At 43.9% G+C, this 141770-nt stretch overlaps 6 protein-coding genes and 1 pseudogene across 12 annotated transcripts; all 7 read right to left on the bottom strand.

Moving 5' to 3' along the window:
- Nucleotides 1-2632: 2632 nt before the first annotated feature.
- On the bottom strand, nt 2633-8520 carry LOC311587476 (CD209 antigen-like protein A). 3 transcript variants are annotated; one of them, XM_084764329.1, is made up of 6 exons: nt 8205-8360; nt 7853-7942; nt 7208-7294; nt 6466-6617; nt 5120-5229; nt 2633-3869 (listed from the first exon to the last, which is right to left on the bottom strand). In XM_084764329.1, exons 1-6 carry the CDS (start codon nt 8290-8292, stop codon nt 3719-3721), a joined length of 678 nt encoding a protein of 225 aa, XP_084620455.1. In that variant the 5' UTR covers nt 8293-8360; the 3' UTR covers nt 2633-3718. The 3 variants fall into 3 exon arrangements, with proteins under 3 accessions (XP_084620455.1, XP_084620454.1, XP_084620456.1); XM_084764330.1 differs by lacking the exon at nt 8205-8360 and adding an exon at nt 8393-8520 and having other exon boundaries at nt 2797-3869; XM_084764328.1 differs by lacking the exons at nt 7853-7942; nt 8205-8360 and adding an exon at nt 8393-8501 and having other exon boundaries at nt 2635-3869.
- A 9605-nt stretch (nt 8521-18125) lies between these two features.
- On the bottom strand, nt 18126-25052 carry LOC311586797 (CD209 antigen-like protein E). The gene is made up of 6 exons (XM_084763002.1): nt 24915-25052; nt 24189-24278; nt 23793-23885; nt 23243-23394; nt 21567-21676; nt 18126-19157 (listed from the first exon to the last, which is right to left on the bottom strand). The coding sequence occupies exons 1-6, from the start codon at nt 24925-24927 to the stop codon at nt 19007-19009; spliced, it is 609 nt and encodes a 202-aa protein (XP_084619128.1). The 5' UTR covers nt 24928-25052; the 3' UTR covers nt 18126-19006.
- Nucleotides 25053-36641: 11589 nt separating this feature from the next.
- On the bottom strand, nt 36642-43236 carry LOC311585953 (CD209 antigen-like protein D). Its single transcript, XM_084761715.1, has 7 exons — nt 43120-43236; nt 42955-43041; nt 42587-42676; nt 41713-41787; nt 40919-41070; nt 38326-38435; nt 36642-36934 (listed from the first exon to the last, which is right to left on the bottom strand). The coding sequence occupies exons 1-7, from the start codon at nt 43163-43165 to the stop codon at nt 36781-36783; spliced, it is 714 nt and encodes a 237-aa protein (XP_084617841.1). The 5' UTR covers nt 43166-43236; the 3' UTR covers nt 36642-36780.
- A 14562-nt stretch (nt 43237-57798) lies between these two features.
- LOC311585952 (CD209 antigen-like protein B) lies at nt 57799-67566 on the bottom strand. Its single transcript, XM_084761714.1, has 10 exons — nt 67513-67566; nt 67327-67413; nt 66703-66792; nt 65933-66019; nt 63398-63481; nt 62331-62417; nt 61458-61544; nt 60765-60916; nt 59317-59426; nt 57799-58058 (listed from the first exon to the last, which is right to left on the bottom strand). Exons 1-10 carry the CDS (start codon nt 67532-67534, stop codon nt 57908-57910), a joined length of 957 nt encoding a protein of 318 aa, XP_084617840.1. The 5' UTR covers nt 67535-67566; the 3' UTR covers nt 57799-57907.
- Nucleotides 67567-77697: 10131 nt separating this feature from the next.
- Nucleotides 77698-78393, bottom strand: LOC311586743 (NTF2-related export protein 1-like; annotated as a pseudogene). The gene has a single exon. The product of its transcript is annotated as an NTF2-related export protein 1-like (transcript).
- A 2908-nt stretch (nt 78394-81301) lies between these two features.
- LOC311587687 (CD209 antigen-like protein C) lies at nt 81302-88490 on the bottom strand. Its single transcript, XM_084764772.1, has 7 exons — nt 88271-88490; nt 88081-88167; nt 86993-87079; nt 86266-86352; nt 85522-85673; nt 84697-84806; nt 81302-81567 (listed from the first exon to the last, which is right to left on the bottom strand). Exons 1-7 carry the CDS (start codon nt 88314-88316, stop codon nt 81417-81419), a joined length of 720 nt encoding a protein of 239 aa, XP_084620898.1. The 5' UTR covers nt 88317-88490; the 3' UTR covers nt 81302-81416.
- Nucleotides 88491-102117: 13627 nt separating this feature from the next.
- Nucleotides 102118-122945, bottom strand: LOC311587690 (CD209 antigen-like protein E). 4 transcript variants are annotated; one of them, XR_014775943.1, is made up of 9 exons: nt 122324-122686; nt 122138-122234; nt 120167-120238; nt 108502-108591; nt 107560-107631; nt 106991-107142; nt 104226-105753; nt 103902-103999; nt 102118-102486 (listed from the first exon to the last, which is right to left on the bottom strand). XR_014775943.1 is itself a non-coding variant. In XM_084764782.1 (7 exons), the coding sequence occupies exons 1-7, from the start codon at nt 122345-122347 to the stop codon at nt 105748-105750; spliced, it is 513 nt and encodes a 170-aa protein (XP_084620908.1). In that variant the 5' UTR covers nt 122348-122686; the 3' UTR covers nt 102118-105747. The 4 variants fall into 4 exon arrangements, 1 of the variants encoding a protein (XP_084620908.1); XR_014775941.1 differs by lacking the exon at nt 122138-122234 and adding an exon at nt 122862-122945 and having other exon boundaries at nt 103902-105753; nt 122324-122463; XR_014775942.1 differs by having other exon boundaries at nt 103902-105753.
- Between the last annotated feature and the right edge of the window lie 18825 nt (nt 122946-141770).

Genomic DNA, 141770 nt, shown 5'->3' with positions numbered 1-141770 from the left:
CAGCTCCAAGGGATCCGACTCCATTTCTGGCCTCTGCAGGCACCTGCACTGGGGTGCACTTCCCTACATACAGAGATATGCACACACGCAAACACACAATTAAGGATAAATCACTTTGGAAGACTTATGTTAAAGTGTGTGCATGAGTGCTCATGTTTGATGTGTGTGAACGCAGGTTCCCATGGAGACTGGGGTTGCATCTGGCTCCCCTAGAACTGGAGTGATAAGAGGCTGTGAGCTTCCTGAGGTGGATGCTGGGATGCGAATATGGATCTATAAGAGCAGCAAGTGCTTTTAACCATGAGGCGTCCGTCTCTCAAGCATCAGAAGATTCTCTTCTCTAAGAGACGGGCTCATGTGCACATATCGCTGTAAATCCAAAGGCGTGGTTTGCATGGGCGTTCTCGATTCTAAACGACTGAAGAGATATGTGTTTGCACATGTTCATCATCACACCACAAGGATGGCTTTGCAATCTAACGAGCTTCCATGTGCCACCTATCCACAAGGAGATTCAAAACAGTTCTTTAGCAGGATTATAAAACCAACTCGACAGGTAGATCGTTGGGATATGCTAAAGATGCCCTAGGAAGAGTACAAAACAGGGAGGGATGTCCCTTATTTAATTAAAAAAGGATATATTTTCATTTTTAAATTATGTGTATGTGTAAGTATTAGGCGCCCTCAGAGTCCAAAAGAAGCCATAGGCTCCCCTGGGGTTAGAGTTATTGGTGGTTGTGAGCTGATGGACATAGGTGATGGGGGCCAAACTCAGATCCTCCTCAGGCGTACCAAGTGTTCATGACCATGGAACCAAATTTCTAGCTCCTCATGTGGGTGGCGCTTTAGTCTCCATGGAGTGATCGGTTGGTTCTACATACCGGGATATTTGACACAAAAGTACATTTTTCTCTCGAAAAGCTAAACAGAGGCTAAGAATTTAAAAGAGCAAGGAAGGGTGTATGGAGAAGGTTTGAAAGGGGAGGGGGAAATGATGTAGTTATATTAAAGTCTCGTAAGTACAATACATAATGATAAATAAACCAAACAAAAACATCCAGGTCTGGGGAGATGGGTTAGTTGCTAAAGCACTTGCCGAGCAAGCATGAAGACTTGAGTTCAGATCTTCAATACCCTAGAAAAAGTCAGCGGTGCTAGAGTGCTGGAGTGCCCCGTCACTGGAGAACAGAGAGAGATGGAGTTCTGAAGCTTATTGTCCAGCCAGCCTAGCCAGCTAATGAGCTCCAGGTTCAGTGAAGGACTCTTCTAAAAAACAAACAAACAAACAAACAAACAAAAAAACAAACAAACAAAAAACAACAACAAAAAAAAACCAAGATAGAGGGCAACTGAGAAACGCAACTGATTTTGACCTCTGACCTCCATATACCCAAGTACACATATGCATGCAGCTACACAAAAATTGATGTACATTCATACCACACCCATACAGAGACATAATACTCCCCACCCACAAACACACAAGCATACACAGAACACACACCACACATACATCACACACCCATTCAGCATCCTCACGTATGCACACACATATCACACAGATAGTACAAATACACACCACACACACACACACACACATATCTACCACCAACAGGATGTATACAACACACACATACACACACACAGCATATACACAAATATGCACATACACGTATCACACAGAGCACACAACCTACAGGTGTACACTGGCTAATCCAAAAGAAAAATTGGACAAGAATGAATGAGGTAGAGAGCCATGAGAGATGGACACTCAGAAAAACGTCCTGTCCATTTTTGTTTGGGTTTCCTCAGCAGTGGAGCCCGAGACAGGCGTCTGAATACATCAGTAATTTATCTAAGAGGAGAGTGAACAACATGCAGGTGGAAGTGGGAGAAAATCCAGAGGGACAGGCAGGGAAAGGAAGGACACCAGAACAAGCACATGAGTAGCCGTAGGGCTGTTATGTGGGAAACAGGATTCAGGGAGCCATGAGATACACTGCATGCTGAAGGTTGACTTAAGTGAGATAAACTTTAGTATAGTTCTTTTGGTCAACCCCAGTGGGGGAAGGGGAAGTCTATCAAACTGTGTTTTTCTTACACCTTGGGAACTGACACAGTTCGGTCTCCACACACCTGGATGGTGGTGGATGCAGATAACCATTCCAGGCTTTAACTACCTCTTTGATCCTCCTGGCGCCCAGTCCCATGCTGAGATTTTCTGATGTACACCAAGTCACCCCACTGCCATAAATGCAACAGTGGTCGAAGGTACGCGTTGTGTATAAGGAAAGAAAACCATCACTTAGTGATGCAGACAAAGGCCATATTTTAAAACTATGTTATAAAAAATAAGCAAGACTAGATGGAAAGGCATAGAATAGGAGGCCCTGATACCTATAAATTGGTGACCGCGTGGGGGTACTATGGAGCCTGAGTGATCCCTGCAGGGTTGTCCCCAAACATGGATACATTTAATCACCCTGCGCCTGTGTGAGCTTCACCAGGAGATCTGGCCTTGGAGAAGGAAAAGTGCTGTAGTGATCTAGGACGGGAAGGGGCTGACAGCCGATCTCCTAGCAGCTGGAAAACCACGCTGTCCATTGAATAAAGAAGATTACGGGGAATGACATGAAAGGTGACGGGAATATAAATGAGCTGAGGATGGAGAAGGGGCTGTGAAATCCTGTTTTCCCTAAACTTTATTTTTGGGGGCAAATGTGATCTCAACAGTCAGTGATGAATCAAGGAAGTGCTCACAGGGTCCTCTCTCTCCCTGATAAATGATTGGTTACTGATGCATTTTGGGAGAGTGACAATCATTGTCTTCAGTTTATCGATAAGCCTACCAGGGTCCACTGGATAGTTTCAAATGCATGGACGTAATGATGGCTCTGCTTAAATTCAGTGAGTCAAGAACTGAAAAAAAAGTCATGACTGGAGGAAAAGAGAGGTAAAAAGGAGAGAGAGGGGTTCAGGATTGGTGGAGGGTGACAATAATCAGAATATTTATTTTTACAAATACATATACATACATATATATACTTATAGATATGTAATTGTCAATGAGAAAATTCAATAAAAATTATATATCCTTCAAATATTTGGGTCTATAGCAATCTCAGGGTCTATAGCATTGAGGTTCACAATGTCCACCAAAGGGTGGAAATGGAGCCAGGGTATTAACACAATAATTCTTAATCATGACTAATGGATGAATAACTGGTTTTACCGTCTTTCTAGCCTACAGGTTGAACTCCTGAGATCAGAGAAGGCTCCCATAGAAAGGAGTGCAGAGCAGACAAATAAAATTTTAGTTGGTGAGAGGAGTGTACTCAAAGATGTTAAGAAGCCTCATAGGATGTATCATTAGTTGCACATGGAAATATATGGTCTGAACTCAGAAAGGAAGACAGAGGAGATGAAATGAGCCCGTTTAAGGACTTGCATACACCTCATACCTGGTCCTTTCAATAAATGGCAAAAGTGCACCAGAACCACAACAGCTAACCCAAACAGAACACACAAACACCAGAGGATTATACAGCAGTGGTCCAGCCATGCAGGAAACAAGCTATCATCCAGATAAAATTCGCTGAGGTCTTGTCAAGGTTCCAATGGCCACATACAGATAGACGAAACTGACACAGCTAAGGGTGAAGTTCTTCCACCTGGCAGGGGTTTGTGGGCTGTGGGGATAGTGGAGAGAGGTTGGCTATCACTTGCCGGGGCAGGAAGTTTCAGGTCTTTTACAGATCCAGAATTTCTTGTTGTAACACTTGGTGTCATTCCAGCCTTCTTCTCGGAACTCTGCGCAGTCTTCCTCCCCCAGGTTGTTGGGCTCCCCTGTGTTCCAATACTTCATGAAGCTGCAAAAGCCATGAGGCGTGAGATTCCGGCAAAGCCCTGGTGAGCAAGCCAGTGAGAAGTGTTCCATCATGGCTGCTGCTCTAGTTCATGCCCTGAGTTCCCTCAGCGATGGGAGTTTTAAGATGAAATAAACCATTTCCTCCTCACACTGCTTTTTTTTTTGGTCATGGTGCTCATCACCTCGGTAGAAGGCGAGCTAGGAAAGGCAGCGCCTGAACGTCGCTAACACACGTCAAAACACCCCGACGTAAGCCTGCTTGACCCACGCCATCTACTTCTTCCCTTGACATGACAACCAAGGCTTTGCTCAAGTCTCCTGATCCCATTACTTCCTGAGGTCAGGTCCTTGCTCCCCTGCCACACCATCAAATGCTGATGTAAACTCCTTCTTTGGGCTTTTGAGTACAATAAGCTGTATGCATGTTCTTGCATTTTTTTTGTGTGGTGTGTGTGTGTGTATGTTTCTGAGTGTGTAGGTACGTGTGCACATATGTGAGTATAGATGCATGCAGAGGTCATAAGATTCTTGGTGCTGGAGTTACAGGTAGTTGTGAAACAATTGATGCTGATACTGGGAACCAAATGTGAGTCTCCTGGAAGTTTCAGATATTTTTCAGATCCGTAATTAAGAACTCTCAGGTTCTTAACCATTGTGCCGTCTCTCCAGTTCAACATACAAGTTATATTGCTGATGGCAAGAGTCATTTTTTTCAGTCTCTGTGTGTTCATGTGTGTGTGTGTGCACACACACGTGTATATGTGCATGTTGGAGTCAGATAAAAACTTCAGCTATTGTGCCTAACGATATTCTTCCCCTTGGTTTTTGAGGCAGGGTGGTCTCTCACTCACTTGGAACTTGGTATTTGGCTAGGCTGGCTGTCCATCAAGCCCTAGGAATCCTCCTTTTGTTTTGGCCCTCCCTGGTCAGAGATTACATACTACAACACCGGTTGTTTTTTTTAACATGGTCTTAGACATGCACTTGAACATTGGAGCCATTTCCCAGTCTTGGGTTTCCCACAGCAGCATTTCTACTTAACTTCCCTCTATCTGCAAGAACTTTCCTGAAGTTCTGATGATAGGGTCTCAGGCACTGCCGTCCTATCTGGACCCTCCTCTCCTTCTGACACTCAGAAGATGCTCAAGGCTCAAATGCCCAGGCAACCAGGGAGAGGAGATGAATCCCAAAGGTACCTCAGGTCAGAGTCTCATCACACTCTATAGGGTGCTCCCTTCCTGTAGGGTTTACCTGAGTGTCAGAGGTGAACCATCCACCCAGTGCCATGTGGATTCCTTGTTGATGTCAATGAGCCCCATCCAAGTGTTGCCTCTCTTCTTAGAAGCCTTTTGTAGAAAGTTCTATAAAAGTGGAAGAGGAAGAGTCATAAGGGAGCTCTGCCTTCCTCTTATAACCAGTGTTTACCCTAACTCCTAGTGGGAAGTTCTGCCTACAATCTGATGTTCAGCTTAGTACTTTATAAATCCATGAACTTTATGGGTCTTTTCACACCTGTATGCTATGGGCAGATGTGTTACCACTGGCACACAGTATGTACAGATATGATAACACCATACACTTATCTGTCTGAAAGTTTTGTACATGTTCACATGCATTTACTCATGACTTGGATTAGTTGGCTGCACCAGATCAAACAAGTTCTTGATTGCTGAGTGTGTTAGTGATGTCTGTTCAGCTCTGAATTGTCTCAATGGTGCTTACAATCAGAAAGGCTGGTACTATTTACACCAGAGGAATTAACAAAAGGCACACACTAGGATTTTTTTTTTTAGTCAACAAAGGAAGCTGTTAAATGTCAGTCACATATTTTATGTGTTCTCCACAAAACATCAGACACATTAAAAACTATAGTAGTGAGACTGAGTAGATGGCTCAGTCAGTTAAGTATGTGCCACACAAGCATGAGGACCTGAGTTTGACCCCTAGCAACCGTGTGAAAAAGCTAGTTGTGATGTTGCACATTTTCTAATCCCAGCACTGGGCAGGCAGAGACAAGAAGGGCCCTGGGACTTGCTGGCCAGCCAGCTCAGGTTAAACAGTGAGATCCAGGTCAGTGAGAGACCCTGCCTTACAAAAAGGTAAATGGCACCCAAAAGATGATATTCAAGGCTGACCTCTGGCCTCCACATGCACACATGTGCATCCACACCTGTATGTGCACAAGCGCATGTGTACATCGGAGGACAACTTTATGTGCGTATACACACCGTCTACCTTGTTTGAGACAGTGTCTTTTGTTTATCACTGTGTGTGCCAGGCGAGATGCTGACCATCCCTACCTCTTACTGCAGCAACACTGGGATGACAGGTCTGTGCACTGGGCTTGGTGTGGATTTGAGGGGTCCATACTCAGATCCTCATGTTTGCCTGGAAAGTGCTTTACCCACTGAGCCTTGTGCCCGGCCCTAGAGTGTGTCCTTTTACAAGTGCTCTGGCCTCACTCTTAACCTTCTTATTCTCCCTCTCCAGGCAAACAACTTCTTTCCCAGAACATTCTATCCAACCAAATATCTCCTCCCCTTAGCCTGTGGCCAGAGGTGCAACCTTGGGTGAGGACTGCGCCTCACCAGGCATACCTGCTCTTCATCACTCTTGATGACCACCAGCTGAGCCCCCATATTCTGGCAGGCGGTGGCAGAATCATTCCAGGTCCGTTGGGCCACAGAGAAAAAGTAGCAGTTTCTTTGGAAGAGTGTCCAGTCCCAGGGGCAGGGACGGCACAGGCGATCTGTTGTGGGAGGAAGGGGTCAGGGTGGACACATGATCAACCTTCAAGCCAGCCGGAATCAGGGCCCTCCTTTGACACGGAACAATTAAGAGCCGTTCCCTAGCCCACTTCTTGAGTCCTTTTTCTCCCCCAGGAGAACCCAGGAGTCCTAGCCTCATCCTTTCCAGACTGGAAGAAGATGGGGCCTAGAGCCCAGAATGGAGGCCAGGAGACAGGTCTAACTACCGTGTGCATAAGTCTGTGAATTTTTGAGTGCCTAGTGTGTACACAATCTCTGTAAACACTGAGTGTCTGATGTGAACACTGAGGGCTTACTGTGTACATATTATTGTGAACATTGTGTGCCTAGTCTGTCCAAGCTCCTGTGACTCTTGCGTGCCTATTTTACGCACAACCCACGTGAGCACTGACTGCGTAATGTGTACATGGACTGTAGTCAACCCTAGTGAGACTCCTTCCTTAGTGTTACCCTGCTGCATACCCATTCCACAGGGGAAGACACTGAGGCTCAGTGAAGAGCAGTTCTTTAAGCAAAACGACTCCCTGGGAACCTTTTCAGGCTGTGAGATCCCTCATTTCCAGCCACTCACCTACCCCAGCCTTCAACTGGGTAAGTTCCTGGTAGAAATTTTTCTGACTGGACTGCTCCTGTTCATGCGGACTGGGGATCTTGCAGACTGGGTCAAGAGAAATGGTAAGTGCGGTTATTAAATGCTTGCTATGTTTCTTTGCTTGTACTGGGCCCCCAGGACTGAGATGCTCCTCCCCCCCCCCGACTCCCTTTGTCCCTCCCCCTTCTCTTTCTTTCTTTCCTAGATAGTCTCGTGTAGGTTGCATCGAAATTTCTAAATAGCTGAGGTTGACCTTAAACTCTTGATTCTCCTGCCTCTGCTTCCTGGGTGCTGGGATCACAGGCATGCACTGCCACACTCAGGTGTATTCCATTTTGGGGATGGAACACAAGATTTGAGCTTTCTAGGCAAGCATTCTAACACTAGAGCAATGTCTCCAGTCCATCATGTCCAAGACCCAAGGTCTTACTTAGATGTCTTTGATGAGGAAGGGATCTATCACCCAAAGAAGGTCGGATGTCTAAAGCAAATGTAACCAGTGTCTCTCCCAAAGAACCCCTCTACTCAGAGGACCATGAAGACACAGCCCCAGTCAGTTGTTTCTTCCTCCAGATCCCTTTGGTTGAAGAGCCAGACATAGGGGACCCAAAAGTCTTGCCTGACCTTTGACAAGGACGACCACCAACAGCACAGAGAAGACAATGAAGAAGAACACCTGCACTGCCAAGGGCACATGGCTGTGGCCCAGCCACCCTGTGGGAGGGAAGCATGGAAGTTTAACACCTTCGTGTTCCTGACTCAATATGGTTCCAGACAGGCAGTCCACCACCCTCATTCCCAAGGTACAGGCTTCCAGATCCTAGCTTCTGTGGTCCCCAGGAGCCTAGGTCCAAGATTCAAGACTTGAGCTTCCAACTCTCTGAACTTCAGTTGCCAGAGTTCCAATCTCTATCTCCCCAGGAACCAAGGTTTTGGCCAGGAGATGTTCACTCCATAGTCCCTTATCCTGTTTTACCTGTGATGCTACTGAATCCAGAATTTGGTTGGAAGCCAAAGTCTTGGATGGAGTATCTGGTGTGGCTGGTTATCATTTTTTTCCTCATCTAAGTGTACAGAGCATTGATTATATACAGCATAGGCTGAGATGCACACTGCCCCACAGGTGCCCTTCCCCAAGCTCCCAGAGTACCAGCACAGTCTCACCCAGCAAGCCAAGCTTCGTCTTCCCCGTTTCCTTGGAATCAGTCATGGTTCATAGCCACTTCTCAGTGCCAGAAGCTGAAGAGACTACAGCTTTTATTTGCCATCTCCCTGAATGTAGTCTTTCTTAGGAAGAGAAATTGGGAAGTGGGTACTGGCACCGGAAGAGTCAAAGGGAGGGAGCTGAGCATCTGACACAACAGGCAGGAGAAACATGTTCCAGGAATCTCAGAGAGGGGTGAGAGAGCCTGGCTTTCACAGCAGAAAGAGCAGGCTTACTCCTGGTATGCTCAGCTCTGGAGTGTCTTTCATAAGAAGCAGTAACTTGTAAAATAAAGTGACACCTTGTGTCTTTTTTACTTATGTTGTGGGGTGGGCAAATGACACTGTATCTTCCCAGAAACACCACCCTAGTGATGTCAGGCATTGTCATGTTGGCTTATTGATGGCCTCACTCATGGTGACTTTCTCTCTATGTCTCTGTGCCTCTGTCTCTCTCTGTGTCTCTGCCTCTGTGTCTCTGTCTCTCTCTGTGTCTCTGTGTCCCTGTCTCTCTCTGTGCCTCTCTCTGTCTCTGTGTCTGTCTGTCTCTGTGTCTGTGTCTGTCTGTCTCTGTGTCTGTCTGTCTGTCTGTCTCTGTCTCTCCCTCTCTCTCTGTTTCTCCCTCTCTCTCTCTGTCTCTGTCTCTGTCTCTCTCTGTTTTGAGACAAGGCTTTATGTAGGCCAGGCTGGGCGGTGACTTGAACTACCTCATCCCTCTACCTCCTGAGTGCTGGGGCTAAGTGAACCACATACTCACCCCCATTGTTGATTTCTATGAACTCATTAAATTGAACAAGTTATTTGTATTTCATTGTTTTCCCTAACACCTTTAAAATTTTTTAAGTTGTACAAATACATTGTTGTTGTGTTTTCCTCTGCCATGACTTTTTCTTACACCCCTCTCATGTTGTGGACCTTTCCTTCTTCCCAACCATGCTCCCTCCTACTTTCATGTTTTCTTTTTGGTGTAAGCGATTACAGCTGTCGTGAACTCATGATTGAAACAAACGGGGCAGGTCCAGAAGACAGATTGTCACAGCACCTGCCCCCAATCTCCGACTCCTGCATTCTTTCTACCCTGGACCTCAGCATGGGATTTAAGGCCTTAGAATCTTCTCCTTTTTAAAAATTAATTAATTCACTTATTAACTTTACATCCCAACCATAGCCCCCTCTATCCTCTCCTCCAGGTCTCACCCGTCCTTCCTCTCTCCTCATCCCCCTCCACTGTTTCTTAGAAAAGGGAAGCCCCGCCTACCCATCCAACCCCAGTTCACCAGGTTCTGTCAGGACCTAGTAAGTCCACGTTCCCTGTGGCCTGGCTAGCAGCTCCACCAGAGGGAAGTGATCAAAATGCAGGCAACAGAGTCCATTTCAGAGACAGACCTTGCTCCACTGAGTAGGGGGCTCACATGAAGCCTGAGCTGCCCATCGGCTACATCTGTGTAGGGGGTCTATGCCCAACAGTCTGTGCATGGTCCTCGGTTGGTGCTTCAGTCTTCAAAAACCCCTCTGGGCCCTGGTTAGTTGGCTCTTTTGGTCTTCATGTGGCACCCCTGTCACCTCCAGGTCCTTCTATCTTTCTCGCCACTTTTCCACAAGACTCTCTATGCGTCTCCCACTGTTTTGCTGTGAATCTCAGCATCTGTTTTGAGCCTCTGCTGGGTGGAGCCTCTCGGAAGTCAGCTATGCTAGATTCCTGTTTTTTGTGAGCACAGCAGAGGCACTGTTAACAGTGTCAGGGTTGGCTCTCTCCCATGGGATGGGTCTCAGCTTGTGCATGTTCTTGAATTCCACCCAGGCCTCCCTGACAAATGTTAAAGAGTTTAAGACACTTTGACAAGTTAGAAGCTTATTTGGGTGGGGTCTTGTCCTGAGAACATCCTTCCCTTTGCTTGTCTTGCCTTAATATCATTAACAGTTGTAACCTCTATTCCAGCACAATCCTTGAATGTAGCATTAAGCTTGCTAGTGTCTTTTTCCTCTCCAAACTGTATACTTTTGTAATTCTTTTTGTCCCGTTTGTTCTTTTTCATTTCCGACCTGTATAAGAGTGGTTACAAACACATGTCAGAGTCAATATTAACCTATCTGGAAATCTCCTATACAAAAGAATTACTTTACTTTACTTTAAATCTACGCACAGGCAAATTATATGTTTTCAGAACAAAAGAACCTGACACTGACACTGGATCAGACCTGATAGGATTCATTCCTCTCAGCATGCTGGACACTGACATCCTGCATCCTTCATGTCCCAGCGCCAAGTGCTTCAGTTGCTGTTACTCATCAGAACAGGAGAGCTTGGAACAAAGTTTCTGAGCCCAATTGGTCCAGCATTTCAGACTGCCTCACACAGGACTTCCATTAAGCCTGGACTTTCTCAACATTTAGAAACTGGACCACAAATGCTATTCCTGCTTTACTTAACCCTTCTCCTCAATTGTATTTGAGCCCCTACAAAGGTATTGTCCTTCCCAAATCATCTGGAGGAAACCTTAAGAGAATGATGCCCCATTTCCCCTAAGGGTGGCTGGGTAGATTTTTGTTTGCTCTTTTGGACTATAGATGCTTATTTTCATTGGGAGTTGGTTATAAGTTACTATTGGTCTTATTCAGAGAGAACATGCGACTGGATTCAGGATGCCTCTCTTTTCCTTTATCTTTCTTTTGTAGGTATGGAGATAGAGGTTGAAAGGAAAGAAGGGGGGCATAGAAATATATAGGGACAATGGGACAAAAAGTAGATTATTGAATCTATACCTCAACTTAAGGCCTTAATTGTTACTCATAAATAAGGTTATTTTTAATTCATTCTTATAGAATTTTTATATTGATGCAAAATAAGTTTAATTTTGATGCATTGGTATAGAATTTAAATTTAAGAGTATTCTTCACAAACATTATATGTATTTCTAGTCTAAGATGAGGTATTATACCCATGTTTTATTAATTTATAGATTATTTGACAAGAAGACAGGTCAACTCCTGACAAGACCCAGCCTACTTCAAAGAAGATGATGAGCATCAAAGAACCTCCTTATGGAGATGGCTTCAAATGTGGCAAATCAGCCACTAGGCAAAATGTTCTCATTTCTGCCACAGACAGAATTCTGCCTAAAAATGGGCAGCTTGGATGCAGGCAGAGTTGACGGCCAAACTCTGCTAAGATAGAGTAAGCTAGTCCTCAATAGTTCCTGACTCACAAATGTGCCTTCAGATATATTGGACTCAAAGACTGAAGATGATGCTTCAACGTTATAGAGAATTTTGGGTGACCGATCAGGCAGCCAACTGTCTCTGTCATTTTTTTTTTTCATTTTGGAAGCTGATAACCTGCACTTCTGTTTTAGGTAATTAATTTTATTCCTTCTCAAGTCTCTGATGGGATTGAAGACCATATAGTTTAGTCTTATAAATAAGCTTCATTGTTTAGGAGTTAAGATGTTTCTAGGTTGATAGAGATGAGATCTGTTAGATATTGATTTTCATTCAGAATTTTAGACTCACCAAGATAGGAAAGATGTTTTCTTCAAGGTTGCCAAATGCAAACAGCCAAAACACTATGAATGTAACATTTATATAATTCCTGATCGTCTCATGGTTCTTCTTTGCTGTATGCGGTTTATTTTATTTATGTGTAATAATATAAATGCATATGTAAGAAAAGAAATATAATTTTAAAATGTTAAAAATAAAAAAAATCTAGCCTCAGGCAAGTTGTGATGCCAAGGGCAGGAAGCAGGTACGTTATTTGCAGCATGACCTCTATCCAGCCCAGTTTATAATATTGCTCCCTACCAAACTTCCCGAGCTGAGCCTCCACAGCCCTCCATAGTCCTCAGCACTACTGTCTTCCTGTTACGATGGCCCATCTCACTCCACTTATAGAGTCCAACAACTTTTCTAGCTCAGAGTTTCAACGTCTTCCATATTCCTCCAAAACCCATCACAGTTAGGTCTTTCACAGCAATACTGCAATCCTGGTACTAACTATTGTATTAGTTACTTTTTTTGTTGCTGTGATAACCCACCTTGATCAAGGCAACTTATAGAAAGAGTTTTAGGGTTTTTTTTGTTTGTTTTTTTGGTGTCAGAGGATTAGAGTTCATAACAGTGGAGAGGAGGCATGGCAGAGGAGCAGGAAGCTGAGGGCTCCCATCTTAAACCCGGGCAAGAAGCAGAGAGAGTGCATTAGATATAACATGGGTCTTTTACTGTTCAAAGCCTACTTCTAGTAATATACTTTCTCCAGCAAGGTCACACCTCCTAAACCTAGTATTCAAACATCTCCAGCCTACGTTGAATGTTCTCATTCAAACAACTATACCTATGCGGGTTAGTTTTTTCAACTTGACATGAACTAGATCACCCAACAAGAAGAACATCCACTGAAGAATACCTCCATCAGATTGGCCTGTGGGCCTGTCTGTTTGGTATTTTCTTGAGTAATGATTTATGTGGGCAGGTCCAGGAAACTCTGGGTGGTGTCACTTCACTACATACGGGCCCAAGGTGTATAAGAGACCAAGCTAAGCAAGCAATGGAGAGTATACTTCAATTCCTGCCTCTAGGCTCCTCTTTTGGGCTCCTGCCTTGGTTCCCCACAATGATTTTTATCATGGAAATTTTTTCCTCTCATTTAGCTATGATATTTAGTTATCATAGCTAATTGGGTATAGAATTGGGTATAGAAATCTGGATGGGTATCTTCTTTCTTTCAGAACTTGAAATGGACTCGCCCAAGCCGTCTTAGCTTTTAAAGTACGAGCCTTAGTTCTGGTGTTACTCTGGTGGCCTATTTTTACATGTGACTTAGTGTTTCTCTCTTGTTACTTCCAAGACATTTTCTTGTTCTGTACATTTTTGTTTTAGTTATAATATGATGAGAGGAGGTTATATTCTGTTCCTGTTTGTCTGGTGTCTGAATGTCTCTGGGTCTGAATTGGCATCTCTTTTTCCAACTTGGGGAAACATTCTATTATGATTATTTAAAAACAATTTTCTATGCCTCTAGAACAGGGTTCTCCTATGCATAGAGTCGGAAAATTCAGTCTTTTAGTAATGACATGGGAATTTTGGGATTCCCAAGTACACATTATTAGTATTTTAACTTTGTCCTTGCTGTATTTTTTCCATTTACTCCATCTCATCTCCAGGCACAGATATTTTGTCTTCTCCTTGATGCATCTTTGTTGGTAAGATTTTCCACACAACCGTTTTTTTAAAAAATTAATTTATTCTTGTTACATCTCAATGGTTGTCCCATCCCTTGTATCCTCCCACTCTTCACAACTCTTTATTTGACTTCATTTTTCATTTTCAGCATTTCAAATTGGCTTTTATTTAGTATTTTAATTCCCGAATTTATTTTCTTAAATTTAATTTAATTTTGATGTTATAGTATTTGACATGTCTTCAGGGGAACCAGCTGGCCCTTGGGTGACTGGATGCCCAGCTGGCTGCCAATTCCTCTTTCACATCCTGCATTAACTTTTTTTACTTCACCCAGCTGTTTGTGTTCCTTGACACGTGCTTTTTTATTCTTTGATTTGCTTGGATATTTTTTTTTTTTTTGGTTTTTTGGCGAGATAGGGTTGATTTGCCTTAAAATTATAGATCATAGTCTGTCATCAAGGGAGGCCAGGCAGAAACATGAAGGCAGGAACTAAAGCAGAGGAGATAGAGGAGTTGCCACTGCACAGCTCACCTCGTTGAACATTCTTATAATTATTATTTTGAATTATCTGTCTTGGATTTCATTTCATTAGATGACCACAGACAGTAAATTTTGGAGAAAGTGTATTATGTTGGTTTTCTGTGTTACAGTCTCGGGGTTTACACACCTGGAGTTGTTTGGTTGCTTGTGGAGTTTTAAAAACAAACATTCTTCTCCTTTGAATGTCTTCTCCTTCTCATTTGAAATGTTCAAGTGGGACATAGGCACGGTAGAATGGAGGTGTGCAGCACATAGAAACGCCCCTCCGTCCACGAGTTTGAAGTGCCTGGTATAAACTCTACCCTATCCCCTGAGAGGAACCGTGGTAGTTGCTGGATAGTTATCACTGTGCAGAATTTGTAATAATCAATTAACAACAGTGGCTCTTCTGACTTCAATTGCTGTTGAAGGAAACAATTAAAGATAGCGTGGGATACACTCATATTTTGGTTAATAAAATAAAACAAACAAAAAATAAAACAAAAAATTGAAGTGTGTGAGAATAAGGCTAAATGTTAGACTGATTTTGAAAATTTAAGGAAATAGGAAGGGTAAACTGGCTGGGAAGGAAAAGTTGAGATTTTTTAGAACTTGTTAAAGCTATGGAAAGTTATAATTAAGAAGTGAAAAGGGGAAGGGAGAGGATGACTGAAAGAAGAAAAGATGTTCTAATACTATTGGAGTCATGTGACTAAAAGGTACGGTAAAGAATGCAGTACAGTAGAGTGGGTGCAGAAACACTCACAGCAGTGCTAAAACCTAACTGAGCAATATGCAAACAAAGCTCAGGTGGAGATAACAGGAAATATCCAAAAGTGCCCTGTGGAAACTGTCAAACATCCTTGGCTCTTTCCAAGGCTACTGGCTGCTTGACACAAACTGATAGTAAGGGTCCATTGATGAAGACAACACTTAACATATCTTATTGAACATGGAGAAGTTGAATTGGTGCCTGTCTAGAGCCTTTACCTCTACTGACGCGTGCTCATAGTACTGGAAGGAGCTTAGCAATAAAATGACTTCCAACAGCATTCTGCTGTACCTATCATCAGAGAAGCTCCATACAGGGGAGTCCTAAAGGGGGAAGTCTTCATCCAGCCCCTCCTCCCAGAAATCAGGGAGATATGCAGAAATAGAGGCAGAACGATGGTAAGAATCAGAGGAAATGGATGACTCCAGTGACACAGTGTCTTCTACACACAACACGACTGAGGCATATATAAGCTTACCAAGACTGGCAGCATACACAGAACCTGTGCAGGTGCAAGCCAGATGAGGGGGGGGGGATCCCACAATTGAGAGGGAAGAGTGGGGCCCTAACCAAGAAGCGATCTGCAACGGACACTTGCAAAGGAAAAATGTAATTCTTTCCAATGGCGTCTCACTGGGTATATTGTTCCGTCTAATGGTAGGTCCCACGCCCAGCAGTAGATGGCCAACACAAAACAAACTCAATGGTAATTTGTAGACATATTGTCCCTCTGTGTATCCCTGGATTCCTGGAGCTCTCTCTCTCTCTCTGTAGACCAGGATGCCTTCAATCTCAGAGATCCACCTGCCTCTGCCTTGCAAGTGCTGGGATTAAAGGCCTGTGCCATCAGTGCTCAACTGCTTGTCTCATATTGCTTTGTTTGGGCATGTTTTGTCTTACTGGCCTTTGATTGTATATTATGGTTTCTGTTTGTGAGTTTTTTTTAATGGATTTTGGTGGCTATGTGAGTGCGTTTGATTCTTGTGTCTTTTTCTTTTTATTAAGGTTTTTTTTTTTTGCTTGTTTGCACTTTTTAGAGAGAGGGAGGGAAGGAAGGAGAGAGAGGGGGAGGAGAGAGGAGAGAGAGAGAGAGAGAGAGAGAGAGAGAGAGAGAGAGAGAGAGAGAGAGATTGGGTGGGTGTGGAGGCGGAGAAGACAACTCTGATCAGAATAAATTATATGAAAAAATAAATAGGAAGAACTCTTGAAGTGAATTGTTGACATAAATATGTTAAGTTGAAAGATGAGGTTCTGGCTCAGGCACTCCTCTAGCACTAAGCAGCCTTCGCCTGGTGCTGTGTGCAAAAAGGCACACATAGGCGCCGTTGGCTCTGTAGCTGCCATTATTCAGAGGGGTTCTGGTTTTATTGGGGAGAGGAACTTTCAAGCTCTTTGCTCATAGTTTCTCTAGGTGTCTGCACTCCACTATCACCTCCTCTAGTCCTATAGGTCAGGATTATGTAAGGAGCCACACACCTCCCCTACAGATTTAACTTCTTTGGCCCAGAAGCCTGATTTGGCTCAGGGTGGTGCAGGTTCAAAGGACTTGAGTGAACCAATGGATTCTGATTCTCAGCCCTCCTGTCTCTTTTCTGCTGAGATCTGCCTTGGCCTAAGTTCATTTATAGACTTTGTCTCATCAGCCTTAAGCACTTTCTGTGGATTCCTTTCACTGTTTTCTTCCACTGAGTTCCAATGGTGAAGTTTCTAGTCTGTCCTCTTGTCCAGAAGTCTTAGCCTTTGTTTTTTAGACAGAGTCTCTTCCTGGACCTGGACTGCCTGCCCAGCAAGTCTCAAGTGTCTCTGCATCTGCCTCTCCAGTTCTGGCATTATAGGCCAGAATCTCTCTGCACATCTGCACACTTTTTCATGTGGATGTTGAAGATCCAAATCCAGGTCCTCATGTTAGAGCAATAAGCATTTTACCCACATCACATTTCCTTGGATCTTTTCTTCTTTTTCCTTTAAGAAATACAGTCAAGGGCCCGAGGGAACTGACAGCTGCTCTGAGGAAGAAGGTTAGAAGCTGCTGTGCTAGGAGGACAGAATTTCCATAACAGGCACAAATAACAAAGATACTCATGCTACTCAGGATTGTAGACCGAGAGTACCTATATCTATATTTATCTATCTCAATCTCTCTCTGTGTATATATGTATGTATGTATGTATTCATGCATGCATATATGTATTACACAGGGAGGGAAGCAGACATATAATAGGATCACAAGTCCAGGGGTGGTGGTCTGATGAAATTCACAGTCACCTACTAAGGATTTTTAGAACAGAGCTTCATAGTTACCTCATGTTGGCCCAACATCCCTGGATTGTTACTTTCTCTGAATCTTAGGAAGTGAAGCAGCAGTGGACAGACAGAATTGGTGAAGGGAACTCCATGTAGCACAGTAAAGTTGGTAAAGGGGGTTACAGATGGCCACTACCACCACTACAACTTCCAGGAGCCAGAGAAATACCTGGGTCTATCATGCCATCAACATGGGAGGGCAGAACTAGGGAATTCACACATCAGCTGCTACCATCATTGGGTAACTGAGAAGATTGGTTCCCTGGTGCTTCCGTTTATAGGACAAGGTATAACACCTAGAGAAAGACCTCTAAGCTAAAGCACGCAGGTGAGGTGCATGGAAGAAAGCATGCAAGGACTGCATGCAGTTTCTTTATATATATTAGCAATCACACATGTGTTCTGCATAGTCTGGAAAATGATATACTATAGCCATACCCCCTTTATCATGTGTATAGGTTGTTTTGTATGTATGTCTGCCACATGCATGCTTTGTACCCTCAGAGGCCAGAAGACGGCATCAGATTCTCAGACAGTTTTGGGAGGTCATGTGGGTACTGGGAATTGAATGCAGATCTTCTGTAAAAAGCAGCCAGTATTCTTAACTACTGAGCCACCTTTCCATCTCTCAGACCCTTTCAGTTTTGAATGATTTTTATTAAGTACATAGCATGCTAAAGTAAAAGAATAAATAGCGAGTGGTGGGTAGATAAATAGATACCAAAACACCATCAAATTGGGCTCAAAGCATCAAGAAGAAATCAAAGAGAGAAGCTCCTTTAGGTAGCCAGCTGGAGTTTCCAACACAGAGAGTCCTGGGAAGAACAGTGTTCCTTGAGTAAGGCTTCCAAGTTAAAAAACACAAATAACAGTGGAAAGGCTGTGTTCCCAAGTCAGGGACTTACAAACGCTCTGCAGAAACCGACTGAAGACATTTTATTAAGGAAGCCAGCTGGAACTCACACTTGGATTTCCAGAAGCTCAAAGTGAAGGCCCCTCAGGCAAAAGAACAAATACCAATAGACAGAGACAATATCCTCAAATACTGGTGCTCGCAAAAGCCAGCAGAAACTGACTTTGGGAGTTGAGGCAGGCAGCTGGAGTTTGGTGTTGAGTTGTCTCTCCATTCCTGTGCTTCCTATGGGGGAATTTCTGGCTTCTCTGTCCCACTGCAGGCACTTTCATATTATGGAATTGAACAATAGTAACGCCTAGTAGTGTCCACCTCCTAGCTGTTCTCAGTTATGTGTGTGTTTACTCTTAAGCCATTTGCTAATGTTTTCCCTTCCTGTTACACAGTTGGGTGGGGGATCCCCAACCCTAGACAAGGGTCTTTGAAGGACACTTTGTGGTAAGGACACTTTGGTCTGAAGTGGTGTTATGGGTTTCAACCTTAATTCCAAAGCCAGATTTTCTGTGGGCTCCAACAGTATGTGACAGTTTACCAACATAATGCATATTATAATGATATATGATAATGTAAACCCTCTGACCTCCACAAGGAAGACGGGAGGTGAATGGAACACACTAAAACCATCAGTGTACCCCGTGGAACTTTAATAATAATCAAATCCAATGGGAGAACCACAACTATGCCAGTAGGAGTTTGGAGACATCAAATGAAGGACATCAGTGGTCCAGCACCATAGTGACTAACAAAGGAGACTGATGAGTCCCAGAGAGATAATACTAAGACCTCCATGCCCATAGACAGGGAGAAGGAACCGGGAAAAGTATGAGTGAAAGTCCACTGCCCAATGGGGATGTTTAGAATGTGGAAGCTGCAGAGAGGATCTGGTCATCACTTGCTGGAACAGGAAGTTGCAGGTTTCCTGCAGATCCAGAGTTTCAGGTTGTCACAGCTGGCGTCATTCCAGCCATCTTCCCTGAATTCCACACAGTCTTGTCCCCCAATGTTGTTGGGCTGTCCTTTGTTCCAATACTTCTCAAAGCTGCAAAAAACCATTCACAATTATACAAAACAGACACATGAAAAACCAGTACCATTCCTATATATGAAAGACAACCGCACCAAGAAAGATATCAAAGAAACAATCCTATTCACAATAGTCTAAAAGTTTCTTGGAATAAACCCAATCAAAGAAGTTAAAGGCCTCTACAATTTTAAAACCCAGAAACAAACAAACAAACAAACAAACAAAAACACATAGAATGATGGAGAGACCGCCCACACTCAGGGTTAACATTATGAAAAGGCCACTCTAACAATAACAACCTACAGATTTAGTACAATCTTCAAAATGCCAATGCAATTCTTCATGGAAATAAGTCTTAAATTTCATATGGGAGCCAAAAGACCCAGGACAGCCAGAACAATCCTGAACACTGAAAACGCTGTTGGAGGTATCAGCACCCTTCATTTCAAGTCATACTACAGAGGTAGAGTAATAAAAACAACATAGTTACTAGCATAAGGCTGAAAACATTGACTGATGGAAAAGAACTGAAGACTCGGATATAGTTCACTTCTATAGCCACCTGATATTTTTTTAACGAGGCATGAAAAATGCACATCAAAAAAAGAACTGCATCCACAATGTTACCTACACCGTCTGAACCCTCTTTTGTAGCTTCTGGACATTGAATGCTTTCATAGCTTCCTTGCATATGTGTGGCAGACATGCCCTGGATGGGACCTCATGATATTCTCATGTCATTTTGACTTTGACTTTTGTCTCCCATGCTTGAGAAAAGTTGTCTTACAGAGGGCATGGCTATAAGATGCATCCATCCAATGTGAACATCCCACTCTCAGTCATCTCCTTCACTGGACTCTTGTACTCTGGCTAAGTCAACACACACAAGCTCAGGGCTAAATAACAAACAACAAGGGCAATATCTACACTCCGGAACTTTCCACTTATCTACATCTAATCTGGCTTACCCAGTCTTGCCTGCTCCTTCCCCTGACAACTACCACAGGTTCCTGCCCACAGCTCCTGTTCTGTCTGCGTTCCTACTAGCGCTAGTCCTGGCTGATATTCCCCACATGTGATGAATATTCCTTCTCTTAGGAGAATTTGTGAGCACAACACGCTATCTTTTCATGTGTGCCTCCATGTGTGTTTATGATGGATACATGCACGTATGTGCATGTGTGTGATGTGTGTGCATACATGTGTGATATGTCTGTACGTCCAGGCACATATGTTCATGCATATGATGTGTGTGTATGTATCTGTGCATGCATGAGTGTGTGATGAGTGTGTTTGTGCACATTCCTGAATGCATATATGTGTATATAAAATGTAAATGTGTGTGTGTGTGTGTGTGTGTGTGTGTGTGTGTGTGTGTGTGTAGGCCAGAGGTGAACCTCACATATCATCTTTCAGTAGTCTTCAGTAACCATTCATCTTTTCTTCTGAAGCAGGGTTTCCTACTGGCTTGGAACCACCAGGCTAGGCTAGTGATCATGCGAGTCCCAGCAGTTCACCTTTCTCTGCCTCCCCTAAGTTGGGATTATAAGCACACACCACCATATTGAGCTTTAAAAAAACAAATAAGTCTGGAGTGGTGGCACAGGTCCGTAATATCAGGATTCAGGGAGGCAGAGACAGGTGGATCACTGTGAGTTTGAGGCCAGCTTGGTCTACAAAGTAAGTCCAGGACAGTCAAAGCTACACAGAGAATACATGGGAACTCTGGTGCCCCATTTTGACCACGTCCCCTTGATGGGGAGGCCTTGGGGCACTCAGAGGAAGGATAGCAGCCTACCAAGAAAAGTCTTGATACCCTATGGGCATATACAAGGGGAGGAGGTCCCCCTCAGTCACAATCATAGGGGAGGGGAGTAGAGGGAAAGAGGAAGGGAGCCAAGAATGGGAGGATACAAGGGATGGGATAACAATTGATATGTAATATGAATAAATTAATAAAATATTTTTAAAAAGCTATACAGAGAACCCCTGTCTCAGAAGCCAAAAAACCAAAAAACAAAAAACCAACCAACCAACCAACCAACCATGAATTCAAGAGACCAAACTTTGTTTCTTCTTAGCAGTTGACTGCCTGAGCCATCTCCCCAGCCCAACATGCTACCTTTTTAAATGCTGTAACCCCTTGACCCTGTGACTGTACTTATGAAGTTACCTATGACTCTGCTTCATTTAGAGCACCTACACAGGCTACAGCCTACTCCTTCAGCGCCAATGGTGGGACCTGAGCACTCCTTTCTTGCCCAAACACCAGGTCCTCCTTCCTCTATCAGTGAATGTTATCGACTCTTATGTCTAGAGGGCCAGCCAAGGTGGTGGCAGATGCAGGGGAACTAGACGGGCAGTACAAGTCAGACAGAGTCCCTTTCCTCCCATTCTTCAGGCTACTCCCTTTCCTGGGACTACCTGCTTGACAGAGGTGAACCATCCAGCCAGTACCATGAGCCTTCCTTGTTCAGATCTGACAGTCCCATCCAGGCATAGCCATTTTTCTTGGAAGTCTGCTGCAGGAAACTCTGGAGGGGAAAGAAAGGGTCAGGAAGCAACTTTCCTCTTATTCCCTCACTTGTGTCTGTCTTTTTCCACCAAACCTTAAGTTCATCAGTGGATTCCAAAAGTTTGTATTTTTGGTAAATCAAAGCATTTAGTTAGGGCTTCTCATAGGCGATGGGTCCCTTACAGGAACATGGGCACCTTAACAGTGGCTACATCAGTAAAGAAAGTGTTTTCCCGTCCCTCAGCAACTCTAACTGCCTATAGATCCTTGAGGAGGGGTGTGACCTTGGTATGGCCCCACTCCTAATACTAGTAACTGTTTATCAATCCTCAGGGAGAGGTAGACAGGATTTATTATTTGACAGCATTATTTGTAGGCTATGGAATCTGGAAAATGTGTCTTAGATGGAGGAATTAGGCAACAGTGGCAGTGTCTTTGGAGGAGTCTTGTCTTTGGTCCCCCCCTTTCTCTGTCTTTTTGTTCCTGGCTGTCATGAGAGGCAGGAGGCTTTCTCCTGCTATGCCTTCATACTGTATTTCTGCCTTGCTACAGACATAAAAGCAATGGATTCAGTTGACCTTGGACTGAATCCTCTGAACTTTAAGACATACTTTTCCTCCTGGAGCTGATTTCAGATATTTTTGTCACAGCAAGGGAAAAGCTATCACGCTCCCCAATCTCTTGGCAGCAGATTCTGCTTAAAACTCTGATTTAAAACCCTTTATATTAAATAAAACCCTTTCTATCTCTAGCACACCAGTCATAAGTCCCCAAATGTTCTCAGAAGTTCATTTTTTCTTTGACACAGGTCTCATGGCGTAAAACTCATGTAGCCGAGGATGGCATTAAACTCCTGAGCCTCCTGCTTTCACCTCCCAAGGGCTGGGATGACAGGTCTGCGATCTCACCTGGCTTATGTGGCACTGAGGATTGATTTCAGGGCTTCATGCACACTAGGCAAGGACTCTCCTGGCTGACCTCCACCCTCAGCCTGATGTTCTCAGAAGTCCTGAATCATGTGCATACCTGTGTCCTATGGGCAGATGTGCTTAAACTTACGCTGGTAGTGTGCACAGCTGGCCACCCATCACATGCTCTTGATAACACTATGTTTCTGTGTCTTATGAGTTCTGAGTATGTCCATATAAATTTACTCAAGGCCAGTTATGCTGAAGCCAGATTACGTCAGTTTATGACTGTAGGTCATGCATGTGATGACATCTTTTCAGGTCTTCATTGAGTGACACCTCTTTGCTCACTTGAAATCAACCCTGGTGAGAATATTTACATCAAAGAAACCATAAACCTGACCAATAAGGATTAAAAGAACCCTGTCAAACAGACTGTTATGCACTGGCCAGCACACTCACATTTAAATGGTCCTCCACAGTATACATCAATGTTGGAAACTAGTGTATGCCTATTTCCAAGTCTCCTGGGAGTTCCAGATCATACCCTTCTTTCCACCTTTTCCAAGTGGAGTCAGTCATCTATTTTTTTTTTAGAAGACGCCCTATAAATAACCATCTCTGCTCTAGTTTGCCAGTCTCCAGAAGAATGTACCAGGACAGTGAGGCAGTCACACCTGCTCCTCATGACTTTTGACGATGACTAGATGGGCCTCCATTTCCTGGCAGGCAGTGATGGCGTTGTGCCAGTCCCGTTGTGACTTGGAGAAGAAGTAACAGTTTCCATCGAAGAATGTCCAATCCCAAGGGCAGCGGCGACAGAGGTTATCTGTTGGTGAGGGTAGATCATGTTGGACACATATTTGAATCTTTTTTTTTTGTTCCTATGTTTGTCCAGGGTCAAGACCTCCAGAGTGAGAATCCTTCCTTGACACAGTACCTGGCTGAGCCATTTTCCTATCTCCACTCCCTAAGCCCTTTCTCCATTTTAAGAGAACCCAGGCTATCTAGACCCATCTTTTCCACAGATGACTGGGTTAGCTGAGTGCCTACTACATGCAAGGCCCCCATTGACCACCAAATGGCTTATTCATTTTTTTAAAAAAATCACTATTCCCAGTTCACAGATAAGGAAGTGAAAGCTCAGAGATGGCCAGCACTGAGAACAACGTGACACCACACGAAGGCCCCCTCAGGCGCAGGGACACTTTGATTTTTCTCACTCACCAATGTTGGACTTCATCTGGCTCAGGTCCTGGTACATTTTCTCCTGCTTTGTTTTTTCTTCTTGCATTTCTTCTGAGCTTGGGATCTTGAAAACTTGACAGGGAAAAAAATAGAATTATTAAACATCTACCATGTGCCATATATCGTACAGACACATATTTGATACCCAGTGCGCTATTTTTAAATCTCATTTAAAGATAAAAATCCTGATACCTGTGAAACCTCTACTGCTTCTGTTCTCTTCTCAAACTGAAGTAAAAGCAGAGGGGTCTCGAAGAAGGTGCTAGCAGCTGCTGAAGGGCCCAATCCTATTGTCAACACCCCCTTTTTGTTAGGCTTCGATACCTGAGCTGAAAGGTCACCCAAAAGAGACTCAACCTCCAAGACGATCCTGACCTTGGATGACAATGGCCATCAGGAGTCCAGCAAAGAGAATGAGCAACAGCAGCTGCAGCAGCAAAGGAAGGTGGCTTCTGTCCAGAAACCCTGCAAGGAGGAGGATGGATGGTCTACTACCTGGCCCGGGGAACCTAGACATAGCATCTTCATATTGGAGTCCAGATCCTTAGCTTCCATCTCACCAGGAAAGAGTCCCAAAGTCGGTTTCCAGCCAGAGGTCCACATCTATAATTTTCTCCTTCCCAGGACACTAATATCCAAATCTGGAATTGTCCATATGCCTAGGATCCAGGTGTTGAGTCCCAATTTTTCACTTTCTTAGGACTTAGGAGACTCAACCTTGATCTTTCTAGGACACAGGGGCCCAGACCCAAGACTGCCACTTCCCTGGAGCCTAGGGTTTCAAGAAGTCAGCCTTCAGCCAGGGGTGCGGCTCTAGAGACCCCACCTCTCAGGGACCCAGGGATTTAGACACTCACTTTTCATATCCTAGGACCAGATTTCTGCTGGGAGATATCTACGCCCCCATCCCAAAACCCTGCTATAGCTGGAAAACTGTTTGTTGGAATCCAAAGCTAATTATCAAGTATCTGTTACCACCGGCTATCAGCTGTTCCTCCTCTAGGTGGGGGAGAGTTTGGTCAGAGTCTAGGTAGGCCAAACCTGAGCTGACCGTCACCCAAATTACTTCCCCAAGTCCCAATACTTCTAGTGTATCCTTACCCAGAGATCCCATCGGCTGTGTCCTCGTTTCTTTGGAGTCACAAATAGTAATGGCTGTTCCTTGGTGCCTGGAACGGCTTGGAATGATAGCTTTTATCTGCCACCCACTGTGTTTTACTCTTTGCAGCTATTCTTTCTAAGGAAGAGAAATGAGGAACTTGGTTCCAGCACCGGAAGAGGGTAGAGAAGGAGGAAGACTTTGACACAGTATTAGCAGGGGCCTCAGATTCCAAGAATTTCAGAGGGGTTGGGTGTGTTATGGCCTCTATGGCAAAAGCATCGGGTTCACTTATGGTATGGCCAAGCTACAGGATGATTTTCATGAAAACAATAACTTGCTCATAGGGTATCAAGTCTCTTCTTGGTAGCCTGCTGTCCTTCCTCTGAGTGCCGCCAGGTCTCCCCATCCAGGGGACGTGGTCAAATATGGGGCACCAGAGTTCATGTGAAAGTCAGACCCCGCTCTCCACTCAACTGTGGAGAATGTCCTGTCCATTGGCTAGATCTGGGTAGAGGTTTGAAGTTTACTGCACGTATTGTCCTTGGCTGGTGCCATAGTTTGAGCAGGACCCCTGGGCCCAGATCTGCCCATCATTATGTTCTTCTTGATAGCCTATGAGTATATACAGGGGGAGGAAGTCCCCCTCAGTCACAGTCACAGGGGAGGGGATTACAGGGAAAATGGGAGGGAAGGAGGAATAGGAGGATACAAGGGATGGGATAGCCATTGAGATGTAATATGAATAAATTAATAAAGTAAAAAAAAGAAAATAATAACTTGTAATATAAAAGTACTTTATTTTAAATTTGTGTTTATATACAAGCTCTCGTGTGCGGATGCATGTATGTACTTGTATATATGAGTGCACATGCGCGTGCATGAATGTGATGTATGTGCATACCATGTGGAAGCCAGATGGTAACTTTTGATACCATTCTTCAAGTACTATCCATCTTTAAAAAAATATATGGGTGGCTAGAGAGATGGCTTAGAAATTTATAGTGGTGCTGCTCTTCTAGAAGACCTGACTTTAGTTCTCAGAACCCACGTCAGGAAGCTCACAACTGCCTGTAACTAAGGTCCAGGGGGATTTGACACCCTCTTCTGGCCACTTTAGGCATTGCACTCAAACGTATACACACATATACTTAAAAAATTTCATTTAAAAAGCTTTACTAGTATATTCTAGTTAAACATAATAATGAGTTTCATTAGAGTATTTGCATACATGTACACAATGCATTTTTATTTATTTTTATTTTTTTTAAGTGTGTGTGTGTGTGTGTGTGTGTGTGTGTGTGTGTGTGTAAATGCAGGAAACTGAGGCCAGAGGTCTTAGATCACCATGGAACTGGAGTTACAGATTATTTTGAGCCATCTGACATGGGTACTGGGAACCTAACTTAAGTTCTCTGTAAGAGCACTACATGCTCTTAACTGCTAAGCCATGTCCAGCCCACAATGTTTTTAAAAAATCATATCCACCCATTACTTTCTCTTTTCTTCTTCCTGCCCATCCCCTCCCTCTTTCCAAATACCTTTTTCTACTTTCAAGGTATTTTTGTGCGTATGTGTACTGGCATGCTCATATCTCTCTCTCTCTCTCTCTCTCTCTCTCTCTCTCTCTCTCTCTCTCTCTCTCTCTCTCACTGTGTGTGTGTCTAAGTTTCATTGGGATTTGCTTACAGGAGAAGAATGGGTCAGAGATTATTTTCAGGAGCATGGACATCTTATCAGTGGCTATTCCACTGAAGAAAATGTCTGTTCCTCATCAACATTTAACTGAATCCTGAGGGACACACAGGCACACACACACACACACACACACACACACACACACACACACACACACTGAAATAAAATGATTACCCAGATCCCCAGATCCCTAGTCAGTATTATGAATTATCTCTCACTTGACTTGGCAACTGGCAAGTCCCACAAATCTGCTGGTCCTTTTTTCCTTAGTACTGGCATTACAAACCAGTGCCACCACGCCTGATTTTTTTTTTAAATGTGGTTTTGGGAACTGAAGTCAGGACTTTGTGCTTCTGAGACAAGCATTTTCCTAGTGCAGCTTTTTCTCTAGCCCTAAATGTACCCAGTCTTCCCAGAAAGCCCTGCCCTCTTACACCAGACTATATTGGTACTATAAATCATGATGATCTCTGTTGACTGGGAAGCTGGGCTGAGTCATCATTGTATTTCATTAATGTATTATTAATGGGTCAGCAAGATGGCTTAATGGGTAAACGTGCTTGCCACTGAGCCTTATGACTTGTGTTCAACACCAGAGACCCATATGGTGGAAGGAGAGAGTAAAATCCCATTAAGCAGTCCTCTGAGCTCCACCTACCTCCCAAAACCAAATAAGTGTAATAATAACAATTAAAAATTACAACAGTACACAAAGTATTAGGATTCATCATGATATTTTGAAACATGATTTGTTTTTATTAATCCTCCCATCCCCTTTCCCCTCGTCTCTCCTCTCCTCTTTTCTTCCCACTCCCTCCTCCCCTGAAGCTTCCTACTTCTGGTGGCCTCTGCTGTCGGGCCACAGGCTCTAGTGCCATCATGTGCTTCCCCGTGCCTCTTCCTCTCCTCGCATGGTCCTATTTCCAGTTTCATAGTCTACACCACACTCACAGTCACTTATACACATTAAATGATGGGATCCACACATGGGAGAGAAATGCAGTATTTGTGTTCCAAAGTCTGATTAGCCCTCGATATAATGATATCCCGATCCATGCACTATGCTGAAAATTTCATTTCTTACAGCAGAATAAAATTCAACTGCGTATATAAAGTACATTTTCATTATGCATCCACCCGTTGAGGGGCAGTTAGGACAATCCCATCTCTTTGCTACGGTGACTAGTGCAGCAATTACTATGGATGTGTAAGGATTCCCATTAGTGCCTTTTATAAAGTGCTTCATAGTCTCATTCATTTAACTGGTCCGACCCATGAAAATTTTTTAATTTTAAATTAATTTTATTTTATTATTTAAAACATTATCAATTAATTAATTTATTCAGATTCCAACTCAGTTGTTACCCCATCACTTGTATCCTCCCATTCTTCCCTCCCTCTTGGTTTTACCCTATTCCCCTCCCTTAGGTCTAAGACCGAGGGAGACCTCCTCCCCTACTATATGGTCATAGGTTATCAAGTCTCATGTTGGTAGCCTGCTTATTTTTTCTTTGAGTGCCATTAGGCCTCCCCACCAAGGGGAGGTGGTCAAATATGGGGCACTAGAGTCCATGTCAGAGTCAGTCCCTGCTCTCCACATAACTGTGGAGAATGTCCTGTCCATGGGTAGATCAGAGTAGAGGTTTGATGTTTACTACTTGTATTGTCCTTAGTTAGTGCAATAGTTTGAGCAGACTCCCTGAGCCCTGATCCACCCGTCACAATGTTCTTTTTGTAGGTTTCTAGGACCCTCTGGGTTCTTTTATTTCCCCATCTCCTATATTTCTCTTAGTTAGAGTCCCAGTAGGATGTCCTCACATCTATCCCAATTTCCTGGTAAGTGAATACTTTCATGGGACATGCCTATTGGGCTAGTGCCCAATTATAAGTGAGTATGTACCATGTGAGTCTTTCTGCTTCTGGGTGAACTCACTCAGTATGATCATCTCTAGACCCATCCATTTGTCCACAAATTTCAGGAATTCCTTGTTTTTAATAGCTGAGTAGTATTCCATAGTGTAAATGTACTACAGTTTCTTTATCCATTCTTCTACTGAGGGACATTTAGGCTGTTTCCAGGTTATGGCTATTATGAATAAGGCTGCTATATACATGGTTGAACGTATGTCCTTGTGTGGTGGAGCATTTTTGGATATATTCCAAGGAGCATTTTTGGATATATTCCAAGGAGTGGAATAGCTGGGTCTTGAGGAAGCCTTATTCCCAATTTTCTAAGAAAGCGCCAGACAGATTTCCAAAGTGGTTGTACAAGTTTGCATTCCCACCAGCAATGAAGGAGTATTGCTCATTCTCCACATCCTCACAAGCATGTGGTGTCACTTGAATTTTTGGTCTTAGCCATTCTGATGTGACCGACCCAATTTACAGTTGGGCCACTCTGAGGTGCAACAAGGCCAGGTAATGAGCCCAAGGTCTCACAGTCAAAAGTGGTAGAGCAAGAAAGTGATAGGAGGGGCTCAAGAGGCTCCACTCCAGTAGGAGGAGGCAACTAATGGTTGCTAGGCAGAGGTGCTCACAATGCCCTTCCCTACCTGAGGGTTGATAGTTGCTAGCGGGAGGTGTACAGGCAGTTAATGTCTCCTGGGTGATGGAAAAACATTTTTTTTTCCAGTGGTACGGCCACTGATAAGGAAGGTGCTCAAGTTTCTGTAAGCAACTTCTTGTTGCTTGTGAGTGTTCTTGTGAATAATTCCAACTCGATGTGTTATGAAGAAAAGTACAATGGGACTGGTAAGAGTGGGTAGGGGACAGGAGAGGGTAATGAGGGTGTGTGTGTGTGTGTGTGTGTGTGTGTGTGTGTGTGTGTGTACAGTAAAAATACATTACATAGCAGGGTGTAGTGGCGAACCACTTTAACCTCAGGACTCAGGAGGCAGAAGCAGGAAGGTCTCTGTGAGTTCAAGGTCAGTCTAGTCTACATTGTGGTTCCAGGACAGCCAGAGCTGTCTTGAACAAGTAAACAAAACAAAATGCATTATATACACAACTGGAAAGGCACTGATAAAACCTACTATTTTGTACAATTAAAATATTAAGAAAGCATTTTTTAAAAAAAAAAGCTATCCTAATGATGATGAATTTCTATTTCTTCTATTTCTAAAAGTCACAGGGTAAGGAGATGGAGGATAGGGCCAACGTACAGGACATGTGTTAAGGATGCAGTTGTGATGTGAGCTGGCACAGTAGCTCCCATCACTCCAGCCTAGCTGGAGGTATAACTCCAGCCTGCTGTGGTATAAACACAGTAGGGGACCTGTAGGCCTTCTCACATATCTGCTATGGTAGTGAGTGATAGACAATTTTGAGCTTGCTGATGGAAATGGCTCTTTAAAAACAGAGTTATGCAGCGATACCTGTGTGGAGGAATGCTGAGTGGATGTATCAACCATCAATAAAGCGCTGCTTAGCCAATCAGCTGGGCAGAAGGACAGGAAGTGGAAGGTGGGGCTTGCTGGGGGAGGAATAGCAAGTCTGGCAGTAGAGGAGAGCGATGGCTGACTGGGGAGAAGGATGACTTGGGGTATAAGCATTATATATCAGTTTAGAGTAGTTTGTTTACCATAGTTTAGGAGAAGATTTGCATTAGTTTAGATTCTGCTCAGCGTTGTACTAGCAGCTTTAAAGTATGCTTCAGACTCTGTCTTTATTTAGCATATTAGGCTGAACCGAGACATTTTAAAATGTAACACACCCGTTATTTTATACAGCTATTATACTGCAACAAAGACGTTTTAAAGTCCTGAAGGAAAAAAACCCTGGTTTGTTTCCACAGAATGCATTTTATCCCAAGAAAGTCCCATAATCTTCAGGAGGAAACAAAAGGCTGCCTAGACTTATTTAAAATAGTTCTATGTTGGAAAATCCCATGTGGCCATCAATAAGAGAATGGGAGAAAAATAGTGGTTGACAGAATGAAGACTACACAGCCATGAAAAAAGAAAATTCCTAATAAGGGCAACAGCATGTGCAGATGCTCAGAAATAAATACTCTAGGAGCTGGGGAGGTGACTTAGTTAGCAAAGTGATTGCTATGCAAACACAAGCACCTGTGTTCAAGATTCACAATCTTTGTTTAAAAAATCAAAGCCAGGCATGGTGGTGAGTGTTTGTAATCCCAGTTCTAAGGAAGCACAGACAGGTAGCCAGCCTGTCAATGGCAGACCCTGTATAAATAGAAAAAAGTTTGTGTTTTGGTGGGAGTGAAATGACTCAGTGTTTAAAGGCTCTTGTCATCAAGCTTGATGACCTGAGTTTGGTCCCCAGGACCCACTCCTGTACTGTGGTATGAATATGCCCTTTCCCCCAGTTAATAAGTAATTGTAAAGATGTTTTTAAGAAAGTGAACAATATTTTCAGAATGACAGCCTAGGTTGTCCTGTGGCTTCCATACACATGTACATACATGCAATCACACACACACACACACACACACACACACACACACACACGATATATGTATGTATCTCACACATGTGCACATATATGCACTCATGTATACACACCCATTAAAAGAAAAATCAGATGAATAGATTTACTTTTGTGCTAGCTAGCTGGCTAGTGCATGCGTACATGTGTGTGTGTGCTTGTGTGTGTGTGTGTACGTGTGCGATATGTGAGTATGTGAGAGTGTATATGTACCAAATGAGTATCTTGGGGACTTAAATGCTTTGTAAGTGCTGTTAGGTACTTGAGTGGGTTGGTTCAGAAAGGAAGTGATACAAAGTTATCTTCCAGGAATGAGCTTTACTAAGACAAAGTTACTGCAGCGATGGAGGCATGAGCCACACTCCCTGTAGGGAGGTTAGAAAGTAACAGTTTATTATATCTTATAAAATAGGAATGAGCGGGTGTGGTGGCCCACGCCTTTAATCTCAGCACTTGGGAGGAAGAGGCAGGCTGATTGCTGTGAGTTTGAGGCTAGCCTGGTCTACAAAATGAGTCCAGGACAGCCAAGGCTAACACAGAGAGACCTTGTCTCAAAAAAACAAAAACAAAACAACAAAACAAAAAACAGAAAATAAAGGAATGGAGCCTCCAAAGAAGGGTGGAATTCTGTAAAACTTGGAGAGAAAGTGCATTAAGAAAGAACATGGAGTAAGAGCTAGGGTTGCCATCATGGACAAGATGGCAGGGAGGCCCAGAACCCATAACCACCTTCTATCATGTCAATGCGCATATTTGAAGATGGAAGGAAGTTTGGGGGTGCTTGAATGAATGTCAGCAGCATGAAAAAGTCTGAGGTTGAAGAGGTGCCCTGGGGACCTAGTGGCACTGGGGACTGCCAAGGAACCACGTGGGTGTTGCCACCATGGCTTGGTCAGTGGTTCAAATAAGCATAGGCTAGTTCATTGTGTGAATTGAAGTGCCCAGAAGGAAGAAAATGAGAGAAAGAGAGAAACACAGAGCTGGGGAGAGAGAGCAAGAGCCGTCCCTCTTATTAAATGTTCTACAAGGTCAAATGAGAGAAATTTGAAATTATGGAGAATTAAAATGTTCCAGACAAGAGCCAAGTTATGTTGGGAAGTTCTTGGTCTCTTTATATGCTGTCCACTACCCACCCCTGTGTTTGACCTAATACCTTGGTGACTATCATTGACAGACCACTAACTTCCACCGATCCAAATGCCGAGGACATCACCAGATGGCACCTGAAACCTGTAGCAGAAATCTCCCTGCTTTTTCTGTAACCTGCCTATCCATGATCCCTACAAGCATGTTTGGCAAATACTTTGATTTATGGCTTTGTGATGTAACTGACGAAACATTAGGTGGCCGACTAATAAAATCTTATGTAGCCACTTCCATGATGATAGGGAACCTGACTGTGTATTTCCAGGCCATTTACTCATGCTTGGCCCCAGAATGAGCCAGATCTTATTTTTCTTGAGGGTACAATCCCCTGTTGCTGAGGATCTGCACTGCCCTCTCAAGTTTAGCAACCTTAAAAGTCTTGGGCAGTTGCCGACCACTATATGTGTCTTTATCCCACTAATAAATTCATCTAACATCCCATAAAGCAGCTTAGAGGCTATGGCACCTTCCCCACTACCGCTATACAAGTCCAAGAAAAGCAAGGTAGTAGGGACGGAAGGAGAGTAGAGGTGCCCAGGTGTGACTCGCCTTTCGTCGTTGTGCAGAGAAGAAAGTGGGGGATGGAGAGAGAGAGAGAGCCATAAAGAGCACTGGCTGACTGGAAGCTCCAGCTTTTATACGATCCTGTGCGAGCCACCCTTGAAGCTGTAAGGTTGTTGTGACCCAAGGCAAAGAATAGGACCAGAGATACATGGTTTGAAGGGAGAGTGGAGTGCCCATGAAGAGAGAGAAGGCACTTCTGAGGGTAGGAGAGCCAGTGAGCTGAGGGCAAAGCCCCTAAACTGCTCAGGAGCCTTTATAGCTCACTACACGGCGGCTGCTCTGTCACTTGTATCTCGGCATGCTGTTTGTAACCTGTAGCACGCGTGGTTAAGGGCATCCAGTCTTTTTCTGCCAGCGGCTTGTTTTATGTGTCAATCTTGAGGCTCCTGCCTTTAGTTCCTACTTTCTGAAAGATCTCCCCTGTGGGGGTCAAGGGAACACTAAGGTGGATTGCCTTTGTGAGTGAGAAGTTTCTCTTTTTTTTCCCCTTATACTTTTAATTTTTTAAAAATTTATTCATATTACATTTAAATTGTTAGCCCATCCCTTGTATCCTCCCATTCCTCCCTCCCTCCCGCTTCCCCCCTACTCCCCTCCCCTATGACTGTGACTGAGGGGGACCTCCTCCCCCTGTATATGCTCATAGGGTATCAAGTCTCTTCTTGGTGACCTGTTATCCTTCCTCTGAGTGCCACCAGGCCTCCCCATCCAGGGGACGTGGTCAGAAATGGGGCCCCAGAGTTTGTATGAAAGTCATACCGAATGAGACGTTTCTTAGCAGCTATTAATGCCAAGAGAATGCAGAGAGATAGAAGGCAACACAGGAGGGGCGGCAAGAAGAGTTGAGGTGTGAACTCCATGGATAAGCAGACAACATGGTAGGGGCTCTAAGGAGGATTCAGGCACATGAATTAGAGTGGGAGGGGGTCATTTCTTATATCTCTCAGAGGATGGTGGAAGATTTTATTGTTAGCCTGTCTCCGACTCCCCAGCCAGTGGCAAGGAAGGCAGAGAAGGAAGATCATTCCAGGGTAAGAGGAGGATGTGCCCCTCCCACTGTCCCCACGATGTCTTAGGCAGCCTGGCAACCTGAGATTTGTGAGCTTTCTCAGGGACCTGAGAATTTCCGATTCTCCTAGGGTCCAGGCACCTGGGGTTAGGAACACACAGGCAGGTGGGAGTCTTGGCGTTCCCTAACAGCGGCTGTGGCTACGGCCTTGTGAACGGTCTAGTCTAGACTCTACCAGCCCCTGCACATTTCTTCAGCACAATCTCACGTGGGCCCAGTGGGTCTAGAACTTGGTCGTCCTGACCCATGAGTACTGTACCAGAAAGAAGGCAGGACTTGGAGAGTCGGATCCTTATATCATTATATCAAAGCCCAAACAGGCTGAATGTCACCACTATTTTTAAAGAACTCTCAGAAGCTGGAAAACATGTTTATACTTGGGCCAAGAACTGGGAGATTCCCCTCCTCATGACCCAGCATGGAATATCCATGGCTAAAGGGAGTTGGGGTATTCACAACCCAGCGTCCTGTAGTCACCGCTTGATTGGAGGAGTTAGTCCCTGGGTGCGTCCATCTGCAGAGTGGACTACTCCAACCAGGGAAGGTTTCCTGCTGTGGTGGTTCCTATTGTCTACTCAAACAAGATCAAAAATCACTGAGGAGATGAATCTCTGGAAGCTTCTAGATTTGGTTCATTGGGGTGGGAAAGCCCATCCTATCTATAGGCAGCACCATTTCATGATCTGTAGCCTCAGACTGAGGAAAAAAGAGAAAGTGAGTGGGGCACCGACATCCATCTCTGGTCTCTGAATATGGTTGCAATGCAGGCTGCCTCTCCTCCTGGGCCATGCTTTCACCCCAATGGATCTACGCTCTTAAACTGTGAGCCCAAGCAAGCCCTTCCCTCCTGAAGTTATTTTTCACAGGTATTTTTTGTCACAGCAACAAAAAGGTAAGATGCCAGCTGAAAGGCTCAGGGAAGGTAGGTAGAAATCAAGCAGATTAGAAAGTGTGCAGGGTGAGGTCCCCCTCAGTCTTAGACCTAGGGGAGGGGAATAGGGTGAAAGCGGGAAGGAGGGAGGAATGGGAGGAATCAAGTGATGGGATGACAATTGAGTTGTAATCTGAATAATTAATAAAATAAAAAAAGGAAAGTTTGCAGGGGTGAGATCGAGTCCCAGGTCATAAGGCAGCTGTGATATCACAATGAAAATGTTTAGTTTTTTTCCCCCCAAGGAAGACAGAGTCTATTATGGGGAAACATCTAGGTCCTGAATATATCCTACGTTACATTGCCAAGATAGGATTCAGCCATGAGACCTGAGCCACGGGAAACCTGAACCCCTTCCCATTCTGAAAGCAGAACTGGAAGGCAGCAGTGGCCCAGACCCATAGTGTTGTGTGCACTGTGTGGAGGGTGTGGCCTGCCCTCCAGTACTTGGATGGAAGGGTCTCCCAGCCCTGAGGTGGAACACTGTCACAAGGGTATTCTAGGTCACAGGAGCCCAGGAACCTCACAGTTCTGAAAGGAGGCCTCCTCACCAGAGATAATGCAGCTCCCAGGGAAGGGTTGTCCCTAAACCCTGAGGAGCGGAGGAGTCTTGGTGCCTGATGCCCACTCCTTCTCCAGCTGATGCTGTTCCTAGGGAAGTGTTACCCCTAAACCTTGAGGAACTGAGGAGCCTTGGAGGCCAAGCCCCACTCTTCTTTTTCTCATTTCTCTCCTCCTCCTCCTTCCTATGAAAGCATCACAACAAGTAGTAAATCTCTTAAAAGATATTTGTTGGAGGGACCAATCCAGGAATGGCAGCCTCTGTTCCTGGGAGGAAGACAGCAGAGAACTGGGCAGACACAGCCTTTATATAGGTTTTTTTTTAAGGGGGCGGAGCTTTCTGGGGCAGGGATTTCCAGAGTGTGGATTGGTGGGATTTCAAGCCTTAGCTAGGAGATGCTTAGGGCTTGGTGGGTTTTTGTCCAGACTTCTCATCCCAAATTAGCATAATCTGGGAGGAGTCCTGCTGAGGGGCTGGAGATGGCAGTTACATCTGGGGTCTGGGGATGTGTGGCTGGACTGATAGAGCTTTCTCAGGCAGAGATTGGGTCAATTTTATTCCCTGAGGGGTAATAAAGCTTACAATGTGTCCAAAACTTACAAAGAGTCCATTGTGAAGGCATGGGCAGCTTCCATGGCTGTGGCAGCAGGCTTTCTGTGGCAGGAAAGGTGTGTGGCTTTCATTAAGCAGTCGGCTGAGACAGGAATCGTCACCATGGACAGGTCCCACTGGTGCTGACAGAAGCTTGTGCCAATTTCTCTCCAGGTCTCCACAGCCCCAGGGCAGCAAGGAGTGGCTGACGGCCCTGAGGCGGGAAGGAGGACTGGCAGCAAGCCACTTTAAATTTTAGTGGCTCACTATTGAAGGGCTACGTAGCTCTTGGGAGTTGTGATAGTGTTAGGCACTCTGGGCCGAAGGACTGGGGAGGGGGGCTGTGGGCTCCCTGCAGCGTGGGGAAGGTATCCTGTCATCGGGTTGGGTGGGGGCAGCAGGCCATGGAGGCAGCAGAGGCAGTGGAGAAATCTCTACATGAATGTGTGTGTGAGTATGTGTGATTGTGTGTGTGTGTGTGTGATTGTGTGTGTGTGGCTTGGTGGCAGCAGTGGTGGCCCCAGCATCATCATCATCATCATCACCATCATCATCATCATCATCACCATCATCATCATCATCAGTGACCTGAAGAGGCCTCAGTGGCAGTGGTGGAGGCGTGGTGGTGGCGTCGATGACCTCAGTGGCAGAGGTCTGGGAGGGCCACAACTGCGGAGGCGGTGGCCTTTGATCTGGCCACCGCTCCTGCGGCATAAGAGATGAGGACACTGACAGAAAAGAGTGAGTGCTTTTTTATTAACATCCTGCTGTCAACAGACAGATAAAAGAAACAGCACAGACGTGAGCCGTATCCATTCACTCGGCGTAGTCTGGATGGCAGGAGTGGAGAGGAGCTGGTCTTCATTTGGTAGTGCACGGTGAGGTCGATGCTTTCTTACAGATCCAGAAAATTACAGCATCACAGTTGAAGTCATTCCAGCCATCCCCAGAGAACTCGGCACAGTCTTCGTCACCGACGTTGTTGGGCTCCCCTCTATTCCAATACTGTGTAAAGCTGCAAAGCCAGTTGAGACAGTTTTAATTGTCAACTTGACACAATCTAGATTCCCTGGAGAACAGAGTTCTCAGTGAGGCATTGTCTGCGTCAGGCTGCCCTGTTAATGTCTGAAGAGAGGATGTGTAGCCATCCTCTGTTCTTGACAGCGGATGTGACCAGCTGTTTCATGTTCCTGCCTTGATTTCCTTGCAAGAATGGATGGAGTTGCTGGCTAGTTATGTCCACTAGACATAGGCTAAAGTCATTAGAGAGGAGGGAGCTTTAGTTGAGAAAATGTCTCCAAAAGATTCATCTGTGGGAAAGCCTGTAGGACATTTTATTAATCTATGATGGATGTGGAAGGCCCAGCCCATTGTGGGGAGGAACGTTCTTGGACTGGGGATCCTGAGTTCTGTAAGAAAGTAGGCCAAGTAAACCATGGGAAGCAAGCCAGTAAAAAGCACCCCTCTATGGCCACTAGAGCTCCTAACTATAGGTCCCCACCCTGTTTGAGTTCCTGTCCTGACTTCCTTCAGTGATGGACTACATCTGTGGAAGTGTAAGCAGAATAAACCCTTTCCTCCCTAGCTTGCTTTGGTCATGGTGTTTTATCACAGCAATAAGACAGACCAGAACCTGAACCTCTGAGCCAAATAATCCTTTGCTTCCTTAAAGTTGCTTTTGCCATGATAGTTATCACAGTAACAAAACCCAACCTCCTAAACAATACCCCCAACACACAACAGAAAACTGGGACACCAGTCCACAGAACATTAAACTGTCCCGGTGGCATACAACAATCCACACTTTTAGCTTCTGGAAGCTTGATGCCCTCATGCCTCCCTCACTTCTCCCTCCTCCCCCTCCCTTCCTTTCATCTTTAAAAAAAGAAAAAGGTCTCATGTAGCCCAGGCTGGTTTCAGACCCACTATGTAGCCAAGAGTGAGCTCAAACATCTGGTTCTCCTGTCTCTATCTTCTAATTTATGGGATTATAGGCCTATAGCACCACACGTGGTATACATGGTGCTGGGAGACAGAACCAGGGCTTTATGCATGTCAGGCAACCACTCAGTCAACAGCTACATATCCAGCCTAACCAACTGTTATATGGTAACAGTCCTCTTCATCACCAGTGGCCTTATTTTATTTTCTAGTTTTCTATTATTATCTTACATTAAAACTAATACCCAGCAGAGGGAAGCTTCTCTCTCCGATTTGATAGTAGGATTCGCTGCTATTCTGTCTGTGCCTGGGTTAGGAAGACCACTCTCCGTTTAGAAAATGTGGGCATCTCTTTATTTCTAAAGGGTCAGGGAGAGGAGGATGGTCCCCCGAGGATGGCTCCAGTCAGAGAGTCAGAGACACCCGTGCTACTGTACAGAATATACTTTTCATTTCTAGACCTACCTGGGTGACAGAGGCGATCCATCCACCCAGTGCCACGTGGCCTCATTATGCACGTCTGACAGCCCCATCCAGGTTGGTCCTCTAGCCTTAGAAGTCTGCTGCAGGAAGGTCTGGAGTAGGGTAGGAGGAGGCGGAGTGAAAGGAGGGGAGCCCCTTTTCTCCCCCAAACTCTTGCAGGAAGTTCTAGTTGCAACATGAGCTCCCACCCTTCTTCTCCACTGGGCCGTGGGCACTTGTGGGTACCTAAGTGGTTTCAGCCATCTATATGTATCTATCTTATGGGCAGATGGACTATGGCACACAGATGCACTTAGCTGGCTTCCCTTTAGACACGCTTAATAATGCTTCAAGGCTGTCTGTCTTGGGCGTTCTGAGAACGCGTGCAGGGGTTCACTTGTATTTGGATTTATTGTGATGGGAACATTCGCACCAGTTCATGGTTGCTCAAGACACCTATCAGCCCTGTCCATCTCTGCAATGGGTGATGTCCCATTGATGAGGAGAAAAAACAAGGACATGGGAAACACTGTACATTAAGATTGGTTTTTTTTTTTGCATGTGCAGACGCGTGTGGTGTCTGTTTGTATATGTGTGCCCATATTTGTGGCATAGGTGAGTGTGGGTGCATGTGAAAATGGGGGTGGAGGTCAGAGGTCGGCATTTGGTATCTACTTCAATTGGCATCTACTATTTTTTTTTGAGATAAGATTTCTCACTGTAGCTCACCAAATCAGGTAGACTAAGCTGCTCAGCAAGACTCAGGGATATTCCCTAGTGGAGGCATTAAGGGGGTGATTCACTAGCTTGCAAAGTATCTAGAAGTGCTTTGTAGGCTGCTGGGGGTGCATGGGTGCAACATCTGGGGGTGGCCAACTGCTTTCTGCTTGCATTTAAGGCTCATTCCACAAGAGGAAACGCATTCCTGGCACTCTAAGTCTGACCAACAACCTACTCACAGTTAGGGAGCTCATAGGCCTAGGTATGAACCTACTACTATATATAGTAAAACTGCCCTCTAAATGCATATCTCCATACTCCTAGATTAGTGCATATCTCAGACCTCATCAGAGAAGGTTATTTTGTGTGTGTGTGTGTGTGTGTGTGTGTGTGTGTGGTGTATAGAGGCTAAGACAGAATCTCATAACTTGCCAAATCACAGAGAACAACTGTCTGTGTAGTGCTCGGACCTAAATGGGACATATGTATCCTGAGTACTCTCAAGGCCCTGGGAGCATCATGGAAGAGGGGTTGGAAAGACTGTAAAAGACAGAGGCTGGGGAGGGTCTTCTGGATGTAACAGGACTGCTGCGCCCATGAACTCACAACAGGTATGGTTACTGGCACAAGCTCGAGCTCGTAAGCATCGTAGCATGGAGAGGGAAGAACTTCATGAGGCACTAGGAAAGTTGGGGGGCTTCTAAGGGAGGGAGAGTCAGTTTTCTTTAAAACCAGCAGGCTGACTAAGCTTTAGGGTGGGCCATGTCCATTATGTATGGGAAACATGACTGTACTCAGTGGAATACACAGAAAGGAGGGGGTGTGAAGTTGGGAGGGGTGGGGAATGGATCCAGGAGGCATTAGAGGGGGAAGGAGGTGTTGTAAGAATAGGAACAAAAATGCATTGTACGCATGCATAAAATATCAAATAGTAAAAATTACATGTTTGAAAATATGGGCATGATAGCTGGCTTTATATGTGTGTGTGTGCATGTGCACCTACGTGTGTGTGTGTGTGTGTGTGTGTGTGTGTGTGTGTGTGTGGTGTATGTGCATCTGTGTATGCAGGTGTTTGCAAACGTGAGTGCACATGCAGAGGAAATATATATTTGAAAATGTGTGCATGATAACTAGCTTTATGAGTGTGTGTGTGTGTGTGTGTGTGTGTGTGTGTGTGTGTGTGTGTGTGTTGTATATACATATGTGTCCAGGTGTTTTAAAACATGAGTGCACATGCAGAGACCACAGGAAAATATCAGGCATCCCACTGCATTGTTCTCCTCTTAGTTCTCTTGAAAGAGGATTTCTTACTGCTCTTGGAGCTAGGCTGTCACTTAGCAAGCCCCAGGGATCCTCCTGTCTGCAGGCCCCATCCCCAACATTGGGCTTAGGGACACCTGTGACCCATGATATTTTCCCCCCATGGATGCCGAGAATCCTAGCTCAGGTCTTCATGCCTGAGTTGGTGTGTAGGCACTTTTACACATTAGAACATCTTCCCAAACTCATGACCAGCTTTCAAAATGTGGTTTCAAACTCAAGTCCTTGTGCTTGCAAGGACCTTCTCGACAGACATCTTCCTAGTTGTAGTCGAGCATAGCAGGACATCTATCCCTCGGTGAGGAAGGGGTTTCACACTACTCAGCACACAAAGGTGGTAATTACATCTCAGCTGTCCCCGCAGAGCACCCGGAATGTTTAACTGTGTGTGATCCTGCGGAGAGTATTCGGGGTCGCTCATCCGTAACTTTCTGTATTCAAGTGGGAAAAGCGTCACCTTACTCATAGCCTTGTCTGGCAAATGGTCTCACTCTCAGGTGACCACAGCCAGTCAGGTGCACATTCTAGAAAAGGACGGACCCCACTCCCAGTGTACCTGCTCCTCGTTAGTCTCTATGATGACCAACTGGGCCCCCAGTTCCTGGCAGGCTGTGAGGGAGTTGTGCCAGTTTCGTTGGGACTTGGAAAAGAAATAACAGTTTCCGTGGAAGAACATCCAGTCCCTGGGGCAGGGTTGACAGAAACCATCTGTTGGGGGAAGCAGATCAGATGGACACACTTAGATGCTCACGTCCCCCGTTTCTCCAGAAAAAGGGCTCTTCCTCACCACTGCACTCTGGAGAGCCATTTCCCTTTGTGCTTCCTTTGTCTGAATATTCACCCAGGAGAATCTAGAAGTCCTGAGCCCATCCTCTCCAGCCATGGAGAAGCAGGGGCCAGAACTAGTTTGAGTGAGTGCCTACTGAATGCACAACCCCTGTTAACTTAGAGTGCCCATGGTGTGGATAACCCTTGTTAATGCTGAATGCCTACTGTTTGTAGGACTCCTGTGAACACTGAGTACTTACTGTGGGCATAGCCCCCTGCGAACCTTGTATGCCTACTGTGTATACAACTCCTTTGAACACTGAATTCTGTGGGAATTTTAAATTTAATTTTAAATTTAAAATTCTGTGAATTTTATTTATATTGCCCACAATTCCTGTGAACACTGAGTGCCTATTGTGCGCATGGCCCCTGTAAATACCAAACTCCATTCTCAGTGCTGCATTGTGATCTCAATTCCCAGAGAAAGGAAACTGAGACTCAAAGAGGTCTACTGACTTAAGGAAATTGATTCTGCTCCTATGGAGACCTGCGGTCCCTAATCCCTGGTTTCTGGTCACTCACCATGAACTTCGGTCTTCAGCTGCCTGAGCTCCTGGTAGATTTTGTCCTGAACCTGGGAGCTGGGGACCTTTGAGACTTAGGCAAGAAAGGAAAAGAAATCTCTTAATTTATTAAGTACCTACATTTTGAAATGACCTATATTAAGTCCCTTGCAACATTGTGTCATTTTTTTGAAGCAGAGTCCCACTATTTTGTCAGTGACTTCTTCTGTTCTTGGGCATACACCCTCATCCTATCTTAGTTTTTACAAGTAATTAGGGTTTCAGGAACATGCTTCCACTTCAGTGTCTAGTAAGGTTTCTGCCTAAAGTCTTTAAATATTCTCCCTCATCTATCATCTATCTATCTATCATCTATCTATCTATCTATCTATCTATCTATCTATCTATCTATCTATCACCTATCTATCTAAAGTGTATGAGTCTTTGCCTGTATGTATGTATGTATGCATGTTTGTATGTATGTACATATACATGTGATTGTCTTGTGCCTGAGGTGTTTAGAAGAGGGTGTTAGATATCCTGGAACCGGAGTTATAGATGGCTGTGAGCCATGATGTGTGTCCTGGAAACCAAACCGAGGTCCTCTGCAAGAACAGCAAGAGCCTTCAACTGCTGGGCCAATTCTCCCGTCCTTGGTTAATATTATTTAAAAGCTAGCAAACTAGACACCCAGAGAAGGGTGAACCATGAGGAGAAACTACAGCTCTTCTCTGAGACCTTCTCCTTCCCTTTTTTACACCGGAGAAGGGGAGGCGTCCCTGAGGAGTTCCTGGAAGCCACTGAAGGCTATGTTCCCAACTTGCACTCCCCATCTCACTCCCAGACAGGCCCTATGGCCAGGTCATGGAGCCGAGCCCTTCATTGTGCCTGACCTAGGACAAGAATGATCATCAGGAGCCCAGCCAGGAACAGGAAGGGGAGCAGCTGCAGGACCAAGGAGTTGTGTCTCTGCTTCAGGTACTCTGCAGGACAGAAGGTAGTGCTGTTAGAGCCGTAGTGCACCTGCCTCAGTGTGGCAACAGGACAGACTTACTGCCACCATCTTCCTACTACAAGGACCCATGAGTCTGGACTCTCAGCCTCTACCCCCTTATGGTCCACGATTCCATCCTCCCGCCCCCCCCCCCAGCCTCCATCTCCCCAGGACTGAGAAGCTTAGGGTCTTTCTTGACTCCAGTTTCCCATGACCCACTTCTGGGGAGGGTTGCCCACTTTTCCTCAGCCCCTTAATCTGCTGTACCTGCTAAGCGCTTGATGCCAAAATCTCGTCGTAATTCAGAGCTGACAGCAGAATACCTGGTACCACTGATGAGACACTCTTCATCCTCTGGAGGAAAAGAACACCAATCAAACCTGGACAGGCTCAACTGTGAGCTGCCCCTCAGTTGTCCGAGGGCATCCTCACCTAGAGTTTCCAGTTGCTGCATCTTTGGCTCCATGGACTCATTCATGGTCACTGCTATTGCTTAGTGCCTGGGACCGCCAGAGAACACAGCTTTTATTTGTTGTGCCCTAGTGCCTACTTCCTGGACATTCTGATAGGAAGAGGAAAAAGGAACTGGGCAATGCGTGCAGAAAGCTACAGGGAGAAACCGAACCCCTGACATAGCTTGTCTGGTGCCAGATAATCTAAGAATTTTAGGGAGAGGTTTGGGAAGTTTTAAGGTGTGTGGCAGAAAGAGCTGGTCTATTACAGAGGACATCTGCTTTGCTAGGCCCTTTTCACTTGTGCTGAGGGTTGGACAGCCATAACGCACATTCCTAGTAGCTCTGCCCCCGCTAGCTTGTGCTTTGCTGGCATGCAGACTCAACTGAGATTTCTGCTGACTTTGGTGTGCTGCTGGAATCACCACACTCCTATTAATGTAACGCTTGCTGCAGATATACTCATTTTTACCCCTTCTATGCTCTGCTACGCGATCTGCTCTCCATTTCTGCACAGCCAGATTAAGTAACAGGCCCATAATAACACAGCTATTTCATGGTGAGCTGACTACAGTCCTCATTGTAAACCAAGAGAAATCAAGTAGTCTCAAGGAAAAGCAAAAAGTTTCCTAACCGTCAGCCCATATTGAATGAAAAAAAAAAGGCTACATATATCATATATTTGTTGTTCCCACAAACTGGGAAACTCTTCAGGGACAGAAAGAAGCCCATGGAAGCTGGGAGAGGTTCTCTCCTTCCATGTGGGACCAGGAAGGGGGGGAGGTCAAATTCAGGCCAGCAGGATTGGAGGTGAGTGCCTTTATCTACTGAACCATCTTGCCTGCCCCCTTCCACTTTTTGAGCCAGGTTGTCACTGAACCTTGAACTCATTGGTTTAGCTAGACTGGCTGTCCAGTGTGTCCCAAGAATCCTGTTTTTGCCTTCCCAGTACCAGGATGATAGATATAATCTTGCTGTACCTGGATTTTCACATTGGGTCCAAACTCAATTCGTCATGCTGTGTGATAAGTTTTGGTAGTCAGACAAAGGGATGTTGGGTACAACACAGAGGTAGCAAAAAAAAATGGTTTTCAGAGGGCCTATACATGGTGATTTTTTTTTGAGCTGTGGTCGTTTTAACACTACAATTTTGAAGCTCAGTTATTTATCATTCGTTCTAATTTTGATTCTGTCGTTCTGATAAATAACCCTGACAAAAAACAATTTAAGGGAGAAAGGGTTGATTTCACCTTATAATTCCACTAGGCAGGGGCTCAGAAAACTATCATATTCTTGACTAAGAGGGAGATAATAAAATCAGGCTTGTTTGTACTTAGTATAGTGTTTGCACTCTTATAGAGTGCGGGATTCCCTGACTATGGAATGTGCCACCCACTGTGAACTGGGCTTTTTCTTATCAATGACTTAATTTAACGCAACCACCCACAGACATGCCCAGAGATCAATGCAATGTAGACAATCCTTTTTTGAAACTCTGTTCCTAGGTACTCCTAGGTTTGCCAAGTAAACAATCAAATCTAACCATCATATATCTGCATAATCTTTAACAGAAGCGTGTAGGCTCAATTTTCCTATCAATTATATTTTATTATGGACCTGTTAGATGAGACTACCTCCCTAACAGCCTGGGTGAAACAAACAATCGAAAAAGGATGTTAAAGAACACTATAATGAAACCTTAAGGATATCAGTTCCGAAGAATGCTTCTCCTGGCATAGTCAGCAGGATTTCAGCAGACCAGCAATTCAATCAAAGTTGCTGCTGGAAGCCTCAAGCCTCAGGTGGACTCCAAAGCCTTGACACTTTCCCTTGGAGCAGTTCTCTTTAGGAGCCTCTTGAAGCGCAGGGTTGAACAGCCAAAAACCGAGTATGTATATCCTCTCAGACTGTTCCAGGATGCCTTTCACCAAGCTCCCCCATGAAGTAGTTTGACTTCTAAGTGGAAAAAGCATCCTGCTTTCTCACATCTAAGTGGTAAACATCTGCCTCTTCTCCATCCCACACTTGGGATCAAAACAGAAATAGGTTTATCTCCCCTTCACAAGCACAGCCTTATTCCCCATTCTGAGAACGCCAGTTCCCATTTTTGTAGTAGTTACAGACTTACAGCATTATGGTAAAATAAAATTTCCTAGATGCCTTTCACTCAGGATCCTCTAATGTTGGTCTTTACATAGTAAAATGTGATAATAGTGCAAATGCATTGATATTGACTTCTATTTTTTCCTTTTTATTAATTCATTCATATTACATCTCAATTGTTATCCCATCCCTTGTATCCTCCCCTTCTTTCCTCCCTCCCATTTTCCCCTTATTCCCCTCCCCTATGACTGTGACTGAGGGGGACTTCCTCCCACTGTATATACTCATAGGGTATCAAGTCTCTTCTTGGTAGCCTGCTATCCTTCCTCTGAGTGCCACCAGGTCTCCCCCTCCAGGGAACATGGTCAAATATGAGGCACCAGAGTTCGTGTGAAAGTCAGTCCCCACTCTCCACTCATCTGTGGAGAATGTCCTGTCTGTTGGCTAGGTCTGGGTAGGGGTTTGATGTTTACTGCACGTGTAGTCCTTGGCTGGTGCCATAGTTTGAGCAGAACACTTGGACCCAGATCTGCTGTCATAATGTTCTTCTTGTAGGTTTCTAGGACCCTCTGGAACCTTCTATTTCCCCATTCTCCCATGCCTCTCTCACCTAAAGTCTCAATAGGATGTCCTCCCCTCTATCTCAGTTTCCTGGTAAGTGAAGACTTTCATGTGGCATGCCCCTTGGGCTAGTGTCTCGATATAAGTAAGTATATACCATTTGACTCTTTTTGCTTCTGGGTTAACTCACTCATTATGATCATTTCTAGTTCAATCCATTTGTCCCTAAATTTCGGAAATTCCTTGTTTTTAATAGCTGAGTAGTATTCCATAGTGTAAATGTACCACAGTTTCTTTATCCATTCTTCCACTGATGGACATTTAGGCTGTTTCCATGTTCTGGCTATTATGAATAAGGCAGCTATGAATATGGCTAAGCATATGTCCCTGTTGTGTGGTGGAGCATTTTCTGGGTATATTCCAAGGAGTGGATAGCTGGGTCTTGAGGAAGCCCTATTCCCATTTTTTCTGAGAAAGCTCCAGATAGATTTCCAAAGTGTACCAGAGTTGCTTTATCCATTGTTCAGTTGATGAACATCTAAGTTGTTTTCAGATTCTGGCTATAGCAAATAATCCTGCAATGATCATAGCTGAACAAATGTCCTAGCTGTATGGTGGAATATCTTTCTGGTCTATGCCCAGGAGTGGTATAGCTGGGTCCTGAGGTAGCACTATTCCCAATTTTCTGAGAAAGTGCCAGATTGATTTCCAAAGTAGTTGTACAAGTTTGCACTCTCACCTACAATGGAGGAGTGTTTCCCTTTCTCCACATCATTGCTAACATGTTCGGTCACTTGAGTTTTTGGTTTTAGCCATTCTGATGGGTGTAAGACGGAATCTCTGAGTTGTTTTGATTTGTGTCTCCCTGATCACTAAGGACATTGAGCATTTCTTTAAGTGTTTCTTGGCCATTTGATATTCTTCTGTTGAGAATTTTTGTTTAGCTCTGTACCTCATTTTAATGGGGTTATTTGGTTTGGTGGTGTTTAGTTTCTTGAGTTCATTATATATTTTGGATATTAGCCCTTAGTCAGATGTAGGGTTGGTGAAAATCTTTTCCTAGTCTGTAGGCTGTTGTTTTGTTCTGTTGACAGTGTCCTTTACCTTACAGAAGCATTTCAATTTCATGAGGTCCAATTTATTAATTTATTAATAATTTTTCTTAGAGCCTGAGCTGTTGGCATTCTGTTCAGGAAATTGTTTCCTGTACTAATGAAATCTAGACTTTTACCTACTTTCTCTTCTAACAGTTTTAGTGTGTCTTGTTTTATGCTGAGGTCTTTAATCCACTTGGACTTCAGTTTTGTTCAGAGTGATAAATAAGGGTCTGTTTGCATTTTTCTACAAGTAGACATCCAGTTAGACCAGCACCATTTGTTGAAGATGCTATCATTTTTTTTTCATTGTATGCTTTGACTTCTTTGTAAAAAATCAAGAGTCCATTGGTGTGTGGGTTTTTACTGGGTCTTCAATTTGATTGCATTGATGAATCAGCCTATTTCTGCCAGTACCATGCCTTTTTTCATTACTGTTGCTTTATAGCACAGCTTGAGATCCAGGATGAAGATTCTTCCAGAAGGTCTTTCATTATACATAATTGTTTTTATCTATTCTTGTTTTTTTTCCATATAAATTTGAGAATTGATTTTTCTAGGTCTATAAAGAATTCTGTAGGTACTTTTATGGGAATTGCATTGAATCTGTAGATTGCTTTTGGTAAGATGGCCATTTTTACTGTGTTGATGCTCCTGATCCATTAGCATGGGAGAGCTTTCCATCTTCTGATATCTTTCTTAATTACTTTCCTTAGAGTCTTGACATTTTTTCATACAAGTCTTTCACTTTCTTTGTTAGAGTTACACCAAGATACTTTATATCATTTGTGGCTGTTATGAAGGATGTAGTTTCCCTTATTTCTTTTTCAGTCCATTTGTCATTTGTATATAGGAGGGCTACTGATTTTTTAAAAATTGATTTTGTATCCAGTCACTTTTCAGAAGGTATTTATCAGCTGTAGGAGTTCTCTGGTGGAATTTTTAGGGTCAGTCTTATATACTTTCATATCATCTGTCAATAGCAATACTTTGACTTCTTTCTGTATGATGTGGATCCCCTTGATATCCTCTTATTTTCTTTGCTCTTGCTAGAACTTCAAGTACTATATTGATGAGGTATGGAGAAAGTGGGCAGCCTTGTCTAGTCATTGATTTTAGTGGAATTTTTTTTTCCATTTAGTTTGATGTTGGCTATCAGCTTCCTGAATATTTCCTTTATTATGCTTAGGTATGTGTCTTGTATCCCTGATCTCTCCAAGACTTTAAACATGAATGGGTGTTGGAGTTTGTCAAATGCTTTTTTTGGGGCATCATGTGGTTTTTTCTTTCATTTTGTTCATATGATGGATTGCATTGATGGATTTCTGTATATTGAACCATCCTTGCGTGCCTGAGATGAATCCTATGTGGTCATTGTGAATTACATTTTTGATGTGTTCTTGAATTTGGTTTGTGAGTATTTTATTGATTACTTTTGCATCAATTTTCATAAGGGAAATTTGTCTGAAATTCTTTTTCTTTGTTCAGTCTTTGTGAGGTTTAGGTACAAAGGTGAATGTGCCCTCATAGAATGAGTTTGGCTATATTCCTTCCATTTCTATTTTGTGGAGAAGTTTGAACAGTGTTGGTGCTAGCTCTTTTTTGAAGGTGTGGTAGAATTCTGCACATAAACCATCTGGCTATGGGCTGTTTTTGGTTGGGAGACTTTTGATGACTGCTTCTATCACCTCAGGAGAAATAGGACTATTTAATTTGTTTACCTGATTTCAATTCAACTTCAGCAAGTGGAATCTATCAAGAAAACTGTCCATTTCATTTAGATTTTCAAATTTTGTGTATATAGGCTTTTGAAGTAAGACTTAGTGATTCTTTGTTTTCTTCAGTGTCTGTTGTTATGTCTCTCTTTTTATTTCTGTTTTTGTTGATTTGGATAGTGTCTCTCTGCCTTTTAGTTAGTTTGGCTAAGGGTTTTTCTATCTTCTTGGTTTTCTCAAAGAACCAGCACTTGCTTTTGTTGGTTCTTTCAATTGTTCTCTTTGTTTCTAGTTTTATTGATTTCAGCCCTGAGTTTGATTATTTCCAGATGTTTACTCCTCTTGGGTGTTTCTGCTCCTTCTTTCCCCTAGGGCTTCCAGATGTGGCATTAAGTTGCCTGTCTGAGATGTTTCCAGTCTCTTTATGAAGGTAACTAGTCCTATGAACTTTCCTCTTAGCACTGCTTTCAATGTGTCCTATAAATTTGGGTATGTTTTACCTTCATTTTCATTGAATTTTAGGAAGCCCTTAATATCTTTCTTTTTCTTCCCTGACCCAGTTGTTATTAAGTTGATAGGTGTTCAATTTCTATGTGTGTATGTGGGCTTTTTGTTATTCCTGCTGTTATTGAAGTCCAGCTTTAGTCCATAGTGGTCTGATAGGATACAATGTATTATTTCAATCTTACTGCATTTGTTGAGGCTTGCTTTGTGAGCTACTACACTTCAGTTTTGGAGTAGGTTCTGTGAGTTGCTGAGAAAAAGATATCTTTTCTGCTTGGGTGGAAAGTTCTGTCAATATCTGTTAGGTTCATTTGATTCATGACATCTATTAGTGTCATTATTTATCAGTTTACTTTCTGTTTTCTTGACCTAGCTTTTAGTGAAAGTCAGGTGTTGAGATCTCCCTCTATTAATGTGTGGGGATCAATGTGTGGTTTATGGTTTATTAATGGTTCTTTTAAATGTGGGTGCCCTTGTATTTGGGCATAGATGTTCAGAACTGTGATGTCGTCTTGGTTGACTTTTCCTTTGATGAGTATGAAGTGTCCTTACTCATCTCTTTCCATTAATTTTGTTTGAAAGTCTATTTTATTAGACATTAGAATGACTACTCCAGCTTGATTCTTGTGTCTGTTTGCTTGAAAGACCCTTTTCTAGCATTTTACCTTGAGGTAATGCCTATCTTTGTGGCTGAGACGTGTTTCTTCAATGTAGCAGAATGTTGGATTTTGTTTATGCATATACTCTGTTAGCCTGTATCTTTTTTATTGAACATTTGAGACCATTGATGTTGAGACAGATGAATGACCAGTGACTGTTAGGTCACTTTATTTTGATGTTGGTTGTGGTGGTTGTGTGTTTGTGTGTTTGTCTGGTTTTTGTTTTGCTAAATTGATTTTTTATCTATTTCCTGTGTTTTTTCTGGGTGTAGTCAGCCTCTTTGGGTTGGTGTTTTCCTTCTAGAGACTTCTGTAGGGCTGAATTTGTATATAGATACTGTTTAAATTTGTTTTGTCATGGAATATCTTGTTTTCTCCATCTATGGCTATTGAAAATTTTGCTGGGTTTAGTTGTCTGGACTGGCCCCTGTGGTTTTTATGGTCTCTGATGAAAAACTGAGTGTGGTTCTGATAGGTTTGTCATTGTATGTTACTTGACCTCTTTTCCTTTGCTGCTTTTAATATTTTTGTTTTGGGTATCCAGGTATTGGTTGCCTTGTCCCTCTTTTAGTTTGATTTTATTAATTTATTGTCTGCTTTTTAGTTATTTTGGCTAAGTATTTATCTATTTTATTGATTTTTTTCCAAAGAATCAACTTTTTGTTTCATTGATTCTTTATGTTTTTTCTTTTGTTTGTATTTTATTAATTTAAGCTCGGAGTTTAATTATTTCCTGCTATCTACTCTTTTGAGTGTGTTTGCTTCTTGTTATTCTTGAGATTTCAGGTGTGCTGTTAAATTGTTAGTATAACATCTCTCTAATTTTTTTATGAAGGCAATTAATTAGTGCTACTAACGTTTCTTTTAGCGTTGCTTTTATTGTGCCCCATAAATTTGGGTATATCATGACTTCATTTTCATTGAATTCTAGAAAATCTTTAATATCTTCACTATTTATGGCTTGACACAACTGTCATTCAGTAAAGAGTGGTTCAGTTCCCATGAGTTTTGTAGGCTTTCATTTTTTTTTTCTATTTTTGTTGAAATTCAGCTTTAATTCATGGTGGTCTGATAAGACACAGGGCATTATTTCAGTTTTCTTGTATCTGTTGAGGCTTGCTTTGTGACTGAGTTTGTGGCCATTTTCAGAGGGGGGGAGGTTCATGAGATGTTGAAAAGAAGGTATATTCTTTTTTATTTTTTAGAAGGTATTTTCTTTTGTGTTTGCATGAAATGTTCTGTAGATATCTTTCAGGTCTATTTGAGTCATAACATTTGTTAGATTCATTGTTTCTCTGTTTAGCTTCTGTCTGGATGATCATTGTTGAGAGTGGGGTGTAGAAGTTTCCCACTATTAATATGTGGGTTTCAATGTGTGGTTTAAGATTTAGTAATGTTTCTTTTACAAATGTGGGTACCATTGTGTTTGGACATAGATCTTCAGAATTGAGATGTCTTCTTGGTGGATTCTTTCCTTTGATGAGAATAAAATATTCTCCCCCATCTACTTTGATTAATTTTAGTTGGAAATCTATTTTTGTATGATATTGTAGCTGCTACACCAGCTTACTTCATGAGTCCATTTGCTTGAAAAAAATCTCCTTTAGGTTGGATTTTTTTCCCTATGATCTTGTTGAAAATATTTTCTGGGCCTTGGAACTGAGAATCTTCTCCTTCTTCTATTCCTATTGTTCTTAAGTTTGATCTTTTCATAGGGTCCCAGATTTATTGGATGTTTTGCGTCAGGAACCTTTCAGATTTAACAGTTTTCTTTGGATATCATATCAACTTTTCTATCATATCTTCTGTGCCTGAGATTCTTTCTTCTACTTCTTGTATTCTGTCATTGATATTTGCACCTGTACTTCCTGTTCACTTACCTAGTTTTTCCATTTCCAGAATAACCTAAGTTTCTGTTTTCTTTGCTCCTCCTATTTCCATTTTCAGATCTTGAACAGTTTTATTCAATTTCTTTACCTGCTAATTTGTTTTTTTTTTTTTCCGGATTTGTTTAAGGGATTCATTCCTTTTCCCTTAAGGTCCTCTGTCATCTTTATAAGATTAGATTTAAGGTCATTTTCTTGTGCTTCAGCTGTGTTGGAATGTCCATTGCTTGCTGTGGTTGGATAGCTGGGCTCTGTTGGTACCATATTGTCCTAGGAATTGTTGAGTATGTTCTTATGCTGGCTTCCAGTTATCTGAGTTTAGGGATATTATAGGTTTAGGTAACTGTTTCTGACTTTATCTTTGTTGGATCGGTGTTTTTTTGGGGGGTTTCTTCCTTGGTTTTTTGTTTCCTCTCTGGTCTTCTGTCCCAAGTGGCCTATGGTTCTGGTCATCAGGTGCGGTAGTGTGTTTTCTCTGGGGGTTTTGGTGGCTTGTTGACGTGACTTCTAGGGTTTGGGGGTTCGGGAAACTGGCATGGTCAGTTCCAGGTAACTCAGATTCCTAGGGCTCCTAGTAGTAGTGTGGCCTCAGGTAGAGCAGGAGTCTTCTCTAGTTTCCAGTACCAACATGGCTTCCAGTGGGGAGTGAGTTTTATGGTGGAGTTGTGGGTCCAGATGTGAAGCCAATGGGAATGCGACTCAACCAGAGATACAGAGGTCAAAATGGAGGAGGAATTGCCAAGTGTTTAAAGTTCAGCCGAGAAGATGTTCAGCCGAGAAGAGATGCATTAGGAAAAGAATGTGAGAGAAGGCACACACAAACATACTGGAGACACCTGACGGGACAATGCTGGGACACCACCAGAACACCTGTGCTAGTTGGCACCTTCCGGGGACATCACCAGCGGTTTACAGCACCTTTTTTGCTCTGTCTGTATTTTAAGAAACCATGGGTTACTAAGCAAAAATTCCAGCGCTAGGTTGGGACGTGAAAAGGGGATTGAGTAGGCCAGGAAGGTGCCTTAGGGGATGCTACATGGTGCCAAGCCTGACAAGCAAAGTTCAATTTCCGGGAAGAAGAGAACAAAAGATGTAATGAAAGAAGAAATAAAAGAAACAGAAGAGAGGCTTGTTGAGAAGAAATAGAATTTGGTGGGAAGGTGAACGGATAAGAGAGGACAATGGGCAAGAATATGATGAAAGCACAATTGTGAGTGTGCGTGTGTGTGTGTGTGTGTGTGTATGTGTGCACCCACACAAGCATGTGTGCCTGCTTAAGCACATGTTATGGCATATGTGGCCAGCAGGCACCTTTACCTGCTGAACTGTCTTGCTAGTCTTGAAAATTCTTTTTGTAGAATCCAGCAAAGTTTGTCACTCAGCATGAACCCCTGTGTGTGGAGTGCTCTTCTGGGTGCCATGGGGAGGCATGAAGAGAATGCTTCCTGGGGGAAATGTGCTCTGCAAAGCAGATCAGGGTGAACACTGGTGTGACCCAACTGCAACGTATCAGCTTGACAAAACCCAGAAAATCCTTATAAGGTTATGAAACACTTGCAGTGTATGGAGAGAGAGAGGGGGGTGGGGAGGGAGAGGGAGAGGGAGGGGGAGAGAGAGAGAGAGGGAGGGAGAGAGAGAGAAAGAGAGAGGGAGGGAGGGAGAGAGAGAGAGAGAGAGAGAGAGAGAGAGAGAGAGAGAGAGAGAGAGAGAGAAAGAGAGAATGAGATCCTGGCATGTGGAGAACAGAGGACAAGCTGCAGGTGTCCATCCTTCTATCATTCTCCCCTTTCACCGTGGGACTAGGAATCAAACTCAGGTCATCAACTTTGTTTGGCGAACACCTTTATCTGCTGATACATCTTGATATATAGGTATTTGGATCCTCTGTTTATTTACGGCAATCACTAGAGAGTATGAAGTAAATATATGAGTTAAAAATAAATATTTACTCAAAGGGAAGATTTGTAGTCATTTATAAACAAATACAAAGTGATATGGTAACCATGGGTTTCTGATTATTTTTCTTGTGTGTGTGTGTGGTTGTGTGTGTGTGTGTGTGTGTGTGTGTGTGTGTGTGTGTGCCCTTTGATACTTGTAAGGCTTCAAAACTTCCAATCCATGTGAAGGTCAGAGGACAACTTGTGAGGAATCAGTCTTCTCCTTCTACCATATGAATCCCTGAGAACTGGATTCAGGTCATCAGCCTTGGCAGCAAGTGATGTTATCGGATGAGCTTCCTCAGCAGCTCCCTGGGTTCTTAACTACAGCCACAAAGCAGAAATACATGAAAAGGCCTTTGCAAAAGTGGTACCAGTGCCTCACCAGACAAAGGAGGACACGCTCTGTGATCTAATCTGCAGTCAAAGCCTGGGCATTGGGAATATACTGGGGACATTGGCGGGTGTATTGGATACATTGGTGATGTACTGGGAAACACTGGAGATAGGGTGACTGTAATAAGACTGTGGCAAACAGATTGCTTTCTCTGGAATATGAAGTTAATATGAATGATGGATAACATGGAAACAAAACAAAGCTCCCTGACATAATTGCAGAAGAGAGGGGACCACTCATAATAAGAACAGGATATGGAAGTGTTTTGTTCAGTTGGTAAACAGAGAGACAGCTGTCAAGACTACTCCAGAGGCAGGGGAAAGTGGGGAGGACACACAGGCACAGAAGCTGCGGGTTTGTGCACAGGCATTGAGAATTGTGGGCTCACATACCGGCACCTATAGCCTGAGCATTCAAACACAGGCACGGAGGCTGTGGGCTCAAACATAAGCATGGAGGTTGAGGGTTCAAATACAGGCACTGAAGCTGTGGCTTCAAGCACAGCCACTGAGGCTGCAGTTTTGTACACAGGGACCAAGGCTGGTCTGTGCTGGGAGAAGATTCCTGTATTCACATGCGCATCTGTCTAGGAAGGGGACTATTTGATTCAAGTGAGCTGGTAAGAAACTGTGCAGAAGAATCCCTCAGGTTTAAATCAGATGGAGGGCCCAGAAGTGAGACAGGTTAGTGGACACAGGGTCCTACCTCCAACCAAGAAGGTCTTTGCAACTGACACTGACTGGCAAAGGAAAAAAAATCAATTTTATCCAGTGGAATGTTACTGGGTCTATCAACTGCCCTCCAGGGTCTCTATCTAGGCTTGCTGGCATCAGGCTGATCATTACTCAAGGTTAGGGCTTCAGAGGTATGGAGGGACTTTGTTTATAGGTTCTGCCAGGCCCAGCATCCTTTGGAAGCTTTAGGAGAGGCATGGCTAGGTCTCTTCTGCTTTGGTATTGCTTCTTCCCTTTGAGATAGCTTCAATTTTCTCCAGAGGGCTTGTCAACTTTAGGAGGGGTAGTGGCCAGGTTTCTCATAAATATGAGACTTTAAAACCTCTTAAAGGTACAGGCTCATAATGTAACACAAACCAGTGTCGTGGCTGGTACCAGACTGCTTGGGAATGAAGAGAAAGATAGGTACAACCAACATACCACGTGGAGTAAGTAAAGTGAACACATTTGTTAAGAAAAATGAACTAAGAAACAGGACAGACCACATCATTGTCCCCTACACCTGAGATGTCCCAGGCAGGAGTTTTGTGTTGGAGACGGCAGCTCCTCACGTCAGCGTCTAAACATGAACTGGCTGACAGGTCATAGCTGCTCGTAACAGAATGCCTAGCATCAGGGAAAACATGTTCTCCCCTAAGGAGAAACCTGGGAGATCATCTCAGTATCCACCATGACATTTGCAAGACAGGAGGGAGCTGGTTATCTATCTATCTATCTATCTATCTATCTATCTATCTATCTATCTATCATGTGTGTGTTTGTGTGTGTGTGTGTGTGTGTGTGTACATGCTCATGCACACGACATAAACACATGGATTCTGTCTGTCAGCCAGAAGAGAACCCCATGTGGGTTGCTATTTATAAATCCAGATGTCTTCATCTCCCTTGTAATCAGCAGAGGCATGCAGAAAACCCTTTACCTCCTTCTACCACACCCTTAGCATATGGAGCCAGCCATTTTCCTGATCCTGTATGCACACATATGTACCCCACATAGGTTGCAAGTGCCCACAGAAACCGCGAGAGGGTGGTTGCTTGGAGCTGGAGTTCCACTAGAAAAGGATGTCGGGAGCTGGACTCCTCGGGGAGAACAGTGTGTGTGCTCTTAACTGCTAAGCCATTTCTCCAACTCCTGAGCTGAAGTACTTGTATGACAATGCTTGGAAGTCATGGATAGGTAGGAAGAATTGCCTCCTTCACACTGCACGATGATGTATAGGTGGGAAGAATTGCCTCCTTCACACTGCACGATGATGTATAGGTGGGAAGAATTGCCTCCTTCACACTTCACTTTGCACGATGATCTACAGAGACCAGGGAAGGTTCCCTGCCAAAGGGTTTCATGCAGGTTGATGGAAATTGAGCAGATAGGATGAAAGTATACAGACAAGGATGGGATCAAGTCTCAGGGGAGAAGGCAGATATGACATGATGTCATGGTTAGCTTTGTCAGTCTGACACGACTTTGAAGAAGAGCCTCAACAAGGGATTGCCTGGTCTTGGTGGGCTTACAGAAATGCCTTAAGTCAGTTGAGGAGAGACCCGTCTTAACATGGCAGAAGCATTCTCTGGAGTTGGTAACTCTATACAGGTAGAAAATGCTAGGCACGCATGCAACTTATTCTTTCTGCTTTTGGATATGATGTAATTAGCTGCCTCAAGTTCCTGCTTTGGTTCCTTTGAAGTGACGAGCTGCAACCTGGACTTGTTAGCCAAATAATCACTTTCTCCCCCAAACTTGCGTTCTTCCATGATGTTTTATTATAGCAACAGGAATGTAGAACACCTGACAATGGACCAAGGGCACGAGAGATGCTCAGCAGATAAGAGTGCTGCTGTGCAGATGAAAGGGTCTGAGCTTGGACCCCTAGTACTTGTAAAAGCTGAGGCATGGCCACATGTGCCTGTAGCCCCATTTTAGGAGGTGAGTGGAGACAGTACTAGCCTTGCTTAAAAATAGTGAACTCCAACCCCTGTCTCAAGGGAATAAAGTGGAGTGGTACAGAGGAGACACATGTATCAGTACACATGTGTGTAACACATAACACACACACACACACACACACACACACACACACACACCTCTGATCTCAGTAAGAAAGGTGGAGTAGATTAATGGAACACACCCAGGTTCTGAAAGCATCCCACATCTGGTAAGTATGTCGAGGTGCGTACAACCATGATCCCGAAGCCCAGTGAAACCTTACAGCAAAAGGACAATAGTGAGCCAGTTCCATTGTGACAGCCTAATTGTCAACCTGACACAACTTAGAGTTACCAGAGAAGAGAGTCTCAATGAGAGATTGCCTGCGTTGGGTTGGTCTGTGAGCATCTCTCTCTCTCTCTCTCTCTCTCTCTCTCTCTCTCTCTCTCTCTGTGTGTGTGTGTGTGTGTGTGTGTGTGTGTGTGTCAGGAATTGTCTTAATTATGTTAACAGATGTGGGGACGCGCCGTGGGAGGCACCATTCCCTAGGCAGAGTCCCTAAACTGCATGCGTTTATGTCTGCTCCTGACTGTTGGTGTGATATATAAGCAGGTGTCTCAGGCTCCTGTCTGCCACCTGCCCTCCCTGAGGTGATGGACTGTCTGCCACCTGCCCTCCCTGAGGTGATGGACTGTCTGCCACCTGCCCTCCCTGAGGTGATGGACTGTCTGCCACCTGCCCTCCCTGAGGTGATGGACTGTCTGCCACCTGACCTTCCTGAGGTGATGGACTGTCTGCCACCTGCCCTCCCTGAGGTGATGGACTGTCTGCCACCTGCCCTCCCTGAGGTGATGGACTGTCTGCCACCTGCCCTCCCTGAGGTGATGGACTGTCTGCCACCTGCCCTCCATGAGGTGATGGACTGTCTGCCACCTGCCCGCCCTGAGGTGATGGACTGTCTGCCACCTGCCCTCCCTGAGGTGATGGACTGTCCCGTGGAACGTAAGGTAAAATAAGCCCCTTTCTTCCTTAACTTGCTCTTTGTCAAAACGTTCTATCACAGCAACAGAAATGAAACCAGGACACAGACAGAGGATGAGAAATCTGATTTTAAAAAAAGGAATTCCAGGACTTTTTTTTTTTTTTACAATATCCTGAGGCCATCAGGGAGGGAGAAGGAGTCAGCATGAACGTGAGGTGTGTTATTCCACCTCGCAGAGGAGAACGAAAGCGGAAGATGCGAGGAGCTAGCTCTCAGCTGGCAGTGCATGGGGCTGCAGACTTCTTGCAGATCCAGAACTTTTTGATATCACATTTGGAGTCATTCCAGCCATCCCCAACGAATTCCACACAGTCTTCTTCCCCAACATTGTTGGGCTCCCCTCTATTCCAATACTTCTGGAATCTGAAAAGTCAGTCAACAAAACGTTAGTCTGCTCCGGTGGCATGCTGTGAACCATGTTTTTTTTAGCTTTCTGGAACTCACTGTCTTCACATCCTTCCAGAATGCATATGGTAGATGGGCCTTATTCTGTGTCCTGAGTCAGTTGGCTTTGGATCCTGACTCTTATTATGTCTTATATTGAGATAGTGTGGTTTTTAGATGTAAACAAACCAATCTGGACTCCATCTTCCTTACTGGGGTTTTGCACTCTGCCCCATACCAATTTATAGACAATTAGAGATCAGGACCCTGAGAGGGTAAACTAAAAGATGCCAAGCCTGACTCTCCTGTTCTTTCTTCTTTTTCTTTTATTTTTTAAAAAAAGGCTTATTTATTTATTATCAGTATGTATACAGTGCTCTGTCTGCATGCACCCATGTCAAATCACATTACAGATGGTTGTGAGCCACCATGTGGTTGCTGGGAATTGAACTCAGGACTTCTAGAAGAGCAGTCAGTGCTCTTAACCTCTGAGCCATCTTTCCAGCCACTGACCCTCCTGTTCTTATGCATGGCTACCAAAGTAAAGGATCTTTCCCACTGTGTGTCCTTCCCTTTTATTCTGATTGGCTGTACAGTGGGATTTGTAAACATCCTTATAAACAACCTTTAAGCTATTTTTGTCCTTCCTTCCATTTCCTTCCTTCTTCCCCCTCCTTCCCTCCTCCTGTCCTTCCCTTTTACTCTTTCTTTTCAAAAATTGTTTTGAGGCAGAGCCAAATATGTTCTAAGGCGGGGGTCTCATGTAGCCCAGGCTTGGTCAGAAACCCACTATGTAGCTGAAGATAACACTGAACTTCTAATCCTTCTCCATCTACCTCCCAAGTGCTGAGGTTAAAGGCATGGACCACCACACCAGATTTCTACAGTGCTGGGAGTCACTATGTTACTTTATGATCATACCTGTATCTCCAACCCAACAAGCCATCTTTCAGTGTTATCAGTCCCCTCACCTGATAGCTTTACTTTATTTTGTGTTTTATACTGATACCCTACATTAAAGTCAACATCCATCAGGGGGACTTGTTGTTTTGTTAGTGGGCTTTGCTGCTATTCTATCTGTGCATGGGTAGGAAGACCTCCTTCTATCAGCAAATGTGGGCCGCTCTTATTCCTGAGGGGCCAGGGAGAGGATGAGCCCATAAGGTAGCTCAAGCCATCGCATCAGCGACCTGCCTACCCCCCACTCTGCCAGTTGTTCCCTTTTCCCTAGATCTACCTGGATGACAGAGGTGAACCATCTACCCAGAGCCATGTGCCTTCCTTCTTCAGGTCTGACAGCCCCATCCAGGTTGATCCTTTAGCCTTAGAAGTCTGTTGCAGGAAGGTCTGGATGGAAAGAGGAGGAGAAGTCAGGGGAGAGCTATTTCTCCCCCCTCTCAGCTTGTGTCTTCCTAAACTCTTGCAGGAAGTTGCCCTTGTAATCTGATCTTTCCCCTCTGCTCTATCAGGGCATGGACACACTCATGTGTGCTTAGGTGATGTCTGCTGTGTTTACATCTATAGGCATGGGAACATTCACTCTGGCACAGGGTGGTACCCGGCTGGTTGGACATAGAGACACATGTCTTTAATCTCAGAATTCCACAGGGTTTTTGTGAGTTCCAGTCCAGCGAGGACTACAGAGTGAGACCCTGTCTGAAAGATAGCAACACTACATTAAAAATAAAAGAAATACACAGCTGGCCTCTACACACACACACACACACACACACACACACACACACACACACTGATAATGATACAGGATGGCTCTTAAGGATAAGGGAGTCTGTAGAATTTTCTCGTGACTGGCTTTAATGTGCTGGAAGCAGATCATACTGATTCATGGTTGCTTAAGCTGCATACCCCTTCTTATCAGCTCTTCAGTGACATCCCATTATAAATGTGAAATTATCTATGACGAGGATGTTTACACCAGGAGAATTGGCAAACAGGATGTGTATCTGAGTGTGTGTGCTACGTGTGTGCTATATATGTGAATATGTGTATGTCAATATGTATATGTGGGTGTGGGCATACATATTGCACCACATATGTAGAGGTCAAAGGATAACTTGTAGGGCTTAGTTCTCTTCTTTTCACCATGTGGGTTCAGGGGATAAACCTCAGGTTGTCAAGCTTGACAGGAAGTGAGCCATTTCATCCCATTTCTCTATTTATTTATTTATTTATTTTTGGATTTGAACTCAGGTCCTCAAGCTCTCAATGCAGGCCCACATCAGGATTTTATTTTTCCTTTCAATTACATCTACTTATATGTCTGTTTGGATGGGCATAGGCCACAGTGAAAGTATGTCTGTCAGAGGGCAACTTAAAAGCGTCAGCTCTCTCCTAATGCTATGGGGGGTCCTAGGAATTGAATTCAGGGTGTGAGGCTGAGAGGCAAGCACCTTTGTCTGCAGTGCTAACTAATCGGCCTGCACACCAAGTCTTTTATGTCTCAGAGAGCAGATGGCTAAATACCGATCAGCACAGAGATGCTATCTACTGCATTTTAGATGTCCCTAAAGCACTCAAATGCTCAGTACCGCATTCTATGTCGAGGGCTCAGAATTCCCTTATTTCTGCTCTTCCTCATACAACTCTAGAAAATTGTCCTAATCCCACGTGATCAGGATCCAGGCGCACAGACAAGACCATGATGGCATAACCCCCAAGATGTACCTGCTCTTCATCACTTTTGATGATGACTAGTTGAGCATTCACTTCCTGGCAAGCTGTGACGGCGTTGTTCCAGTTCCGCTGGGACTTGGAGAAGAAGTAACAGCTTCCTAGGAGGAAGGTCCAGTCCCAGGGACAGGGGCGACACAGACGGGCTGTTGGGGGAAGTGGGTTAGGACAGACTCACATCTAGATGTCTGTGACTCTGTTCCTGGTTAGCCTTCAAACTCTCCGGAGTCACTCTCTTCCCTTGACACAGCACCTTGTGGAGCCGTTTCCTTTTCGCTTTCTACACTCCTTTGAAACTCTAGGGGAACTCAGCAGTCCAAGCTCCACTTTCTCCTGGCTGGAAGATGCAGGAGCCTAGAGCTCAGAAGAGAGACTAGAAGATGCACTCATGGCCTTTATGAACACCGAGTTCCTGCTGTTTGCACAACTACTATGAATACTCAGTGCCCCCTGTGTGTGTCCAGGCCCTGTTAACACTGCGTACCTAATTTGTAAATGGTTCCTGTGAACACTGCCTGCCTGCTGTTTGCCTGACCCCTGTAAATACCAAGTGACATCCTTGACAACATGTTTTAGACCCAACTTAGAGGAGGAAACTGAGGTTCAAAGATACCTGAGGACTCAAACAAACTGACCCACAGTAATGGCTGCCTGAGGCCCCCAAGCCTCTGGTTTCTGATCACTCACAGAGTTCAGCCTTCATCTGTACCAGTTTCTGGTAGATCTCCTCCTTCTTAGAATCATCCGGCACTGGGAGGCTGGGCATCTTGGAAACTGGACAAAGAAAGAAAAAGGGGGGGGGTGGATTTCAAACTGGCTTCCCCGAGACATTGTGCCATTTCTTTTTAAAGGCCGATCTCATTCTGTTCCTGAAACCTCTCACACCCTCTAGGCACAAGGACACAGCTTCCCTCAGCTTCCTGAGAAGCACTGCCTACTGTGTGGACAAGTTCAGTGAAGATGGTGTCCCTACTGTGTTCATGGCACAGCTGATGTTAACATGATTGTATATGTAATGAACCAAGAGAAAACAAACCTTAGTACAGGGATATGAGGGTATTTTTAGGAAAGATTTACAGGACAGGAAGTCCCTCCCCTAGTGGGCAGCACCTCCCCATGCTGGGCCACATATAAAACTGCTGAGGAAAAAGCGGGGCTGCTGCATATATATGAATGTGTGTGTGTGTGTGTGTGTGTGTGTGTGTGTGTGTGTGTGTATAAATATACATTCATTCTACAGTCTGTTCTTGACCAGTGCAGGCATCGTAACACTGAGTGCCTGCCATGTATATAATCCCTATGAACACTACCTTCTGTGTGCATGCTCCTGTAAACATTGAGTGTTCATGGTTTTTATGAACACTGAATAGCTGGTCCCTACCAACACCAAATGTCTCCTGGAAAAGCTTACTTCTGCAAACATCAATTGCTTTCCTCCCTGTTACCCATGGCCTCAATTCCCAGACCTAGAAACTGAGGCATAAAGAGGTCTGATGACTCAAGAAAATTGATACTTGTAGCAACCTGAGGCCTCAGAACCTCTGGTTCATCGTCACTCACGGAGTTCTGCCTTCAGCTGCATCAGTTGCTCAGAGATCTTCTCCTGCAGAGACTCATTGTGCCCTTGGGAGATGGCGATCCTAGACACTGTGCCAAGAAAAATTAAAGAACTGCCATTATTAAGTACCTACTGTGTGCCATTGCTTATGCTGGGCCCCTGGGGGTCTTATGTCATGTTTCATGAACTGCACTGTGTCACAGTTTGCCATAAACTCTGGCACAAATGAGCATGCCCTTTGTAGTTACTGAGTGGCTGGGAGTGCAAGCACAGGTTGCCGCCCCAGATTCTGGGACGGTTTCTGATCGATGTCTTGTTTAATTTCTTTTGAAGACTGGTGAACTAAACACATAGATGGGCATCTAACCCTGGGGCTGAGGCTGGGTGGGTCAGGATGAATCCACACTTGGATGCCTATGTTCCTTTCCTGGTCAACTTTTAGACCCTCCAGAAAGAAGGTCCTCCATGGACACAGAACCCCAGGGAACTACTTTCTTCTCTGCTTCCTAAATTCATCCCAACCCTAGGAATGCCCAGGAGTCCCTGCCCACCTCCTCAGACAGGAAGAAATAGACTTAGATAGAACCCCAAACAGAGGTCAAAATATTGGCTTAATTTAGTACCTACTGTATGTACAGAACTTTGACCACTGAGTTCACACTGTGTATATGACCCCTGCGATCATTAAGTACCTCATGTATGCACGGTCCTTGTGAGCACTGAGTGCCTACCCTGTGTACAACCTCTGTGAACGTGAGTACCTACTTTGCATACAGCACTTTGACCATTGATTTTTATATTGTGTATATGACCTCTGTGAACATTAAGTGCCTGGTATACATGTGGTCCTTGTGAGTACTGAGTGCATACATTGTGTACAACCTCGGCGAACGGAACCTGAATGCCTATTGTATGTACAGTCCCTGTAGGAAGCAAATACCATCCTTGTTGTTACTTGGTGGTTTCAACTCACAGATGAGGAAGCCAAGGCTCAAAGAGGTTTGATGCTTCAGGAAAGTTAATCCCATATAGGGGACCCAAGGCCTTGGACCTCTGGTTTCTTACTCACGGAGTTCATTCTTCAGCTGTGTCAGTTGTTCAGAGATCTTCTGCATGGACTTATTCTGCCCCTGGGAAATGGGGACCCTGGACACTATGCCAAGGGGAAAAAAAGTGTCATTATTAAATACTTACTGTGTGTCACCGGGTCTCCAGTGACACTGTGTCATTTTAAGAAGCATTTGAAAAATTAATGTGTGTGGGCATGGGGCATGCATATTTTATGTGCATGGAAGTCAGAGGAAAACTTGTAGGAGTTTCTCCTTCCACCATGCAAGTTCAAGGGGTTGAATTCAGGTCATCAATCTTGGAAGCAAGCCCTTCTATCTGCTAAGCTACTTCACCAGCCAATGTGCCATTTTATTTTTTAGACAAGTCTCACTTGGTCTTAAGTTTCTCTCAAACTCCTATGTATAAATGATTATGCCTTCTCCAGCTTCCCCAGAAGCTCAGACTATAGGTGGGTGCTGCTATTTCAGCATTCAGTATAGTTTTGATTGATGTTTTCTTTAATCTCCTTTAAAGACCAGGAAACTAAACATCAGATGGGTGTCTGATCCCAGAGGAGGTGAGAAACTGTAAATTTATAAAATATAGAAGACGATGCAGTAGCCATTTTGACTCCTACCCTGGCTAACAGGCTGGGAACTTGAACTTTTATCTTGATGACCCAGCCCCTGGTTCCGGGAATAGATAACCACAAAATTGCCCCAGGCCAGATGTCCCTAACAGCACAAAAAGGTTTCAAAAGTTTCCCCCTTCTACCTAACCAATCAGGATACAAGAGACCATCGACCCCACCCACCTGCTTTGCGGTTTTTGCCTTTAAAACTAGCCTGTAACAGATACTCGGGGTCCTTTACCTCCCAAGTGCTGAGGGACCCTGACACATCAACAATTGGGACCTTTGACATATCAGTAATAAATTTTACCTATGCCTATACCTCCAGTCTGTGTGACTTGAGTGGTCTCTCGAGGTGACCCCCTTCCTGAATTGGACTCCAGGGTCTAACAGAGGCAGGTTAGGATGAATCCACCCTTGGATGCCTATTTTCTTTGTCTGCTCAACCTTAAGGCCCCTCAGAGTGACACAGCACCCTAGGGAACTATTCCCCTCTCTTGGCTCTGGTTTTTAACAATTAAACTTTATTATATAACCCAACTAGCTTACACAAGAGGGAAAAAAGGTTAAAGGGAAAAAGGAGTGAACCTTCTGGTATCCGTTCCATGGGACAGGTCCCTAGGTGTCTCTGGTCTGTGTGCTGGTCCGGCCTGTTCGCTGATATTTTTTTTTTAAATTTTATTTTTTTCATTTTTTTCTCCTTTATTAATTTATTCTTCTTACATCTCAATGGTTATCCCATCCCTTGTATCCTCCCATTCTTCCCTCCCTCCTACTTTCCCCTTATTCCCCTCCCCTATGACTGTGACTGAGGGGGATTACCTCCCCCTCTATATGATCATAGGGTATCAAGTCTCTTCTTGGTAACCTGCTGTCCTTCCTCTGAGTGCCACCAGGTCTTCCCCTCCAGGGGACATGGTCAAAGGTGAGGCACCAGAGTACGTGAGAAAGTCATATCCCACTCTCCACTCTACTGTGGAGAGTGTTCTGACCATTGGCTAGATGAGAGAATCATGGGAGAAAGGCAAAGTAGAAGGATCCAGAGGGTCCTAGAAGCCTACAAGTAGAACATTATGATAGGCAGATTTGGGCACAGGGGTCCCGCTCAAACTAAGGCACAGCCAAGGACAATACAGGCAGTAAACCTTAAACCCCTACCCAGATATTTGTTTTTTTGATCCACAATCCACCTGTGCTCAAGCCCAGTCTGACCCTGCTGTTCCTTTCTCTGTCTCCTCTGCTTGCCTGTCTGTCACACGTAAGGGGTGGTCTCCTTCTCCCATTGAGGGTCAATTAGAAACACAATAGTCCAGGTGGAGTCCCCAGGTTCGCTTTTTGAATTTTAGGCCCAGGACAGCTCCACCCAGTCTATCTCAAGGTTAATCTCAGGGAGTATCCTTGGTGTGTCCAAGGGTAAAGCCCGCCAAGACTGCTTTCACCTGTGACAAAGCTTACAGTCCTTCCCACACCCCCCTCCACTTCTCAACACTACCAGCACCTCAGGAGTCTGGCAATCAGAACAGGGGCCATGAAAATTGCTTATTTGAGTACCAACTGTATGCATGACGCCTGTGAACATTAAAAATGCATGTGGCCTCATCAAACAACTAGCGTCTGATGTATGCACAGTATGTGTTGTGTGCCAAGTGTGTACATGAGCTCTGGGAACACTGAATGACTACTGTGTACATGGCTCTTGTGAACATTGAGTGCCTATTGTGTACATAGCCCCCACGGACACTGAGTGCCTATTGTGCGCACAATCACTATAGATGCCAAGTACCATTTTCTATTGTTATCCTCTGGTCTCAATTCATAGAGGAGAAAACTGATGGTCAAAAAGTTCCGAGAGTTAGGAAAATTGGCCCCTTTCCCATGGAACCCTCCTGAAGCCCTGTCCCTTCTGGGTTTTTGGCCACTCACAAAGTTCATCCATCAGCTCGGTCATTTCCTGGTAGATCTTCTCATGCTTGGCTTCCTCTTCCTTCTGAGTATTTGGGATCTTGGAGACTGTGAGGAAGGGAAAAGGAGTTTCATTATTAAAGGCCTCCTTGTGCCAAGTCCTGCACTCAGAGAGAGACATTGTGTCTTTTGTTTTGTTTTTTGGTTTTTTGTGTTTGTTTTTTGTTTTTTGTTTTTTGTTTTTTGAGATGGGTCTTATTCTGTTGTCAAGACTTCTCTCATATTCTTTGGCACAAATGATCATTGTGCCTCAGCTTTCTCAGTAGCTAAGACTATAGGCACATGTCAGTGCCCCAGAGTCTAGGGCAGTTTCTCATTAATGTCTACTTAATACCGTTTGAAGACTAGAAAGCCCACCATGTGCAAAAAAAAAAAAGCTGAACTGTAGGAGAAATGGATCCAAAATCTACCCATTTCTCTTTTTTTCACTCTGTCCTACACCAGAGATGGGGGCATCCTTAAAAGATATGCCATCGGGTGTAGTGGCACACTCCTGTAATCCAGCACTTGGGATGTGGAGGCAGGTAGATCTCTGTGAGTTCAAGGCCAGCCTGGTCTACAAAGCAAGTCTAGGACAGCCTGGGCTGTTACATAGAGAAAACCTGTCTCAAACAACAACAACAACCAACAGACCTGCCATCCACTTGTACTCCCTGCTTCCCTCCCAGACCCCAAAAAGGCCCTAACTGAAGGCCCTGCTCAGAGAGTTGAGTCTTTTTATTGTGCCTGACCTTGAAAAACAATGACCAGCAGGAGCCCAGCCAGGAACAGAAAGGAGAGCAGCTGCAGGACCAAGGAGACTTGGCTGTGTCTCAGGCATCCTTCCAGAGAAAAAGTGGACTTTTCAGTATGGTGATGTCCCCGATTTAGCCCAGTTCCAGAACAGGTAATCAGCATCCTCCTCCCACTGAGCACAGGGATCTAGACTCAGATTTCTGCCTCTACGCGGCCTATGATTTCATTCCCTGGCCTCATCCTCCTCACAGTCTGTGATTTTGTGCTTCAGCCTCCACTTATCCATACTCTTGATTCCCTACCTCAGCTTTCACTTCCTTAAGAACCGTAATTCCTTGCTGCATCCTCCACTTTCCCAGGACCCCCAATTCTCTGTCCCGGTTTCCGTCTTACCATGGCCCAAATTTCCCTGTTGTACCCTCCACCTTCCCTGGCCTCCCCCTCCGGCCTGTGATCTCTCCTTTAGCCAATTTGCCCAGCCTTCCCATTGACCCACAATTCCCAGGCCCAGCCATCATCTCCCTAGGAAACAGAAGTCGAGAGTCCTAGCCTCCAACTCTTTAAGACCCACTCTGAGGAGGGCTGTCCACTTCTCACCAGCCCCCTTCACCCTTCTGTACCTGGCAAACTCTTGGTTCGAGAATTTGGTTGCAGTCTGGAGCTTTTAGTAGAATACGTGGTGCCACTGACCATCAACTCCTCATTCTCTGAGGGAAGAGAGCACAGTCAGCCTGGGTGGGCTCAGCACTGAGCCAACCTTTCTGGCTTCCCTCACCGTGCTCCCAGAATTGCCAGCTCAGCCTCACCCATTGAATCCAGCTGCTGCATCTTCCCTTCTGTGGAGTCACTCCTGGTCACTGCTATCCCCTGGTGTGTGAGACTGCTGGAGATTACAGCTTTTATATCATAATGTTCTCTAAATGTCCTTTCATTCAGGATGGGAAAAAAGGAAGCCCATAGATTGCAAAAGAGCCTGAGGGAGGAGATGCATCTTTGACACAGCCTATCTTGTGTCAGATAATGCAAGGTTTAGTAGTTTTCTTTTTAAAGGGAAGTGTTTGGGAAAGTTGGGGTCCTGTAGTATGTCCATGGTGTGACTAAATTACAGGTACCCTTTCAAAGCCAATGGCTGTACAATAAGGCCACTTTGTTATGCCCTTTTACCTACGCTGAATGTAGGAGAGCAATAACCCACCTTCTCGGTTACTCTGTCCCCTCTGACTCCAGGCTGTCTTGGTTTGTTGGCTTCTGATCCTTGGAGATTTCTGCTGACTTTTCTGTGCTATATGCTCCTGTCAATTGAGTTCCTGTTGCTGTTAGGACTTCTGACTTCCGGGTGGGTTTATTCCTTAAGCCTCCCTGAAATGTGGTAGCCAAGAAACTGCATAGACAGATTATATAGCTGTCTAATGCTATTCGTACAGCTGGTTTACAGAGTAGCTGGGATTTTAACATGAGCAATCTACTTCTACATTGTAAACCAAAATGTAGGCTTCAATTTTAAAAGGCATACTTTATTTGGGGTTTCTTAACTTCTTATAACTCACTGATCTTAGGTAGGAAAAAAAAAAGAAAGTTAATAGGTATAGGAGATGTAAACCTTTTTAGACTCAGTTCCTTGGGGGCAATTCCATTCTTCACCATCAGAATTCCATCGGTCCAGCAAAACAACATCAAACGCGGTATCAGGAAACAGCAGCAGCCACAGCAACAACTGAGCCCAGGAGCAGCATCTGCAAAGTTTTCTCCAGAGCATTTCTCTCTAGGAGCATCTCAAAGCAAAATGAAGTGAAACAAAGTGATGTGAAGGCAAGTGATGCAAAGCAATGCAAACCAAGTGATGTGAAGTGATGCAAAAGTGATTCCTCTCTGTTTTGGGGGCTCCTATTTATACCTTCACAGAGTCTGCATGAGGATGTTTTTTAGCTTGCAAAAACTATTTCCCCCCCCATCCCCCACATGAGGCAGTCCCTCATGAGTCTGTTTCCAACTGACAAGCATCATGTACTCTCTCAATTGGTAGTTTCACATCCCACACTTGGGATCAAGACAAAAAACATGCTTCTATAACCAACATTTCCACTATGCCAAGGAGAATCAAATAGTCCCAAGGAGGAATAAAAAAGTTCCATAGATATATCAGAATTGTAGAATTTTTAAAAATAAAGCTGATTAGATGGCTCATGGGGTAAAGTGCTTGTTGCACAAGCGTGATGACCCGAGTTCAGATCCCAGCACTCAAGGAAAAGGCAGTAAGCGGCAACATGTACATTTAACTCCAGTGTTGTGGAAAGTTTTCTCTCTAAAGAAGTTTATTTTTTTCCCTCCAGCTTAGTCAAACTGATGAGATCCAGACTCACTGAGAGTTTTTATCTCAAAATAAGATGGGTGAGAGGTAAAGGATGACACCTGACATAAACCATATGAACACACAACAACATATACGGGCAACACACACACACACATTGTAATCATAGATAAAATGACACATAGAACCTATGTAACATAAAGAAGAAAAGAGACTGAGAAGTTAATGGAAGATCAGAGTGAGTGAGGGAGTTGGAGAGATGAAGGTGATGTAAAAAGAATCTCAAAGTAATAGAATTGGTTATTAAAATTTTGTTGTCTATCTATCATCTATCTATCTATCTATCTATCTATCTATCATCTATCAATCCTCTCTCTCTGTCTCTCTCTGTCTGTGTCTCTCTCTCTTTCTCTCCCCCTCTACCTATCTATCCTCCTGGTCCCACCCTTCCTTCCTCTTCCCTCATCCCCTCTTCCCTATCCATCAGAAAAGGGGAGCCTCACCTACCTATCCACCCAACTTATCAAGTTGCACTAGGACTGAGCAACTCCTCTTTCTCCTGTGGCCAGGCAAAGCAGCCCTGCTAGGGGAGAAGTGATCAAAAGGCAGGCAACCGAGTCCTTGTCGGAGAAAGCCCCACTCCCCTTACTAGGGGACCCACATGAAGCCTGAGCTGCCCGTCTGCTACATCTGTGTAGGAGGCCTAGGTCCGGTTTATTCATGATCTTTGGTTGGTGCTTCAGTCTCGTCTGCAAGTCTGCAAGCCCCTCTGGACCCCGTTGGACCTGTTGGTCTTCTTGTGTAGCTCCTGTCATCTCCAGGTTCTTCTATCCCAACTCTCCACTTTTCCAAAAAGACTTCCTATGCTTTTCCCAATGTTTGGCTATGAGTCTCTGCATCTGTTTGGATCCACTTCCGGGTGTAGCCTCTCAGAGGACAGCTATTCCTGGGTTCTTTCTTCAAGCATAGCAGAATATCATTAATAGCGTCAGGAGGTTGGCTCTCTCCCATGGAGTGGGTCTCACATTGGGCCAGGCATTGGTTGGACATTTCCTCAATCTCTGTTCTATCTTTATCCCTGCAGATCCTGTAGGTAGGATAAATTTTGGGTCAAAGTTTTTGTGTGGGTTGGTGTTTCCCTCCCTCCACTAGGAGACCTGTCTAGCTAGAGGGTGTCCTCTTCACTCTTCATGACCCTTGATACTAGGAATCTCAGGTAGAGTCATCCCATATGCTCTCAGAAGCCTACCCTGTCCTGCCTCCAGCTTGTCACAGAGATGCCTCCTACCATGGTTTTTCTTCTCTCTGCAGGCCCGCTGCTCTCCCATCACTTCCTTATCTTGCTCTCCCCAGGTCTTATTTCTCTTTGCATTCACACTTCTGTGTTATTCTCTTCAACTACTATTGCTGTCTATTCTATTTCTCATTCTGAACGAGATTCAATCATCCTCCGTTGGACGTTCCTTGTTACTCATCTTTTTAGGGTCCATGAATTGTGATATGTTGATCCTGTACCATATGGCTAAAATCCACTGATAAGTGATTACATACCTTGTGTCTTTCTGGGTCTGGGTTACCTCACTCAGGATGATCTTTTCTAGTTTCACCTATTTGCCTGCAAATTTCATGATTTCCTTGTTTTTAGCAGCAGAGTAGTATTCCATTGTGTAAATGCATCACAATTTCTTTATCCATTCTTTATCCTCTTGGTGGATTTTTTTCTTTGATGAGAATAAAATGTCCTTCCTCATCTCTTTTGATTAATTTTAGTTGAAATTCTATTTTATTATATATTTGGATGGCCACTCCAGCTTGCTTCTTTGGTCTGTTTGCTTGGAAAACCTTTTTCCAGTCCTTCACTCTGAGGCAATGTCTATCTTTGTTGCTGAGGTCTGTTTCTTGTATGCAGCAGAATGTTGGGACCTGTTTACACATCCATTCTTTTAACCTGTGTCCTTTTATTAGAGAGTTGTGTCCATTGGTGTTGAGAGATATTAGTGACATCTATGAGTTGGATGCCAGCCTGGTCTACTCAGTGTATTATAGGACAGCCTGGCCTATGCAGAGAGACTCTGTCTCAAAAATCAAAACCAAATGAAACCAAAACAACAACAAAAGAGTATATGAGTCCTTTCATTTTGGCTGGCGACCAAGAATAGGCTCATGTTTCAGAATCCCTTAATGTCAAAGCTCAGGGGTACAACACTTTCAGAGGCAAAATCTATAATTGCACGGATCTTGAGTGAGGGTCAGAGTAACTTTGCAGCATTTATTTTGACAAAACATAGTAGTTGGTAAACCAAGGACCAGCCAGACTACATTCACTGACTCAGCACTGGGGACCATCTCATTAGCAACCTCCAACGCTGACGCATTTCCATCGTTGTTATGAGTATTGAATTTTCCCTATGTGAATGAGTATATCACTTTAAAAAGTCCCCACCATCATGGCCTGCTTTTTTTTTTCTCAACCATGTTCATAGCAACTTTTTTTGTAATAGCCAGAATATGGTAACAACTTACATGTCCCTCAATCGAAGAATGGATAAAGAAACTGTGGTACATTTACACACTGGTATACTATTCAGCTATCAAAACAAGAAAATGTTGAAATTTTCAGTCAAATTGATCGAACTAGAAAAGATCATCCTCGATGAGGTAACCCAGACCCAGAAATACATGCATGGTATATACTCACTTATAAGTGGATATTAGCCCAACATAGATGTCCTCTGAGAGATTCCATCCCATGGGGCATCTTAACAGATACTGGGTCTTCCAGATAATCTCCCACCCAGAAGAAGCCTTTAACTTCACCCCCAATAAATCTCTTGTGTGAGATCTGTTATATGATCTCCATGACATTCCTTGATTCCGATCAACCAAGGTTGCTCTTCCACCTCTAAACCCTAACAATTTTAGACACATAATGACAATTAGTTTTGATGTATACCTTTTTATGTTATTTTAGTTCATGCTTCATTTGTCTAAACATTAATTACTTTGCTTTGTGCATCTGGACCATGATCAGGGTCATGGAAATCCCAAATGTGTTGCCAAAGGGGGCATGGCTGTTGAAAATAGAAGGTGGGAAAGTATCTAAACAGGCAAAAAAAATGAAATCAGGACAAGACAGCACTTTATGTGAGAGTCAAAGTGTGTTTTAAGTTTTAATTACTGTACCCAAAAGAACTTTTTTTAAAATTTAAAATATTTATTTTTATTCACATTACATCCTGATTGTTATCCCCTCACTTGTATCCCTTTCCCATCCTCCCTCCATCTTCAGCACAATTCCCCTCCTTTGGACTTCTAACGGGGAGGTCCTCCTCCCCTACCTTATGACCTCAGTCTATCAAGTCTCATTAGGATAGCCTGCATCCCCGTCCTTTGTGTGCCTGCAAGGCTGCCCCTCCACAAGGGAAGTGATCAAATCTGGGACACCAGAGTTCATGTCAGAGGCACTCCCCGCTCTCCTCCCCCCATGCGGATGTGGAGAATGAGATGTACATTGGCTTTGTCTGAACAGAGAGGGTCTAGGTTCTCTGCTTGCAATGTCCTTGTTTGGTGTACCAATTAGTGCAGGCCACCCCGGGTCCATATCCACCAGCCTTGATGGTTTTCTTGGAGGGTTCCAGGACCCTCTGGGTCCTTCTCTTTCCCCGTTCTCCCATACCTCTCTCACATAGAGTCCCAGTAGCAGGTTCCAGCATCTGTTCCAATCCCCCGCTGAGTGAAGACACTCAGTGGACATCCATATATGACTAGTATCCAATTATAAGTCATTGTATACCATGTGTATCTTTCTGGGTCTGGGCTAACTCACTCAGGATGATCGTTTCTACTTCCATCCATTTGTCTGCAAATTTCAAGATTTCCTTGTTTTGAATAGCTGAGTAGTATTCCATAGTATAAATTTGCCACAGTTTCTTCATCCATTCTTTGACTGAGGAACATCTAGGTTTTTTCCAGATTCTGGCTGTCATGAATAAGGCTGCTATGAACACAGTTGACCAAATGTCCTTGTTGTGTGGTGGAACATCTTTTGGGTGTACTTCAAGGAGTGGAATAGCTGGGTCTTGAGGTAGCTCTATTCCCAGTTTTCTGAAAAAGTGCCAGATTGATTTCCAAATTGGATATAAGTTTGCACACCCACCAGCAATGAAGGAGTATTCCTCTTTCTCCATATTCTCTCCAGCATGTGCTGTCACTTGAGTTTTTTATCTTAGCCATTCTGATGGGTGTAAGATGGAATCTCAGAGTCACTTTGATTTGCATTTCTCTCATGACTAGGGACATTGAACATTTATTTAAGTTTTCCCCAGCCATTTGATATTTCTCTGTTGATAATTCTCTGCTCAGTTCTGTACCCCATTTTTAATTGGGTTATTTGGTTTGGTGGTGTTTAAGTTCTTGAGTTCTTTATATATTTTGGATAGTAGCACAGATATAGGGTTGGTGAAGATCTTTTCCCAGTCTGTAGGCTCTGGTTTTGATCAGTTGACAGCATCCTCTGTCTTACAGAAGATTTTCAGGTTCATGAGATCCCATTTACTAATTGCTGACCTTAGAGGCCGAGCTTTTACTGTTCTGGTCAAGAAGTTGTCTCCTGTGCCAATGAGTTCAAAGTTCCTCCCCACTTTTTCTTTTAACAGATATAGTGTTTCTGGTTTTATGTTGAGGTCTTTAATCCACTTGGACTTTAGTTTTATGCAGGGTGATAAATTTAAATGTATTTGCATTTTTGTACATGTAGACATCCAGTTAGTCCAGCACCATTTGTTGAAGATGCTATCTTTCTTCAACTGTATGGATTTGACTTCTTTGTCAAAAATCAAGTGTCCACAGGTTTGTGGGTTTATATCTGGGTCTTTGGTTCAATTCCACTGATCACCAGCCCATTTCTATGCTAGTACTATCCTCTTTTTTGTTACTGTTGCTCCACAGTACAGCTTGAGATGAGCGATGGAGATTCCTCCAAAAGATCTTTTATTGTACAGGATTGTTTTTAGCTATTCTGAGTTTTTTGTTTTTCCATATGAAGTTGAAAATTGATATTTCAAGGACTGTAAAGAATTGTGTATGTATTTGATGGCAACTGCATTGAATCTGTAGATTCCTTTTGGTAACATGGCCATTTTTACTGTGTTGATTCTCCTGATCACCCAGCATGTGAGATTTTTCCATCTTCTGATATCTTCTTCAGTTTCTTTCTTCAGAGACTCAAAGTTTTTTCATACCAGCCTTTCACTTGGTTGGTTAGATTTACACCAAAAATACTTTATGTTTTTGTGTTTATTATGAAGGATGTAGTTTCCCTAATTTCTTTCTCAGCCTGCTTTTCAGTTGTATATAGGAGAGCTACTGAATTTTTTCTGTTGGTTTTGTATACAGCCACTTTACTAAAGGTGTTTACCAACTGTAGGAAAACCTTCTGGCATTCATAGTCTGTATTCGGAAGTCAAGTGTAATTATGATAGGTTTGCCTTTATATGTGACTTGTCCATTTTCTCTTGCAAGTTTTAATATTTTTTCTTTGTTATGTACATTTAATGCTTTGATTATTTTGTGTCTGGAGGATTTTCTTTTCTGGTCCAATCTATTTGGAGTTCTGTAGGTTTCTTGTATGTTTATGATCATTTCTTTAGGTTAGGGAAGTTTTCTTTTATGATTTTGTTGAAATTTGTTTCTAGTCCTTGGAGCTGGGAGTCTTCTTTTTCTTCTATTCCTATTATTCTTAGGTTTGGTCTTTTCATAGTGTACCAATTTCTTGGATGTTTTGTGTCAGGAAATTTTTAGGTATAACATTTTCTTTGATTGTTGTATCAATTTCTTCAATTATATTTTCTACCCCTGAGATTCTTTCTTCCAACTCTTGTATCCTGTTGGTGATGCTTATGTCTGTAGTTCCTGTCTGCCTCCCTAGGTTTTCAAGTTCCAGTGTAGTATCAGAATGTGTTTTCTTCATTGCTTCTATCTCCATTTTTAGGTTTCCATTTTTATCTCCATTTATTTCCTTCTCCCGTTAGATTGTAATTTCCTGTCTTTCATTCATTTCTTTAAGCAATTTGTTCGGTCTGTTCACTTCTTTCTTTGTATATTCCTGTTCTAGCTTCAGGGATTTATTTTCCTACTTTAAGCCTTCTGTCAATTTTATAACCCAGATTTGAAATCTTTGTAGTATGTGATAATATTTCCAGGGCTTGCATGGTAGGACTGCTGGTTTCTGGTGATGTCAAATGGCCCTGGGAATTTCTGGTTGTGATCTTTATAAAACATTTTTTTTATCTTTTAGCATATAGATTTATATTATTACACATATATAAAATAAACTACATACAGCAAGAAGAACCATGAGTCCATTAGGAATTACATTAATGTTACATTCATAATGTTTTGGCTACTTGTATTTGGCAACCTTGAAGAAAACATCTTTTCTATCTTGGTGCATCTAACTTTCTTAATGTAAATCAATATCTATAATATCTCACCTCTGTCAACTTAAAACATCTGTCTAGACCTGAAAAGATCTTAACCCCTAAACAACTAAGCTTAATTGTAATGCTAAGCTATCTGGTCTTCAACTCCATCAGAGACTTGAGAAGGAATAAAATTAATTACCCGAGTTAACAGGAAGTGATGGGGCGCTTTCAGCAAATATGGCCATTTGGACCTCTTGTGCTCTACTTGACAAAAACCTCTCCTGCCCCCTCCCTTTCGGTGACCTCTCAGAGAACTCTCCATGAGACCTCCTGTCTTCAGCTTCCTCAATAACCAGATAGAGATCTCTTTCACCTAGGTTAGCTCCAGTCCTGCTGTCCCACGCTTCTTGGAAACAGCCAGTGCAGGGCTACCTGACCATGAAGGGAACATTGCGGTGTGCAGCAGCAGGGGGCTGACCGCGCTCTCACCCTAGCTCCCCCTCTGCCCCCACCCCACATCCTGCCTTGTGCTTATAAGCAGCCTGAGAAAAATAAAATTTTGTCAGCTTGATCAGACTCTTTGACTTGCTGTCCGTTCCTTGAGTCTCTTGTCCCCCCCCCCCATTCTCTCCCTAGGGGTCCGTGGGTCTCAGTGGACTGTCCGGTGGGTCTGGACAAGGAAGTGCAGGTTAGTAGCTTCCAAAGTGAAAAAATGACAGAGACAGTTTGCTGCCTGAACAGTCACCCAACACTCTCTTTAACATTTCCTTCTGGCCCCATATATCTGACAGACATATTTGTGAAGCAGGAGCTATTGAGCAGAGACTGATACATCAACCAAAGGACATGCATGGCAAGGACCTAGACACTCTGCTCAGATGTCGGACATAGACAGCACAGTCTTGTGGATCCCACAATACCAGGAGTAGGGCCTATTTCTGATGTGGACTCTGACCCCACAACATTAATCATTTTCCCCCTGGCGGGTCTGTCTTGCCAGGCCACAGAAGAAGAGGATACAGGTAGTACAGATGAGACTTAATAGGCTGAGGGCAGATGTTTGGGGAGGAGGGCTCCCCTTTCTGAGGACTAGGGGAGGGAGGGAGAGAGAGGGGATGAGAGAGGGTGGGTGGCATAGGGAAGCAATCAGGGAGGGAGCTACAATAGGGATGTAAATAATTCAGGCTGTAGAACAAACAAGTGACTTATATTGCAGTCACAGTATATAGGAACAGCTCTGCGACTGGCTGAAACGTGAATGTCTATGCATCGGCAGTGCTTCTTGTTGGTCACAGAATCCCCGTGACTTACGATTAGATGCCATTCTTCACGTGACATGAATGAAGACTTACAGATGTCTTTCTTCTACTCATACAAAAAGAGCAGAGAACCAGCCTTCATTGTTCTGTGCATTTATAAATTTAGGACTCATGTTAATATTGGCCATAATGTTTTCTATAGGGCTAGCCACGATGGCTCCCTAGGACTGGACTCTGACAGAGAATTTTACTAGCTTTGATATATCTGGAAATAATAGCTTTTTTAAAAATATTTTTATTAATTTATTCATATTACATCTCAATGGTTATCCCATCCCTTGTATCCTCCCATTCCTCCCTCCCTCCCATTTTCCCCTTATTCCCTTCCCCTATGACTGTGACTGAGGTGGACTTCCTCCTCCTGTATATGGTCATAGAGTATCAAGACTCTTCTTGGTATCCTGAATAGCTTTTTAAAAAATATTATCTGAGTTCTTTAACAAGCTCTACCTGACTATGAATCCAAACAACAGGTTGTTCTTGTAGATGGTATATGTTTATTGAAATTGAATAGAGCCTTACAACCCTATAAAGTGCCTAACTCTGCTAACTGATGAGAAAGGGGGGTTATGTGCCTATTTGAATGAAGAGTGCTCTTACTATGCTAACAAGTCAGGGATGGCTGGAAACATGACAAAACAGCTAAAGGAAAGTGTAGCCAACAGAAGGGAAGCCTTACAGAGCTCCTGGTCTTCTTTTGAGTGGCTGATGGATTTCAAAAACTCGGCTAATGTCTTTAACAGAGCCCTTCCTTCTGATTGTATTAGAACTGCCATTGCGACAATGCATTCTGAGCTGTTTGACCCATTTTACCAGATCCCAGATAGACGCTAAGAAGCCACAAATGGTTTTGACTTTGGAGCCAGTTTTCTGGTAAAACAGAAGGACACTAAATGTGAAACAGAATTTTAAATTGGAGCTTTATAAAAGATTTTAAATACCTTTTAAAAAACAATATTTATATTATTTATTTGTCAATTTCCAGAAACAGGGTCTTTACTGAGTAAGTAGAAAAATAGAAAGTTTACTACTTTTAAAAGGCAACTATGACAAACCAGTATATATAACCAGGACAGGGGTGTCTAGGAGTCGAACATCCAGTTTGTAGTGCTGCTGTGACAATAAAAGTGAACGTGTGTTCTCCACATCCTGAGATTTGAGACTGGCAATTCTCCAGAGCTGTGCTGAAGCCAAGCAGCCTTTGTCACCCCCACTAGCTGGTCCAGTCCTGGAACCGGAAGCAGTCACTTGCTATCTTCCATATTGTGTTACTAGGTGAGGCCTGGGCAGTCAAGATGAAGTTCTGGTTGAAGTCCTGCTGTTTGTTGCCCTCAAACTTCACTGTTCCACAGATCACCACAAGGACTGTGGTCTGGCTTGCTGTAACTTCATCATGGACAGGCTGGCAGTCTACCACGTTGATTTGGAACTCACTGGAAGGCAACATCTCAAAAAAAACTCACTCAAGGATTCTTGTCCTGAAACAGTGTTTCTGTTCCACACTAGAGTGGCCGTGCCCATGTACAGGGGAGACAGCAGTAGACACTGACAAACTCCTCTGCAGTTCTGCAGGCCTGGTCCACATAGGTCTTGAAATCTACTGATGCCATCTCTGGTTCTGCTGCCAGAGGTCTCTGCCAGAGTAGAGCCTCCCTGGGGACTGTTCTGCCCTGGGTCAGCACCTCCAAGGCGACTCGGCCTCGGGTCCCGCCTCGGCCGTGGTCCCGGGCCAGCAGATGATGAGCTCCTGCTCTCCTCCTCCTCCTCCTCCTCCTCCTCCTCCTCCTCCTCCTCCTCCTCCTCCTCGCAGAAAGAGGAGGCCTGAGGGGGTGAGTGGTTAGGAGCCAGCAGCGGCTTCCTGCGCTGCGTGCTGCGCTCTGCTGATTTTTAATACCTTTAACAGGTAGGAATGATGTAGAAAAAACTCAAAGAGATTAATGTTATCCTATTTACCAACAGATTTGCCTAGGAGACATTAAGTCACACAATGTATAATCCGGCTAAGAGAGGAGCTATCTGGTGCCTACGGAGGTCAGAAGAAGTTGTTGGCTCTTCTGGAATGGAAAATCTAGAAAAACACACTTTGTTTAAAAAAATTCCATTGTGATATCTAATGCCTAGTATGTTGATTTAAGTGTAAAAGTGCCTTTGAGCCAGTTATACTCTTATAAGTAAGCCAGTAAAGTCACACGTAGTCACTAAGCTAGACTTGAGTGGTGATCCATCACTGTTTCCTTATCTGGGGGGGGGGGGTCGGTGACTGAAAGTCACAAAACAGTCTCCCAGGTCCATTGCCGGTTTCCGTTGTTACTACCATCTCTATTATATTATTGCTGCAGTTGTTAGTGGGTCAGGCACGCCACACCACGCACTCAGAGGTTGGAAGGCAATTTTTATGGAGTTGGTTCTCGCCTTCCTTCCTTCCTTTATGTGAGTTCTGAGGATCAAATTCAGGTCTTCGGGCTTTCAAGGCAAATGCTTTGCCCCCCAAAGCCACCTTGCTGTACCCCAACCCCAGAATGCCATTCTTATTCAGAGTCCAGGCCTCCAAGGGACTCATCACCAAGGAGGTAACTCTTGGTGCACTGACTAGGGCGAGATGCTCATCTCCCTAGGAACGAAACAACCACTTGCTCTGTGGTAACGTCTTACACATATACAATGTATTTAGATCACGTTCACATTCATTTCCCCTCCTGCCAGCTCTTCCCAGACTCTCATTTCCCTCTCAATTTTATCTCCTCCTTTTCCTTTTATAACCCACTGACAGCTGAAGTTAACTAGAACACTGGCTGTAGCTATGTAATATCAGTGCTGGGGTGGCAGTGGAGACGAGAAAGTTGTTGGGTGCTCCTGCATGCCAGCCTCGCTGGAAAAAGAGGTGTTCTACAGCCAGTCAGTTCTACAATCAAAGAATAAAGCGGACAGTGGTAGAGGAGGACACGAGACATTGTCCTCTGATCTCCACATATATTTGCATGGGCGTGTACACCGGGTCTCATGCAGGAACGCGTGCATCGCCCCCTCCCTCACAGAAACCATAGTGAACCTCATTCACATTCTAGAAATGTCACCAGCCTTCCTCCTTGAAATCAAGAAGAGGAATAAATAGAAACTCACAGATGGGAGGAAATGCTTATACATCACAAATTCTGTAAAGACCCAGATCCCTCAGGCTAGGGATTACTTCCTAGCTGGTAAAGTGTTTGCCACGTGAGCACCAGGGGCCAAGTTCAGGACTCGTGTGAGAAGCCAGGTTATGGTCGTGCACGCTTGTGATCCCAGACCTGGGAAGGCAGTAACAGGAGGATCCCTGAGGCACTCTGGCCAGCTAGCCTAGCTTATGTGAAAGCTCCAAGTTCAGTGAGAGATACTGGGTCTTCATTATTAATTTTCCTGTTGCTGTGATTAACGACTCCAACAGACAATTTGAGGGGAGATGGGATTTATTTAGCCTTACAATCCCACTTTACAGTCTGTTATTACAGGAACTTGAAAAAAACAGAGAGTGTGTCTGTGTCTCTCTCCACTCCCATACAGATCAAAATACTCTTAATTAAAAAAAAAAACCCACCCTTATGGATGTGTTCATAGGCCTGCCTCCAAGTCAACTGGAGACCCCATTAGTTAAAAACCAAGCTTAACCACCACACACACACACACACACACACACACACACACACACACACACAAACACACAATGGGGTGCTATTTAGGGGTACATAAGAAAAAGTTATCATAGACTTCACACTGTGAGCCCTAAGAATATCATGATAGCTAAAACAAACTAGCTCTAGAAAGACATGTGGTGTAGAATCCTGTTTTCAGGAGGACCCTAAGGTGGTCATTTTTTTACAGAGAAAGGAAAGGGAATGGAGATTCCCGGCGGGGGCGGGGGGTGCGAAAGCTATTGCTTAAAGGGTAAAACTTTTAGTTTTCTTCTGATGAGGAGATAGATACAGGTGGGGCCGGGACCCCAGTGCAGAAGTTCTCAGAATGTTCTTTCTGGGGGCCAGGAATGCCAAAAAGGAAGCTCTGGGTCCTGACTCCTTCTTGTCTCTCATTCTTGTCTGGAATCTGTGAGGACGTATGACTCAGACAGAGAGATAACGGCTGTGTCGTAGGTGGACTGCCTGAACTGACCAGCTTGCCTTCTCCACTCCATTTTCTGCCGTAAGTTATTTAAAAGGCCTTCACCTAGAAGTTTAACATTACTATATTTGAGGGGGGGGATCCCTGCTGCTACACAGTATCCCCACCACCCCTGTCTCTTAAATCTAGAGGCACATAGAATTCAAGCACCGAGGAGCCAGAGACATGAGGATTCCTGACACGTGCTGGCCAGACAGCTGAACCAAATTAATCAGTAGCAACAAGGTAAAAATGAGACCGCGTCTCAAAAAAGAAGATGGAGACCAAGGAAGATATCACGTGTGCACACGCACACACACACACACACACACACACACACACACACAGAGAGAGAGAGAGAGAGAGAGAGAGAGAGAGAGAGAGAGAGAGAGGGCAGTGACAATGAGGAAACAGCTGCAGTTGGGATCTTTATGTTCACAGAGGAAGGAACTGGCATACATAAATTGCAGGTTAAGTTCAGTCACCCTGCAAGGTCACTTTGGCAACAGGTGCTAGAGACAGATGAAATTTCATTTTTTAGTGCAGGACACAGCAGGCTTTTTGCAGATCCAGTATTTCTTAACTGAGCATGGGACGTCATTCCAGCCGTTACCTCTGAACTCTGCACAGTCTTCTTCCCCTTCGTTGTTGGGCTCTCCGTCGTTCCAATATTTCATGAAACTGCAAAACCAAATTGTGGTGGTTTGAAAGAGAAAGGCTCCCACAGACTCGCCTATTTTAATGCTTCGTCCCATTAGGTCGAACTGTTTTGGTAGGATTAGGAAGAGTGGCGTTGTTGGAGGAGGTGTATGTATCTTTGTGGTTTTAAAATCTCACAGGATTTCTAGTTCGCTCTCTCTGCCTGGTGCTTGTGGATTGAGATGCAGACTCTTAGATACTTCTCCCATACCATGCCTGCTTTCCTGCTGCCATGCTACCTGCCCTGATGGTCATGGACTCTAACCACCTGGAACCATGAACATCAATTAAATGCTATTTTTTTTTAATAAGTTTCCTTGGCTGATGTCTATCAAAGTATGAGAATTAGTCCCAGATCCTCTTGTTCAGCCATATTTCTCAACTTGCCCTCTCTGTGTTTATGTGCAGAAACATGTACACATTTAGGGTTGCACATGTAGAGCCCATAGGTTCAAACTGAGACATCTTCATTAGTCACTTTCCTCCTTGAGTTTTTTGAGGCAAAAAATCTTGCTGCCCTGGGATTCACTAATTCAGCTAGACTGTTCAGAGATCGCCAAGGACCCGCCGTTTCTGGCATTTCCAGTGCTGAGATTTACAGGCGCAAAGCCAAATACACTTGGCTTTTTTCACATGTGGGTTCAGGGCGCGGAACTCGGGTCCTCATGTTTGCACCACGTGACGGGCAGCTTTCATTGTCAACTTGACAGGACTTGGAGTCGCTTGGAAAGACAGTCTCAGGGATTGCCTATATTGAGTCGGCCTGTGCACGTGTCTGTGGAGGATTTTCTTAATTACGTTAAGGGATGTGGGAAGAACCAGCCTAGTGTGAGCAGTACTGTTGCCTAGGCAAGGGGCACTGAGCTGTGTAAGAGTGGAGAAACCCAGCATGTGATGCACCCATTTCTCTCCGCTCTTCGCTGTGGATGTGACGTCACTGGCTGCTTCAAGTTCCTGCAGCCTCAACTTCCCCATAGTGCTGATTTGTAACCTGGGATTATAAAAGCTGAACTAAACCCTTTTCTCCCCTAACTTGCTTTTAGTCAGGGTATTCTGTCCCAGCAGCAGAAGTGAAAGTAGAACACATGGCAAGCAATTTACCAACTCAGCCAGCATCTGCTCCCTCAAAACATGTTTCTAGCATTAAAATAGGATGCTTTCGAGTCTGCCTTGCATACACTACGGCAGATGTGACCTGTTCTGTGGTCAATGAGGCACCCATGCCCTTTGACCTTGGACCACGATCCTTGTGATCTTTCATGATTGAAGGGGCTCATCTCACTGAGAGTATCATCTTCAAATATAACCAACCAACTTATGTTTCACAGAGTTATCCACCTCTAGTCCCAAGATGTTTTTTACTTTCAGTCACCATTTACCTACCCAGTGCCAAATACCACAGTCCTAGGAATAGCATCCATACCCCAGAACCCACAGACACCCCACAGTGGCTAGTCATAAACCTGGGATACAGCTTTAGTTTTTCATTTCCACAGGCACCAGAATAAGTTCTTGCATTTAACCCCCACCCCACCCCTGACATGACGCCCATGACATGATGCCTGTCTCTGCACTTGGGATCTGCGCATATAACAAGTAATGTTTCCCATGGCAACAGGAAATTTTTACTACCTGTGATGGTTCATACCCATCGTCAACTTGATTCAGGAATCTAGAATCACCTAGGAGGCAAACCTCTGAGATGTCTGTGAGAGAGTTTCTAGTTTGGGTTATTGAGGTGGACAGATCCATCCTGAAGGTAGACAACACCTTTCCATGGGCTGGGGGCCTAATTGCATAGAAAGGATAAAGCAGTGGCTTGGCAAGATGGCTCAGTAGGTAAAGTGCTTGCTTCATAAGGATGAGGGCCTGCGTTTGGGTCCCCACGCTCATCTAAACTGATGTGTGTCTATTACCCCGGCACTGTGGGGTGGGGTACAGAGACAGAAGAATCCCTGGTCTTTCTTGACAGCCAGCCTACCCCAACATAAAACTCCAGGTTGCATGAGAGACTCAGTATGAAAGTATATGGTGCAGTGTGATCTACAAAGATGCTAGAGGTTGACTTCTGCACCTATGCCCATACGTGTGCACATGCACCCACTCCACACATGTGCACATGAACCTGTTCCCATGCATATGCATGTACACCCACTCACACATGTGCGCATGTACCCATCCCACATGTGTTCACTTGCACCCATCCTGCATGTGTTCACACGCACCCACCCCACACATGTGCGCATGTGCCCACTTCACACGTGTGCCCATCCACCCATCCTCATGCATGTGCACATACACACTGGAGAAAGTAGGCTGGGGTTTGTACTGTCCTGCTTATTCATTTCTCTTCCTCTGCTTCCTGACTAGCAATGCAGTGTAACCAGTTTCCTCAAGCTCCTGCGGATGTGTCTTTGTTGTCATGATGGATTGTCCCCCTCAAACTGTGAGCCAACTCAATCATTCCTTACATTGATTTGTCAAATATTTAGTTACAGCAACAAGAATACACAGCTACATAGATTTTTCTATTAACATACTACATTCAAATGACTCATGTAGGCCGTTAACCCCTCCTCCACCTCTGATGGTGGATTTCCAGGCACTTGACATCTTGTCGGCACGTGGTTATGAAGGGCTCCTTCCTCCATGAGCATTTTCTCATGAGTGAATACTCCATGAGGTCCTACTCCATGAGTCTTTTGTGGCTAGAGGGCTAGGGTATGGAGACACATCTAAGGAAGAATTCTAGCCAGCATTTGCTAATGCCACCTACTCCGGTTTGAATGTGAAATGTCTCCCATAGACTCAGTGTTTGAACACCTGGTTACCATTTGAGAAGGTTGGGGAATCTTTAGGCCCTTGAGGAAGCAGATCCCTGGGGCGAGCCTCAAGCTCTGACAGCCTGGCTCACTTTGTATACTTTGTTTCCTGGCTGCCACTGCCATGTGACCAGCCACTATCACCATGCCATTCCCGCCATGAAGCAATATGTCCCCTGGATCTGTGGCCCAGGTAAAGTCTTTCTTCCTTAAGTTATCTTTATCAAAATAACAGGAGTAAATAGCATCATCCGATGCTACAGGCAGCTCCCCCTTCCCCTGGAGATACCTGAACAGCAGATGTGAGCCATCTACCCAGTGCCATGTGCCTTCATGCTTCAGGTCTGACATACCCATCCAGGCATTACCCTTTTCTTTGGAAGTCTGTTGCAGAAAGCTCTGAAGGGGCAGAAAAGCAGTCAGGTGAGGGCTACACACTTTGTATTCCATCTGTTACCCTCCTGCCCCAGTTCTGCTTGCAGTATGATTATTCAGCTTTTCAGGGTTACCCAGGGGTCTCATGGCTCCCACGCCTGTGTCTTGTTTGCTCTGAATTGCCTCCCATGACACATGCTAATATTGCCTGTCTCTCTGCCTCATGAGGAGTTCTGCCTAGATCGATGAACTCACCACTAGCTGCAAGTGCCAAAGCCAAATTGTACCAGCTCTTCATTTCTAATCATTCACATGACCTCCTTTGAGCTATGCATTGAGAGATGTGCCATTGGTAACTTAAATTCCATCAGGATGACAACATTTACACTAGGGGAATTGGCAAATATTAGACATCAAACTTTTTTAAAAGCCCAATAAAGGAAGTCATTCAGCATTTGCCAGTGTACCAACAGAAACCACTTACATTTGTGGTTCAGCATCTGAACATGACTGTATGATGGTGGTAGTGGTGGTGGTAGTGGTGTGTGTGTGTGTGTGTGTGTGTGTGTGTGTGTGTGTGTGTGTGTGTGTGTCTAGAACATGGTGGTTGGGACCTTTCTATTTCTACTTTTCTTTTCTTCTCTTTTCAGGTGGAGCAAGTAGCACTAATCTACAACCCAAACTAGCAAACTGTATCTCTTCAGATGCACCAGGACAGTTTGGATCCCACCAGGTGTACCTGCTCATCATCGCTTTTGATGACCACTAGTTGGGCCCCCACTTTTGTGCAGGCAGTGACAGAGTCATGCCAGTTCTGTTGGAACTTGGAGAAGAAGTAACAGTTTCGTTGGAAAAGCATCCAGTCCCAGGGGCAGGGGCGGCACAGGTGGTCTGTTGGGGAAAGTGGGTAAGGATAGAATGTACTAGATTGGTCATATTCCTGTGCCTATCCAGATCTCCTAGGAAGCCATTCCTCTCTTTACTCCCTGAGAGTATACCTCACTCCAAGAGAACCCAGAAATACTGGCCCATATCCTCAAGACTGGAAGACGTATCAACTTAAGAGTCCAGAACAGACCTTTGGAGACTGGCTAACAGAGTTTCAATCATGAATACCAGTTTCACCATGAATACCAACTTCCATTGTCCCTAATTTCAACCAACCAGTCAATAAATTAAGTTATATGTGCAGTCATGCCCATGCTATGGCACGTATATGGAGGTCAGATGACAGCTTGAGGGAGAGGGTTCTCTCCTTCGACCTTGGGAGTCTCAGGAACCCAACTTAGGTCTTAAGGCTTGATGCCAAGTGATCTTCACTGCTGAGCCATGCTGCAACCCCCTCATTGTCTTCTTTATATAAAGCTATCAAATAAAATGAAGGGAAAAACGTAGGCTGAGATGAGTACCAGCTGAAGCCAACCCATGTAACATGGAGACCCTCTGCTGAGTCCCTGGTGTGTCCTGCCTTCCAGTCACTCACTTATTTGAGGCTTCAGCTGGGCCATCTTCTGGTAAATCTTATCCTTGTTTACTTGTTCTTGTTCCTGGGAGTTGACAACAGTGGACACTGTGACAAGAAAAAAAAATCTGTAGTTATTAAACACTCATTATAAGCCATGGCCTGCACTGTCTCCCAGGGGCGTTTTAAAAAGTCAAGTATCCTGTGTAATACCTCTTTTTTAAAAATTGCAGGTGGGTGTGAGTGCACCTGGACGTTCGTGACTGTGGACACGCTGTCACACAGCTGAGGAGTCAGAGGATAGATGCTTTTGGTCGTCAGTCCCCACCTTTCACCTTGCTTGATACAGGGTCTCTTGCCTACCATTGTGTATGCCAGGTTAGCTGGCCTGCACGCTTCCAGCATTCTCTTGTCTTTGCCACTCATATCTCCATAGCAAAGGTTACAGAAACATGCCCGCCATGTCCTGCTTCACGTATTCTCAGATACAAATTCTGGTCCTCATGTTTCTTTGACAGGTGATTTATCCAGTGAGCCATTTATCTAGCTTGAAGATGAAGTACTTTGACATTCAGAGAAGACTGAATGGCCAGGGTAAGCAAAGCCAGCATCCTCCTCTACACCATAGATGGGAAGGTCTCTGCGAAACTCTTTGAAGTTCTTAGCCATTAGCCTACCTCTCTCGTGGGCCTTGGTACCCAACAGAAGGGCCTTACCAGGGAGCCCCCAACCCTCAGACCTGCCTGACCTTTGACAAGGACAACCAGAAGGAGAATAGCAGAGACTGTGAGGCAGAACAGCTGTATGAAGAGGCCATGACCATGGCACAGATGCACTGCAAGAGAGAAGGGGGAAGTTTTATCACAACAATGTCCCTGACACATTCCACAGACAACAGCATCCTCTTCTCAGATCTGCAGCTTCCACCTCCTTGGGTTGCATTGTGCCTGTTTTCCAACCTTCACTTTTCCAGGACCCAAGATTCTTTTCTAACTCAGTGGTCCAATAATTTAATAGTCTAGAGTTCATTTTAAAAAACTTCCTAGGACCCCAGAGCCCAAAACCCTAGTGTCTATCTTTCTTGCGTTCCAGAACTTACATTCCTTTCCTCTATCTCTGAGGAATGTCCCAGGATGTCCTTCTTCAGGACCCAGGACCTCACAAATCTAGGTGTTCAGCCTTCATCAGCCTCAGGACCCAGGAGTCCAGAGCCTCATATTTTACCCTTCCAGGACCCAGGAGGAAAACTTCTCCAGAATATAGTCTAGTCCCTCCAGACTCAATCACCCTAGGACTTAAGAGCCCAGGTTTATATCAGTGAACATTTTAGGGCCTATTTTGAGCCTCTGTCTTCCTAGCACCCAGGACTTTAGTCTTTCAGATGTGGCTACCCAAGGACCGGGGACTCTAAAACCTCAGCTTCCACTTGCAGACTACCAGGCATATAAATACACAGTCTCTGCTTAGTAGAAATGAGGAGTCTAGTTCTAGCCTCGACTTCTACAGGACACAGGAGTTAAGCCCCCAGGCTCCACATCCTCAGGATCTGGAGGTGGATCCAGTTGTCAGCTTCCACCTCCATTGGACTGAGAAGTTCAGTTTTTGGCTTCCAACTCCACAGCACCCCGAGTGCTCTCCTTCCTAAGACTTGAGTGAAGTCCTCAGCCTCCAGCCACAGGACCCAGGAGTCTAACTCTTAGCCTCCATCCTCCACAGTACCCAGAGGTTCAGACTCCATACTCTCCCATGCCCATCTTCAAGATCCAGACTTTTATTCTCCCCTTTCCCAGGACATAGACAAACTGAGGAAACCAGTCCTTTCCACACTCTCTTTACCTGCCGCTCTCTTGAGGACATAGGGTGGTTGAAATTGGAAGCCTTTGATGGAGTATATGGTGCCAGTGGGTATCAGGTGTTCCTCATCTGAATGGACAGAGCATCAATCAAGATCCTTGGCCAAACTGAGACTCAAGCTGGCCTCCCTGGAACCTCTTTCCAAGTCCCCCAAATCTAAGCCCAGACTTACCCAGGGAGCTCAGCTGCTGTGTTCTCTCTTCTTCAGAGTCATTCATGTTTCACTGCTGTCCTACTGTGTTGCAGACTGCTGGGGACAATGGCACCTATTTACCATGCACTGTTGCGTACTCCTTGAGTCTACTCTGAGTCAGGAAGTGAAACAAGGAACTGTAAGACGGCAAAGGAAGATGCTAGAGGGAGGTGGCAGGGTCTCTGACACACCATTCCATGTAAACACCATTCCTGGAACAGATGGGTATGCAACAGCTCTACTGTTCCCAGAAACATGGTCCTCTCTGATCTGAAGAGGTCATCATTTTCAGTTCTTTTCTGCTGACTTGAGAGAGGCTGTTTGTGATGATCATCTCTAACTAGGAGCCTAACGCAGCTTAAAATCACCCGGGGAGGGAGTCTCAGTGAGGGGTTGTCTATACTGGCTTGTCCTGTGGGCATGTCCATGGGGGGACTGACTGTCTTAAGTTAACTGATGTGAGAAGACCCATTATGAGCCTCACCATTCCCTAGACAGGGGACCCTGCACTGTGTAAGTGTGGAAACGGAGCAGAGTGCGAGCAAACATGATTTAATTTCTCTCTACTTTTGATTGTAGATGTGACAGGCTGTTGAACTCTTATTGTTGTGATTTCCCATGAGGATGGACCTGGAACTGTGAGCTAAAATAAACTCTTCAAGTTGCTTTTCTTAAGAGCATTTTATCACAGCAACAGAAATTAAACTAGGACATCTTCCTTAAAATTACCACCACCACCACCAACAACAACAACAACACTACTTCTAGCACTACCACTGCTACCACCACCACTACTACTACTGATATTAGTACTCATTATTTGTGTGTGTATATGTGTGTATGTATGGACAGTGGTGTGTGTGTGTGTGTGTGTGTGTGTGTGTGTGTGTGTGTGTGTGTGTGTGTAGTGAGTAGTATATGTGTGCTAGTTTTTGAGAGAAGATCTCTCACTGCTTTCTTATATGGGTTACAGGGATCAAACTTAGGTCTTTACTAAGAAAGCAATCTCCCATCACGCATGACTGTTCTGAAACAATGGAAACATTTAGACATAGAGAAAATATACTTAGGGGCTACTAAGAACACATGTACATTCCAGAGCACTCTCTCTCTCTCTCTCTCTCTCTCTCTCTCTCTCTCTCTCTCTCTCTCTCTCTCTCTCTCTCTCTCTCTCTCTCTCTCTCTCTCTCTCTCTCTCTCTCCACCTCCGGGGAGAAGAGATGACAGATCAAAGACAGCCATTGCTTTTCTGTATCTTTATGGGTCTGAAACAAATTATCAACTCCGTGACTATACAGAGAGATAGGTGGCTTGTGAGTGCAACAGTAAACATCAGAAGATGAGAGATTTAGGGGCTGGAGAGATGGCTCGGAAGTTAAGAGCACCAGCTGCTCTTCCAAAGGTCCTAAGTTCAATTCCCAGCAAGCACATAGTGGCTCACAACCATCTGTGATCTAGTGCCCTCTTCTGGTGTACATGCAGGCAAAACACTGTGTGTGTGTGTGTGTGTGTGTGTGTGTGTGTGTGTGTGTGTGTGTGTGTGATAAATAAGTAAATCTTAAGGAAAAAAAGAAGATGAGAGATCTGGTAAAACCCAGATATACTGAATTTTAGATATATAAAATAAAATAATAAGATAAAATGAAAGACTCATAACATTTAGTGTTTTGGTAGTAACTTTGTTTTTGTGCTGTGATAAAGTACTCTGGCAAAAAGGAATTTAACGGAGAAGAGTTTTTTCTTTCTTTCTTTCTTTCTTTTTCTTTCTTTCTTTCTTTCTTTTTAGCTTAACAATCCAAGGTCAAAGTCCATTATTGTAAAGAAGTCAAGGCAGGAATTTGGCATAGGTAGTCACAGTCACAGTCAAGGACAGAGGGAAAAGGAGAGACTGCATGCTTCTTATGCCCATCTCCCTGTCCACCTGTACAGTGCAGGACCCGTAGGGAATGGTGCTTCCCACAATGGGTGGGTCTTCCTACTTCAATTACTATGGTTAAGAAAACCCCATGGCAACAGGCTCACAGGCCAACCTAACTTAGACAATTCCTCACTGAGACTCTGATGAGTCCAGATTGTGTCAAGTTGACAAAACTAACCACCATAATTGCCCTTGGAAGGAACTGATGCAAAGTGGAAAAAGGAATGGCAGAGTGGGTCCCACAGACACACAGCCTGATACTCTGCAGAAATACAGTTGCAGATGGGAGTAAGCTTCTTGGTGTCGCTGGTCATGACTTGCTCAGTGTGCTTTCTTATACAATTCAGGAACATCTACCCAGAGTTGGCACCGCCCACAGTGAGATGTGCCCTTCCATATTAATCACCTTTGAAGAAAACGCTCCACAGACTTGCCTACAGGCCAACCTTGTGGGGAAATTTTCTCAACTGAGATTCCATCTTTCAAAATGACTGCAGCTTTTGTCAAGTTGAAATAAAACTGGCTGATATATATATATATATATATATATATATATATATATATATATATATATATATATAGAGAGAGAGAGAGAGAGAGAGAGAGAGAGACAGACAGACAGACAGACGGACAGACAGACAGACAGACAGAGAGAGACAGAGAGATAGAGACAGACAGAGAGACAGAGACAGACAGACAGAGAGACAGAGAGACAGAGAGACAGGGACAGAGACAGAGACAGAGATGACAGAGACAGAGACACAAAGAGAGGGGTGTACCTCAGGAGCTGGTTTTGACTTAGATACAGATTCAAGGGCATAGGTCCGCTCAATGAGAAAATAAGAAGCTGAGTCTGATACTGGTGTCAGTGCAATGGAAGCCACAGCAAAATACCCACCCCTGCCTCCAAATCCCACAGCTCTCACTTCAAAAGGAATGAGCTTATTCTGGAATGATCATGGCTTAGGAATACAGGTTCAAATGGCCCCAAATACCATTTTCAGTGTCGTAACCACTGCATGGCATTTTTTCAGAGTGTCAGAGCAAAGAAAGCCATAAGTCACACTCCCCAAGGTTACAGGATAGCTGGGAAATCGCTGGCATAGGCCGCAGAAGCTAGTTGATGGCATTGTTAGCCTTTGGGTTGATGGAAGCTGAGGTCATTTATGTACATTCTAAAAGGATTTATCTATAGCCATGAGGACATTAGGTTATACAAAGAGCTGACCAATACATGGCAATTTAGAGGGCTAAAGATAGCCCTGAATAATTGGCTCCTTACCCCATAATGTTCCAACCCTCCACAAATCAAATTCTAATCAGTCAATCAATCTATAGACTTCTATATCAATCATTATCTATAATCAATCTATCTACAATCAATCATTTAATTTGTTGTGTTTTTAACTTTCCCCTTCCTGGCAACTTGGGTTCACCCAGTTGGTCTGGGCACCTAGAATCACACAGGATCTGCCCCTCATCCCCACACCCATCCCCAGTTGCCTTGCCTGTCACTTGCTGTGCACTCTTGATGTCCCAGAGACCCTCGGTGGAACCACATGTCTACTTGACAATTTTCTGTGCCTAGGCTGTACTGGCTTTGAGGTGAGGAGATGTCAAGCAGGCAGTCCCTGCGCTGAGCCAAACAGGAGCAGCTTAAGTGTCCCTGCTTCTACCATCTGAATGATTGGAGAATCAGGCCCAGTCTGGGAAGACTGATAGCCCAGCTGGTCCTCACTGGACCGTCTCTTCAAGCTTCCATTCTCCAGGCCTGGTCTCCCACTGCTGGCAGGAAGTCAACACCACAGTGGCCACAGAAGCACGTGAGCCCTGGCCTCCAGACAGCCCTTTGGTCATTGCCCCCTCTGCTGCCCACTTAGAAAAACTGCAAAATGACAAGCTTGGGGAAAGTATAGCTCCATGGGGTTGCTATTGAGGTCTTCCATCTCTCTCTTTCTTTCCCTCTTTTCCTCTCTCTCCCCATTCTTCTTCTCCTTTTTCTTTCTTCCCTTCCCTCCCTTCCTTGTTTCTCCCCTCTCTCTCCTTCTGACTTCCTTCTTTCCTCACTTTTCATCCCCCTCTCTCTCTCTCTCTCTCTCTCTCTCTCTCTCTCTCTCTCTCTCTTCCTCTCTCTCTCTTCTCTCTCTCTTTCTCTTTTCTTCTTCTTCTTTTTCTTTTTCTTCTTCTTCTTCTTCTTCTTCTTTTCTCCCTCTCTCTCTCTCTCTCTCTCTCTCTCTCTCTCTCTCTCTCTGGCAAGCACTTGATCACTGGCCTCCATCCCCACCAATCTTTTTACTTCTTATTTTTAGACAGAGCTTTACCAAGATACCCAGGCTGGCTTTGAACTTGCTATCTTCCTGCCTCAACTTCTATGTAGCTGAGATCACAGGTTTGTGCCTCCAGGTGCCTTTGGCAATCTGCTTTTTGTCTTCAGAGTAGTAATGGTGATTGAGACTTCATGGTAAAAATCACTGAGCTTAGTCCTAAGTGGGACTCTCTATCACTTCTCCTTCCCTCAGGGCTCAACACTGTATTAGTGGTGGCAGACAGATGTTAAGAGCCAGAGGTTCGGGGGTGGGGGTGGGGGTGGGAACTTTTGTGAAACAAAGTCTTCTGAACACAACAGGGCTGTTGCATTCTGGAATTCAGAGAAGATGCCATTGTCATATTTCAGGATGGCGAGGATGGGGTCCCCGAGACCACATCCCTACTGGAGGAGCTATTGGCAGCTTATGGCTGCTGGTTGGGGGTGGGTAGTCAAGAGCTAGTTTTTATCAAAGGTGTGACTCCTGGTAGGTTGCCCCTGCCTCTGTGGGTGACCCTACATCCAAGTGCATAGGGGCAATAGGTTGCCCATGCTGTTGTGGGCTACCCTACATTCATGTGCTGATGAACCAGCTTGCCTCCATCTTATCCTTAAAAACTGTCTCATAACAAATACAAGTTAGGTTCATTTCTGTTTATGACTAAACCTCTGTTTCTCAAGGATTGGACTATGGCTCACTTGTAACCTAACTACAAGTGATTCTGTAGGCCTGTTCCCGGAAATGGCAGCCATGTCTTTGTTTCAAAAGTTGTAGTGAGCATACTGGCACCTTACCTTTGTTTCAAAAGGTTGTTATTACTACTTTCTTATGCTATGATCCTTTAACCCTTTAACCCTATTTTGTCCTCCAGATTCCCCATTTGGAATCTCCCACCTCTAATCTATAAAAACTGTCTCTTAACATTCAGTGCTGACCTTTTGAACCCCATGTTAGGGAGAGGAAGCCAATGCACATGAACAAAAAGGCTTGCTTTACTTAATTGCCTGCTTTAACTGATTTGATGACTGATTTAATTTTAAACATGATGATTTGGTTTGGTGGTCTTTCTCCTCACATCTTTGGCATTAACAGTGCATAGGGGCAGTAAGTTGGCGGTGGTCCTGTGGGAAACTGTACATCCATGTGCCCATGGGCAGCACTAATTGGATTCAGTTCATTTTAAATTTTTAGATAAAAAGAGAAGAGAACCTAAAGTTGGGAGAGAGATCTGGAGGGACGCCTAGAACAGCTGGGGAAAGATGTACGCGACCTAAATACATTGTACACATGCGTGAAACATGTATGAAAAATCCTCACCAGGAAGATGCTTCTGCAAAATCAGAGGCTTCCAAGATAAAGTACAGTGGACACTGCGTGGGTGAAGTCCATGAGCTGAGGGGTCAGGGTCTAAGATTCCTACTTTCAATGAATAGAGAAAGGTGAAGGAGCATTGGAAATAAAATGGGTGGTGACAGGACAGGTGAAATGTCCCATGAAGGAAAAGGATTATTCCAGGAGAAGAATGAAAAGCGTAGGGGTGTTTGTGGGAGAGAACAGTTAAGCAAACTAGTGCTTGTCAGGCAACCTTGCTGTCCTGTAAGAGCTTACTAGGCTGAGGCAGGAGACACAGCCCAACACTGCCACCTGCTGCAGCCCGAAGGACTCTCAGAGACATCCACTCAGATGAGCCTGGCATTCTTGACTTGGTTGCAGATGAAGGCGTATGAAGTAGAGTAGTTTATTAAGAAGAGGTGTGCATGCTTGTGTGTGTGTGTGTGTGTGTGTGTGTGTGTGTGTGTGTGTGTGTGTGTGTGTGTGTGCATGTCTGTGAGTGTGCATGTGTCTATGTGTGTGATGCTTAGCTTTAAACGTCAACTTGACACACCTAGAATTTAAGTTGCCCACGACACCCCTAGAGAATTTCAGTGAGGTGTTGGCCACATTGAGTTGACACTGGGCATGCTTGTGGGGGTTGTTTTAACTAAGTTAAATGATCTGAGAAGACCTAACAGATTGTGGACAGCGGTATCTTCTAGTCAGGTAGTCCTCACTTGTGTAAGAATGGAGGAGTCAAGGCTGCAGGTTAAGAGCACTTGCTGCCTTTGCACAGGACTTTGATTCAGTTCCCAGCATCCACATGGTGACTGACAAATATGATAAACTCTAGTTCCAGGAGTTTTGGTGCCCTTTTCTGGCCTCAGAAGGAACAAGACACTCACATACATACATACACACACACATACATACATACATGTGAGCCAAAAGCTCATTACATAAAATAAAATAAAATAAAAATCTTTTTAAAGGAGCAGAGAAATCAAGCAGAACAAAAACAAGCAAGCAAGCGCAAGCAAGTCCACATCTATTAATTTCTCTCTGCTCTTGACTGTGGATGCAATGTGACTGGCACTCTGAAGCTCCTGCATTGACTTTCCCTCAATGATGAACTTCAACTGTAGGCATAAAGTTACTGTGTAATCAAATGGTGATTTCTGTACCTCCCATATTTGTCTCAAGCCTTGTTCTGAGACTATCCTGTCTCAGTGTTGTATCAACTCTGCTCACCTTGTATTCCAATAAAGCAACTCTATGGTTCACCTTTCTTCTGATTAATTTCAGCACTCTCCTCTTCAGTACCCAAAAAAAACCTCCAGTCTGGACACAATGCAAGTAATTCTTTATAAACTACTTAGCAAGAATGGCTTTTGCTGTTTCTAAGAAAATAGTCACTATTTCCATCTGGGACCACAGATGGCACTTGCTGTTTGTATTTACTTCTGTTTCTTCCCCTATTTTTATTTATTTTTGAGATTATAATTACATTTTATTTCTCCTCTGCTTCCTTCCATCAAATCATATGCTCTATCTTGTTCTCTTTAGAATTTACGGGCCATTTGACAAAAGGTGTCATTGATCTGGTTCTGCTTCAATATGACATGTCAAAGCTGCATCTGAGTTAACAAGGGTATGCCTGTTCCAGAGTCAGGCTCTCCAGGTATTTACTATAAACAAAAGGCATATCCTGGAACTGCTCTTTTTTTTTTTTTTTTTTTTACAACCCAGGGCTTATATCCTGGAGTCTCAGAATGGGGAGCATGTTATCTTGCCTTTTTTTTTGGTCCTCTCGGCCCCTTTTTCCTTGTTCCTTTTCCCCTTGTGCCCTTCCCTGTTGGTCCCTTTAATCTTTTGCCTTGGCCTGTGTCTCTTTCTTCTACACAGCCTGTATGGAACTTAGGATGTACATTAAAGCTTAGTTCTTTGTTTCTTGGTGGACTCATTCTGGCTCATGAGTTTGCCTACCTCTGCACTTCCTCAAGCCATGGCTTCCTTTTCTGGCTGGAGAGGTGCGGTGGTAGCTCCTTCCTACAGAGGGAGGGGAGAACCTGGCTGCCTTGCCCTGCTGGAGCTTAAAGCACGCTGACACACGTTCTTGTTTGTCTGTCCGGTCTTCCCAGTCCTTACTGCAGTGTCCTGGATCTTGGGGCAAGTTTCCCCAGAGCATGGAGGAGTAAGGACGACCCACAAAGGACAACACTTCCCATCTCACTTCTCCCTAAGGAGCTCCCATTTCCTCTTCCCTGATCACATCCCTTGTACCCTGATATACCCCTCTTTTTATTGCTCCCTGTAACCCAGCAATGATCTCCTTTTACTTTCTTGCTTTCTGCAGTTACTCCAGGACATGTACTCATATCTGAAGATTTTTGAGCTTATGAGCCTCCAGTGAGAGAGAACATGTGATGTTTGTACATCCCAGTCTGGGTTACCTCATTTAATGTGATCTTTTATATTTAGAGCTGTTGTCCTGCAAAGGTCATGATTTTATTTTTCTTTAAAGCTGAATAGTATTCCATAGCGTATATGCACCACGTTTTCATTATCCGTTCATCAATTGAAGATCATTTAAGTTGTTTCCATTTCCCAGCTATTGTGAATAGAGCAGCACTGATCATGGCTGAGCAAACGTCTGTGGAGTAGTATGTCGCATATCCTACTTCGGGCATATACTGAAAAGGGACATGGCTAGGACATGTGGTAGATTTATTTTAGCTTTTAGAGAATTATTCTCTACAATAATTTCCAGAATGACCACACCAGTCTGCAATCCTACCCATTTTCCCCTGTATCATTTTCATCATTTGTTATTTTGTTGGAAACCTCAACATTGTTTTGATTTACATTGCTCTAGTTACTATGGAAGATGAGTGTGTCTTTTTTTTTTTCTTTTGGGAACTTTTTATTCAGGTCTCAGGCCAAAATATATTTTTATAAGTATTTTTTATTTGATTAATTTATTCAGATTACAACTAAATTGTTATCCCATCACTTGTATCCTCCCATTCCTCCCTCACTCCCACTTTCACCCTATTCCCCTCCCCTAGGTCTATGACCTGAGGGGGACCTGAGGGGGACTATATGATCATAGGCTATCAAGTCTCATCTTGGTAGCCTGCTTATTCTTTCTTTGAGTGCCAGCAGGCCTCCCCACCAAGAGGAGATCATCAAATATGGGGTACCAGAATTCATGTCAGAGTTAGTCCTTGCTCTCCACATAACTATGGAAAAATGTCCTGTCCGTTGGCTAGATCAGAGTAGGGATTTGATGTTTTCTACTTGTATTGTCCTTGGTTAGTACAATAGTTTGAGCAGACCCCCTTGGGCCCCGGTCCACCCGTCATGATGTTCTTCTTGTAGGTTTCTAGGACCCTCTGGGTTCTTCCATTTCCTCATCTCCTATATTTCTCTTACCTAGAGTCCCAGTAGGATGTCCTCACATCTATCCCAATGTCCTGGTAAGTGAAGACTTTCATGGGACATGCCTTTTGGTCTAGGGCCCAATTATAAATGAGTATACACCATGTGAGTCTTTCTGCTTCTGGGTTAGCTTACTCAGTATGATTATTTCTAGTCCCATCTATTTATCACAAATTTCAGAATTTCCTTGTTTTATATAGCTGAGTAGTATTCCATACTGTAAATGTACCACAGTTTCCTTCAACTGAGGGACATTTAGGCTGTTTTCAGGTTCTGGCTATTATGAATAAGACTGCTAGGAACATGGTTGAGCATATGTCCCTGTTGTGTGGTAGTGCATCTTCTGGGTATATTCCAAGGAGTGGAAAAGCTGGGTCTTGAGGAAGTTTTCTGACAAAGCACCAGATAGACTTCCAAAGTGGTTGTACTAGTTTGCATTCCCACCAGCAATGAAGGAATGTTCCTCTTTCTCCACATCCTTGCCAGCATGTGGTGTCACTTGAATTTTTGATCTTAGCCAGTCTGATGGGTGTAAGATAGAATCTCAGAGTTGTTTTGATTTGCATTTCTCTGATGACTAAAGATGTTGAGCATTTCTTTATGTGTTTCTCAGCCATTCAATATTCCTCTGTTGAGAATTCTCTGTTTAGTTCTGAGCCCCATTTTTTAATTGGGTTATCTGGTTTGGTGATATTTAATTTCTTGAGTTCTTTATGTATTTTGGATATTAGACCTTTGTTAGATGTAGGGTTGGTGAAGATATTTTCCCAGTCTGTAGGCTGTTGCTTTGTCCAGTTGACAGTGTCTCCTGTGTTACAGAAGCCTCTCAGCCTCATGAAGTCCCATTTGTTAATTGTTGACCTTAAGGCCTGGGCTGTTGGTGTTCTGTTCAGGAATTTATCTTCCTTGCCAATGTGTTCCAGGTTCTTCCCCACTTTTTCTTCTTCTTTTTTCTTGTTTTTGTTTTTCTGTTTTTATTAATTCATTCATATTACATCGCAATAGTTATCCCATCCCTTGTATCCTCCCATTCCTCCCTCCCTCCTGCTTTCCCTCTACTTCCCTCCCCTATGACTGTGACTGATGGGAATCTCCTCCCCCTGTATATGCTCATAGGGTATCAAGTCTCTTCTTGGTAGCCTGCTATCCTTGGTAGCCAGACACACCCTCTGAGTGCCACCAGGCCTCCCCATCCAGGGGACGTGGTCAAATATGGGGCACCAGAGTTCATGTGAAAGTCAGTCCCCACTCTCCACACAACTGTGGATAATGTCCTGTCCATTGGCTAGATCTGGGTCAGGGTTCAATGTTTACTGCACATATAGTCCTCGACTGGTGCCATAGTTTGAGCAGGACCTCTGGGCCCAAATCTGCCTGTCATAATGTTCTTCTTGTAGGTTTCTAGAACCTTCAGGATCCTTCTATTTCCCCATTCTCCCATACTTCTCTCACCCAGAGTCCCAATAGGATGTCCTCACCTTTATCTCACTTTCCTAGTAAGTGAAGACTTTCATGGGACATGCTCCTTGGGCTAGTGTCCAGATATAATTGAGCATATACCATTTGAGTCTTTCTTCTTCTGGGTTAACTCACTCATTATGATCATTTCTAGTTCAATCCATTTGTCCATACATTTTGGAAATTCCTTGTTTTTAATAGCTGGGTAGTATTCCATAGTGTAAATGTACTACAGTTTTTTATCCATTCTTCTACTGAGAGACATTTCTTGAACTTTTTAAGGAATCATAATTATAGGAATAACAGCCAAATTTTCCAAATATGCTGGCTTCAGCAGACATAAGTTAAACTCCTGTTTCCTTAATCATTACACAAACAAGTTAACCTAAAATAACCTCACATAAAACAATTGATTATTTGTTTATTATTTTGTCTCCCCACCTTTGCCCTACAAGGATAATAATATGAAAAATTGATCTTTCCTCTGTCCTTTGAGTTCTTTCCTCAACTCTTCTATGGGTCTATAACCAAAGACTTTTGCTCCCGGGATTGGAAAACTTCTATTGTATGCAATGAAATTGTTGCCCTTCCTCAATCAACCATGAAGCCACTTGAAGGCAAAGTAATAGTTTTTTCCTTTGATGGAGAAGAGATCTCAAGTCAGAAAACAAATTAAGTGGATTGGAGAGATGACTCCTCAATTAAGAGTGTTTGCTGACTTTGAAGAGCCGTGGGGAATGGTTACTTAGTATCCATGCCAAGCGTCTCACAACTACCTGTAACCCAAGCTCCAAGAAACTCAATGCCCTTTTCTGGTTACCACAGGCGCATGCACACATATGTGCATGTGGACACCTGGGCACACACCAGTGTGCAAAAATGGAAATAAAAAAACAAAACCTTTAAAAGCAAAAAAAAATAAGAAAATGAATTACAAGAAATCCAAATTGCTAAAAAGTAAACATCAAAAGTAGAAAAGGTAAGAGCACAAGCAGAAACAGAGACAATGGGGGAAAAAAACCAAAGCAAAAGATCTTGTTGCAGATTGACTCATGATGGGATTGAATTTACTGTGAAGGTTATTCATGGAAAGATATGTTTAAGGTTAACACGGGTAAGACAAAAGGAAGCTTGTGGTATATTCCAAATGGAACAATACTCCACTTATGACACTACAGATAGAAGTGTAACATCAGATTCGCCCACCTAGATTTCTCAGTCTCACAGGTCGACCCCACTTCAGATGTCAACTGCAAAGCATTATGCAGGGTAACTATGCTTCTACTAGATTGAGCACCACCTCAGAGTTCCCACAATACCCTTCAGATCTGATAGTTTCTCAGATGGGTGGAAGAAATTAACACAAACAAAATAAATGCCAATCTTATGGTTTGTTATAAAAGATACAACTCAGGGGCAGTGAGCAGAAGCACGTCCCTATAATTGCAGCATGTGATGATACACTAAGGCAGGAGGGCAATGAACACCAGACCAGCTTGAATACACTGTGAAATCCCATCCCAGTGTGGTGACGGTGATGGTAACGCAAATGACCATAACATAACTACAACATAATGGCAATAAAAAATACAGGAGTTGGAATTGTGGCTCGGTTGATAATTTAACAGACATTGATAATACAGGTATGCAATACGAGCATGAGCACCTTGTGCAGATCACAAGCACGCATAAAATAGATACATATGGCAGCACATCCCTGCAGTCCCAGTGCTAGAGGGACAAGTACAAAAGGATCCCTGGGGCTTGTTGGCCATCAGTGAGATCTACATTCAGAGAGTGAGAGAGAGAGAGAGAGAGAGAGAGAGAGAGAGAGAGAGAGAGGGAGAGGGAGAGGGAGAGAGAGAGATTCTGTCTCAAAAATAAGATAGATTAAAAGACAATTTGACAATGTGGTCATTTATCAAGATAAGAGGAGTAGATTCCCATCCAGGACTTATTACCTCCGCAGTCACAGACCTGGTCTACTCTCAACTATGGTCAAAGTAGAATGCTTTCTGTTGTGAGCAGTAATAGATGCAGAGATGTATAACTTTCCAATGTGCTGAGAATAAGTGGACAGTGAATGTTCAGCCCTAAACTGGGAACCTATATCAATCTCCTCCCCCAAGACTCAAGGAACATCTTGGAAGAGGGTATGGAAAGAATGAAAGAGACAGGGGATAGGGAGGAGTGCTGTGAAACGCTGTCTTATGGCCATGACACGGCTGCTGTACTTAAGAGCTCAAAGCAGCTCAGCAGCTGTGGGTACCTGCATAAGATCAAGTCGACATTCTAATATGGATGGGTACATGGGTCTCAAGAGCTACTGGCAGTTGATGAACTGGGAAAAGGACAATCATTTTTTTTCTTTGCTGTGTGGCCCCTGATAGGTTGCCCGTGCTCCAATGCATGGTCCACTGTCACAGCATATGGGCTGCACTAATTGAGTGCAGTGAGATTTAGAAGAAGAAAGAAAGAAGAACACATGAAGGTAGAGGGTGATGTGTAGGGTTCTAGGAGGGGTTGGAGGTAGGGAGTGGGAGGTGGATCCGACCATAATACACTGCATACATGTGTAAACTTTCAAAGAAAATTTAAATCCTTACAAAATAAGACACAGAACAACTGAAGAAGACACTTGGCATTGGCCTCCAGCCTCTTTGTGCATATGCACAATGTGTAGCCTCTCAACACACAGAGAGTGGTGGGAAGGAGCATCCAGCAAAAGAGTAAAGGGCGTGCTGTGGAGCTTTCCTTTCCTCTCTAAGTATGGCACCATCCAGCATCTCCTCAGGTGCAGCAACTCTGAACCTAGCAGAATTTATCAGTATTTAAGGAATTCAATCTCTAATAAATCTTCCTTTCTGAAGATTGATCAATGGGCATAAATCTTACCATGAAATCACGTATGTGGTCTTCCTGCTGACAAGGCTTCTTCGGTTTCCCAGTTCTCGTCTGCAGTTATTCAATTGAATAAATTCAAGTGTAGTCAAAGGGGCTAGTTAGCTTTAGCAACTTGACACAGCCTAGGTCACCTGGATGGGAGTGAGAGGGGAGTCTCAGTTGAGCAATTGTCATTTTCAGGTTGGTCTGAAAAGGACTATCTTGAATGTTAATTCAGGTAGGATGGCCCAGCCCACTGTGGGAGGCACTATTCTGTAAGAAGGAAGCCATGGGCTTTATATAGGAAGTTATCTGAACATAAGCCTACAGGCCGGAAAGCAGTATCATCGCATGGTTTCTGCTTCAAGTTGGTACCCTGGCTTTCCTCAGTGATGGACATAACCTGTAAGATGAAACACATCCTCTTCTCCTCTAAGTTTCTTTTAGTCAGTGTTCTATCATAACAACACAACAAGACTAGAACAGGACCCATTCTTTTTATTTTATGGACATATTTTATTTATACACAACAATGTGTGTCATTGTGACATTTTTGTACATGTGGTGTATTTTAATAAATTTTCATGAGTTTGCTCTGCGGCAAATTCACACAGGTTTATAATACATTCTGATTATGGTAAACTCAACCCACTTTCATCTCCTGCCCACTCTTGTTGCTGTCCCTTCCTTGCTCATAAATTCCCTTTTCCTGACTCATGTTACAGGCGTTTTGTTTTGAGGAACAATGAGTTTTATCCAGGGTTGTCTGTGTGACCTTGGTTTGGAACTATCCTTTGGAGCCTTGCAAGATCTTCAGCGGATGCTCAGCTAATGACTGGCCTCCTCAGATCCATAGTAGCCTGTAGTTGAGTGGGCTGGGGAAGGGGAAAGATATGATGTATTTTGAGCAGATTCACTTATCTTCTTCTACTCCTGTTTTTTCCTTTGCTCATGAGCACTTGTTCTCTTTCTAACTTCATATCTTTTAAAGAATCGGTGAGTTTGATTAATGTTATTTACAGGAGCATGGGCACCTTGCCAGTGTGACACCACTGAAGAAAATTACTCTACCAGCTACAAGAAACTGCCTATAAATCCTCAAGGATGAGCCTTTCCAAGGTGTTTACCACATATTTGGTGTGTGTGTGTGTGTGTGTGTGTGTGTGTGTGTGTGTGTGTGTGTGTAGACAGGTGGGTGCAGCACATGGCCAAATCCAGATCTTCATTTTTCTGTACCTCTGTAAGCTAAGCCAGGAGAAGCATGGCCTTGGAAAAGGCAATTTTCTGTGGCAATCAAGGAATGAAAGTGCTGACAGGTGACAGCTACCTCCAACAAAACTCCCAGTAGTTGAGGCAATCTAGTAGCTCAACTGGCAAGGTTTCAGACTGTAAAACAAAAAGGCCCAGGATTCAATTCCCTGCTAATTGAATGAGCAGCAAACAGTCTCTGTCATCTTCTCATTTTGGAAGCTGTGAACCTGCACTCCCTGTCTACTCAGGTACTTAACTTTATTCCTTCTAAAGTCTCTGATGGGGTTGAAGACCAGTTAGTTTAGTTTTACAGTTAATCTTAGTTGTTTAAGGGTTAAGATGTTTTTAGGTCTAGACAGATGTTTTAAACTGATGATGATGATGAGGTATGATAGATATTGATTTACAGTCAGAATTTTGGACGCACCAGGATAGGAAAGATGTTTTCTTCAAGGTTGCCAAACACACATAGCTAAAACACCATGAATGTAACATTTATATATTCCTGATTGTCTTGTGGTTCTTCTTGCTGTAAGTAGTTTATTGTATATATATGTATATAATGATATAAATGTATATGTAAAAAAATAAAATAAATATTTTTTGTGATTAGAATCTGAAAAATATATGAGAAGGCTTAGTGGATAAAGGCACTCATTGCTGAGCCTTATGACCCGAATTTGATCCCTGGGACTCATATGGTAGAAGGAGAGACCAACTCTAGTAAGCTCTTATCTGCCCTCCGTACAAGTGCTGTGACGCACATACCTGCACACTTGCACACACCGAGATAAATTAATAAAAGTTTTACACTTCTTACAAACATATATATATATATATATATATATATATATATATATATATATATATATATATATATTATGTTGAGTGTGTCCTGCCCACCCTGATCTTTCCATTCTTCTCCTATCCATCTTTCTCCCTTTGTTGTCCTATAAAACTTTATTTCTACCTTCATTAACACATACATACATACATGATTTTATGTGACCGTATAGGAACCACAAATGGGATAACATACCTGATTTTTGTCTTTCCGAGACTGGATTCACTTCATGTGACTATCTCCAGTTGCATATATTTTCTTGCAAATGCTGTTGATGATATTCTCTTTTATGACTGATAAAAAAAATACTGTTCTGTTGTGCTGGCCAGTTTTTAATGCCAGTTTGACGCAATATAGGGTATCTTGGGAAAAATGAATCTTTTTTTAAAATTGATGTTTAATTTGTTCACTTTACATCCCAATTGTAACCTCCTCCTTCATCACCTCCATCCCTCATACCCTCTCCCTCCCTTCCCTAGTCCTTAGAAATAGTGGAACCTTCCTCCTCTAATATCTGACCTCAGCCCATCAAGTCTCGTCTGGACTGCCTGTATCCTTTTCCTCTGTGTCCTGGAAGGTTAACCTGCCAGGGAAGTAGTGATCAATGTGGAAGGGCAGAGTCCATGTCAGAAGTAGTCTGTACTCCCCATATTACAGGACCCACAAGGCAACACAGTCTCCCTGTAGGAAAAAGGAACCTTAGTTGAGAAAACGTTTCTATAGGATTGGCCTGTTGGGAAGCCTGTAGGACATTTTCTTTATTGGTGGTTGATGTGCGAGGTCCCATATCACTATGGGTGGTGCCATATCTTGGCAGGAAATCTTTGTGTGTATAAGGAAGCAGGTTGAGCAAGCCATGAGGATAAGCCACTAAAAAGCATTCCTCCATGGTGTTTGCATGCATTCATGCCTTGAGTTCTTGCCCTGACTTCCATTGAAGCTGTAAGATGAAATAAACCCTGACCTCCCCAAATTGCCTTTGGTCATGGTGTTTATGACAGTAATAGAAACTTCTATTTATTCCTTCAGAACCAGGGTGGGTTCCCTAATTTAACTGTTATGAATGTTGGGGCAATAACTTACATAAGCTCATGTAAGTAACTCTGTGATGGCATCATGCCCTTTCTTGAAGAGAAATGTGGGAGACGCAGCCTCCACACCACCACCAATGGAAGAGAGGCTCAACCCCCAAACCATCAGTTGATTGGTGGATTAATTGCCTGATATTGTCAAACTGCAGACGAAGCTTAAATAATCTGGGACAGTCGTGAACAAATTTGTACAGGGGATGTAGATAGAAGATAAATGGGTGGAAGGAAAAGATGCAAGGATGGGTAGTTTAGAGCTTCTGGTACTACGGAGCTAAGCATGACAATGCAGACTCCCTAATCTGAGCAAGGAAAACAGCATTTAAATCATGAACATGTAGCCCTGGAGGATATTCCACACTTAGTCACTGTATTAAATTGCAAAGAAAGGCAAGGACAACAACCAGTAAGCCAAGCGGGAAGGCAGCAGTAGACCAAACCCTGAGAAGATGTGGGGCCTGACAGAAGACAACAACAGAGCTATTGTTAAGAGCTCCTTGCCAACTGAGTGTGATGGTGCACGCCTTTAATCCCAGCACTCAGGGAGGCAGAGGCAGGCAGTTCTCTGTGAGTTTGAGGCCAGCCTGGTCTACAAAGTAGTCCAGGATAGCCAAAGCTACACAGAGATACCTGGTCAAAAACAAAACAAAACAAAACAAAAAACAAAACAACAACAACAAAACCAAATGAAAAGCTCCTTGCCTGTAAATATGGAAAAGGAATTAACGTAAGTATACATAAAGTCTGGTCTGGTCACTTGTCAGAGAGGCTATAGTTGCAAGGGCTGATGGGATGGATGTGAACATCACTTGTTGAGACAGGATATTGAGGGCCTCTTGCAGATCCAGAATTTCCTCAGTTTGCAGTAGTCATGGCTCCAGCCGTCATCTGTCAGTTCCACACAGTCCTTCTCTGAAGCATCATCTTTGGTTTTCAAAGAGGTCCAGTATTTACTAAATCTGAAAAACCCATGCACACCATGAAGCTGTATCTCTCCCCTCATCCATGAACCAGATTTCAAGTTCCTGAAAACAGGATGACTCTATATCTTTCCTGAGTGCCTCTGGCACACATGTTTTGTCCTAACCCCAATAACTTGCTTAATGTCTTGTTCTTGACCCCAGAGTCTTCTGAGTACGCTATTGGAGAGAGAAGTCCTTCTGTTGATGGTGTGATGTTTAGACACAAATTAGTCAGCTGGGATTTCACATCTCAACAGTGTGATCAGGATGTTACATTCTGGCTGCTACGCACCTACTTTAACTACACCGGACAGCAGCAGATTGCTAGAGGTAGAACCCACTGACAATGATTCAAACTGGATAGTCTAAAACCTGCTTTACTGCATCAATTTAGCCCTTCTCATGCAAATAGTGATGAAAGATCTTGGCCACATCTCCCTTCTCTCTACCCATGTTACGCCTGAGTGAACTGTGAGCCTAATATTTCCAGGAGCAAACATCTCCTGAGCTATTGGCTTAATCACATAGAAGATTCTTGTTTTAGGATATATTTTAATTTTAAGCATGTGTGCATGTGGTGTGTGTGTGTGTGTGTGTGTGTGTGTGTGTGCGTGTGTGTGTGTGTGTGTGTGTAAGGCATTTCTGATTTCGTAATCCATAACTTTTTTCCCCTCTTCCATTTTTCCGTGAAAATATGTGGCCATCCATTTCAGCTACTTGTCCTGAAGTAATATGCATGCTCCCATCTGTATCACACGCCCCTCTAAGGTGCAGGAATCATTAAGGAAGAGGGACAGAAAGATTATAAGGGACAGAGGTAGTGGACATCTGAGGCAAAATGGACAGGGCAACTGAACACATGGACTTACAGTGGCTTCACAAGATTGTGTCAGCCAAACTCTTAGCCTAGACAGGAGAGGGGCTTGTAGAGTACCACCCTTAGCTGAAGAGCTATTGACAACTGATAGCTTTAAGGAGAAAAGGTTTTTTTTCAGACATATAACTCCTGATAGGGTATCCATGCGCCAATGTATAGTCATATACCTGTGCACTTGTTGACAGCACTAAGAGGTCTTTAGAAAATGAAAGCACATGGTATTGGAAGGGGAAAGTATTGGGACAATAAGAAAGGAATTGGAAAGGAGGCAATAGGTTTAATCAAGAAACATGATAGGATAAGTGAGCTTAATAACAATAAAAAAAGACACATATCTCACTCCAGAATCAGGCCTACCTGCTCCTCATCACTTTCAATGATGATAAGTTGGGCCCCTATTTCCTGGCAAGCAGCGAGAGAACCATTCCAGTTACGCTGAGTTTTGGAGAAGAAGTAACAATTTCCACGGAAAAGCATCCAGTCCCAGGAGCAGGGACGGCACAGGCGTTCTGGTGAGGAAGCATAGTTAGAATGAACCCACACTTGGTTGTCTGTATTCCTGTGTCTGCTCAGTCATCCAGCCCTCCAGAGTCAGGGACCTCCAAGCACCACAGTGGGGAGCTATTACCTCTTTTCCTTCCTAAGTCTCTTCCTCAAGTAAAGGAATCCAGGAGTCCTGGTCCCATCTCATCCACACTGGGAGAAGCAGGAGCTACATTCTCAGAAAAGACTCCAGGAAACTTGCCTAATTGGATCCCTATTATATATACTTTTATGTGAACAGAAAAAAAAAACCTGTTTTGGTGTTACCTGTGTTCCCAATTGACAAGTAAGAAAATTAAGTCTTAAAAGGGTCAAACTCAAGCAAAGTGTCCTCACATAATTACCCATTAAGACCCTTGGACAACCAGCCTCTAATCACACACCTATCCTAGGCTTCAGCTGCATGAGTTCCTCGTAGATTTCCTCCTGATCTTGGGTGCAGGGAACCTTTGGAACTGTCCAGGAGAAAAAAAGAAAACTACAATTATTAAATAGCGATAGTGTGCCATGGTCTACACTGCCTATGGAGAAACATTCAATCTGAGAGCCAACTATTTGTCATATGACACTTGAAGAAGAGAATACTGTGCTGGAGAGACGGCATAGCTGGTAAAGTGCTTGCCGTGCAAGTATGAGGACCCGAGTTCAATTCTCCGGAACCAACAATTAAAAAAAAATCCAGACAAAATAGTGTGCACTTATAATCACAGTTTTGGAGATTCAAGGACACAGGTGGATCCCTCGGGTTCACTGGCCAGACAGGATATAGCTTATTTGATGACCTCAGGATCAATAAGAGGCCTTTCCTTTAAAAAGTAGACAGACTTTAGGAATGGACACTGAGTCTATCTTCTGGCAACCACATACATGCACACACAAGTGTATATTCACCTGTGCAGGTGCACGTAAACACACACACGTGAACATAAATACATACATGCACACACACGTGTGTGTGTGTGTGAGAGAGAAACAGAGAGAGACAGAGACAGAGAAATACAGAGACAGACAGACAGACACACACACACACACACACACACACACACACAGAGAGAGAGAGAGAGAGAGAGAGAGAGAGAGAGAGTCTTGCCACCCAGAACTGATAGCAAATGGAGCAAAGATTCTCTCCCTTTTCTCTTCCATTTCCCCTGATCATAGGTTGGAGGAGTCCTGAAATATATGTAGAAGCCACAGAAAGACCAGGTTCCAGCTTCAGTCTTGTCTCCCTTATAGATATGTTTGCACCAGCAAAAACAAACAAACAAATAGAACAACAAAAACAAAACAAACAGCGTTAAGATCCCAAGTATGCAGGGCCATCTGACCTTGGAGAAGAAATGCCACAAGGACCCCAAAGTAGATAATGAGGAAAAACAGATGCAGCATCGGGAAAACCAGGCCATGTCTCACACCCCCTGTGGAAGAGAAAGATGGGGTCTCAACACACATGTGCTTCTGTATCGACTGGGCCCAGGGACACACAGGCCACTAGTACACTCTCACCCACACGTAGGACTTTAGGCCTTAAGCTTCTAGATTTCCATAGCCGAAAGTCTAGGTCTCGACCTTCAAGGACCCAGGAGTGCAGGATTCCACCTCCCACTTTAAACTAGTCCATGTAACGATAACTAGTCCACCGACCAGTCCAGCTGGTCAGTTATTGGGGGGCCGAGGGGGGTCGCAACCTGTATTTAAAGAAATGGGCGAGAGAGACGTAGAGCTCAAGCGAACAGTTGCTTGTCAAGAGCCGTTTATTGAGGGTAATGGCAGGCTTTTTAAAACCTGCTTTAGGGAGGGCGGGGGTACGCAAGGAGAGTAGTGGAAAAGTACAAAATCTTCTGGGTTGAGCCCCGGGAACATTTGCAAGGGGAGGGGTCTTCCAGGTGAGACAAAGCAGGATGTCTCTGTGGTTATCTTAGGATCAGATCGCTGTCTTCTCAGGACTAAGCCGGATGCCTTGCATACCTAATGAGTGGCCCAGCAGGATGTTTGCTGCAAATGCTGAATGGGTGGGGGTCGGCCTCAGGCCTTTTGGTCCCTGGCATCTTCACCCCTTTTGTTTATTTTGGCCTGAGGGAGACCTTACAGCCCAGCGAATGACTTTTAGGAGGTCACCAGTCATTGTTACAGGATGGCGGTATATTTAAGAATCACTATTGTTCAAGTGTTTCAGGACAACAGTTATTCTGGACCGGCCAAATTCCCAAGGAAAGGGGGCCTCGCGATGGCCTGAGCCTGCTAGAGGATCGATGCTCAATCTTACCACGCCTATGGTCTGTCCTCCCACCAAGGACCGACCGACGTCTGATAACCGAGACTTATTCGATCGCTCCATCTCTGACTTACCAGGCACTATCGCGGGTCAGGTCAAGGTGGGCTCAGGCCAAAAGATATAGGGGAGGGCTTGCACAGGTTTACCAAAGGCACCGAGGGCACAACCAGGCTCACCATCCAGCATTCTGCATCCTCGGGAACTGCAAAGGCCGCCCATAGGAACTGCAAAGGCCGCCCATAGTTAACCGACTGAGGCGTAGGTGAAATCTCCTGGATGGAAATAGAAGTCTCATTTGGTCCTCAGTCTCCAGGCGGTGGTAGTGAACCTGGATATTCTTGGTGGCAGCTTCAACCTGACTTTTAACAAACCCTGTAAGACGGTTTAAAGTCCATGGGTCAAAGGATAATAGAAGGAGAACACCAACGAGGGGCCCGAGCAGGGTGGGGAGAAGGGTAGTAAGCCAGGGGAGGCAAGGTTAGGGTTGGGGAAATTCCCCCTTCCAGAAAATTTAAAAATGAGTCGGGGTCATGAATAGTAAAACGGGGAAGAAGAATAACAAGGACACACCAGTCTTTGGAGGAAAGGAAGGTAGGGGCATAGACGATCAAGGTTAAACCAGAGGAACAAGCAAAATGGGTGTTATTTGGCGCGGGAATGTAGGGGAGGGAGAGGTCGGGAATGACAGTCTGGGTGCGAACGCCGCTGAGGGGAAGAGGAGGGAGCATATGGGGACCCAGGAGGCAAGTACCTATGTCGGAAACGGACTGGAGGGTAATGCGATTGTCGGGAGCTAAGCCGGTGAGGGTGGGGTAACATTAGAAAAGAGCAAGGTGGAAAGAAGAGCAATACCCTCGTAAAAGGGCGGGGAGGGGGAGAAACACATCCAACATTCGGGAAATGACAAGGAGGAGTCATTTTTCAAGGCCCATATGGAGGCATTTGCCAACTGGAGAATGACATCAGCCGAACTGGGGGGGCCCACGGGGAGGGTAGGTCGGAAGGGAGGGGGTGAAATGGACCGAAGGAGGACGTCCGAGGGGGTGGGCGGGGAGGGAGGCATGGGGGTGGCGGGTTTAGGCGGGGGGCCAGGAGCAGGAACGGGAACAGGATGATGGAAAATATGATTAGGCCCAACCACTGCAGTGCCCTTATTGGGTACCTTTTTCAGGAGGTGTAACCTGAACGTAAGTCCAAAATCGTACTCTGATTTATAAACACGGAGGCCCCATTTAAATCCACGACCCGTCCAACTGGCACGTTTACCGGGCTCAGTGAAGCGAATGGTCAGGGGGTTGCACCAGCCATTGGTGACTGAACGAGCTGCATTGCAAAGGTCTTTAACGGCCTCACCATAGGGCTGAGGATGAACCCAGGAATCAACAATGATGTAGTCCCAAGAAGAGGATGGCTTCCAGTACGTGTCGCCAGTGGTCTCACACCCCCAAGAGGCACAGTAAAAATCTTGGGCCCCACCACAGCGGTGGTTATCAGGACGGGGCCGATGAGAGGGTCCCGGGCAAACATAGAGTCCTCCGGCCCAAGCAATCCCATCCTGGTGTAAGGTTTTGTGGAGCATGATGCGCTCCAGGTCATTACAGCAGCAGGGACTGGGACCACCAACCGAGCGAGAGAAAGGGGACGTCTCCTCGGGAGCCTAGGCCAAAAAATGTCTTCCATGCCCCAAGAAGAGGGGCCTCCCAGGGCCAGGGCACAGAGGTCAACCTGTAAATCGGGCCACTGGGGGTTAATGCTCTGAGAGGAGGAGGAATTAACAATATCTCCCGCTTGGTTAATAATGACCCAGGTAAAATTATAGATTGTATAAGGCTGAGGTTGGCGCAGGAATGCGGCGAGAATCACTTCAGGAAGGCAGAGGCAAAGGAGCGACGTGGTGAGTAGCAACATGATGAATCGGCGGTATCTTTTTTATCCTAAAAAAGAGCACAATTACATCTTTTCCTCAGGGGAGTTCCCTGGGAGAGGGGGGTTAAAAGGTTTGATTAGGCGCTCAGGTAACCAGCGCGCATTTTGTTCTTTTTTATCATAAATGCAGGCATGACCTTTGCCCCAAATAAGGACTGGGTCGGGTCCATGCCATTGGTGGGTCAGTGGATCCTTCCACAGAGCCTTGGCATAGGTGGAGGAGGTGGAAGAGTGCCAAAGGCGATCGGCCGCCGAATGGCCAAGATCATCCTTTTGTAGAAAATTTAGGACGAACAATGCATGATTGAGAAGCACGCGAGGCCCTGCTGTAGAGGGATATAGGATTCCTTTGGAAAACTGTAATTTATTAAGCATTGTTTTAAGTGTCTGGTGGGCCCTCTCGACAATTCCTTGTCCTTGGGGATTGTAAGGTATCCCCGTAACATGTTTAATCTGCAGTTGGGCACAAAAGGACTTGAAGGCAGAGCTTGTATACCCAGGGCCGTTATCAGTCTTTAATGTAAAGGGTTTGGGGGCAACAGTAAGGCAATACAAAACATGATCAATAACATCTCTAGTAGCCTCTCCAGCGTGCGGAGAGGCGCAAATAAATCCACTAAAAGTATCTATAGACACATGAATATACTTAAGTTTCTTAAAAGAGGAGAAATGAGTAACATCCATTTGCCAGACCTGTCCAGGCATGAGGCCACGAGGGTTGACTCCCGTATGTGGCTCGGGAAGAAAGGTGACACATGCCTGGCATTCTTTAACAAAAGCCCGGGCTTGTTCCCGAGTGATGGAGAACATGTGGCGGAGGCTTTGGGAATTAAGGTGGTGGAGGGCGTGAGCCTCCCTGGCCATAGCAACGGGGTCGCTGGCGGATGGAACGGCCAGCCCTGAAAGCAGGGGGCGCGTGGCTGAGTCCACCTGGGCATTAAGTGTAGTCAGAGGCCCTGGCAGGGTAGAGTGAGCGCGAATATGACCAACGAAAAAAGGCTGAGAGCGCAAAAGAATAAGCTGTTGGATACGGGAGAAGAGAGGGGAGGCATTAGTAGCAGGCTTAATACGAGGAACCGTCTCGAGGAGTGGAACAGAGGACGCGACATAGGCACTATCAGTATATAGATTAAAGGGAGTATGGGGAAGCAATGTAAAGGCGTGTGCGACAGCTTCCAGCTCAACAAGCTGAGCAGAGGTATGGGGGGTTTGTTTTTGCAGGATAGCTCCGTCCACAGAGAGGGCAGCAACCCCGGAAGAGGAGCCATCAGTAAAAACCAGGGAAGCTTGGGGGAGGGGTCTGGAGCAGGTGACTCTCGGGAAGATGACAGGTTGTCGCTGCAGGAATTGAATTAGTTTATCTGGGGGGTAATGATTATCTAATAGGCCGCAAAAAGAAATACAGGAGACCGCCCAATCATCTGAATTTTGAAAAAGCCACCTTATTTGTGTGGCCGAGTAAGGCGTGATAATAGAGTGAGGGTCCCTTCCGAAGAGCCTGGTGGCCGCTTCCCGCCCCTGCCGAATGAGAGACGCAACCAGAGTAGGATAAGTAGGAAGGACCTTAGTGGAGGAGGAGGGGAGATGAAGCCAAAAAAGAGGGGCCCGTTGCCAGAGCAGTCCTGTGGGGGCAAAGAGGGAAGGAAAAATTATGAGCGCGAAAGGCTGGGTAGGGTCATAATAGGAGATGGACTGGTGGAAGATGGCGTCTTTGACCTTTTGTAGGGCCACAGAAGCTTCAGCAGTGAGACTGCGTGGTGAAGAAGGGTCAGAGTTGCCTTTTGAAATATCAAAAAGGGGTTTAAGCTCTCCAGTAGTGAGCTTAAGGTAGGGGCGCAGCCAGTTAATGTCCCCCAAAAGCTTCTGAAAGTCATGAAGTGTTCTAAGGGTGTCTCGGCGGAGCTGGACCTTTTGGGTCCTAACCGAAGAGGTCCCAAGTTCATAGCCCAGAAAAAGAAAAGGGGGGTGTTGTTGTATTTTGTCTGGGGCAATTTTAAGTCCCAGATGACCCAAACTCTTAACAAGTTCCTGGGTGACTAGAGAGAGCTCAGCCGTGTTAGGGCCAGCAAGTAAGATGTCATCCATGTAATGAATAATATATAAATGTGGGTACCTAAGGCGTAGCGGGTCGATGGCCTGGGCTACATATTTTTGACAAAGAGTGGGACTGTTGGCCATGCCCTGAGGAAGTACCTGCCATTGAAATCTGGGTGAGGGCCCCACATGATTAACGACAGGGAGGCTAAAGGCAAAACGTTTGGAATCGTCAGGGTGTAGGGGAATGCAAAAGAAGCAATCTTTAAGGTCGAGAACAAGTTTATGAAATCCTTTAGGGATAGCTACAGGAGAGGGGAGACCAGGCTGCAGAGCTCCCATGGGCATCATGGTCTTGTTAATTTCCCTGAGGTCCTGGAGGAGTCGCCAGGCACCATTCTTTTTTTGGATGACAAAAATGGGGGTGTTCCAGGGGGAGGTAGAGGGCTCAACATGGCCTGCATCAAGTTGCTCCTGCACCAGCCTTGAGGCTGCGGCCAGTTTACGGGAAGGAAGGGGCCACTGATCGATCCAGACAGGAGAATCAGTTCTCCAAGTAATTTTATCGGCCTGGAGTGCAGGGGGAGAAGTGGCCCTTATAAAAAATTTTGTTTATATCCCAGCCCTTGGCGACTAATCCTAGGCATAGGGACAATGGGCTCGAGACGCCCCTGTCCCAGCTTGCCGAGGCCCTGGCCTGGCAAATAGCCTTGATCTAAAAGCTGATGCGTGACAGGAGAGGAGGGGCTATAGATAAAGACCCCCATCTGAGAGAGTATGTCCCGGCCCCATAGATTAACGGGTAACCCGGGGACAATGAACGGTTGCACCGTCCCCGTCTGGCCATCAGGGTCAGTCCAGCGAAGGACCTTAGAACTTTGAAGGGTGTTGGTAGATATTCCGATGCCCTGAAGGTGAGTAAGGGAGGGCTGACAGGGCCAAGACGAGGGCCAAGAAGATTGGGACAGGACCGTCGAATCTGCCCCGGAATCAATGATGCCTTCAAAGGGGCGGCCATCAAGCCTTAGTGTAAGATGGGGTCTATCAGAAGTTAAGCGTTGGACCCAAAAAGCGGAGGGGGGCAGGGAGGGAGTCGGGGCGGCGGGAGGAGAGACAACAGAGTCAGCCAGGGTTAACGGAAGGGCCCAGGCCAAAATCTGACCAGGAGAGATGGAGAGAGGGCCCTGGGTAGCGGCGGCAAGGAGGAGCGTAGGAGAAGGGAGCGGGTGTTTTAGAACGAGGGGATAGATGAGTAGCCCGATAAGGGCAGAAGAGGCACGGCTGAGGACCAGGAGGGGAAGAGGGGGAGGGTTTCCATAGAGGGAGACAGGCAAGGACAAGGTTCCATCCTCGGGCGTCAGTATTGTAGAGGTGGTGGCACGGAAGTCCAATCCTGTGGGGGAGGGCAAGGGGCCGCCGCTGGAATGGGAGGAGGTTGGGTTTGGGAGGTGGGGTAGGAGGTCTGTGGATGGAAGCGGGTCTGTAGATCCTGTGACACCGGTCCCGACGCAGGCTGGAATTGGATAGGGTGAGGGGCCCGGGACTGGCCCCCAGAGGAGTTTCCCGAACGCGGGGGGAGAGGGTTACCCATGGCATCAACAGTGGAACGACAGGTGTTGGCCCAATGACGACCTCTACGGCAACGAGGGCAGAGCGTAGTAGGGGGGGGCCGGGCCACAGGTCCCCGGAATCCAGTGGGTGGCGGAACGACCGGTGGCTGTCCAGCCTGTGAGGGTGGGCGATTACGCTCATTTGGGCAGGCGCGGGCAAAATGTCCCGATTGGCCGCACCGGAAACAGGAGGCCCCGCTAGGGAGGGCTCCGACGGCCATAATGGCCTTGGTAAACTTATCAGTTAGGGGATCAACCTCTCGGCAAAGCTGAATCATCTCATCAAGATCCCTGCCCTTATATTTGTGTCTAAGAACTGCCTTACAGGCTGAGTTGGCATTTTCAAAGGCCAATTGTGTAAGAAATTTACTGTCGGTCTGGCCAGGACCAAGGGATCTTTCTGAAGCCTCCAGGAGGCGCGCAGCGAAGTCGCTGAAGGGCTCCTGAGGTCCCTGAAGAATCTTGGTAATAGGGGACAGGGCGGAGCCCGTGGAAGCAATAGTTCTCCAAGCAGCGAGGGCGGCAGAACTAGAATGGGAAAGTAAGGAAAAGGGGAGTGCATGCTGTTTTTCGTCAGTGGCATATTTGCCCTGGCCAAGGAGTTTGTCAAGAGACCATTCACGGGTCTCGCGATGTCCCTGCTGTACGTTTTTTCGGATAAGGTCACGGCAACGATCAGCCCAGTCTGCCCTCCAAGAAAGGAACTGTCCTCGAGTGAGGACAGTCTGTGCAGTGGTGATCCACTCGTTGGGCGTTAGATGGCCTCCATCTGCCAAATCATCAAGGAGGGAGAGTGTGAACGGCGCATTAGGTCCGTAACTACGGACAGCCGTGTTAAGTTTTTCTAGCTTTTTAAATTTGAGTTTATGATAAGCAGTGGGGGTAGGGTCAGGAGCCGTTCCACCACCTTTCTGTTCTCCCTCCGAACCTGAGGAATCATGCTCACTATCAGAATCTACAAGGGCCGCGGACGACTGGGAGGGTGTAGGGGCAGGTGGCTCTCCCGAAGCAGCGCCTGAATCAGTGGCCTCAGTTTTTGCCCCGCTCAGGGCGGGCTGGCTCTGGGAACGGGTGACAGGGAAAATAAACGAGGCTGTGGAGGAAATGTGCATTGTTAAAAGTGAAAGCCGTTGTTGAAGTTGAAGAATCTTCGTCGCATGGGAGATCTGGTGTTGGAGATGGGCCTCCGTCTGGCAAAAGCAGTTTGGGAGGGAACAAGGTGGCGGGAGCCGGGAGGCAGGGTAGGGCTTAGTAAGGGGAGGGGGAAGAGTGAGCAAGGTAGAGGAGGGAAAGGTTGGCGCCGCGCGGAGGAGGCCATCATCGGAATGATATCGAGCAGCCTCCTCCTCAAGGGTGGCAGCAGCATCCGGATCCAAGGGCTCATCTGGGGCCTGAGAAAGGAAAATGGCGGAATGGCGGGAGGCGCGTGAAGGGCCGACCGACGGAGGGGGAACAGGAGAGGCTGGCCGACCGGACCGGACAGAGGGTGTCCTTTTTGGGGGAAAAACAGGGGCACAAAGTGGTGAACACCCACGTTCCATAGCGGAAATGGGGTCCTCATAGGTGGGAGGAAGCGACGGATAAAGACGGCGGGGGGGGAAGGGGAAGGCTTGGACGCAGGCGCAGGGGAAAGATTTTTTAAGGGCTCCGAGGATGTAGGAGGAACAGAATCGGGGGGCATGTCAATGAACGTAAGAGAGGAACCCTGCAGAGAGGAACAGGAAGGAACACGAGAAGGAGGGAGAGATTCGTGCAGGCAGAGTTCAGCCACGGAGAGGAGCTGCCTCTGTCCGCTTTCGTTTTCGCTGGACTCAATTATGTCCCATATAAGGCCCCAATAAGAAAAAATACTGTTTGACACCGCTGTATTACCATCTTTTTTAATAAGTGCATTAAGCTCACGCCCCACCTTTTGCCACTTTTCAGAATGAATAGTAGGTCCATCAATCATAAACCAGGGACAGGTCTCGTCAATAAAAACAAAAAACTCAATCAAATGTTTCTTTTTTACCCTAATACCCCTCTCTCTGAGTACGTCCTTTAAGCCTCTTATGAACTTTGCTTCCTTGGACAGCGAATGGCCCATTCTTGAGATATGCGAACGGATGACTCACCTAATGACGAAGCCGGCCGGGCGAACTCGGCTGGTCATGAAAACTCCTGTGGACCGGTCCCTTAATCCGTTCGGGAAGAAACCCGCACCTCGAGTCCCACGTCGGGCGCCAGATTAACTAGTCCATGTAACGATAACTAGTCCACCGACCAGTCCAGCTGGTCAGTTATTGGGGGGCCGAGGGGGGTCGCAACCTGTATTTAAAGAAATGGGCGAGAGAGACGTAGAGCTCAAGCGAACAGTTGCTTGTCAAGAGCCGTTTATTGAGGGTAATGGCAGGCTTTTTAAAACCTGCTTTAGGGAGGGTGGGGGTACGCAAGGAGAGTAGTGGAAAAGTACAAAATCTTCTGGGTTGAGCCCCAGGAACATTTGCAAAGGGAGGGGTCTTCCAGGTGAGACAAAGCAGGATGTCTCTGTGGTTATCTTAGGATCAGATCGCTGTCTTCTCAGGACTAAGCCGGATGCCTTGCATACCTAATGAGTGGCCCAGCAGGATGTTTGCTGCAAATGCTGAATGGGTGGGGGTCGGCCTCAGGCCTTTTGGTCCCTGGCACCACTTCATAGGAACAAGTATCTAGGTGATCCACAGTCCTCCTCAGCCTCTGTGCAGTAACTGCAAACACTACTTGATCCAGAAATTACTTGGATTCTAAGGCATGACACTAGTCGTCAGCTTCTCATCTGTTCAAATCATAGGAGGTAAAACCAATTGCTAAAGAGATCATACAGTTTGATCCCAGGACATGGAAAAACCAAACTGATAGTGATCTGGAAAGTTCTTCACCACTAACTAGTCTCCATAGTCCTGCCAAGGTTCTATGCAGACTTCTGGGGTAAAAAGTCACCGACAACCTCATCCAGCTATGAACCCTGAAAGCTACAGTGATGACTACTGTGGCAAGATATGACAACTGTTGCGAGAGCAGCAATAATTCTGCCTAACATTAAAGCCTGCTCCACAAAATGGAAGTCATGCTCAGTAATGTAAGTCTAGCTAAAAATGTATACCTGAGTAGATTCCGAGGCCCGACTAGTTATTTTGCCAAATCAACATGATACCAAACTCTCTTCTAGATTAGTGTGTCTTTCATCTACCATCAGAAAAATTTCTTTTGAGCAGAAAACTATGTTAATACAGAGACTTATAACTGGTTAAGGTGCAGAAAATGAGTGTCTGTGGAGTGCTCAGCTACAAAGGGGACATCACGACCATCCCCGCAAGGGTTAGGGAGCACAGAGAATAAGAGGTGATTGGGAGGATTGGGAGGACTGGGTGAAGTAGCATCTTCTGGACACGACGGGACCACTGCACTCAAGAACTCACTGTGGCCGTAGCTTCTTTCACAAGACCTGCACAAGATCAAGCCAGTCAACATTCCATGATATGGGAGGGGCTCATGAGCTCACCCCCCCCCCACCCCCTAGCTGGGGATCTGAGGATCTGAGAGCTCCTAGGGGATGGAGGTCAGTTTTCATTAGGGGTTGTCTTCTGTAGGTTGACCAGACTCCAGTGGAAGGCCTTACACCCTTGTGCGTGTGGGCAGTACTAATTGGTCCCTGTGGATTTTTTTAAAGGAGCATGAAAGTGGGAGGTGGTATTGAAGGACCCAAGAGGAGTTGGAGGGGGAAGTAGGAGTAAATATCATCAATAGTCTATACATGAATGAAATTATCAAAGGATTAATGAAACATGTTTTTAAGAAGAGCCTGGGTAGGATAAAAGTGAGATAATCTACACTTGAGCTTTGAAATTTCCAGCCCAGTTTCACCAAGGGGGGAGTTTTTGAGTAATCTCCTTGAATTTCATTAATCCTTTGAACTTCCTCTTCTAAATAAATCTTTTTTTAAAAAATTACTTTTTGCACGTATTTCTTCAATACTGTGAACAAGATGCCAAGAATCTGTGAGAACCAGTCTAGGCAATAGCTAACACAAGTACTGAACAGAAGTCACAAAAGAGACCAAGGTGTGATTTTTAAAGCCATATACTAGATGTTTGGGATTTTCTCACAACATATTTTGAGATATTTAAAGATAAATTTTGGTTTAACTGGGTGGTAATGGTGCAAGCCTTCAATTCTGGACTTAGGAGGCAGAGGCAGAAGAGTTTCTGTGAGTTTGAGGCAAGCTTGGTCTACAAAGTGAGTTTCAAGAAAGTCAAGGCTACACAGAGAAATCCTGTCTCAAAAACCAAATTATGTATGTATGTATGTATGTATGTATGTATGTATGTATGTATATGTGTGTTATCTATGCATCTATGTATCTATCTATCATCTATCGATGTATTATCTATCTATCATCATTTTATCTATTTCTCACTTTATTTCTGTATATATTCTACCATCTGTCTGTCCATACATCATCTACTTATCTGCAAATATAAATGATATTAGAAGGTGAAAATGGAGAAAGTTGGTGATAAGAAAGGATAATGGGAACAAAAATCTCAGGAAATGAAAATATCACATGGTAAACTCTTCTGCATGATATGCATACATACGACATAAAACAGAAATGAAACTCCTTGGTGGAGTATACACCTTGAAGTGTGTAGGAAAACAGAGAGAGGGACAAGAGGTCAAATATGAGAAAATCCTATTATATACTTTGTAGAAAGTATCATAAAGAAACTCATTGTTATATATTTTCTAAAGCAATTTATAAATAAATAAAAAGAAGTCCAGAGTTAAGGGGCTTTTTTTTTTTTATACAGGGAGCTCAGAAAGCTGCTCTACCATCGGCCACTCCCCACCTCCAGGAGAACATATGAATCTTTGCCCATCCATTTCAAAAATGAAGGAAGTCAGAAATTTATACGTCTGAAGGAATCCAGAAGGTGTCTCTGTGCATGGTTATCTGTCAACAACATGTGCCACCCTCAATGTTACCCTGTATCTCTATTTCACAGTTGGAGGCCAGAGGCACAAGCAACCAAAACCATGGAGGTGTCTGCATTTGACGCAAAAGACACAGGTGACCAACACCAGAGAGACACCTGCAGGCATTTGGGGAGTTGGTTTTCAGCCACTCACCGATTTCAGTTTTTCCCTCCGTCACTTCACTATAGGCTGGCTCTTCATGCTGGCAACTAGATACATTGATAACTGTGCCAAGAAATGAAGAAGGCTAATGGAGCCAATAATGAAAATGTGATGCACACACAGTAGAGTTTTATTCAGTTGTAATGAAAGATGACTTTTGTAAGAACCGAATGAATCTGGAAAATATAATATTTAATGAGGTAATGCAGACTCAGGAAGGCAAAACCTGCATATGTGGATCCTAGCCTGTAATTGGATGACAATGACAGTAAAGAAGAAAGGAGACTGAAAAAGGAGGTTATAAGGAGTTGGGAACAGGAAGAGCAGGACTGGGGAGATGATGAAAGAGTAGGATCCATTAACGCATGGTGTGATGTTAGTTTTAACTGCCAACTTGACAGAGAATTGCCTGGGGAGAGTCTCAGCGATGCCTGGGGAGAGAGTATTAGTGAAGAACTTTCTAGATCACATTGGCCTATGACCATGTGTATTGGGAATCATTGTGATTACTAAGTGAAATGGGAAAGTCCAGATTATGGTGGGCTGCCACAAAGCATGGGATGGGCTCTGAACGTTTAAAAGTGAAGAAAATTATCTGTGTATAAGCATGGTGGCAATGTGGGAGCATTCACTTCTCTCTGCTCCTGATCAGTCATCTCGAGTTCTCAGCTTTATGACTTCTATGTATCAATGGACTATAACCTGAATTAAACCATTCCTACCTCAGGTGCCTTTTGCCAGAGTAGTTTATGACAGCTGCAGAATTAAGCAAGAACACACATTTTATTTTTTTTTAACGCCATAATAATATCCAATACTCTGTACATTATTTTTAAAACTTAAAGATATTATTATTATGAAACACCTAGTGTGTGCCATGTCTGCTGAGTCTCTAGGCACATGAATTCTGAGAGAACATCTTGTTTAATACCATTTAGACAGGAGAAACCCTAATTAAAAAGTTTAAACACAGGTTAAATCAAGCTCTCACTCTGTATTACTTCCTCTTCCTCTGGTCTTCTACATCAGAGGTGGTTAAAGACCATGATTAATCCCTAATGTCTTCTTTAAGACCAAATCTCAGCTTCAGGTCCATATTCCTTCTGGAATGGATGCTTCAGATCAGAAGCTAGCCATGGGAACTCAACTCTGACCTTGAAGAAGGAAGACCAACATAAAAACCAGCAAACAGAGTGAAGGAGAGCAGCCAAAGAATGCTTCCCTTTAGGACAAAAGAGAAAGAGACATTCTGGTTCACCTGAATCACTGCCCCAGCATAGCATAGCCCAAGGATGAGCTAGCTGGTCATCAGGCTCCTCCTCAAGGGTGCAGAGGATTCTGGGTTGGGGGAGAAGCTTTAGTAGGTTAAACATTTGCTGAGAAAGCATTGGGGCTTGGGTTTGGATTCCTAGAGTCACTGTGAATCCTGAAATGGTAATGCACACTTGTAATGCAAGTGCTACTCAAGTGAGGGAAGAAATAGACAAGAGAGCCTTGAAAGGTCATGGGGTGAGCTATGCTGTCATATGTAACAGTGAAGGACATCCTGTCTTAAGGTAGATGAGCACCAATAAAGTTATTCCCTGACTTCCATAATTGCACTATGTCCTGTTTGTACCTGCATTTACACACACACACACACACACACACACACACACACACACACACACACACACACCACTACATTCATGCATGTACACATATGCATGTGCACACTCACACATTTATAAGTGCATAAAATCCAAGGCTAGCCTGCCATCCATAATTTCTCACCCCAGCGTCACATCTCAGCCCAGTGGTATAAGACTTTACCATCTGTGGCCTAGAAGTGCTGAGTTCTAAACTCTACCTCCACAGAACCAGGGCTTCAGAGGAAAAAAACCTCCATTAAAAAAAGCCTCCCGTGGAAAACAGGTAGATTGGATAAGCTGCCCACTCCTTAGCCTCTTATCCCTGCTGTACCTGGAAAATGGTAAAGTCCAAAAGTTGGCTGGATCCCAGATCCTTTAGAGGAAGATTTGATGCTGCCAGTCTTCAGCCCCTGCTCTGGTTGAGAAGACTATCAATAAAGAGCCAGGATTATCTGAACTGGCACCAGTGGAGCTCCCATTGTTCCATCCCACCCTCACCCAAGGGGACCACACTCACCTTGACTTTCTTGGAATTGCTCATAGTCACTGCTGTCCATTAGCGTGCAGGGCTCCTGGGCTACACTTTCAACGGTCACGCCCTGTTGCTCGGTCCCCAAATTTTCTCTCAGGAAAACAGATGAGGAAGTGGGTTCTATGCTGAAAGAGATAGACAGAGCGGAGGTTGACCATCTCAAAAGGCATGTTACTTACTGAATAGTCTAGAAAATTAGACTGAGAAAATTTAACATCTCTAGCAGAAAGAACTACTTCACTTATGCTGTGACAAAACTGTGGATTGCTTTTAATAATTTCAATGACTTCTGAAATGAGAGTCTTTTCTGTCTCTCCACTATCTATAATGGAGGAGGTCAAGCAATTATCTGAGTCTTTCATAAATGCCATCTATTCCAACTAATGCTTAACTTCCTTGATTTACCAGTGTCCCTATTCACAATGATTTCTGCCCACTGAATCATTGTGGCTAATAATTGCTTGGCACCTGCTATCTTTAGCCATGTTTGTAGCCACTGTGCTCATTCATTTAATTTCCCTACAGTGATAGTTAATCTACTGTCTACATAGCAGGCAAATAAAACTAAAGAACAGTAAGTTTGGATTCAGGCTCTCAGACATACAGCTACTTAATGAGAAATCAAGAATATTTGTTTCCTCCTTTAAAAAATCATTTATTTTTTTAATTTATTCACTTTACCTCCTGATTGTAGCCCCCTCCCTTGTAGCCTCCCCATCTCACCTTCCCTCTCTCCTCCCTCCCCTCCCCTCCTCCCTTAGTCCTCATAAAGGAAGAGCCCTCCTAACCTACCAACTGACCCCAGCCTATCAAGTCTCATCTGGACTGCCTGCATTTTCTTCCTCTGTGGCCTGGCAAGATTACCTCGCCAGGGGAAAGTGATCAATGAATGGGCAACAGAGTCCATGTCAGAGGCATCCTCTACTCCCCATATTAGAGGACTGACATGGAGACTGTGTTGTCTGTTGACAATATATGAACAGAGGGTCTAGGTCCTCTCTATGCATGGTCCTTGGTTGGTGCATCAGTCTCTGCAGGTCCCCCTGGACCCAGATTTGTTGGCTCTGTTGGAGCCTCTGTCCCATTCAGGTCCTTCTATCCCCCATCTCTTCCATAAGACTCCTTGTGCTCTGCCCCAAAGTTTGGCTGTGAGTCTCACGTTTTCTTTGATCCCTTGGTTGGTGGAGTCTTTTAGAGGCCCTCTGTGGTAGGCTCCCATCCTGTTCCCTCTTTTCGAGCACTTCCAATGTCTGTTCTATTTGACCCTTTGAATCAGAATGGATAAAGAAGTTGTGGTACCTCACTTAGGATGATCGTTTCTAGTTCCATCCATTTGTCTGCAAAATGTCAAGATTTCCTTGTTTTTAATAGCTGAGTAGTATTCCATTGTGTGAATGTACCACAGTTTCTTTATCTGTTCTTTGGTTGAGGGACATCTAGGTTGTTTACAGATTATGACTATTATAAATAAAGCATAGTTATGCATAGTTATGAGCATAGTTAAGCAAATGTCCTTGCTGTGTGGTAGAGCATCTTTCAGGTATATTCCTAGGGGTGGTATGGCTGGATCTTGAGGTGGAATTATTCCCAATTTCCTGAGAAAGCACCAGATTGATTTCAAAGTGGTTGTACAAGTTTGCACTCCCACCAGCGATGTAATAGTGTTCCCCTTTCTCCACATTCTCTCCAGCATGTGCTGTCACCTGAGTTTTCGATCTTAGCCATTCGGATAGGTGTAAGATGGAATCTCAGAGTCGTTCTGGGTTACATTTCCCTGATAACTAGGGGCATTGAGCATTTCTTTTTTATTTATTTAGACAATTTATTCAGATTATGTCTCAGTTGTTTCCCCCTCACTTGTATTTTCCTGTTCCTCCTCCCTCCCTCTTTCACCCTATTTCCGCCCCCCCTTTGGCCCGTGACAGACGGGGACCTCCTTCCTGCCCATATGATCACAGCCTATCAGGTCTCATCTGGGTTTCATCTGCTTCCTCTCCTCTGAGTGCCACCAAGCCTCCCTAGAAAGAGGAAGTGGTCAAATAGGGGGCACCAGAGTTCATGTCAGAGTGAGTCCCTGCACTCCACACAGCTGCGGAGAATGTGCTACCCACTGACTAGATCTGAATAGGGGTCTAGGTTTACTGCATGCATTGTCCTTGATTGGTACAGTAGTTTGTGTAGGCCCCCATGGGTCCATCTCTACCAGCCTTGATGGTTTTCTTGGAGGGTTCCAGGACCCTCTGAGTCCTTTTCTTTCCCCCATTCTCCCATACCTCTCTCACACAGAATCCCAATAGCAAGTCCCAGCATCTGTCCTAATCCTCTGCTGAGTGAAGATACTCAGAGGACATCCATATTGGGCTAGATCCAATTATAAGTGAGCATACACGATGTGAGTCTTTCTGGATCTGAGCTAACTCATTCAGGATGATAGTTTCTACTTCCATCCATTTGTCTGCAAATTTCAAGATTTCCTTGTTTATAATAACTGAATAGTATTCCATAGTGTAAATGCACCACAGTTTCTTTATCCATTCTTTGACTGAGGAACAGTTAGTTTGTTTCCAGATTCTGGTTATCATGAATAAGGTTTCTATGAACATAGTTGATCAAATGTCCTTGTTGTGTGGTGGAGCAACTTTTGGGTGTACTCCAAGGAGTGGAATAGCTGGGTCTTGAGGTAGCCCTATTCCCAATTTTCTGAGACACTGCCAGATTGATTCCAAAGTGGTTATATAAGTTTGCACACCCACCAGCAATGAAAGAGTGTTCCTCTTTCTCCACATTCTCTCCAGCATATGCTGTCACTTGAGTTTTTTTATCTTAACCATGCTGATGGGTGTAAGATGGAATCTTAGAGTCGTTTTGATTTGCATTTCTCTGATGACTAAGGATGTTAAGCATTTCTTTAAGAGTTTCTCAGCCATTTGATATTTTTCCATTAAGAATTCTCTGTTTAATTCTGAACCCTATTTCTTTTTTAATATATTTTATTAATTTATTCATATTACATCTCAATTGTTACCCCATTCCTGTATCCTCCCATTCCTCCCTCCATCCCCCTTTCCCCTTACTCCCCTCCCCTATGACTGTGACTGAGGGGACCTCTTCCCCCTGTATATACTCATAGGGTATCAAGTCTCTTCTTGGTAGCCTGCTATCCTTCCTCTGAGTGCCCCCAGGCTTCCCCATCAAGGGGACATGGTCAAGTATGGGGCACCAGAGTTCATTTGAAAGTCAGTCTCCACTCTCCACTCAACTGTGGAGAATGTCCTGTCCATTGGCTAGATATGGGTAGGGGTTCAATGTTTACTGCACATATTGCCCTTGGCTGGTACCATAGTTTGAGCAGGACCCCTGGGCCCAGATCTGCCTGTCACAATGTTCCTCTTGTAGGTTTCTAGGACCCTCTGGATCCTTCTATTTACCCATTCTCCCTTGCTTCTCTCACCTAGAGTCCCAATAGGGAATCTTCCCCTCTGTCCCACTTTCCTAGTAAGTGAAGACTTTCATGGGACATGCCCCTTGGGCTAGTGTCCAGATATAAATGAGTATATACCATTTGACTCTTTCTGCTTCTGGGTTAACTCACTCATTATGATTATTTCTAGTTCAATCCATTTATCCACAAATTTCGGGGATTCCTTGTTTTTAATAGCTGGGTAATATTTCATAGTGTAAATGCACCACAGTTTCTTTATCCATTCTTCTACTGAGGGACACTTAGGCTGTTTCCATGTTCTGGCTGTTATGAATAAGGCCGCTATGAACATGGTTGAGCATATGTCCCTGTTGTGTGCTGGAGCTTCTTCTGGGTATATTCCAAGGAGTGGAATAGCTGGGTCTTAAGGAAGCCTTATTCCCAGTTTTCTTAGATAGTGCCAGATAGATTTCCAAAGCAGCTGTACTAGTTTGCATTCCCACCTGCAATGAAGGAGTGTTCCTCTCTCCCCACATCCTCGCCAGCATGTGGTGTTGCTTGAGTTTTTTATCTTAGCCATTATGATGGGTGTAAGATGGACTCTTAGAGTTGTTTTGATTTGCATTTCCCTGATGGCTAAGGAGGTTGAACATTTCTTTAAATGTTTCTCATCCATTCAATATTCCTCTGTTGAGAATTCTCTGTTTAGTTCTGAGCCCCATTTCTTAATTGGGTTACCTGGTTTGGTGATGTTTAATTTCTTGAGTTCTTTATATATTTTGGATATTAGACCTTTGTCAGATGTAGAGTTGGTGAAGATCTTTTCCCAGTCTGTAGGCTGTCACTTTGTTCAGTTGACAGTGTCTCCTGCGTTACAGAAGCTTCTGAGCCTCATGAGGTCCCATTTATTAATAGTTAACCTTAAGGCCTGGGCTGTTGGTGTTCTGCTGAACCCCATTTTTTAATTGTGTTATTTGGTTTGGTGGTGTTTAATTTCTTGAATTCTTTACATATTTTTGATATTAGCCCTTTGTCAAATGTAGAGTTGGTGAAGATCTTTTCCCAGTCTGTAGGCTGCCACTTTGTTCTGTTGACAGTGTCGTCTGCCTTACAGAAGCTTCTCAGCTTCATGATGTCCTATTTATTAATTGTTGACCCTAAAGGCTGGGCTGTTGGTGTTCTGTTCAGGAAGTTGTCTCCTGTGCCAATGAGTTCCAAGCTCTTCCCCACTTTTTCTACTATAAGATTTACTGTCTCTGGTTTTATGTTGAGATCTTTAATCCACTTGGACTTGAGCTTTTTGTATGGTGATAAATATAGATCTATTTGCATTTTTCTACATGTAGACATCCAGTTATCCCAGCACCATTTGTTGAAGATGCTATCCTTTTTACATTGTATAGACTTGGCTTTTGTTAAAAAATTAAGTATACATAGGTGTGTGGGTTTATTTCTGGAACTTTCATTCTATTTCATTGATGAACTACCCTATTGCTCTTCCATTACCATGCTGTTTTATTTAGTATTGCTCTAAAGTACAGCTTAAGACCAGGGATGGAGATTCCTCTGGAGGATCTTCTATTGTACAGGATCATTAAAGCTATTCTGTGTTTTTTGTTTTTCCATATGAAGTTGAGAATTGGTCTTTCAGGGTCTTTAAAAATTGTGTAGGTATTTTGACAGGGATTTCTTTGAAACTGTAAACTGCTTTTGGTAAGATGGCCATTTTTACTATGTTAATTCTCCCAATTCACCAACATGGGAAATATTTCCATCTTCTAATATCATCTTCAATTTCCTTCTTCAGAGACTTGAAGTTTTTTCCATCCAAGACTTTCACTTGCTTGGTTAGAGTTACATCTAGATACTTTCTATTACTTGTGGCTATTGTGAAGGGTGTAATTTCCCTATTTTTTCTCAGCATGATTTTCCTTTGTATACAGGAAGGCTACTGACTTTTTTAGTTGATTTTATGTCCAGACACCTTGCTGAAGGTGTTTATCAGCTGTAGGATTTCTCTGGTGGAATTTTGGGGGTCACTTGTGTACACTATCATATCATCTGTGAATAGGGATAATTTGACTTCCTCCTTTCCAATGTGGATCCAATTGATCTTATTAATCTACCTAGAACTTCAAGTATTATATTGAAGAGCTATGTAGAGAGTGGGCAGCCTTGTCTAGCCCCTAATTTTAGTGGAATTTCCTAGAGTTTCTTTCTATTTAGTTTGGTGTTGGCTATTGGCTTGCTGTATATAACCTTTTTTATGCTTAGGTATGTGCCTTGAATCCATGATCTCTCCAAGACTTTAAACATGAATGGGTGTTGGATTTTTTTCAAGTGCTTTTTCAGCATCTAAAGATGTGATCATGTGGGTTTTTCCTTTCAGTTTGTTTATATGATAGATTAGGTTAATAGGTTTCTGTATAGTGAGCCATCCCTGCATGACTGGGATGAAGCTTACTTGGTCATAGTGAATGATATCTTTAATGTGTTCTTAGATTCAGTTTGTGAGTATTTTATTGAGTATTTCTGCATCAATGTTCACAAAAGAAATTGGTCTGAAATTCTCTTTCTTTGTTGGGTCTTTGTGAGATTTAGATACCAAGGTGACTGTGGCCTCATAGAATGAATTAGGTAATGTTCCATCCATTTCTATTTTGTAGAGTAGTCTAAAGAGTATCAGTATTAGCTCTTTTTTGAGTGTCTGGTAGAATTCTGCACTGAAACCATCTGGCCCTGGATTTTTTTTTTTTTTTTTTTTTGGCTTGGAGACTTTTGATGACTCCATCTATTTCTGGAGGAGAAATAGGACTATTTAACTTGCTTATCTGATCTTGATTCAACTTTGGCGAATGGAATCCATGAAGAAAATTTTCCATTTCCTTTAGATTTTCAAATTGTGTGTCATATAAGCTTTTGAAGTAAGATCTATTATTCTTTGTATTTCTTCATTGTCTTTTGTTATATCTCCCTTTTCTTTGTTTTCAGATAGTGTCTCTCTGCCTTTTAGTTAGTTTGGCTAATGGATTGTCTATCTTGTTGATTTTCTCAAAGAAGTAGCTCTTGGTTTTGTTGATTCTTTGAATTATTCTCTTTGTTTCTAATTTATTGATTTCAGCCCTGATTTTGATTATTTCCAGCTATCTAATCCTATTCAATGTTTCTGCTTCTTTTTTCCCTATGGCTTCCAGATGTGTTATTAAGTTGCCTATATGAAATGTTTTCAATCTCTTTATGAAAGCACTTAGTGCTATGAACTTTCCTCTTAGCACAGCTTTCAATGTATCCCATAAATTTGGGTATGTTGTACCTCATTTCTATTGAATTTTAGGAAGTCCTTAATTTCTTTCTTTATTTCTTCCCTGATACAGTTGTCTTTAAGTAAATAGTTGTTCAGTTTCCATGTGTGTGTTGCCTTTTTGTTTTTTCTGTTGTTGAAATCCAGCTTTAGTTCATGGTGGTCTGATAGGATACAATGTATTATTTCAATTGTCTTGTATTTGTTGAGGCTTGCTTTGTGAGCTATTATATGGTCAATGTTGAAGTAGGTTCTGTGAGTTGCTGAGAATAAGGTATAATCTTTCATGCTTGAGTGAAAAATTCTGTCAATATCTGTTAGGTTCATTTTATTCATGACATCTATTAGTGTTATTATTTCTCAGTTTAGTTTCTGTTTTCTTGACCTAACTTTTAGTGAAAGGGAGGTGTTTCAGTCTCCTTCTATTAACGTGTGGGGATTGATGTGTGCTTTAAGGTTTATTAATGTTCTTTTACAAATGTGGGTGCCCTTGTGTCTGGGACATAGAGGTTCAGAACTGTGATGTCATCTAGGTTAAGTTTTCCTTTGATGAGTATGAAGTGTCCTTGCTCATCTCTTTTCATTAGTTTTGGTTGAAAGCCTATTTTATTATATATTAGAATGGCTACTCCAGCTTGATTCTTGTGTCTGTTTGCTTAAAAGAACTTTTTCCAGCATTTTACCCTAAGGTAATGGCTATTTTTGTGGCTGAGATGTTTTTCTTGGATGTAGCTGAATGTTGGGTTTTGTTTATGTATCTATTCTGTTCATCTGTGTCATTTTATTGAATAGTTGAGACCATTGATGTTGAGAGAGATTAATGACCAGTGACTGTTAGGTCCTTTTATTTTGATGTTGGTTGTGGCCATGTGTTTGTGTGTTTGTCTGGTTTTTGTTTTGCTGAAGTGACTTTATGTATTTCCTTGTTTTTCTGGGTATAGTTAGGCTCTTTGGGTTGGAGTTTTCCTTCTAGAGACTTCTGTAGGGCTATATTTCTATATAGAATAGGTACTGTTTAAATTTGTTTTTGTCATGGAATATCTTGTTTTCTCTATCAGTGTTTATTGAAAGTTTCACTGGGTATAGTAGTTTGGACTGGCATCTGTGGTCTCTTAGGGTTTGCAAGACCTCTGTCCAGGCCCTTCTAGCTTTTATGGTCTCTGCTGAGAAGTCGGGTGTAATTCTAATAGATTTGCCATTATATCTTACTTTGCCTTACTCTTGTCATTTTTAATATTTTCTTTGTTCATAAACTTTGTGTTTTGATAATTATACGGTAGGATTATTTTCTATTCTGGTCTATTATGTTTGCTGTTCTGTAGTCCTTTTGTATGTTTATATGCATCTCTTCCTTTAAGTTGGGGAAATTTTCTCCTATGATTTTGTTGAAAATATTTTCTGGGCCTTGGAGCCAAGGATTTTTTCCCCTCAATTCCTTTTATCCTTTGCTTTTGTATTTTCATGGTGTACTTGACTTCTTGGATGTTTTGTGTCAGGAATTTTTCAGATTTAACATTTTATTTTATGGTTTCATCAAATTTTTCTATCATTATTTCTACATCTGAGATTCTTTCCTTCATCTCTTGAATTCTGCTAGTGAAGCTTACCTCTGCATTTCCTACTTTCTTCTTTAAGTTTTCTCATTCTAAGCTTTCTTCTCTCTGTGATTTTTTCATTATTTCCATTTTTGTCTTCAGATCCTAATCAGTTTTGATTTCCTTCATCTGATTGTTTCCATTTTTCTGAATTTCTTCCAGTGATTTCTTCATTTCCTCTCTATAAGCTTCTGTCATGGCCTCTTTAAGATCCTCAATCTGTTTGGCTGCATCTTCCTATATTTGTTTACAGATTTTATTTGTTTCCTCCATTATCATCTTCATTACTAAGGATTTATGGTCATTTTCTTGTGCTTCAATTGTGTTTGTATTCCCAGGGTTGAATTCTTTTGAATAACTCAGGTCTTGAGACGTCATGTTATTTTGGCTTTTGTTGCTTGTGCTTTTATTCGCTATGTAAATGAGCTGAAATTTTAAAAAAATCACAGTGCCATCTCATTAGATGCAGAAAAAGCCTTTGACAAAATAAAACAAGCCTGCATGATAAAAGGCTTGGAGAGATCCAATATACAAGGCCTATACCTAAACATAGTAAAGGCTATATGCAGAAAGGCAATAGCCAACATCAAATTCAATGGAGAGAAACCCAAGCATCTCCATTAAAGCCAGGGACAAGGCAAGGCTGCCCACTTTCTCTGTATCCCTTCAATCTAGTACTTGAAATCCTACCTAGAGCAATAAAACAACAAAAAGAGATCTGTGGGCTTTGTGCTTTGTCAACCCTACTTTATTTTTGGGTTCTTTAATGCTTATACTTCATTTCTAACTCACTTACCCTATATAGGAGAGAAAAGAGGTTAGTGGGAACAGGAGAAGTAGGCTGTTTTAGACTCCGTTTCTTGGAACATTTCCACTGGCACAGTGGGCAGGAGTCCAATAGACCAATTAAACAGCAAACCAGAATTCAGCAAAGGTGACTGCAACTGAAGCTGCAGGAACCTGAGGCAGCAGCCAGAGCCCAGACCTGCAGCTGGAACCTTGAGCAGCAGCTGGAACATAGAGGCTCAAGGTGCTCAGCGGAGTTCTAGAGAGTCTTGAAATGGAGTGATGAACAGCCAAGGTAAAAAAGGCCTGTCTCTTGTTTTGGGTGTATCTATCTATCTATTTAATACATATCTTCTGTCTGTCTGTCTGTCTATCTATCTATATCCTCTCAGAGTCTGCTCTAGGATGTTTATCAATTGGTAAGGACCATGCCCCACAAGAGGCAGTTCCTCTTCAAGTGGGCAAACATCTCACAAGTCTGTTTTCAGTGGGAAAACACTACACACCCTCACAGAAGTCTGTTTTACATCCTACACTTGGGATTAAAGCAAAAAAAAGAGTATATATCCACTACATATCTCCCTTTCCATTAAAATACTATATGAGAATTATACAATAAAAGTTGCATTTACAAGGTCCAATCGATTTGTATTTGGCAATATTGGAGAACTTATTCCACTATCTGTCCTATCGTAGTGAGTCCTTTCATAGTGTACAAAGTTTTCTTAAATCACTTTCTGATTATACCTTATATTTATCAATCTATAAACATGTTTTTAGACCCTGAACAATTAAATTTTAACTGGAGTGATACTATGGTTATCTAGTCTTCATCCCCATCAGAGACTTAAGAAGGAAATATTACCTAATATGGAGAAAATGCAGAAAAGCAGCTTCCAAAAGCATAGACTTGACAGAAACAGTTGACTGCCTGGATAGTCACCAAAGGTTTTCTTGTATCATTGGGGCCTACCAGATCAGAATATCTGACCGACTTTTCTGTGAAGCAGGAATTTTGAGGGACTGGTCCACCTTGTCTCTGAAAAGCTGTACAGTCAAATCCCCAGTGTCATGCTTCATCACAGTTTGGACAGTCAGTAAGCTATTAGCAGTAGAGATAAGAAGAGTTTTTTAGTCCAGTGGCAATTTTGCCACATTTGTTTATTTGATGCACATCATCTTCATTGAAGTAGATTGGAGATGCTGCCAGGAGCAGATATGTCTCTCTGTCAGAAAAACATTTTCTTATTAAATTCCATATTCTTTAGGTCTCTAAAGTGTTTGAAGACCATCTTCCTACTTACTATAGTGCATTATCATTTCATATCATTATCTATCTATCAATCTATCAACTTATCTATTTTGTAGTATTCAACCTGTGTGGGTAGTGCAAGAGATTTATCTGAGGCCAGATCCAAAGCTGTGCTGCTTTCAGTAGCATGCATTAAATAATTGTTACCTAGTCTTCATCTTCCTGCATGTTTGTTATCTCCTGGCTGACCAATGAAAGACATCTCGTGTTATTTGTTGTGGGGCCTCGTGCTAACAGGTCCCTCCTTTCATTTCCTAATGGTTAGATTGCCTTGTACATCTCTCCCAGATTGACAATCCCTAGACCAATGTTTGTTCCCCTTCCCTCAGTGGCCTCAATACCCTGGAAGGCTTAGCATGTAATCACCATCAAGGCCAGAATCTCCTTGTTCTCTTCTATGAGTACCATTTTAACCAGAGTTAGTGCACCTGTTATTTTGAGGTCTGGAACTTTTAACTTTACAATTTCTTTGTAAGTGTCTAAATTTACCACAATTAAAGCATGGAATGTTTAGATGTCTGAGATCTCTATCTATAGCTTGTCCTATGATATTGGTTTGATGTTCCTGTTAGCCAATATTAGCTGTCTTTCTTATCCATTCATCTACTGGGGCTCCTCATGCTTTTAATAGTCTAATTGCTTTTTTATATATACAGTGTTTGCATTCTTAGATGCTATGATTGATTTCAATACCTGTCTGGTCTCAGGATCTGCTATGGCTTTATCTAAAGCCGAATCCAATCTCTGTAAGAATTCTGTGAAAGCTTCTCTGGGGCCTTGAAGTACCTTAGTAAATGATGTGGTTGCTTTACCAGGTTCCTCAACCATGTCCCAAGCTCTCAAGGATGCAACATGACATTGTTCAATTACTACATCTTCAGATTGAGTTTGTTCTCTTGAGTCAGCATAACACCTTTCACCAAACAATTGATCTTTAATATTTATCCCCCCTTGCTATATGTTGTTGTTCTGTTCTTGTAGCTTCATTTCTCCACCATGATAACCACTGTAGCTGTGGAGCAGCTTCTAACACAGCTGGCACCAATCCTTTTCAATCTTGGGGAATAAGTCTATGCTGCATAGCCCAGTTACTTAACATCTGTTTAACGAAGATGAACACTTGCTATACCATAAAATAGACTCTTTAAAATGCTTTACATCTAGACTATCTACTGGACACAATGCCATCTTGTCACAAGCCTCATCACCATCATTGGCAGGGATATGTTACACAAAGACCGGAAAACCTGATGGTGTCTGTGCCGCTCTAGAGAATTTCTCTATTGAAGCACTTGTCTCCAAAGCCCTTTTTCCCTGTCTGCCTTTCCATTCTGCTAGAACCCTTTCTAGCCTCTCTGTTTTCCCATTTTTCTCCCTCCCCCCCTTTTACAAGCTGGTGCTCTGAATACTTGGCAGGTGGAGCAGGGTGGGGCGGCAAGAGGGGAGAACTCCAATTTTTAATTATTACCAAATCTGCACACTTTTTTTCTCCATTTGTCAGCAGAGCTATTTGCTTCCTAAGTACTTCCATCTCTACCCATTAACTGTCTTGTTGCACCACCAACTCTGACATCTTTTATAGAATTATAGAATTTAGTGACACTTCTGGTTTTCATATCTCATCAGCCTTTCTTCCAATCTTTAAAAAAAAAATGAATACAGTAAAAAGACAGCAGAAACAGAAAATTCTCTCTAGGTATAAAGCAGGAAAGAGCCTTGCCACAGAAGCTCCCATTTTGCTGAGGCCTGAGGCCAAGGGCACTAGGCCAGGCTCCCAGCTTCTCTGGGCAGGCTTCTTGTTTGCGCTGCTATGCCAAGCACAGCAGCTGAAGCAGGCAGATGTCCACAGCCTGCTGGCAGGCAAGCCCAGTGAGACACAAGCCTATTGATGCTTCACCGGGGTCAGCACCAATCTATAGGCAGTGGTCAAGCAGGCCCCATCAGGTGCAAAGGCAATTCTTCCGTTGCTGTCTGACCAAGGGCCTCCAGGGGTAGTTACAGATCACCCCCCTGACAAATGGAGTCTCAGTCATGGTGGAGGAATGGTGAGCAAGAGGGCATGATCACCACCTCTGGCAAGCCAGCCAGACTTTATTTTATAAACCTTAGGCTTTGGGGTGGGGTTTTGAGGATGAATGTGCCTGATTTGCTAGGGCTAAGTGTCCTAGGATACTTAATCTACATACAGTGGTAGAGTGGCTCATTTACACACAGGAACATGGAAGAGAATTGTCCCATCACAGGAAAGAGAAAATCGTACTTAATTATCCTATGTATAAGAGCTGACTTCTAGGTACAATTTAAGGTCATTTTCTGGAGGCTAGGATCTGCTCAGCATAGGGTGGGATACTTTCAGGAATTCCCTCTGCTTACTGGTCAAATTCTTTATCAGGAAAGGGTCAGGATTGTAATAATCCCTAGGGCTATGTGTTTTTTTTTTAAACTGGGGTTACTGGATCATGTGTAGTGAGAACCCCACTAAGAAATAGTAATCTACCTTTATAGACCAAGTGTGAAATGTCTAACTGGCAGTTAGACTTCAGCCTTATCCAGAAGAGTCCTACAACAAATGGACGAAAAGTAGAAAAGACCATCCTGAGTGAGGACACCAGATCTAGAAAGACACACATGGTTATGTCCTCACTTACAAATGGATTTTTAGCCATATAGTACAGGAAAAACATTCTACAGTGCACAGAACCAAAGAAGGTAAAGTCACAAAGAGGATCCAATAGAGGGTGCTTAAATCTTACTCAGAATGGGAAATAGAATAGACAGGGGTAATGGTTGAAGAGATGGAACAAGGTAGGAGAGGAAAACCAGAGACTGATGGGTAGAGAATGGACCGGGGCAGAGCAACAGTGTGAGGACAAAAGGCCCATAGAGAAAAGAGGAACTGTGGGTGGGGGCATCTCTGGGAAGAGTTGGAGACCTACGTAAGTGTAGGCTCCTGGGGAGACAGGAGAGGGGCTCTAAAAGAGACCCATACATCTGGGGCCATGGAGAATGAAGAGGTCACCCACTAACTAGACAAGTCCCCTGGTAGAGGAAGGGGGAATACTAGCCCACTCACAAAAACTTTGAGTCAAAATTCACCCTGCCTACAAGATGTGCAGGGATAAAGATAGAGCAGATAGAGCAGAGACTGAGGGAATGGCCAGCCAATGCCTAGCCCCACCCAAGACACACCCCATGGGAGAAAACCAACCTTAACACTATTATCAAAGTTGTCCTCTGAGAGGCTCCAAGCAGTGGTGCCTGGAAAGAGATGCTGAGACTCATAGCCAAACAGTGGGCAAAGCTTAGGGAGTCTAATGGAAAAGTGTGGGGAAGGAGAAAAAAACCTGGAGATGACAGGAGAAAGAACCAAAACAGCCAACTGATCAAGGCTCAGAGGAGCCTGCTGAGACGGAGGTACCAACCAAAGATCTTGCATGGGCTGAGTCTAGGCCTCTCTACAAAGCTGTAGCTGGTGGGTAGCTCAGACTTGATGTCTGTTTCCTATCATAGGGAACGGGGCTCTGACTGGCATGGACTCTCTTGCCAGCTTTTTGATTAGTTCCCCCCTGGCAAGACTGCCTTGCCAGGGAACGGGGGAAGAGGATGTGTTCAGTCCTGATGTGACTAGATGAGCAGGGGTGGTTGGGTAGGGGTGCTCCCTTTTTCTGAGGAATAGGGGAGGGAGGTTTGGAGAAAGAGGGGAGTGTGTGACTGGGAGGTAAGAAAGGATGAGGCTACCACCATGATGTAAAGTGAAATTAAAAATGTGTAGTTTCATTTCCTACAATCCTCTAAATGCCTATCCTTATGGCAGCTTGTAGTCTTGAAGTCAAGTACATATGTTTTCTTTATGTGCCTTTGAAATCATTTTGTCTATTTTAAGTGTTTTTAAATGTTCTTGTAAGTTTATGATTAGCTCATTGATATATTTTTATTATTTATTTTTTCAGTACATCCCAAGCACAGTTTCCCTTCCCTCCACTCGTCCCAACTCCCCTTGCCTCCTCTCTTCCAAAGATCCACTCCTTTTCCCTTTCCCTTCATAAAAGAACAGTCCTTCCAGGAATATGCACTGAGCGTGTCATAATAAGATACAACAAGAGTAGGCACAAACCCTCATTTCAAGCCTGAGTGACAGATACAGAGATGGCCCAGCCATTAAAGGCTAGGCTCGCAACCACAAATAATTTTTACAAAATTAGATTTAACTTGAGTAGAGATTTCATTGCGTGTGTAGATTCATTTGGGAATAGTTGCCATCTGAAAGACTATTTAGCGTTCCATTTTATAGACATGGTCTATCTCCACACGTATGTGGTTTTTCTTAAAAAATTCCCAACAATATTTTGTAGTTTCATTTAACAGGCCTTGTGATACTCTCATTGGGTGTGTCTCTAATCTATACATGACACAGCAGGTGTACACCTCACTGCAGGGAAGCTGTGCTTGCCTACAAACAATCAAGCTAGTCAGACTTCCAGTATGGGTGGAGGAGGGGCTGTCTGGGCCCCTTCTTGAAATGAGAAGCTTTTGTGGGTTGATGATCTCTGAGGAAAGGAAAGTAATGGGGGAGGTTTCAGCTGCTGACAGATTGCTCTTGCTTCAGTGGATGATTCTGTATACATTTACTTAATTGGACTCAGGGGACTAGTAGTGGTGATGACAACAACAATGACAATGACAATGATGATGGTAAAGGACATTAAATTGGGAAGAAGATAAGTTAGTGGTTTCCAATAGAAATCTGAGGGAGGTAATAAGGATGAGTATAATCAAAGTAAAGAGTATACAGGTGTGACATTTTGAAAATATAAATTAAAATGTTATTAACTTTTTAAAAGTATTTTTGTTTCTTGATGCTATTATGAATGAGATTGCTTTCTAATGCAGATCATTTAGTTATTTGTTACTAATATGAAAATTATTACATATAATTACAATAATAACTAATTACATGTAATTATTTGTATGTACTAATTTTGGGTTCTGGGACTTTGCTATATACACTTGCTGAGTCTAGCTTTTGCATATAGATACTTAAGAATTTTTATTTTTACAAAGATGATGTCATTTGACCATAAAGATAATTTGAATTTGTTTTTTATGTTATTTCATGACTAAATTTCTATGTACAGGGTTGAATAAAAATAGTAAAAGCAAAATGTAGAAAGGGAATGACAAGATGTACCTTCTTTGTTTGTTTCTAATATCTACTTCCTCTAAGTTTCACCTCGTAACAACTCACTCAGCAATAAATCAGTCAATGCACTAATAGATTTATCAAATTCAAGTTCTTAGTATTTAATCACCACTTAAAGAAGAGCCTATGAGTACTGTTGCTGCATTTAGTACCAGCCTTCAATGTATGCTTCTTTGGAGGATGTTTTGTTTATTTTTAAATTTTATTTATTAATTTTACATTCTAATCTTAGCGCCCTTCCTCCACTCCACTTGGCCCTACCCTCCCTGCATCTTCCCCCTACACCCCACCCCTACTCCTCAGATAAGGGGAACCCTGACTACCACCAACCCATACCAGCACATCAAGTCAGACTTAGTACATCTTCTTCCCCTGTGGCCAGGCAAGGTATCCCTGCCAGAAAGAAGTGATCTAAAAGCAGGCAACAGAGTCCATGTTAGAGACAATGCCCACTTACCTTTCTAGGGGACCCACATGAAGAGTAAGTTTCCCATTGGCTACATATTTGTATGGGGCCTAAGTTGAGTCCATGTGCAGTCCTTGGTTGTTGCATCAGTATTTATCAGCCCTCCTGAGCCCATGCTAGTTGGCTCTGTTGGACTTTTTGTGGAGCTTCTGTCCCTGCTGGGTCCTTTTGTCCTTCACCTCACTTTTACACAAGACTCCCTACACCTTGCCAAATGTTGGGCTGTGAGTCTCAGCATTTTTTTTTCAATCTATTGCTGGGTGGATCCTCCCAGAGGACAGCTGTGTGTTGGCATAAAATGTTCTTGTCAACTGTGTTCACTTTATCCTTGTTCATTCAAATATTGATCTCTCCACTCCACTCTCAGGATCAGTCAGGACATTGCATTGTGATGTTTATTCTAAGTATCTCCTGTTTCAAGTTTGTGTAAACATGTCACCATTTGTTCTAAGTGTTGACAATGAAGTTCAACTAGCAAATGTTGTGCAATAACACAGAATAGGGTTAGACACTCTGATAGAGTGAGGGGAGGAGAAAAGGAGGTAGAGGAGGATGAATGCATGTGGAGAGAACCAGGGAGCACTAGAAGGAATAAGCTGGGCCTAGGATATGAGTAATGAGCAGGTATAAAGTGGGAAATCAGAACGGGAGGGAACTATACTAGCATGGTTTAGGATGCAGTGATTATTGCACAGCGTTGTGCTATAAGCTAATTAAACAGATCCTAGTCTCCTTGTGTGGTTACTTGTGTATATGCCTGGTTAAGAAGTAACCACTTATATTACTTAGAATAATAATTCAATGTTAAATGTTAATAATCACTCAAGAGATATGCTAGTCTGAAAGTACAGCAGAGTATCATAAATAATGTCAGAGTTTGGCTTTCTCTTATGGAGTGGGTCTCAATTTGGTCCAGGCGCTGAGTGGACATTCCCTTACTATTTGCTCTGTCTTTATATCTTGTAGGCAGGGTAAATTTCGGGTTGAAGTTTTTGTTGGTGGGTTTGTGTTCCCTTCTCTCTACTAGGAGTTCTGTTTAGTTAGAAGGTGGCCTCATGACCCCTGTTACTAGAAGTCTCAGCTAGAGTCAAGCCCAGATATTTCTTGGAGCCTACCCTGTTGAAGGTCTCCAACTTGAGGACGTTTTGTATCTTGACACATCTCCCAAACGAAAGCTGTCCAAGAGAACTAAAGTAGACAGATAAATCATAAAAGAGGAAATGGAGTTTCAGTGGACAGTCAGAAGGATGGCTGCTTGGTGTCTTTATTATCATTTAACTCTGTTGCTTGCCCTTTGTACTTGAATGTTTTTTTAGGACAATTTATACTAGTTTGGCTTCCTGTTGCTTTAATAGCATACCCTCAAAAGGCAACTTCATGGAGAAAAGGGGTCTTTTTTAAAATCACAGTTCCTATGTTAAAGTCCATCAAATCAGGGAAGTTACAATGTCATGGGATTTCAGAAAGCAATCAAGACAATCCCAGGCATGGACATAGAGCGACCTGATCTAAACACTTTCTCATTGAAGACAATCCCAGGCATGGACATAGAGTGACCTGATCTAAACGCTTTCTCATTGAAGACAATCCCAGGCATGGACATAGAGCGACCTGATCTAAACACTTTCTCATTGAAGACAATCCCAGGCATGGACATAGAGCGACCTGATCTAAACACTTTCTCATTGAAGACAATCCCAAGCATGAACATAGAGCGACCTGATCTAAACACTTTCTCATTGAGATGATTCCTTAGTGATTCTAGTTTGTGTCAAGTTGACGATTAAAACAATCACATAATTGGTCTTCGTTTCCTGGTCATTCCTTATATTTCTTCAGACAAATAAAGTATTTCTCTGTAAGTTAAACATTAGTTTACTCTCCCCATACGTGCATTGCACATATACCAGTGTACACCCAGGGTGACACAGAGAGGATGTCAGAAATGCTGCTCTGTCACGTTCTACCTTGTTCTCTTGAGATTGGATCTCTCACAGAACCTAAAGCTTGGCTGGCACCCAACAATCTCCAGTAAAACACACGCACGCACGCACGCACACACACACACACACACACACACACACACACGCCTGTTTTATACAAGTGGCCTCGCCCTGCCTTCATCACAGAAACTCAGGCACTCATCCTGTGTGAGATGCACCCCTATCCTGCTGAGGCATCTCCCCAACTCCTATTACTCCACTTTAAATGATCACGATTAGCATGGCTGTGGTCTGTTCTCTGATGTGATCTGAAGATCGTACAGGTTCTGATCTCTGACAGAATAGAGAAACATGATTAACCAAGCAATCTTGTGATCAGGGCTTATCTATTTCCTTTTCCTGTAATACTCCGCACTGGCAATTAGAATGTCTGTCACTCAAATGGCAAATTTCTATAACGTTTTTAATCTTGGTGAAAGGAAGAGACAAAGAATTTTTTTCAAGGGTAAGTTTTAAAAATAGAAAGGTTCTACAGTAGGGTAGTGATGCCTGATGGTATTGCTGTTATACAGGCAACAAATACAAGTTAGTTGTCCAACTATGATGTGTTAGCCTTTGTCTTATCTTGTTATATTTTAATTTGTCATATTTTATTATTATTCCTTAGAATCCTTTTTGTTTTCTAATGAGAGACAGAAATGCAGGGCATCTATATGGTAGGGGAGATGGGAAGGAACAGGGAAGGAAATCCTGCAATCAGGATATATTGTGTGAAAAAATTCATTTTCAATAAAAGAAAAAGAGATTGGTATATTGTGGGATGCAATTTTATTCTCAGCACTTGGGAAGGTGAGGCAGGGCAATCTTTCCCTTGGAGAGGCCAGCCTAAACTACATAGAAAGTTTCAGGAAATCCAAGGCTCATAATGAGACATTGTCTCAAATATAATAAAGAAAAGAGGGCAGAAAATCGGAAGGCAGTGAGGTAGGAGAGGAAGCTGGGATGAGTTAGGAGAGTGGCCAATGGATAGGATCAAAATACATTGCATGAAAGTCTCAAAGAATTAATTAAGATATTTTTATTTGTCTGTGTGGTGCATGCACATGAGTGTGCAGACTTGGGCACACCATGCACACATGCAGATGTCAGAGAAAGACTGCATTTCTCGTCTGCTGTTGCATTATGCTGTCCTGCCTTGACAAAGGGTCTCTCACTGAAATGGAAGCTCACCCTACGGGGTAAACTGAGAGTCCAACCACCTTTCAGGAGTATTCTATCTCCACTTCACACCCACAATATGGTAATTGAGACAAATGCAGCAGCTCCTTGCTTTGTTTTTGGGTGCTGGGTTTCTAACTCAGGTCCCCATGCTTGGCCACGAAGCACTCTTTCATATTGAGCCATCTCC

This window comes from Acomys minous (genome assembly GCF_964271855.1).
Source record: "Acomys minous genome assembly, chromosome: 16".
NCBI classification, from domain to species: domain Eukaryota; kingdom Metazoa; phylum Chordata; class Mammalia; order Rodentia; family Muridae; genus Acomys; species Acomys minous.
This window is presented reverse-complemented; position numbering and strand designations above follow the sequence as displayed.

Bases quoted from the DNA above. Each gene is read 5' to 3' on its own strand.
- LOC311587476 (XM_084764329.1), bottom strand. From the start codon at position 8,292: ATGAGGAAAAAAATGATAACCAGCCACACCAGATACTCCATCCAAGAC. The intron at 7,943-8,204 runs GTAAAACAGGAT...TCCCTCCCACAG, and splicing joins TGGATTCAGTAGCATCACAG to GGTGGCTGGGCCACAGCCAT. The intron at 7,295-7,852 runs GTCAGGCAAGAC...CTCTTGACCCAG, and splicing joins GGTGGTCGTCCTTGTCAAAG to TCTGCAAGATCCCCAGTCCG.
- LOC311586797 (XM_084763002.1), bottom strand. The intron at 23,886-24,188 runs GTCAGGATCGTC...TTCCCTGTCAAG, and splicing joins GATGGCCATTGTCATCCAAG to TTTTCAAGATCCCAAGCTCA. The intron at 19,158-21,566 runs GTAGTCCCAGGA...GGTTTTTTGCAG, and splicing joins GGTTCACCTCTGTCAAGCAG to CTTTGAGAAGTATTGGAACA.
- LOC311585953 (XM_084761715.1), bottom strand. From the start codon at position 43,165: ATGAATGAGTCCATGGAGCCAAAGATGCAGCAACTGGAAACTCTAG. The intron at 43,042-43,119 runs GTGAGGATGCCC...CTTTTCCTCCAG, and splicing joins GCAGCAACTGGAAACTCTAG to AGGATGAAGAGTGTCTCATC. The intron at 38,436-40,918 runs GTACACTGGGAG...ACCCTACTCCAG, and splicing joins TAGAGACTAACGAGGAGCAG to ACCTTCCTGCAGCAGACTTC.
- LOC311585952 (XM_084761714.1), bottom strand. From the start codon at position 67,534: ATGCAGCAGCTGGATTCAATGG. The intron at 67,414-67,512 runs GTGAGGCTGAGC...CTCTTCCCTCAG, and splicing joins GCAGCAGCTGGATTCAATGG to AGAATGAGGAGTTGATGGTC. The intron at 62,418-63,397 runs GTGAGTAAGAAA...TTCTTGGCACAG, and splicing joins ACAGCTGAAGAATGAACTCC to TGTCTAGGATCGCCATCTCC.
- LOC311587687 (XM_084764772.1), bottom strand. From the start codon at position 88,316: ATGAATGACTCTGAAGAAGAGAGAACACAGCAGCTGAGCTCCCTGG. The intron at 88,168-88,270 runs GTAAGTCTGGGC...CTGTCCATTCAG, and splicing joins ACAGCAGCTGAGCTCCCTGG to ATGAGGAACACCTGATACCC. The intron at 81,568-84,696 runs GTATCTCCAGGG...TTGGTTTTGCAG, and splicing joins GGCTCACATCTGCTGTTCAG to TTTCATGAAATATTGGAACG.
- LOC311587690 (XM_084764782.1), bottom strand. From the start codon at position 122,347: ATGAGCAATTCCAAGAAAGTCAAG. The intron at 120,239-122,137 runs GTACAGCAGGGA...TTCTTGGCACAG, and splicing joins TGGACTTTACCATTTTCCAG to TTATCAATGTATCTAGTTGC. The intron at 107,143-107,559 runs GTGTGTGATTAG...CTTCCTCACCAG, and splicing joins GCAGCTGAAGCCTAGGATAG to AACGCCTGTGCCGTCCCTGC.